Below are 144,179 nucleotides of genomic sequence, written 5' to 3'. Positions count from 1 at the left end.
CTCTTTACCACAGATAAGCACTGGTCCCGGGTCCCCTAAGTCTTTTCTATGTTTTCCCCTTGACAGACCCCGGGTGCCCTCAGCCCGAGACAGCAGGCACTGTGGCTGAGGTGTGCGGGCATCTGTGGGTGGCTTTCTGGTGCCTCCCCTCCAAGGCCAGCTCCTCAGGCACCCTAGCCAGGGCTGTTCACCTCCAAAATGCTCGGGCATTGGGCTTCCCCGGTGGCGCAGTGGTTGAGAATCCGCCTGCCAATGCAGGGGACACGGGTTCGAGCCCTGGTCTGGGAAGATCCCACATGCCGCGGAGCAACTAGGCCCGTGAGCCACAACTACTGAGCCTGTGCGTCTGGAGCCTGTGCTCCGCAACAAGAGAGGCCGCGATAGTGAGAGGCCCGCGCACCACGATGAAGAGTGGTCCCCGCTTGCCACAACTAGAGAAAGCCCTCGGACAGAAACGAAGCCCCAACACAGCAAAAATAAATTAATTAATTAATAAACTCCTACCCCCAACATCTAAAAAAATAATAATAATAATGCTCGGGCCTTCACTCCCAGAGCACAGGACTGCCGCAGGCCTTGTTTTCTAAGAAAACGTTTTCCAGGCCTCACCCCCTGTGTGGGTTATAACTGCCCGCTGGGGAGAGACAAAGGGGCACTCCTTTTTCTGCACTTTTCTGACTGGGAAGTTGCGTTTTACAGAGGAAAAGATTCACGTGGTCAAAGGTGGACTCCAAGGGGCGGGGATCGGTGAGCTCTGCCAGCTGATTAAGGATAAGGGAGAGGACTTCCCTTGTGGCGCAGTGGTTAAGAATCTGCCTGCCAATGCAGGGGACACGGGTTCGAGCCCTGGTCCGGGAAGATCCCACATGCTGTGGAGTCACTAAGCCCATGTGCCACAACTACTGAGCCTCTGTGCCACAACTACTGAAGCCCACGCATCTAGAGCCCATGCTACACAACAAGAGAAGCCACCGCAATAAGAAGCCTGCGCACCGCAATGAACAGTAGCCCCCGCTCACCGCAACTAGAGAAAGCCCGTGCACAGCAACGAAGACCCAACGCAGCCAAAAATAAATAAATAAAATAAATACATTTTTTTAAAAAAGGATAAGAGAGAGAGGAACTGTGGAGTGGAGGTAAGCCCTTGGTAAGGTTCTGGAACCTCAGGAACTTCCCCACATCGTCCCTGTTAGCAGTTGCCTGCTCCCCTAATGATTAGCAAGAAAACTCTTGAAATGGAAACGGGTCTGCATGCTTGCCTTTGATAGCAGCAAGAAAAAGGGAAGCAGGGAGGTCTGGATGGCCCTCCTCAGCCCTCTAAGGGGTAGAAGGGGGCGGCCGGGTCAAGGCCTCCTGCAGAGGGGGGAAGGCTTCCGGGTGGGGGGCTGGTGGTCCTGACCCAGAGGACTCTGGGCCTGAGCAATGGCAAGTCCAGAGTGGAGTCCCCAGCAAAACTCCCCTTCACATTATAAATCCCATGTCCTAAGTGAAGCTCAGGAAGGCTGGTTTAACACCCAGATAGTAACTTGTTGAATTTTTAGAGGTCAAAGATACTTCTTCCTAGTACGTCATCTTTTAAGTTTGTCTATGTTGCCTTCATTGTTTACTCATTTATTTAACAAACACGATATGGTATGTTTTATTTGCCTGGTTCTAGTCTAAGTGCTTCAAAGAAAAAAATCAACACGTTGAAAGAACTATATTTCATTTAAAAATAGAGGAAAAGAATTAATTTTTAAAAATCTCACTCCATATTATTTTGTAATTTTTAAGAGAAAAAACTAAATATTTTTTTCTGGTTGGCTTTTATACAAAATGCAAGACCATAGGTACTTTCAACTAGGTTGACAATGTCTCTTTGTAGTTGTTGTCTCTTTACGGCATGCGTGAAACACTGCCAACTTATCTATCACTCATCCTACAGATTTCAGGAAGTATATGAAACAATGGGGACCGCCCCCTTTACCACACTGAGTGTCCGGTTAACCTGCCGGGCCCCGCAGGGCTTGCTGATGAATTGTGCCCGCAGTTCAGTTGGGGAGCAGCGGGTGCCCCCATGGCGAGGACACACAGAGGCTTAACTTCCCGTGTACAAGAGATCAACAGGTGGTATCTGGTGCCCGAGGAGTGGGCTCCTTGTCCATTTTCCATGGTGCCTTCATGCCACAAACACTGTCCACTTCCATCCCAAGAGGGCCTGTGAAGGTGTTAGGGGAAACACTGACTGAAACCGCCCGCCCGGGCCAGGCAAAGACAGCAACAAGTTGCATGAGTTATTTTACCACAGGAGATCCTGGTTAGGAGCACAGAACTAACAAGCCACCACCAACCAGAAGAATCGCGAAAGGTCAAAACGAGAGAGGAGACACCTGTCCACATGTCTTACCAGCCTCCCAGAATCCTCCTCGCTGGAACCCATCTTGGCTGAGCGGTTGTGTGCACCACCAGAAAGGACCCTGAGTCAGAGTGATTGGCCAGAGACAACCCAAAACGAATCCCATCACCATGAAACCCAAGGCTGCGAGCTGCGTGGCAGAGCACTTCTCCTGCCGTCCCTCACCCTGCTGCTCTCTGCCTGGGGGGCCCCTTCCCAATACAGTCTCTCGCTTTGTCAGCACGAGTGTCTCCTCGGACAATTCATTTCCAAGCGTTAGACAAGAGCCCACTCTCGGGCCCTGGAAGGGGTCCTCTTCCTGCAACAAAGGGAGGCCCCCTCCCACAGACCTGGTTTTGCCAGCACCTCCCATTAAAACTCAGATCTCTGAGGAAACCGCAGTGCCTGAGCCTGACTGTTCTGGTCGCAACCCCTGCTTGTTCCAAAGGTGACCAAAGGGGCAGCAAGAAGCAAAATCGGCAGCATTTCCAGGCCAGGAAAAACACCTGGACCCTGTTGTTAAAACCCCTTTGCTCCACTGATATTTTGCCCCAAGGGGCTCAGCTGAGGTATTTCAAGGGCAGGCAACCAAGTATATTAGAGTTTTCCCTGCCTTTGATCTACCAAAGCCCTGGGTTGAAAATGCCGTTTTATATCCAGAAGCCTGTAAGCCTCTCTGTTCTGAAAACAGAAAATTGTTACCAAGAAATGATTTTGCAGAAAATCTTTTAAAAATCTAGGAAAAAAAAAATATTCTGTTCTTTCTTATTCGAAGGAATCTTTCTTATTCTCTTGGAACCACTCTCTTGGAAGTTGTTTGTATTTAATGGAAAGCAAATAAATTAATGGACTGGAATTAAGGTGTCAGGAAATCCATGAATGGACCTGAGTTTATCACTTAACCCACTGTCCTTCATTTTCTCTGATAGACAATAAGAGCTACCTTTACTTGAAACGTTAATAGTCCTACTTGTTTTATGTCTCATGGGAGGAAGGTCTTGAAATCCCAGCCAAGCTTTCTGTTGAAATGGAGTCTCACCTCTCCTATCTGTAAATGTCAGTGGCCCAGCACCTCTGCTCTGCTTTAGAACGAAATCGAGTGACAGTATATTTAGAATGAAATGGAATGTAACACAGTAAATTGTAAGGACCTTGGACTGAAAACCCAGAAGGAGGTAAGAAAAGGCATAATGTGAAAACAGGAGCTTGAACTATGGCTGGGTAATACTGAGGGTTATTTGGTTTTGTTTAGTTTCGTTTAGTTTTGTTGTTTTGCCAGTATCACCTGTCCTTGCAGATTTCCTCATCGTGGGTTGTTAGATTATATCTGTTGGAGTTGGAAGGAATCTGAGGGGTTAACTTAGGGATTCTGTGGAGGGGCTGCGGAATCTGTGAAACCTCAACTTTGACATGTAAAATTTTGTTGTATGTGGGTGTGTTGATTTTAAGATATGCCCACAAATTCTTTGATAACTCTCCCCTCAAACAGTGAAAGTTAACTACTCTCCCCTTCCTTGTGGGCTATATTCAGAGACTTCCAGAAAGACAGTCATAAAGGGGCTTCATACCGGCCCTCCTTGACGCCTCTCTGTTCGCCTGGGGGAAGCCAGCCGCCATGTTGTGAGGACACCGCAGCCCTCACCAGCCACAAGCGTGAGCAACCTCAGAAGGGGCTCCTCCAAACCCACTCAGGCCTGTGGACCAGGGCTTCTCAGCTTCAACACTATTGCCATTTGGGGATCATTTTTGTGTGGAGAGCTCTCTTGTGTGCTATGGGAGGTTTAGCAACATCTCTGACCTCCACTCACTAGATGCCAATAGCACACACAACATACTCTTGGTGATCATCAAAGATGTCTCCAGGGCTTCCCTGGTGGCACAGTGGTTGAGAATCCGCCTGCCGATGCAGGGGACGCGGGTTCGTGCCCCGGTCCGGGAAGATCCCACATGCCGCGGAGCGGCTGGGCCCGTGAGCCATGGCCGCTGAGCCTGCGCGTCCGGAGCCTGTGCTCCGCAACGGGAGAGGCCACAACAGTGAGAGGCCCGCGTACCACAAAAAAAAAAAAAAAAAAAAAGATGTCTCCAGACATTGCCAAATGTCCCCGGGGGGCAAAGTCACCCCCAGTTGAGAGCCACTGTGTTAGATGATTGCAGCTCTGGTCAACCTCTCGACTTGAACCTCATGAGCCAGAATCACCCAGCTAAGCTGCTTCTGAATCCCTGACCCACAGAAACTGTGAGATAATAAGCCACTAAGTCCTTGGGAGTGACTTATAATGCAGCTGTACATAATCAGTTCAATGAACATGTGAATTTTCAGAGGAAAACAAAGGTCTTTACCTTTCTTCAGGTTCTCAGAGGCACCTGACCATAAAAGGTTTAAGAACCCCGGATCTAGCCCAGCCTCCTAACCTATGTAGAGATCCTTTCCACAACATCCTTGAGTGTTGGTCAAACCAACACTACTTGAATACTTCCAGTATTCCTACCTCATAAGCTCACTCAGTTCATTTTTTTAAACATTGACTTGTACTGAGCCAAAATCTGCTACCTGAGCTTCCACCTATGTGACTGGTGGCCTGCGTTTTTTCAGATTTCTTTCCCAGCTCCTCAGTCCCTATCAAAACTTAGCTTGTCTATGCCCCGCCTCTTTTCCCTTTTTTTTTTTAAGACCCCTGTTAACTAGTGAACTATTTCTTGCTGCGCTGAAAGTATCATCTCCAGTGTATATTATGTGTACCACTTCTGGAAATAAGAATGCCAGGCATGGAAGCAACCTAAGTGTCCATCAACAGATGAATGGATAGAGAAGATGTGTCACATATATACAATGGAATATTACTCAGCCATAAAAAGAAACAAAATTGAGTTATTTGTAGTGAGGTGGATGGACCTGGAGTCTGTCATACAGAGTGAAGTAAGTCAAAAGGAGAAAAACAAATACCATATGCTAACACATATATATGGAATCTAAGGGAAAAAAAAATCATGAAGAGCCTAGGGGTAGGGCGGGAATAAAACACAGACCTACTAGAGCATGGCCTTGAGGATATGGGGAGGGGAAAGGGTAAGCTGTGACAAAGTGAGAGAGTGGCATGGACATATATACACTACCAAACATAGGGTGGATAGCTAGTGGGAAGCAGCCACATGGCACAGGGAGATCAGCTGGGTGTTTTGTGACCAACTAGAGGGGTGGGTTAGGGAGGGTGGGAGGGAGACGCAAGAGGGAGGAGATATGGGGATATGTGTATATGTATAGCTGATTCACTTTGTTGTAAAACAGAAACTAACACACCATTGTAAAGTAATTATACTCCAATACAGTTGTTAAAAAAAAAAAAAAAAAAGAATGCCAGGCAAATCAGTTCTATGAGTTCCACCCTGCTGGTGGAAGTCCCCGCTTGTGTTTAGGGCATTAGCAACTGTGAATTGCTGGTCCTTTCTCTCCAAATTCCCTGACATCATGGACTTTCTTCAACCATAATTTCCTCCTGTCGGCCAATCGCCTTGGTCTGCAGTGATGTTCATGGTTTCCTTCATCAAGTCAGAGGACTCCCACCAATCCTTACTCACCTATTGATCCTCCTTTCCTGGACTGCTGCCTTGAAGGCCCCTTTAGTCCTTATTGAAATCCAATATGACACTTTTCCTTTGCTACTTTGAAACGGGTCCGGCCCCGTTACTTCTAAAGCCAGCCATTGTGGGTCAGGATTACTTGCCAGAAACAAAATTGATGCAAAAAGAAAGGCCACAGAGGAATGACATCACCCTTTACAGAACTCACCCAACCAAAGAGAATGCAGAGATCCTCACTGCTGAGAGCTTGTGCTATAGGAGGCTCGTGCTCATAGGCTCAGGATGCACAGCACAGCCTGCTCTCATTGGCGAAAAATGCATGCACGGTACTCTCAGAACAGAGGGAAGTTATGTGAAGAATTTTGTGCTGGCTTTTTTCTTTTTTAAGAAAAATGTTTCTAAAGACAAATAACCTCATAATGAATTACTGCCATGCAAGATGGCCTTATATTAGGGGTGCACCTATAGTCACTCTCCTACTTAGAAAACAACCAAATTAAAAGCATGTGTCTCCTGAAAAGCCATTAAAATGTAATCTAATGAGAGAACTTTTAGTTGCCTTCTACCTTCTTTGGCCACCCCTTATAAACTTGATAAACTATCAAAAGCAGTTGGTATATTTACTTGTGTGTTTTGCTCTTCTAGTCTGAGGTCCTGGCAGGTAGGACCTGAGTCTGGTTTATCTTTGTCTTCTTCAGTCCTCCTTGTGCAGTTAATGAGTTTGTACACTGCACAAGGATGCCCAGCCAAGCAGGTAGTGGAGGGCTGAAATCCAGCCTGCTCTTCCTGAATCAAGCTCCATGCCTTGTGGGGTTGTATCTACCCAGAGGAGGTATACTTTTCCTATCTTATTTGATATATAACTTTTTCTCATTCCTCATCAGTGCCCTTTGATGTCTCATCTCCGGATCATTGTGGGAGCCCAATAAATGTTTGTTGAAAGAAGAAATAAATCAATGAAAGAGTGAGTGGGGGCTTCCCTGGTGGCACAGTGGTTGGGAATCTGCCTGCCAACGCAGGGGACACGGGTTCGAGCCCTGGTCTGGGAAGATCCCACATGCCGCGGAGCAACTGGGCCCGTGAGCCACAACTACTGAGCCTGCGCGTCTGGAGCCTGTGCTCCGCAATGGGAGAGGCCGCGGCAGTGAGGGGCCCGTGCACCGCGATGAAGAGTGGCCCCCGCTCGCCACGACTGGAGAAAGCCCTCGCACAGAAACGAAGGCCCAACACAAAACAAAAATAAATAAATAAATAAATAAATGAATTAATTAAAAAAGAATGAATGGACATACTTTGCTTTCAAAGCAGGTGAATGGGCAAGGCAGACATTCTTTCTTTGCCAGCCCAACAATCATTCCCCTCCTTCCTGGCCCATTTTGTTTTTTCTGATATCTACTTCTCCCCAACTCTCCCCACTTAGCTCAGGGTAAATCCTTAGGAGTCTAAGACAGTGGTCCTCAATCCTGGCTACACATTAGTACCACCTCGGAAGATGTTTAAAAATCCCTATGCCAAGGATACAGCCCAGACCAATTAAAGTGGACGGGGAGGGGCTGGGCATCAGGGATCAGTGATTTTTAAAGCTCCCCATGGTATTCCACATACACATGGCACCTGGCTGATAACTGACACCACTGGCCTAAGCCAACTATGGGGGTCCCATTCCCCTTGCTGGCACATCAAGGAAGGAGCATGTGACCCAATTCGGACCAAAGAAGAAGTCTGCCAAGAGCTTTTGGAAAAGAGGTCCTCTCTGTTAAGAAGTAGAAGAGGGGGCTCCTCCCCCCGGGCACTCTGATGTCTGGATGCCTAGACGTGATGTAATCATCAGTCCCCACGGGAAGAGCCCTCTCAAGTACAAGGTGATATGCTGAGGAAGGCAGAGCAAGGAGAGAGAAGGGCCCCGGGCCCTGCTAACCTCCCCAAACTGGACACCCACCAGCCTGAGGCTGTCCCTCCTCCAGGAGTCTTACCGCCTCAGACAATACCATTTCTTTATTGTTTAAAGCCATTCCAGCGAGGCTGTTACAAAGATCATAACTGATACAGTTAAGAATTCTCAATATATAAAGGACTCAGTACATAAAGGACTTTAAAAAGATTTTCCTCATTGGAGGGAAAGTTCAGTGTGTGTGTGTGTGTGTGTGTGTGTGTGTGTGTGTGTGTGTGTGTGTGTGTGTGTGTGTGTTTCCCCTAAAGGAACAGCAACATCTAAGGAACCAACGAAACAGAACAGGAAGGCAGAGGAAAAAAGGGAAATAAAAGCCAAGAGCCAAATGTAGACAAAACCCATATACATCTTTCGGGAGGAGATTATGCTTTGGAAGAGGAATTAGAATGATACAGGAGGACATTAAGAGGAGGTGCTGAATAACTTTGAGAACTTAAAAATGCTGATGATTAACGGAGAGGTAATATGGTTTGCTGAACACAGAGGCCCAGGGGAAGGACTAGAATTAAAGAGCTAAGGTAGTAGGAGAAAGAACCAGTTCTAGGATGGGGGCTGGAGGCAGTGAATGCAAAAAGAGTTATTAAATACCCACTCCATGTTTGCTCATGGAGGTGCCAAGAACACTTGCAGCCAAAGTACAAGATTTGCTCTCAAAAAAGACAATGGAGAGCACTCTATTGTGTGTGCGTAAGGTGCACACAGTGAATACTGGCTGAATAAATTAGGGACTATATATGATCAAGAAGCAAATTGTTGGGTAAGGGCTATGGTGTCTTTGAAGCACAGAGAAAGGAAAATTAGAGTGGCTGGAATGATTCTGGAAGGGACCGTGGAAATATAGGAGCTGGATCTTGAAATTTACGGAGAATTTATTTGGGCATAGAAAGTGCAGAGGGACTTAATTACATTGTGGTGGGTCCTTAAATTCTCAGTCATAGATGCCTGGCAGTTGCTGCAGGCTAAATAATTCCTATTATTATGATCCAGAGACAAGCACGTTTTCGACGCAGTAGCATGTGATGTGTGACTAATTGTTTTTCATTTGAAAAATAAGAAGTATTTCATTCAAACAGAAACAAAATGTATGAAAAAGCTTGAGAGTGACTAATATAATCTTTGTGCTACTCTTTTCAAAGTTAGCAGTTTTTATATTTTTTAATTAGTAACAGGCACCATGCAGAAGCTTAACTGAAAGAGAGCCTTTTTTTTTTTTCCCCTGTTGCGGAGCACAGGCTCCGGACGCGCAGGCTCAGCGGCCATGGCTCACGGGCCCAGCCGCTCCGCGGCACGTGGGATCTTCCCGGACCGGGACACGAACCCGTATCCCCCGCATCGGCAGGCGGACTCCCAACCACTGCGCCACCAGGGAAGCCCGGAAAAGACCCTTTTTGAAGCTAGGTGCTCATGTCGCTGAGAAATTGAAGCTGTCACAGTCACTCAGTGGTGAGGAACATAAGCTGCCTAACTGCCACTTGCTAGCAATGTGATCCTGGAAAATTTTTTAAACTTTCTTGGTACATCAGTAAAATGATGATAATAATGGTGCTTCTCTCAATAGGTTGTGAGAATTAACTGAGAAAAATTCAGGTAGTGTTAACCAGTAACTGGTATGTAGTGGGTATTCTTAAATGGTAACTACTAGTTATTATATAAATGCAAATTAACAATTATCACAAGCATGCAAAATAGTCTAAGGCCTAAAATCAGGTAGGCCAGAAAAAAGAAAAAAGTAATAACCAATAATTATCAAATAATAACCAAATAACCAAAGTTACCTACTACTGACATTTTCGTATATCTCTTTCCTGTCTTTTTTCTATATAAAAATTTTTAATAATATTATTTAATACATTTGGGACATCATCCATACAAAGGTAGCTTTACTTTATTGATTGATTGCTTTTTGGCCGTGCCAAGCAGCATGTGGGATCTTATTTCCCCAACCAGGGATCGAACCCGTGCCCCCTGCAGAGGAAGCACAGAGTCTTAATCATTGGACCACCAGGGAAGTCGCCATATACAATGTTTGAGTTGTAACCCTACTGTATATACAATTTTGCATCCTACTTTTCTGGGAGGAATTTCTTAAAATCCACCACCTTCAAATCAACCTACAATATATTTTGAAGTCTGTTCACGTACAGCCTTCTGAGCTCTTTTTTTTTTTTTTTTATAATGCTTTTGGATTGGCAGAAATGTCCACATTTTTGGGGACCCTGAAGTGTCAATCTGCCTCGGGCAATGGTGCTCTTCACCGTGTTCTATGATTCTTGAGAGCAGTGGGCACCGTCTGATTCAACTTGGCACTCTCAGCTCTAAGCAAATAAGTGCCCGACATCAAGGCAGGACTGAGGACACTCTGGCTGAATGAATGAATGAGTAAATGAGTTAACAAGGATATAGGTTGCTTGAAGCTTATTTAAGACTAAGGAGACCATTTTAAGTTCAGCCAGCTTTATTCTGAATTGGATATTTTCTCTCCCTCTTTCTCTCGTGCTCCCTCCCTCTCTCTCTCTCTCTCTCTCTCTCTCTCACTTTCTCACTCTCCAGATGCTTATGCACATGTGGCAAAACGGAATCATTTCTAGATTATGACACTCATTTTTACACGACCTTGGCTCTTTTCCCAAAAATTGACATTTGGTGCGGCACACAGATACACGCTAGAGATCAGAAAGCCTGACCTGACATCCTAGACCAGTACTAATGAGCCATGCACCTCTTTCCTTAGCCTGGAGTGAACTTCCCACCTGCACTGACTAGATAAATTATCCTTTAAAACACAGCCCAAGCATCATCCTCTTTGGGAGCCTTTCCTGACCCCAAATACACCCCCAACCCTACCCTGCACCCATTGTCTCCTACGTTTATCACGTTCTGCCTGACTCCCTCACTAGATTGAAAACCTCTAGCAGGCAGGGACCGAGCTATTCTCAGTGCCTTGTAATTAGCAGATGCTCAGTAAATGCTCTGTGAATGAAAATGGATGTGATTTGGGGCAAGTTACTAAACCTTTCACTTTTATCTATAAAGTGGTGATAATAATAAGATGATGGATGTAAGTGTATTTAATGTAAAATGTAAATTCGCTTAATGTAAAATAGAAAAATCAAGAGCTTCTGTGACATTGTACCAGCATCATCCAGATCCAAAATTACTATCTTTCCCTCAGTAGTATTTATTCAGGGAGCAAGAGTGTCAGGTGATTATCTAAAACATATGAGACCATAGAGGAGTCCCGTACACTGAATAACACGATCAGCCACCATTTATAGCAGGTTTAAGCCCAGTGCTGTGTGAGATGCCTTAAGTTTCTTACTTTTCCACTTTCATTAAAATCCAGTAAGGTGCGTTAAAATGTAACCATCATTTAGCATGAGGAAATGAGGTGCATGGAGGTAAAGTCACTTGTCCAAGGTGGTAGTAGTAGGTTGTTATATTGATGGCTCCCAGTGAAACACGCCTCCCAGTATGTACGCCCTTTATCTTGCATCTGACATGAGCCATGGCTTGCTTTAACAAATAGAATACTGCAAAAGTGATGCTGGACCAGTTCTGGACCTGAGCCTGAAGAGACCAATAGCTTCTGCTTCTGTGTTCTTGGAAGCCCTGAGGCACCATGTAAGAAACCTGGCTAGTCTGCTGGAGAGGCTGGCTGAGAAGGCTCTCTGAAGGAGGAGAGGCCTTAAGCCTGCATGGAGAATGAGAGAAGGGTTCTCATAATTTGATAATCAAATGTATTACAAAGTAATACATAATGTACTTAATTCTACTACGAATGTCCACTTAAAAGCTTCAGTTCTGAATTACAAGGGAACCCAGATGGAAGATCGTCATTTTACTCCCTTAATAAACTGAGACTGTCCAGCTTACCTGCTGATTTGAAAGCAGGTGTATCTACCTTGGGCACAGTGAATAATGGATATGGTCAGTATTTATTCAAGGATGACTATGATTAGCCAAAAACAAAATAGAGATCTAACACATTTTGTAAAAGGTGATCTCAAAGAAAACAAAGTATGTTTCATAGAGTTGTCCACTTTGTCTGATTCACTAATTGAGTGTTTAGAAAACGTAAGTACTAAAGAGCCAAAGGAAGAAAGGTTAACATCTGCAAGGCATGTTAAGTAGATGAAATTTTTTTTTTTTTTTTTTTTTTTTTTTGCCGTACGCGGGGCCCTCACTGCTGTGGCCTCTCCCGTCGCGGAACACAGGCTCCGGACGCGCAGGCTCAGCGGCCATGGCTCACGGGCCCAGCTGCTCCGCGGCATGTGGGATCTTCCCGGACCGGGGCACGAACCCACGTCCCCTGCATCGGCAGGCGGACTCTCAATCGCTGCGCCACCAGGGAAGCCCAAAATGTTTAAAATTGTAATTATTGAGGAAGATTTCTGTTTCCAGCCATGACAGAGTAACAGATACCATACATGCTCTCCTGCTGTAAGGAAGCTAGGAAAAAGAAACTAAACAAATGTTCTTAGACATTGCGCAGCACAAGAGTTCTACTCTCAGGGACTGAGGAAATGATCCCTGGTCCGGGAAGATCCCACATGCTGTGAAGCAACTAAGCCCGTGCGCCACAACTACTAAGCTTGCGCTCTAGAGCCTGCGAGCCACAACTACTGAGCCTGTGTGCCACAACTACTGAAGCCCATGCGCCTAGAGCCCGTGCTCCGCAACAAGAGAAGCCACCACAGTGAGAAGCCCATGCATCACAAGGAATAGTAGCTCCCCGCTCAATGCAACCAGAGAAAAGCCTGCGTGTCAACGAAGACCCAACGCAGCCAAAAATAAAATAAATTTTTTTAAAAAGAGTGGCTGAAATGGTAAATACATGGATAAATACAAAATACTTTTAAAAATCTTTAAAAGACAATTGATTATTTAAAGAAAAATAAACATATTTTGGGCTTTAAAAGATATACAGAAATAAAATGTATTACAACAGTAGGATAAAGGTTGTAGAGGAGGGCTTCCCTGGTGGCGCAGTGGTTGAGAATCCGCCTGCCGATGCAGGGGACACAGGTTCGTGCCCCGGTCTGGGAAGATCCCACATACCGCAGAGCGGCTGGGCCCGTGATCCATGGCCGCTGAGCCTGTGCATCCGGAGCCTGCGCTCCACAAAGGGAGAGGCCACAACAGTGAGAGGCCCGTGTACCACAAAAAAAAAAAAAAAAAAAAAAAAAAAAGGTTGTAGGGGAAAGTGGAGATATACTATTAAAAGTTACTATATGTAAAGTAGGCTAACAATATTTAAAGATATGAGGTAAATTAAAATTTCATATTATAAATCCTAGCATGAAGTTTTTTAAAAAAGAAGAAAAAGAAATAAAAAAGAGGTATAGCTAATAAGTCAATAGAGAAGAAAAAAATGGAACCCTAAAAATAATCAAAAGAAGGAAACAGAAAAAGAAAACAAAAACAAAGAATAAATGATACAAGTGAAAAACAACTAGCAAGTGGCAGGCTAAAATTCAACCATACTGATAATTATGTTAATACAAATAATCTAAACATTTCAACTAAAGGCAGACTGATTAAAAGAGCAAGACCAAGGACTTCCCTGGTGGCACAGTGGTAAAGAATCCACCTGCCAATGCAGGGGACATGGGTTCAATCCCTGGTCTGGGAATATCCCACATGCCACGGAGCAACTAAGCCCATGCACCACAACTACTGAGCCTGCACTCTGGAGCCCGCTAGCCACAACTACTGAAGCCCGCATGCCTAGAGCCCGTGCTCCACAACAAGAGAAGCCACCACAGTGAGAAGCCCGCCCACTGCAACAAGGAGTAGCCCCTGCTTAACGCAACTAGAGAAAGCCCGCATGCAGCAGCAAAGACCCAAAGCAGCCAAAAATAAATTTTAAGATAAATAAATAAATTTTAAAAATAATAAAATGAAAGAGCAAGACCAAACTGTACACTGTCTAAAGAAATGTACTTTGACACAGATTAAGAATAAATTAATAAAAAAATACAAACACTAATCATAAACAATCTAAATTAATATCAGATAAAGTAAACTCCAGAATAAGGAGTACTACCAGAGATTTTTTAAAATTTTTCATAATGACAAAAAGTATGATTCATCAAGAAGATAAGAATCCTAAGTATGTGTATACTTAGTAAATGAGGTTCAAAATGCAGGAAACCAAAAATTACACAACTGAAATGAGAAATAAACAAATCCACAATTACAGTTGCATATTTCAACAATTCTCTCTCAGCAACTGATAGATTAAGTAGAGAGAAAATCAACAGGCGCAGATTTGAACATTATCAGTCAACTTGACCTAGCTGTTATTTATAGAAGACTCCACCTAACAATTGCAAAATATACATTCTGCTCAAGTGCAAATGTAACATTCACCAAGATAGTCCATATCCTGGGCATAAAACAAGTCTCACATGAAACAATATAGAGTATGTTCTTTGACCCCAAAAGAAGCAGAACGGCAACAACAACAAATCAAAAAAATGACAATACCCTCACCTTCCAGGATAAATCTCATCCAGATGCTCATGTGGCCTTTTCTATCTCAACTCAGTTCAGGCAACCTCACTAGTTTGAAGCATTTCCGTAGTTTAGATCACCAGGTAGAACTAACCATTCTATCTCTTTTGCCTGCACTGTATTTGGTGTGAATGTTTGTACATAAGTATGAATATGTACCATGCAATAAATATAATGTTGATATTTTATGTACAGAAACACATATGGAATTCTTATTCCGTAGTCAACTTCATCTAATCCTTTTATTTTTTCTGTTTTGTTGTTGTTTTTTTTTTTGCGGTACGTGGGCCTCACACTGTTGTGGCCTCTCCCGTTGCAGAGCACAGGCTCAGGACACGCAGGCTCAGCGGCCATGGCTCATGGGCGCAGCTGCTCTGTGGCACGCGGGATCTTCCCTGACCGGGGCACAAACCCACGTCCCCTGCATTGGCAGGCGGACTCTCAACCACTGAGCCACCAGGGAAGCCCTAATCCTTTTCTTTTTGATAAAGCACTGACTCTAAAATGAAATTAAGAAAATACCGTAGAGCTTCCCTGGTGGTGCAATGGTTAAGAATTCGCCTACCAATGCAGGGGACACTGGTTCGAGCCCTGGTCCGGGAAGTTGCTCCAGTCACAGAGCAACTAAGCCCATGCACTGCAACTACTGAGGCTGCGCTCTAGAGACCATGAGCCACAACTACCTAGCCCACAAGCCACAACTACCGAAGCCCACATGCCTAGAGCCCAAGCTCCGCAACAGGAGAAGCCACTGCAATGAGAAACCCGTGCACTGCAATGAAGAGTATCCCCTGCTCGCCACAACTAGAGAAAGCCTGCACACAGCCAAAAATAAAATAAATAAATTTTAAAAATAAAATAAAATATGGTAAACTATAATGGAATATAATCTGCAAAAATACTGAGCCACTGTGCTGTACTCCTAAAACTAACACAATACTGTAAATCAACTATACCTCTGTAAAAAAAAAAAAAAAAAATTAGCTAGAAAAACATGACAATACCAAGTGCTGACAAGGATACAGAGCAATTGGAACCTTCATACATTGCTGGTAGGAACATCAAATGGCATAATCACTTTGGAAAATTATTTGGCAGGTTCTTATAAAGTTAAATGCACACCTATCAGACACTCTACCCCTAGGTATTTACCCAAGAGAAATGAAAACACATGTCCACAAAAAAGACTTGAACACACATATTTATGACAGCTTTATTCATAATACTCCCAAACTGGAAGCAATCCAAATGTGCATCTATATGCAAATAGATAAGCAAACTGTGGTATATCCATACAATGGAATACCACTCAGCAATAAAAAGGAGCAAATTACCAGTACATGCAAAAACATGGATGAATTTCAGAAACATTATTGCTGAACTAAATAATCTGGGCTCCCCAAAGTATTCATATATTTATATTTATATATCTATTATATATCTACATATCTTTTTATATAAAATTCTAGAACAGGTAAAACAACTATATAGTGACAGAAGGCAGATCAGTGGTTGCCTACCATTGGAAGGGGGTGGGATTGACTGCAAAGGAGTATGAGGGAAATTTTAATGATGAAAATGTGTATCTTGGGAATTCCCTGGCGGTCCAGTGGTTAGGGCTCCACGCTTCTACTGCAGGGGGCAGGGGTTCAATCCCTGGTCGGGGAACTAAGATCCTGCATGTGAGAAGCACAGCTGAAAAAAAAAAAGAAAATGTTGTGTATCTTTGATGATGTATACACAGGTGTCAAAATTCAAACTATACACTTAAAATGGGTACATTTTATTATATATAAACTTCACTTCAATAAAGTTGATTTAAAAAGAAAAAAATTGTCAAGATGTTATATATTTAAGATGTGCATTTTAGTGAATGTATGTTATGCTTCAGTTTTTTTAAAAAAATCTAAAAATTGGTTGTGGTGCAAATTATTCACAGACATAAAGGCCAACATTCACCCATCAAATAAATTAAGCTGTTCTCATTTTCCTTCTTTGCCTCTCATCCTTCGCTCATATGCAGTTTAGTTTAACTACAGCATAGAAATACAGGATAGTGAGGCATTGGGTTGCGAAAAACCCCAGGGTGGGAGTGCAGCCAGGCCTCAGAAGCAAAGAAATGGAAAGAGGCCTGGGAACACTGCTGGTGTTCAATCCCTCTCTTCTCTCTGAGCTTCCTGTGAGTCCACCACTTTCTTTTCTCTGTGGATGGGCTTTTTCTAGCCACAAGACAGAAAACATAGACAGAGAAAAGGACAAATTTGTGCTCTACTGTGTAACCATTTGGAAAGTGACTAAGTCCACTCTTATGGATCCCATTCAGCAATCCCTACAGGAGAGAATCACTGATTCAGTTTCCCATCCTTGAACCAATCACCCGTGGCAAAGTGTGAGAAAGAAAATCTTGGGTAGGAGTTACCTCTGAGCCAATCAATGGTGACCTGCACGTCCTGGAGGAGCAAGGATATTCAGGACAGAACAGACATGTGCTAACAATGCCTGAAATAAATATTGACAGTTTTGATGAGCAACAGTTTTCAGTTCTGGCAGCAATGTATATTCTTATCCATGAAAATTACAACAAAATTGGACCTAGAACCAAAATGAATTGTGACTTGAATGAAAACGCTGAGAAAAGACTACTGCATTGAGCCTTAAGTGTCATCGTACTCAACACAGAAAATAAGCTATTGCTACAGCAGAGGTCAGACGCTAAAATTTCCTTTCCAGGTTGTTTTACCAACACTTGTAGTTATCCATTAAGTCATAAAGGAGAACTTGGAGAAAATGATGCAATTGGACTAAGAAGGTCTTTAAAAGCTGAATTAGCAATTCCCATGGCACAGGTTTCCCCAGAGATGTTAATTTTTTAACTCAAATTCACTATAAGGCTCAATCTGCTGATATTTGGGGTGAAATTGGGTACATTTTGTTTGTGAGGAAGAATGTAGCTTTGGATTCCTATCCCTGTGGGATTAAGAGCTATTGTTATGTGTCCAAGGAAGAACTAGAGGACTCTTGAGAAAAGGAGCCAATGGTGTAATCAAGATAACTTCGTGGTTTAAAATGATCGCACAGTCTTTTCTCCTTACATGTTGAGGTAATTTGTGTGTGTGTGTGGTACACGGGCCTCTCACTGTCGTGGCCCCTCCCGTTGCGGAGCACAGGCTCCGGACGCGCAGGCTCAGCGGCCATAGCTCACGGGCCCAGCCGCTCCGCGGCATGTGGGATCTTCCTGGACTGGGTCACGAACCTGCGTCCCCTGCATCAGCAGGCGGACTCTCAACCACTGCGCCACCAGGGAAGCCCGAGGTAATTTTTTTGAATCAGTTTGTTGAACTGACATGGACATGAAAGTGTGGCTGAATGATTTTACAAGTACTGAAAAACGGGTCTCTATTAAACTTAGATTAAAAAGAATCAAATCTGAGACTTGACATCCTTTAGATCTTTCAGATCTTTGATGGTGGCATAATCTTCACCATCCTCTCCCCCAGGATTTGATTTTGGTTTTGATTTCATATCCTGTGGGGGGAAACAGAGGGTAGTTTCAGAGGCTCTACTTGCCCTTTTAACCTTCCCCACTACAGTAGCTCTTCTTATCCCACAGTCCAAGGACCCAATGAGGGGGATCCTCTAACTGCCAAGTTCTACTCTCAGACACTGAGGAAATGATCATCAAGTGAGTCCACAGACCCACTGGACTTACTGGAAGCCAAGACTCCATTTATGACTTCCTGCCTCTACCCCATATACCCCAACTTTAAAGGAGGTTGATGATGACTTCAGGCCTATGACTATCAAACTCAGATATGTGTTCGATAGTCCTTGAAACATCTGGGGATCGCCCTTTCCTCAGTGTACAGTCACCTGAATATATAGGCCCCTTGAAGGAACAACTAGGAATCATTACAGTGTACACTTGCCACACTGCTCCAGGGCGCTCCCTCCTGGGGACCTGGCCAGCTCTTCAATCAATGAGGTCCAGATCTGAAATTTGGCTCAGGTCTGGGAAATGAACAAGGCATCGAGGCTTTTCATTAGGGTGACTGCCCTCCAGCTCCCACTCCTCCAATCTTGTCTTGATTATAGATATTAAGTACCTGCTTTGCTGGCTACCCATCTATTTTGCCCCTAGAGACACCATGTCCTATTAACTGTTTCCATCTCCACATGTCCCTGTGGGTCAACTCCCCTTGGCTGTCCCTTCAACCTTGCCAACTTTTATGGTAAATGCAGCCCCCTGCTTTCCCATGATTAAGCACTGCCATCTGGCCTCCGTTATTTCCCATAGGCCATGCATCATTCCCATCACTCCTGAGTGGGACACTTATTGTTTTGTCAGAGAGAAGATTCTGCAGTGTCTTCCTGCATGGGAGGAGTGCTAGCTCTTAAAGGAGGGCTGGGCACCTCTGCAACTCTGAGGGTTCCAGAGAGTCTGCAGAGCCAGATCCTCAGGGGTATCCCCCTAAAAGTCTCCTTTCCATGTGTCACTGTCAAAGGACCTCAGGTTTTCTCAACTAGGACTCTAACCTTAGCATAACAAACCTGCCTTGGCTTAGAGATTAAATGTCTCTGGAGCTCAAGCTATTAAGTCCTGCTCTTACCCCTTGGCAGTGTTCACGCTTCACGCAAGTGATAAAGGCCTCCTTATAAGCTACCAAAGAGGCCCTCTGGCTCTCCACTTAGTGTTTAGGTGTTTGATAACTCTTTTTTTCCCGTTATTCCTATACAGGACATCAGTGCAATTTAGTAATAACCGGCCAACCCCACTGTCCTCATAAGCACTATTTTCCCCTTTTCTTTCAATGCCTGAATCATGGCACCAGCAAAGGTGTGTTCCCCTGCCCTGGGATGTTTCCCAGGACACCCCAGGTGGAATCTTCAGTCATCATGTGGCAGGCTTTATGCTCCACATTCCACTTGGGTTGGGATGGTCCCTGCCAGCCGGGTGATGAGTTCAGCCAGTTCAAAATCCATTGTACCATCTGCTTTTCCAGACCATTTCCTAATACCTACTGTTCCAGTTCAGGTTCTCTGAGAAGCAGATGCCAGGATAGAATCAGATATGCAGAAGATTTAGTTGGGGAAACACTTTTTTTTTTTTTTTTTTTTTTTGCGGTACGCGGGCCTCTCACTGTTGTGGCCTCTCCCGTTGCGGAGCACAGGCTCCGGATGCGCAGGCTCAGCGGGCATAGCTCACGGGCCCAGCCGCTCCGCGGCATGTGGGATCTTCCCGGACCGGGGCACGAACCCGTGTCCCCTGCATCGGCAAGCGGACTCTCAACCACTGCGCCACCAGGGGAGGGGGGAAAGATATAGCAGAGAGGGATCATGAGGATGTGGGGAGAGCCTCAGACCAGAGTGCAGGTCTGACACTTATAAAAGAGAAGGGAAAGGAAGGGAAAAGAAGGGAAGGGAAGGGAGGGAGCATCTCATAGGAGGAGCTTCCAATTGCAGTGCAGCTCTGAGGATATCTTGGCCAGGCCAGTGGGGAGGCTGTGCTACTTATGCTTTAAACACCTTACATGTTTGATTGCTGAAAGGACTCACAGGACTCCAATGGTTTATACTCATAGTTTTATGTTTGTGTGCTTTTAGAATTTGTTTTTAGAACAATTTTAGTAGCAAAATTGAATGGAAGGGAAGGAGGTTTCTTATATACCAGCGTCCCACAGCACAGCTTCCCCTTTTCAACGTCCCCCACCAGAGTGGTACATTTGTTACAGCTGATGAACCCACATGGACACGTCCTTATCACCTGAAGTCCACAGGTTACATTAGGCTCCGCTCTTAGCACAGAACAGTGTTTCTGTTTGTTTGTTTTACAGTCAAAGGATACAGTACAGTAACAGCAAGAGAAGTTATGCAAGGAAGGGGACTAGAGATCACAGGCACAGGCTTCTTTGTCCTCCCACTGCTGGATCGCACAGGATACGCTTTGTCTCCAGGTCTCAAACCACCATTGGCTTGTGTACCAAGGAGTCCATAATTGACTCATTGTGGGAATCTATTGGAGAGAGCTGATAGTGTAGACATATTCTAGCTCCACTACCAGCCCTAATCATTGAAATCCCTGAGGCTCCACCAAAGAAACAACTATTAATTAATGCTGACAAGCTGGTATATCCTGCACCCCAAACACAGACCAATGGTCACAGAACATCCTTTATTGTGTTCAACAGTGTTGTCGAGGGTCACATGCTGCAGGCAGCTCTGTACATAAGCATGCAGCCAATCCAGACCATGCCATGCAGGAGCCCCAGAGCCAAGATTGCCCATTATGGGAGGCCCATGTTCAGGACAAATGGCCTGGCTCTAGCAGCTCTGCCATGCTCAGTTATTGGCTAGGATCAGCAGCCTGAGGAGAGCATGGCATCAGCACAAATGCTGAGCACATCTTAGGGTGCAGCGGCTGGGGCCGTCAACCAACGGCCTGGACATCTGTGAGGCATCTACCTCCATAGCTAGAAAAACCCACTTCAGGAGAAGTTTCTCAAAGCTCCCCCTGACTCTTGTGTGACCCCCATTTATTTCTTAGGTTTTTCCTCTTGCCATATCTTACTCTCCAGCCATCCTGAACTACTTAAAGTTCCTGGAATAAAAGTCATTTACATTCTCACCTCTGGGACTTTGTACATGACCCTCTGTGAATAATACTACTTTCTTCTTCCACTTCCTTTCCCTAACTTCTACTCATTCTTCAGGTCTCAGTTCAGAGACCATTTCCTGGAGAAAAGTTTCCTGCTCCCCACCCCTCCCTATTCTATGCTCTTACAGCATCCTGTCCTCAACCTCAAGGTAGCACTCATCATACTACTGTAATCTCCTAAAGAATCTGTGTCTTCCATTAGACCATACAATCTGTAAGGGTAGGCAACATGTTACATTGAATGTTGCCTAATATATGCCACACAGTAGGTGCTTAATAAATATTTGCTGATCAACTGCTGGATAATTTCACCCTGTTGAATTGCTTAGAATCTGGGGGTTAAGAAGAGAAAGCAAAATCAGTGATTATCCAATTCAATGTTTTCTTACATCCCATGGACACATACATGTCCTGAAGGGGCAGTCTTTTCGGGTTGGAATCCATAAATCCACTGCATGAAGCCATCTTTCTGGCTGGGGAGCTCTGATGACAAGGCACTCCTTGGATAGTCTGGTCTCATGTGCTCCTTAGCTGATGTCCCCCAATTCATTTAGAAAATTCTGGACAATGACTGAGTGTGTTCATTTGTGTGGGGAATGTCTTTCTACTTTCCCTCCCATGGGATGATCTATTACAACTTTTTCATAGTTTGTTACTAAAGATACCTGGTGAAAGAGATTTCTCTTATTCCTTCAAGAAAGTGATGGTTTTCCTTAGGCTTGGTTCCATTTTGCAGACTGAAAAACAGAGGCCTCCTTAAATAACCTGGGATACACCACTAAAATTTGCTGAGCATAATGTCTTTAGAAGTAGTTTCTCAGAAATACAACTAACAACACTTAGTTCCTTCTTGGTACAATTTAGGGAAACAAAATGTAGGAAAGAGTGGCAGGGAGCTGGTGTTTATGTGCTGGGATGTGGGCCAGGTGTTTTACATAAGTGATCTCATTTAATTCGCACTACAGCCCTGGAAACAGGCTTAATAATCCCCTCCTCTGTTGTTGCTGTTGTTGTTTTTTAACCAAATGATGCTTTCATCTGGGTCTGAGGAGGAACTGGTGTTTGATGACCCTCCTAAGTTTCATTCTAAAAAACAGGATCTGTCACGAATTCAATCTGCACCTTCCTGTAGCCACTTGGGTCCAACAGGAAAAGCAGTTTCTTTCCAGCATAGTTTGCAGAATAGTAAGTAGAATGTTTGGCAGAAAAGACAAAGTGGAAAGGAAAGCAGTTTGATGTCGGTCTTTTGTTTGCAGCTATCATTTACAATTGCCCAGCACAAGATGGGAATAAAGACACAGACATAGTAGAGAATGGACTTGAGGACACGGGCAGGGGGAAGGGTAAGCTGGGACAAAGTGAGAGAGTGGCATGGACATGTAGGGTGGATTGCTAGTGGGAAGCAGCCACATAGCACAGGGAGATCAGCTCGGTGCTTTGTGACCACCTAGAGGGGTGGGATAGGGAGGGAGGGAGGGAGATGCAAGAGGGAGGGGATATGGGGATATATGTATATGTATAGCGGATTCACTTTGTTATAAAACAGGAACACACACACCATTGTAAAGCAATTATACTCCAATAAAGATGTTTTTAAAAAAAGATAAATTCATTTAAAAAAGAAAAAAAGATAAATTCTTTTAAATAAATAAATAAATAAAAATAAAATTGCCCAGCAGAGTGCGGTTGATTTTGCATCTTCATTAAGTGACTACGAAAAGGATTCTACAAAAAGTGACTACCAAAGATTTTAGATTGAGACAAAACCCAAAAAGTCTAAAAGTAAGATTTTTCAAGTAACAGTTTTATTATTTTATAATTCACATACCATAAAATTCATCCGTTTAAGGGGGCTTCTCTGGTGGCGCAGTGGTTGAGAGTCCGCCTGCCGATGCAGGGGACCCGGGTTCGTGCCCTGGTCCGGGAGGATCGCACATGCCGCAGAGCGGCTGGGCCCGTGAGCCATGGCCTCTGAGCCTGTGCGGCCGGAGCCTGTGCCCCGCGAAGGGAGAGGCCACAGCAGTGAGAGGCCCGCGTACCACAAAAAAAAAAAAAAAAAAAAAAAAAATTCATCCGTTTAAAACGTAAAATTCAGTGGGTTGTAGTACATGCACAGAGGTGTGCAGCCATCACTGCAATCAATCAATTTTAGAACACTTTCCTCACTCCAAAAAGAAAAACTGTATCCTCTAACAGTTACTCCCAATTCTCCCCCCACCTCCCAACTCCAGCCCTAGGCAGCCATTCACCTATTGTACTTTCTATCTCTATGGATTTGCCTGTTCTGGACATTTTATATAAATGGAATCATACAATATGTTGTCTTTTGTGTCTGGCTTCTTTCACTTAGCATAATGTTGTCAAGGTTCATCTAGTCGTAGCATGTATTAGTACTTCATTTCTTGTTATGGCTGAATAATATTCCATTATTATTATTATATTATATACCAATTTTTTCAACCACTTTTATTTTGAAAGTAACAAAAATCTTACTGTAGAAAAATAATAACTATAGATATAAAGAAAAAAAAATCACCCATAATCCTACCACCCAGAGACAGCCACCACTGTATATATTTCATTCTGGATTTTAGTCTATGCATATATATTTGTAAATGAGATCACATTGTGCATCCTGTTTGTGCAACATGTACTTTTTATTTTGGCTGCACTGTGGGCGAGGCTTGTGTGACATTAGTTCCAGCACCAGGGATTGATCTCCGGCCCTCAGCAGTGAAAGCGCAGAGTCCTAACCACTGGACTGACAGGACTGTATTTTTTATAGTGGTAAAGTATACATAATGTAAAATTAGCCATTTTAACTACTTTTAGGTGTACAGTTCAGTAGCATTATGTACATTCACACTGCTATGCAAACATTACCACATCTATCTCAGAACTTTATCTTTCCAAAAGAAACTCCATACCCACTAAACAGTAACTCCCAATTTCCCCCTCTCCCAATCCCTGGCAACGACGGTTCTCCTTTCTGCCTCTATGAATGTGACTATTCTAGGTACCTTATGTAAGTGGAATCATACAATATTTGTCTTTTTGTGACTGGCTTATTTTACTTAGCATGATGTCTTCAAAGTTAATCCATATTGTGCATATGTTAGAATTTCCTTCCTTTTTAAGGCTGAGGAATAATATCCCATTGTATGTGTATACCACATTTTGTTTATCCATTCACCATGATGGATACCTGGGTTGCTTCCACCTCTTGACTATTGTGAATAATGCGTCTATGAATATGGTGGTACAAGTATTTCTTCAAGACCCTGCTTTCAATTCTTTTGGCTATATACTCACTCAGAAGTGGAATTGCTAGATCATATGGTTATGCTGTTTGATTTTTTTGAAGAACTGCCATACTATTTCCATAGCAGCTGCACCATTTTACATTCCTACCAGCTATACAGAGATTCCAACTTCTCCACTACCTTGTCAACACTTGTTATTATCTGCCTTGTTGATTATAGCCACCCCAGTGGGTGTGAAATGATATCTCATTGTGGTTTTGATTTGTATTTCCCTAATGACTAAAGATGTTGAGCATCTTTTCATGTGCTTGTTGGCTTTTATATCTTCTTTGAATCATTTGCCCATTTTTGAATTGGGTTGTCTTTTTATTATCAAGTTGTAAGATTTCTTTATATATTGTGGCTACAAGTCCCTTATTAGGTATATGATGTGCAAATATTTTCTCCCATTCTGAAGGTTGTCTTTTTGCTTTCTTGATAGTGTCCTTTGAAGCACAAGTTAACACAGAAATAACTCAATATTTGATAAATGGGCCATGGGACTGGAAATGACCAAACAAATCCCTAAAATGTGGCTATGTTTATTTCTCTTATGATTTATTTTCATGACTTTAGTGACTTTGTCAAAATTTTAGGTTTTTTTTCTTTAAGCAAACAATGACACATAAATCATGTCATTTTAAATTGGAATACACAATTCGAGGAAATTTAACAACCTTGTGATGGATGTATTATCCTAACATCAAAGAGGGAGAAACTGAGGCTCTGAGAGTGAGCCAGATTCCTGATTCTATCACCAGGTCAATGTTGTCGTTGAACAAGTTACCAGATTGTTGGGAGGATCAAGTAAGCCAAAGATTATAAAAAATCTCCCTCATAAATCTCCAATAAAGACCCTCACTGAAAATAATAAAGTGCATTGTTTGCAGTCACACAGCTAATAAGTGGTAGATCTGAGGCTGGGATACAGCTTCAGGCTTCAGAGTGTGAGAAGACTCATTTAGAGTTCTTTAAAATGCAGATTATCAGAGAAATAGCCCGAAAATATTTGTTTAAATAGCAGACCTGCTGTCGTGTGTGTGTGAAAACTGCCTTAAGATAAAACCTGGTTTGCCATCAGTTGTTTTTCATCTTCACATAAGATAGATCAGAATGTGATTTAGAAGGCACAGGAGGGGTTAAGTTACCTATGAAGGATTACTTTGCAAAATTTAATTTTTCACCCCCTCCCCTTCACACCCTGCTTCACCTCCAGCCTCAGCAATTGGCAGTACCCACTTACCCAAGGCATGAAGTTAGCATCCAGTGATACTTCCCATTCTAAAGTGGTGGTGGCAATAGCTAACATTTGAGCCAAATGTGCTCTAGGAACTATTACAAGGTCTGTATGTTTACCAAGGCATTTATGCTCAAAACAACCCTGTTATTATCTGCATTTTACACATGAGAAACTGAGGCACAGAGAATTAATAAACAAACTTGCCTGAGATTATACAACTAGCAGCTAGAATCCCAGCCAAGACTTGGGGCTCCAGAGTCCATTCTCTGAAAATCTAGGGTGGCTGGTACAGATATCTCCTCTCCTTTGCCTGCCTGCCCCAACAAGCTTCCTCCTGACTGGTTTCCAGAACTCTCATTTTGTCACACTCCAATTCGTTTCCCACATTTGTGTTCTACAACGCAAATAGAAACATGCCAGCCCTATACTTTAAAACCCCACCATCCATTGCTCCAGTGCTCTTAGCAAGTTCAGCTCCTTAGCCTGGGCCGGCCTGTGTGTTCTGCTGTCATCTGTCTACCACCTTTTAACTTTTTAGTTCCTGGAATTCACCCGTGTTGTACTCTCATTGCTTAACTATCCCCCCGGCCGCCCCCCACTTACATCCCTGGAAAAAAAGGACTGGAGCTCAATAACATTTGTTAGATGAATTGCTGAAAAGCAAGAGTGGTTTATAACTGGACGCTGTTATAGACAGGAATTGTGAAATCTTTCCCTGGGCTTCTTTCAAAACTGGATGAATTCTCATTGTGTTCTCATAACATTTCGATCAGGGTACTTCATCATCTTTAAGTGTCATTGTCGGTTTTTGTTTCTGCAATTCTCTCCCAGCTCACTACATGGTCTAGTGTGAATGGGTGAAAGAGCTGAGCAAAACAGTTCTTCAGCTGCCGACCTAAATGACTAACTTCATGACCTCTCAAGGTCTCTCCTCCGAGCTCCACGCAACTCCGGTTCCGGCATTCGGGAGGGGTGGCCCAGGCTCCCGAGGGGCTGCGGGCACCGCGAGTCCTGGGCGGGCAAGCTGCGTGGTTGCCGCGGCCTGAGCCCTCCTCCCCGGCCCTCCCCCAGCTCTCCGGAGAAAGGAGGGGATGGAGACGCCGGAGAAACGTGGGCTTGGAGAGCCGCGAAAATTTTACTTCGGGTAGAACCCCCCAGGGGAACGCGGCCGAGAACCTGGGGCTTCTCCCCGCGCCGGGCCTACAGGTGCCGCCTCCCTGCCCCCCTGCCCCCTCCTCAGCCGGCCGGGGCCTCCTTTCCACCTTCCCTCCTTTTCGCCACTCGGAATAAACAGCCTGCAGTTCCCGCAGCTGCAGCGCGAGACTCGAAACGCGCGCCGGGAGCGAGCCCCAGAGGGGGCGGGCGGCGCGGACCGGGAGCCGGGCCGGGCGGGACACGGCAGCTCGCGCCGCTCCCCCCGCTCTCCCCGCGCTCCGGCGCCGGGCCCAGGTAGGGGCGGCGCGAGACGGGCCTGGCGGCGCGGCCTCCCTCCCCCTCCCTCCGGCCCGGCCGGGGGCGGGAGCGGAGGGGCGAGGCGCGGCCCCACTCGGCGGCACCCCCTCCCCGGGCAGGCGCGGGCGGAGCCGGGCCCGCCTCAGCCGGCAGCGGCGGGAGTAGCGCCGCGGTGCTCCGCACCGCGGGCAGCGAGCTCCGCATTCGAACCTCCCTCGCAAAGACAGTCTCCGCCCCACAATGCACCGCGGCGGGCAGCCTTTGAAAAAGCGGCGCGGCTCGTTCAAGATGGCGGAGCTCGACCAGTTGCCTGACGAGAGTGAGTAGCACCTCAAAGCACCCCCACTCTTCCCGCCGTCCGCCTGCCCCCGGGTTGCATCCGCCCGGGACGGGCGGCCGTGCCCTCTGCCGGGCAAGTGGGCTGACTGCCAGCCCCGCTGTGGTCCCCTAGTCCTTCCACCCCGGTGTTGCCGCCGCGTCGCCGCCTTTGTTATGGTGTCTGTGTATTGGTTTGTGGGGTTGTGTGAGAGCCAGGGCCGGAAACCGAAAGCCCGGGGGCCCAGCCCGGGCGGGGCGGAGGCGGTGGCTGCTCTCCTGGCCCGGCTCGGGCCCCCGGCCGCGGTGGGGGAAGAGCGACCGCCGGCCGCGGGGGCTGTCCTCCCCTCCTGAACCGCTCGCCCGGCGCGGAGAGACGCCTGGCGGGGTTATGTAACTCGCTTTCGGGGGCCGGGAAGGGCTCGGGCTGGGGAGGGGGTGGTCACAGCTCTCCTTCTTGTCCCGGCCTCTGATCCTGTCCTGTCACAGTTCCTGCCGCTGCAGGCACTTGTGATCATCACTGCCCTCCCCTCCCTCCTCCGGTGTGTCCACCCCTGGAAGCATTTCCGTGTCAAAGGGCTAACCCCTTCCCCTGGGACCACAGGTGGCTGTGGACCTTTCCAGAGATAATCCAGACTGGGTACACAAGTATTCAGGCAACCCCCATCCCGCAGACTTTCTTCTCTGCGTATGTGTCTTAGGAATCACGGGAGTACCTTTACGCATGGATGTGACCATCACCACAGGCATATTCAGTACTCTTCCTGACACCCACCCTGTGCATTGCCTCCTTTAACCACGTTTACTCATCCTGCCATTTCAGACGTGGATGCTCACTTGGGTTTAGTAAGTAAAAGCACTAATTCTGTAGTTTAAGCACAATAGAACTTAATTTTGTAATTTACAATATTGTATTGATATAAAGTATACAACATAAAGGCACATCTTTCAGTTAATTACAGATGGGTCCTGATGCACACTCACTATTCAGTTTATGTATATGTATCATTGTGAGAGTTTTTAGTGTAATGGAAACAACTGTTAAATTTATCTGTGCAAGACACTTTTAAAGTGAGAACTGAATACAGCCAATTCTGTCTTCCTTGTGGGGTCGTATATTCTTTTTTTTTTTTTTTTTTTTTTTTTGTGGTACGCGGGCTTCTCATTGCTGTGGCCTCTCCCGTCGTGGAGCGCAGGCTCCGGACGCACAGGCTCAGCGGCCATGGCTCACGGGCCCAGCCGCTCCGCGGCATGTGGGATATTCCCGGACTGGGGCACGAACCCGGGTCCCCTGCATCGGCAGGCGGACTCTCAACCACTGCGCCACCAGGGAAGCCCGGGTCGTATATTCTTTTTTTTTTTTTTTTTCCGGTACGTGGGCCTCTCACTGTTGTGGCCTCTCCCGTTGCGGCTCCGGACGCGCAGGCTCAGTGGCCATGGTTCACGGGCCTATCCGCTCCGCGGCATGTGGGATCTTCCCGGGCCGGGGCACGAACCCGCATCCCCTGCATCGGCAGGCGGACTCTCAACCACTGCGCCACCAGGGAAGCCCCGTGTATTCTTAATGTGCTATAAAGTTGAAAGTTCAAGTTGCCAAACTGGTGAAAAGTTGTATTAAGAGAGTTTGTGTTTTAAATTTGCTCTAGACCAGTGCGGAATTCCAGTAGAACTTTCTCAGTGATGGAAATGTTCTGTTTTGCGATGTCCAGTAGGGTAGCCATTTAGCCATATGTGGCTATGGAACTCTTCAGATGTGGCTAGAGTGACTTTTAAGTTTCGTTTGATTTTTGTTAATTTAAGTTTAGTCATGTGTGTCTAGCGGCTACTGTATTGGATAAGGCACAACCGTAGACCACCCATGAATTTTATTGTTTCTTATTTGGAGAATACAGTCGATTGTGATTTAGGATGCTCCTAAATAAAGGTGGGCCTGCTAAACACAATGTGCTCGTCATCTGGAAGTCCTTGCTCTCTTTGTCGTAACGATGTTTTATATCACCTCTTGGAAGTCCCACCCACTAGATAACTGTCATTTAGAATATTTGCTCATTATCATTAAACATTTATTGAGGATTTACTCTGGTTCTTTGCAGACACTTGGGACTCATACTAGGGTTCAAATTACAGCTACTGTTTCCAGCTATATAAGATAATCATTTATATTGCTTTGTGACATCTCTGGTACACTAGAGTGTGTGTGGGCGTGCACCTTAGCTTGTGCGATACATGTCTTGTTTAGCTTGACCACAGCTGGTTGAAAGCAGGGATTGCTTTACCTGGTTTGTCACACAGTGCCATAAATCAGGTATATATGAATGCTTAATTTATATGGAATTGAATGTAGGGTAAGAGGCATGGTTAACGAAACTGCAGCAGAAGTGATTTCAGTTTGATACGAGAAGTAGCGATATGTTTATTTGCCAGTTTTAGTCAAGGGGGCTAGTTTGTAAGTTATCCAATAGTTAGTATAACATTATCAATAATAAAAGCTACTATCTATTTAGTACTAACTATGAACCAGGTGCTGTGCAAAGCATATTGTATACATTTGCTCATGTAATCCTCATTCCAGTAGAGGTAAGTACTCTTACTGATGAGGTAGCTGAGGCTATCTTCAGCCCAGATCTTTCCTCTGGGCTTCTGTGCTTAATATCTCTTGCCCGTTTCACATCTTCTCTCAGATGCCTCAGAGGCCCCTCAGACTTTATGGGTTCAAGATCTACCTCATTATCCTACTGCAGAACAGAGATACTTCCAGTGGTTCTGGTCGTAATGAATGGCTCCGCTGTGCAGTCAGCTAAAACCTAGATAGAGGTTGTCTTCCACACTTCCCATAATTAAGCCTTTACCGAATCTTGTAACTTTTACCTTCTAAATGTCTCTCGGTTTTGCCTACTTCTCACCTTCATCCTGGTCCAAGCTGTCACCATCTCTTCTGCATTAATTGCTTTAGCCTCCCATCAATCCACCACCCAAACCCTCCCCCGCAACCTACACACAGCCAGAGTGATCCTTTCAGAATGTATGTATGTCATCCTATTACTGAAAACACTTTACTAACTACAAGACCCTTTGTGTTCTGGCCATTCCCCACCTCTCCAGCTACATTTTGTACCACTCTTCCTCGCATTCTATCCTTTTGAACTAAATTGGACCTTTTTCATTCCCTATACTCACTAGACTTTCTTTTTTGCACATGCTGTTCTCTCTTCCTGGAATGCTCTTCCTTCCTCTCACTTCCAGTTAAGTGCTACTTATCCTTTAGATCCCATTTTAAGCTTCTGTCCTCCCTGACAAATAATACATCTTCTTATTAAATCTTTCATACCACTGTGTAATTTCTTAGTGGCAGCTGTCACAGTTGCAGCTTTACGTTTGTTACTGTGATTGTTTGGTTAGCTTTGGTTAGAAGCCCCACCAGAGAAGGTGCCATTTCTGTTTTTCTTCATGCTTGCGTTCCAGTTCCATGTATGACAGCTGGCTTACTTCTCTGTTCTTTTTTCATAACCACCCTTCTCTTGTCAGTGACTTCCCAAACATAATGCCCCCACACTTCCTTGAATATTCTAGATGTTCTACCTTGGGGCTTTTTTACCTGCTGTTTCTACCAGCCTGACTCATTGCCTTGCCCCCCTGTGCTCTCATGGCTAGCCCTTTTCACATGTTACCTCCTCAGAGAAGCCTTCCCTACCTGCCCTGTGTAAAGTTAGTTACTCCGCACGCTGTGATCCCTTGGTTATTTCCTTTACAGCAGCTGCCACCAGTGTAGCTGTCATTTTATATACTTGTTTATTGTATGTCTCCTCCCACTACAGTGTAAACTTCCCTGAGAACAGAGGCTTTGTCTAGCTTTTCTTTCGGTTAACCCCAGTCTCTAGAATAGTGCTGTGGCAGGTATTCAGTGAATATATGTTGAATGAATGAACATACCCAGTTAAAGCAGGAGTCTAACTTAATTGAATTCAGCTGCCTGTAAAATACATGTTCTTAACCTAACCTTTTTTTTGATTGATCAAAATAATACAAACAATAAGCATGGTCTGAAAATTAATCATGTACTGTGTGCATTTTTCTCTAAGCACTTTTACATATACCAACTCATTTAATCCCCATTTTACAAAAGAAGAATAAGTAGCACACAGAGAGGTTAAGTAACTTGCTTAAGATAACACAGTAAGACAGTGGCAGAGCCAAGATTCAAACACAGCTATTTTCCATCTGTGTTCTTAACCACTATACTATACTATCTCTCAAGAAGGGAAGAAGGTTAAAGATGGTAGGTCAGAGACTGCAAGATACAGTCCCTGCCTTCTTGGAGCAGGAATGAATATCCTTACAATTCACACCTCTTCCTTCAGATCTCTGCTCAAATATCACGTTCAGAGAAGCTAATCATGAGCACCTTATAGAGAAATAGTCTTCCCTCCACCAACTCCCACCCCATATGTGTGTGTGTGTGTTTGTTTCCCCGTCGCTAGAATGTAAATTCCAGAAGAGCATCAGGAGCATCGACTGTGTCTGTTTTGCATGCTGTCAGTATCCCCAGTGACTAGAGCAGGGGCCAGAATGCAGTCAGCACTCTACACATATTCACTGAATGAATGAATGGTTACCACTTTTTCTCAAATGAACCATGTTTTTCTTGGTAGCTACATTGACACATCGTGCCCTGTCTACTACTGCTGCTTTCCCAGTTGTGTTGTGAGGCTTCTTAGCAAGGCTTTATGGCCTCTCTCCCCCACTTTTCCCCTTACAACTTTACTGCCTTTGGTCATTAAACTTCACTTTGCCATACAGAAGCTGTTAATGTGTCCTGTTAACCATTCTCCACATCTAGGCAGGAGAGTAGGGGGAAAGCGAGAGTGGCTTTGATGTTGGTGGGTTGTCCGACAAGCCTCTCATACTGCCTTGCAGAGAAGTCAGTTGAGGTTTAGAGATCTGAGATACATAAAAATGTTTCATAACCAGAACCATAATACTTTATCTGTTACTTCTCATTTAACGCCTGTTGTCCATTTATGTGAGTTGTAAATCATTGCTGCTTTTGTTAAAAACCAAGGAGAATTAATCTGTCTTCTCTGATTTTTGTACTTAGTTCATGTTCTTCTATCTTACTTTATTCCCTGAGATCATCTTTTATTTATTTATTTTTGTGTTTTGTGTAATGTCATACTGGACTGGCTCCTTATAGATGTTGACAGACATTTTTAACAAGCCACTTACAAATCTGCCTTTTCTCAATGTAAGTAAAAGGCTAACCTTTCAAATAACATCACTACTGCCTGGTCTTAGGTTTTTTTTTTTTTTAAACATAAATGGATGTCATAGTAACTGAGATGAGAAATAGCTGGTTCTATAATAAAACAAATTTTAAAATGAGGAATGATAAGAAATAATAATTTGACTATAGTGAAAGAAAAAAAGGTGTTCTAAACAGTTTTTTAAATTTAAAGAGGGAGGTTTTGCTCATTAATAATTATGTGAATAATTTCTATTTTGGAGCGTAGAAAGGTTTTTTTCCCCTGTTAGTTTATTTTCTTTTATTGAGATATAATTAACATATAACAATGTATTAGTTTTAGGTGTACAGCATAATGATTTGATATTTGTATATGTTGCAAAACAATTGCCACAGTAAGTTTAGTTACTTACTAACGACTAATCACCACACAGTTACAATTTTTTTTCTTGTGATGAAAACTTTTAAGATCTGTTCTTTCAGCAACTTTCAAATATATAATACAGTATTGTTAACTATAGTTATCATGCTTTACATTACATCCCCAGAACTTACTTCTTATCTTATAACTGGAAGTTTGTACCTTTTGACCCCCTTCACCTATTTTGCCTATCCCCCACCCCCTGCCTCTGACAACCACCAATTTGTTCTCTGTATCTGTGAGTTTGGTGAGGTTTTTTTAATTAAAAAAATTTATTATTATTATTATTTTTTGGCCATGCCACACAGCTTGTGGGATCTTAGTTCCCGACCAGGGATTGAACCCAGGCCCTCGGCAGTGAAAGTGTGGAGTTCTAACCACTGGACTGCCAGGGAATTCCCTTTTGTTTTTTTTTTAAGATGTCACATGTAAGTGAGAGAGATCATACTTTATCATTTTTCAAATGACTTGAACTTCTTTGCGGTATACCTATCCAATTCTGAGGTTTTCAATTTAGTGCTCCCCCTCTCTCATAAAAACTTCTTCCCCCAAAAAAACCTTCTTTCCCTATCAATTCTCCTACTTCCCCTCACCTATCGATCCTGTCCTTTATTTACACCATAACCTGTAGCCCAGTATTTCTCGAAATGGGCCTGAGGGGTACCTGCAACAGAATCCCCTGAGGGCCTTTATTAATCATACAGTTTCTGTATGTATGAGGAGCTTCTTGGTTATTCTAATATGCACTAATGTTTTAGTCAGTGAACCCCTCCAGCTCCCTAATCCAGCTTGGATCTTTAAGTGTTGCACATACCTGCATTCTAGGCTTCCAAATGACTTATTGTCTGCTATGACAGTCCCTGGATCATTTCCATTTTCTGTTTTCTCCACTCTGTTACCACTTCTGATCTTTGCCTCAATAAATGTCAATTGCCTTTCTCTTTTCCTTCTCCAGCACACTTCTGAATGAGGATACAAAATCACTTCTGTCCCTACTCTTCCTCTTACCTCTCTTTCTACATTTTTCTCTCTTGGGAAGGTCTCCAGTTCTCACAACTTCAAACAAGACTCCATCTCCAGTTCTTCGTTACATTGTCTGAGTTTTGGTCAATAGCTTGAATTGTCTACTAGTTATTTCTTTTTTCTTTTTTTAAAAAATAAATTTATTTATTTTAATTTATTTATTTTTGGTTGTGTTGGGTCTTCGTTGCTGTGCACGGGCTTTCTTTAATTGTGGCGAGCAGGGGCTACTCTTCGTTGCAGTGTGCAGGCTTCTCATTGTGGTGGCTTCTCTTGTGTGGAGCACGGGCTCTAGGCACATGGCCTCTAGTAGTTGCAGCACGTGGGCTCAGTAGTTGTGGCTCACGGGCTCTAGAGCACAAGTTCAGTAGTTGTGATGCACGGGCTTAGTTGCTCCGTGGCATGTGGGATCTTCCCGGACCAGGGCTTGAACCCATGTCCCCTGCGTTGACAGGCAGATTCTCAACCATTGTGCTACCAGGGAAGCCCTACTAGTTATTTCTAATTGCACATTCCACTGTCACTTCAACATTGCTAAAACTAAATGGATCACTTTTAACCCTAAACCAAGTTCTTTTTCTCTCACTTTGATGATGAAGTAATACTGGTTTGTTTTCATTGCAGGCTCTTCAGCAAAAGCCCTTGTCAGTTTAAAAGGTAAGAATCATAGCATGATTCTTTTAGGTATGACACAAACTAGGAATTTATTTCATTAAATTTTTTTTAAGTTATGATTTTTCTTTTTTCTTTCTTTCTAAGTTATGATTCATTACAGCATTTAAATATTGGTTTTCACTGGTGATAATAAGTTCATATGGGGAATCGTCCCTTGGTTTTCTCACCCTAGAATTATTGATTAAAGAACTTTCTAACTAAACAGACATTTCTTACTAGAGTTAAATCATTTATTAAACAACTGGGCTAAGCTGTATTTTTATATAATTGTTTGTTTTTTAAGAATCTTGTCTTCTAAGTAGTAACCCAAGTCTCTTGAAATAAATGAATGATAATATTTTTTTCTGAGAAAAAGTTAGACATGTTCCTTGGTCTCGCTGTTTCTTTGTGTAAGTACGTTAGACCTATCCTCTTAATATAATTTATTTTGAGATTTTACCTCTTGAGCAAGATTCTACTGGATAAGTAAATTTGGAACCAATGTAGATCTTCTCAAAGGTTCATTAGTACTTTCAGTTTTTAAAGCTACTGTATTATACTTTGGATTGGTGATCTACCAAATTAAGTCCTTCTGGCTTGAGAACACTTATCTTCCAGGATTACCCTAATTTATTTGCCTAGCAGGATCAACCCCATCCCATCTCTTTTGTTTTGTACTTATTAAAATATATGTCTGAAAAAGTATTCCACTGATTTTTTTCTCCCAATATTAAAGCCATTTCTCTTTTTAAGAAAGTACATAGAAGTGATATAAATTTTTTATACAAAAATTAGAAAATGCTTTCAGGTAATTAGAAGGAAATAAAACTAACTATCTTGTGTATATTCATCCCAGTTTTCTATATCTCTCTCTCTAAATAAACATATCCCTTTTGTAAACATTAAACTCGCCTTCTTTATTTTCATAACACGCTTAATCAGTAACTTGATCAGATTTGTTCTGGTTGCATATTACTCTGAAGACGTTTCTTTGAATTAAGGAAAAAAAACGCACATATTTCATTTTTGGATATCAAGTGTTTTACACATTGAAGCAGAAATATGCGCTAAATTCAAGGTTAAAGGAGCTTTTCCCATTTTTCCTTGCCTGCTTTCAATCAGATTGTACTGAGGTAGTTCTTGGCAAATAAGAATAGAGGAATTATTGAAAAACAAAATGAAATAAGCCACACATGTTTTAATATGAAAATGTAATACTTTCAAGTAGCATTGCCTTGTCAAATTATTTAGTGAGTTTGACAAAAAAATACAGAAAAGATTTTTTTATTTGTAATAAACTAAAATTATTATGGTCAGTATATTTTTTCCGTATTCGTAAATATTTCAGATATATTGCTGTTATTAAAAAGGCCATGTTTATAGTATGAAATCCTTTGAACTAAACTTAAATATCATTAATAATGATTTATTACAGAGGGAAGCTTATCTAACACATGGAATGAAAAGTACAGCTCTTTACAAAAAACACCTGTTTGGAAAGGCAGGAATACAGGCTCTGCTGTGGAAATGGTAAGGAATTAGTTTTTCTTACTCTTTAGCATATGATAGCTAAATTGTCTGTATTATTGTCATGTGCACATTCTTACAGCACTATAAAAATTTTCCAAGGGTTTTCCCCAACTCCAAGCATTTGTGTCATTGAACAGTATTTGATCATATCTAGATAAATAATCTATAGCCTGTGATAATCTGTTCATCATTAAGCATTTGTTAAGTAATTGTAGTTTCTTTAAATAGGCAAACCCAAAAAACTCCAACAACCCGAAATCTTACTTTTAATAGATTTTTAATAATTTAATAGATTTTTTTAAAAATAAAAAGATTGTACCTGGCTCTGGTCCCTACAAAAAGATATATAAATAAGTGGTAAGATACTGAAATCTTGTGTAAGTCAAGAATAAATGCATTTAGGGGTGGGAAGTAGAGATGAGTATATAATTGGCGTGACTAACAATTTTCGAGGCCTCTCTTCCTCCCCTGCCCAGCCAGGTAGCCAGGAAATTTTAGGGGTCAATCATGAAACAAGCCTGGAGCTAGGTTAGACAGTAGCTGTCAGTAGCCTGGGCAGCTGGCCACTGAGTGTACAGGACTCTCCATGCTGTTATCATTTCTGTCACCATCATTCTCTTCCTCCTCTCTGCCCATGGTCAGAGGAGGGGATCAGGGTAGAAGGGACTTCCTGTCAGGGCTCTGCAGTGTTGAGACTCTCAGTGGGTTTAATTTCACCGGTCCATACCACTAGCCTTGACCCAGTTGGATGCTTCCCATATGTTGCTAGCCCGCTGCACCTGCTTCAGTTCTAAGTAGGCATGGAACTGTCTTGAATGGTGGGAGAAGGATTTGAAAAATGATGTGGGTGCTATTGGGATATTATTTCTGTTGTTCTTCCCTATTAAGCCTCTGAACCTAGGATGGACTGTAAAATGTTTCATATTATAAATCCTTAAGTGTGTGATGTACTTTGGATGCTTAAAATTTTTTAGTTCTGCATGCACTTATCAAGTATGTTATAGGTATCTTATATTTTTATTTGTAAATGGAAATTTGTCAACAGTTTTTGACAGCGGATCTAGTATAATATTACATACATTTAGATTTACTCTCTAAAGTGATCTAGTAACTTTGTCCCAACCCAGCCCTATCCAATAGACCTATCAGGTGAAACACCCAACTGGTTGGTATTAATCCAAGCGCCAAAATAATGAGAACTAGAATTTCCAGAGCTTAATTTTCCTATCTTCAACATTCAAGACTGCCAGTTCACTATACGAAGAAGACTTGGGTTCTAGTTTTAATAAACAGCTAGGTGTTTCATTTCTAAACAAATTACATACATATGTATCTTTCCACTTTCTAAAATCTGAAATTATTTGTGTGCTTTTTATTACCCATTCTTCATCCTTCAATACTGCTGATAATTCGAAGTTAGCTGTATTTTCCAAGTATAGAATTGTGTTTTGGAACAAAAGTGACAGATGTTTGGCCTTTTCATTAAATAAAAAAATTTCTATCATAGCCTTTCAGAAATTCAAAACGAAGTCGGCTCTTTTCTGATGAAGATGACAGACAAATAAATACAAGGTCACCTAAAAGAAATCAGAGGGTGGCAATGGTTCCACAGGTATGTGTGTGCTAAAATTTTGTTTCATTGAAAGGAAGTGAGCAATCGCTCAGTATAATAAAGTTTACATTTATTGTTCTATGACATTTTGAGTAACAAGTTCTTTAAATCAGTACTTCAGCTCAGCTCCTATTTGAGTTACCTAAAAGAGGGCATTATTTTATTGATGGCCTTTAAGCCAGTGTAGAAAGCCAGTCCTCGGTCTTACAAATGCACACTCTTCTTTTTTGTTTTTGGCCACACCACAAGGCATGTGGGATTTTAGTTCCCCAACCAGGGATTGAACCAGGATTTTGTGCCCCCTGCAGTGGAAGCACGGAGTCCTAACCACTGGATCGCTAGGGAATTCCCATGCACACTCTTTTTTTAAGCATGGAGATAGTGGACATTCAGCAAATGGATCTGGCAAATTGGAATCAGCTTGGCGTTTGCATGGAAATCAGAGGGGGAAACTCATTTTACTTTGTCATTGAGTGAAGTATGTTGAAGACTTCCTTTATCCAAAAGAAGAAAATATAGAGCATGAAATCATATCTCCTTTTTCATTTTTGACATCTTTTAAAGAAAAATTGTAGTGGACACGTAAGAATCAAAGCAATGAATGAAAATTAGATAAGGAAATACTAACTTTAAGAATACAATAATTAGGGCTTCCCTGGTGGCGCAGTGGTTGAGAGTCCGCCTGCCGATGCAGGGGACACAGGTTCGTGTCCTGGTCCGGGAAGATCCCACATGCCGCAGAGCGGCTAGGCCTGTGAGCCACGGCTGCTGACCCTGCACGTCCGGAGCCTGTGCTCCGCAATGGGAGAGGCCACAACAGTGAGAGGCCCGCGTACTGCAAAAAAAATAGAAAAAAAAAAAGAATACAATAATTTTCTCCTATGAAATGTATAATTTTTGATATATTATTCCCTATTTCCCATTCATTTTTTTTTCAAAAGTGTTATAACATTTTCCAGTAGGATGTATCACAGTAGAGGTAATTTTCTCAACCAAGGATTTGACATCAAATTAATTAAAGGTATTACCAGCAATATGCCCTTACCAAAAAAAAAAACCAAAGAACTTTTACATACCTTTATAATCATTTCAAATAGTAAAATATGTTCATTCTCTGTAAAATGAACAAAAATATATGAACTTTTTAACATCAAGGACAAGTGTGCATAAGCATCTAAAATTCAATTTAAAAATTTGACCCAGTTGAAACTAATACACAGTGTGCATTGCTTGGCGCAGTAGATGTTGGATAGAAGGTTGAATGAATACAAGAATAATCAATGACTATTTCTTGTATTGATTTTAGAAGAGCTGTGTTATTAAGATAATTTGGATGCTTTAACTCTGTTTAGATATTTTAAATTTCCAGAGGTGTGGATTTTTTTTTAAGTTCTTTTTTTTCCCTCCAACTATTTACTAGGAAATTTTCAAACATACAGAAAACTCTGGTCTTTGTGACTGTGAAACCATCCTACCCTAAGTCTATCCAAAGCCCTCCTCCCCAGGTGCATATCATTCCTTCTGGGACTGTTTCACAAAGACCTTTCTACTTGTGAGCAATACAGAACAAATATAACATAGGACAGACATGATATGAGACTTCTTTAACTATGTGAAAAAAATTTATATCTCTTTTCTAGTCTTAACATGCCTAGTTCTTTCATTCTTTATTTACATGATATGTGTTGTTCCCTTACTCTCCTAGTCACAGCCTCAAATCTGGTGTATTCTATCTGTGTGTTTGTTTAAAGAGCACTATATTCAGAGCTGGAAAATTATTAAAAACCAATGTTTATTCAGTACTTAGTATGTGCCAGATCCTGTTCTAAGCACTTCATATGTATTACTTTGATTTAATCTTCAAACCCCCCATGAGTTAAGTTACTATTTTCTAATTTCCCATTTTTCAGGTGAGAAAACAGACACAGAGAAGTTGTTTTTTTTTTAAATTTATTTATTTTTGGCTGCACTGGGTCTTCGCTGCTGCATGCAGGCTTTCTTTCTCTAGTTGCAGCGAGCGGGGGCTACTCTATGTTGAGGTGCACAGGCTTCTCACTGCGGTGACTTCTGTTGTGGCAGAGCATGGGCTCTAGGCCCGTGGGCTTCAGTAGTTGTAGCACGTGGGCTCAGTAGTTGTGGCTCTCGGGCTCTAGAGCGTAGGCTCAGTAGTTGTGGTATACGGGCTTAGTTGCTCCACGGCATGTGGGATATTCCCAGGCCAGGGCTCGAACCCATGTCACCTGCATTGGTAGGTGGATTCTTAACCACTGCGCCACCAGAGAAGTCCACAGAGAAGTTTCTTGTTCAAGATCACAAAGCTAATAAGTGAAAGCCGATACTAAATGGCAGGCAGCCTGTCTTCAGAGGTCTACTTTTTTTGTTGTAGCTTTATTGAGATACAATTAACATAGCATACAATTTACCTATTTAAAGCATACAATTCAGTCGTTTTAATATATGCACAGAGGTGTGCAACTGTCACCACAACCAATTTTAGGACACTTTCATCATCCATTTTCCATTTGTTGAATAAACCCTTAGAAGTGTAATTGCTACAAGGGTATTTACATTTAAACTTTGGAAGATACTACCTAATAATCTATTTATAAAAGTTGTAATAATTTATATTTTCACTAACAGATTGAATATATTTCCTCATACTCAACAGGAATCTTTAATACAGTTTTATATGCAATGAGCCACCAATACCCTATTTTAGAATTTGGGTCGATAACTCAGTAGAAATAAAAATAGCACTCTTTCTGATAATAATACTTTATAATAATTTGGTTATTATTTATGTTAAATGACTCATGACATATAATTTTTTTTTTACATTAAAAAGTTAATTTTCGCTTCCCTGGTGGCACAGTGGTTGAGAGTCCGCCTGCCGATGCAGGGGACACGGGTTCGTGCCCCGGTCCGGGAAGATCCCACATGCCGCGGCTGGGCTTGTGAGCCATGGCCGCTGAGCCTGCGCATCTGGAGCCTGTGCTCCGCAACGGGAGAGGCCACAGCAGTGAGAAGCCTGCGTACCGCAAAAAAAAAAAAAATGTGAAGCCGAAGGAAGGTTTCATTATATGCAGAAAAAGTTAATTTTCTAAGTACAATGTGATATCCTTAATTGGATTCTGGAACAGAAAAAGGACATTAATGGAAAAACTGGAGAAATCCAAATAAAGTCTGTGGTTTAGTTAATAGTATTATATGAATGTTAATTTCTTAGTTTTGACAAACCATGGTTATATACGATGTTAACATTAGGGAAAGCTGGATAAAGGGCATATGGAACCTCTGTATTATCTTTGCAACTTTTCTATAAATCTACAATTTTTCCTAAGTAAAGTTTTATACTAAAAAATAAAAAGTTAATTCTGACCTTCACCTACCCTCGAGATCTGCTTCCCTCTTCCACTGGTAACCAACCACTGTAGTTTGATTATCCTTTTAGATCTTTTTAATACTTCTAAACCTTTATATATGTATTCATAGAAAATATATGGTATTGTTTTGTGTATGTAGTTTTAAAATTACATTTATAGTATTATTTTCATGATATTGTATCAGGCATCATTCTGTAATTTATTTTTTCACTCAAAAGTGTTTTTTTTTGTTTTGGTTTGGTTTGGTTCGTTTGTTCTTTGGGGTTTTTTTGCCTCGCAGGCAGGGGTCTTAGTTTCCTGACCAGGGATCAAACCCGGGCCCCCTGCAGTGAAATCAAAAGTCTGTTTTTGAGATCTGGCCATGCTCACTGATTTAGTTAGACATCTTCAATATTTCATTTCTTTTTACTGTTTTGTAGTAGTCAATCTTATACCATAATTTATTTATAAATTCTCCTATTTTATGGGCATTCAAGTGGTTTCTAAGTTTTCATTATTACAAACAATGCTGTAGTGAACATCCCAAACATATTTGTATAAATTTGCAAGTGTTTTTCTAGGGCAGATGGCTAAAATGTGGAATTGCTGGATCACAGGATATGCACATTTAAAGTTTTTTTTTTTTTTTTTTTGTGGGATCTTCCCGGACCAGGGCACGAACCCGTGTCCCCTGCATCGGCAGGCGGATTCTCAACCGCTGCGCCACCAGGGAAGCCCTAAAGTTTTTAAAGTAGTGCCAAATTATTCTCCAAAGAAATTGTACTGGCTTATACTTTCAACCAGTAATATATCACAGTGCCTATTTTACCTAATGTTTGTTAACTCAGTATATAACTAAACATCTAGATTTTTGCTAATCTCATAGTAGCATCTCACTTGTTTTAGTTGGTGTGTCATCTATGAGTGACGGTGAGATACTTTTCATATATGTTTACAAACTTTCTTTCCTTAGCTCTAAACTGTTTGTCTTTCTCCTGTTTTTTATTAGATTGTTGGTCATTTTCTTATTAGTTTGTAAGAATTTTATATATATTAAGAATATTAGCCCTTTGGCTCTTCATAGTGGTTATAATTTGTTTCACAGTTTGTAGTTTGTCTTGTGCTTTGTCTATATTTTTCACCATAGAGGATTGAAAAAAATCTAAGGGTCAAATATAGCTGTGTTTCCTTTTAATGACTTTTTGATTTTATGATTAGAAAGACCTTCCCTAGTCTAACATTTATAGTTTTAGAATTCTCTCTATATTTCTTATTTCATTTTTAAAAAAAAATGTTTAAATCTTCAATTCATCTGGAATTTATTTTGGAGTAAAGAATGAGGTAAAACTGCAACCGAATTTTTTTCCTAGAGGACTACTTAGTTGTCCTGGGTAACATTTACTGAACAATCCATCTTTTATACATTGGTTTATAGTTCTGCTGCATGGCAAGCTATATTCTTGTATATATTTGGGATTATCTCTAGACTTGTTTTTTTTAAAGAATTCAAATGGGGAAGACCAAGTTACTTTTTTTTTTTCTTTAAGTTTTTGTTTGTTTTTTTTAATGGTTGCATTGGGTCTTCGTTGCTGCATGCAGGCTTTTTTAGTTGCTGCAAGTGGGGGCTTCTCCTTGCGGTGGCTTATTGCAGAGCACAGGCTTCGGTAGTTGTGGTACATGGGCCCTAGAGCACGAGGGCTTCAGTAGTTGCGGTGCGTGGGCTCAGTAGTTGTGGCACGGGCTTAGTTGCTCTGTGGCATGTGGGATCTTCCTGGACCAGGGATCAAACCCATGTTCCCTGCATTTGCAGGCGGATTCTTAACCACTGCGCCAGCAGAGAAACCCCTGTTTCTAGACTTTCTATCTCTTTATATCTAGCATGTCTCTGTATGTGCTTGTGTCAACTTTTTTTTTTTTAATTTATTTTTTGGCCGCATTGGGTCTTCGTTGCCGTGCATGGGCTTTCTCTAGTTGTGGTGAGTGGGGGCTACTCTTCGTTGTGGCATATGGGCTCAGTAATTTTGACTCATGGGCTCTAGAGCACAGGCTGAGTAGTTGTGGCGCAAGGGCTTTGTTGCTCCGCAGCATGTGGGATCTTCCTGAACCAGGAATTGAACCCATGTCCCCTGCATTGGCAGGAGGACTCTTAACCACTGCGCCACCAGGGAAGTCCCTCAGATTGTTTTAATGTGACTTTATATTGTGTTTTAATCTCTGCTATAACATTATTACTTATCCTTTTTTAAGATTTTCCTAAGTATACTTGCACGTTTATTTTTCCATATGAACTTCAGAATCAACTTGACTAGGAAAAAAATTCTGTTGAGATTTTCATTGATGTTGAACTAATATTATAAATTAATTTGGGGGTTATGACTTGTAACATTGGTACTACCCATCCAAGAACTGGTTGTAGTTCTACTTATTCAAGCCTTAGTACCCCTTAGTAGACTTAAAAATTTTTTTTCATGTCAATCTTGCACATTTCTTAAGTATATTCATAGGTGTTTAATACTTTTTGTTCTTGTTGTTTTTGCTGTCATAAACAGGATATTTCTTCTGTTTGATTTGTTCTCATTGATATATAGAAAAGATAATGATTTATTTATCTATCTATCTATCTATCTATCTATTTATTTATTTATTTATGGCTGCGTTGGGTCTTTGTTGCTGCACATGGGCTTTCTCTAGTGGCAGTGAGCAGGGGCTGCTCTTCGTTGTGGTGTGTGGGCTTCTTGTTGCGGTATGCAGGCTTCTCATTGTAGTGGCTTCTCTTGTTGTGGAGCATGGGCTTTAGGTGCGTGGGTTTCAGTAGTTGTGGCACTCAGGCTGAGTAGTTGTGGCTCACAGGCTCTAGAGCACAGGCTCAGTAGTTGTGGTGCACTGGCATAGTTGCTCTGCGGCATGTGGGATCTTCCTGGAGCAGGGTTCGAACCCGTGTCGCCTACATTGGCAGGTGGATTCTTAACCACTGCACTACCAGGGAAGTCCTGATAATGTTGGGTTGTTTTTTTTTTTTTTTTTTGGTTTATTTTCCATTATACTGAAAACTTAAAGTACTGTTGTAGCATTTCTTGTCATCATCAGTGGAAACAAACCCTTTGATGTACTCTTGCAGGGAGTATACCTGACTAATATCCCTTTTGAGGCAGTTTATCTCCTCTTTTGCTTCTTCAGGATCTGGGCTTTAGGGGTTCTGTGGGGCTGATGTTTGTGTAATGACCTTGATATTTCCTGTGTCCTTGCGCCTCTGGTCAGTCTCCTTCGGGCATTGATAATTTGATTTCGTGGCTGTAGGTAGGAGGCCTCAGTTCCTTGCCACATGGATCTCTCCTTAGGGCTGCTTGAGTGTCCTCATGACATGGCAGCTGGCTTACCCCAGGATGAATGATCTGGCACAAGGTGGCCATCCTGGTTTCACATCAACATGATCTCAGGCACAAACCTCCTTGTTTTTCCATTTTGTCTTTAAGTTACTTGTGGAAACAACTGGCCTGGGGTCCCAAGGACTGTCGCGGCTTCGGTTGGTGGGGCCCCTCCAGAGCCGGCAGCCTCAGTGAGTCTGCCCTCCCCTCGGGCTCTGGGGTGGTTCAGTCGATAATGATGTTTTTTTAAATAGAGATTTTTGTATAACAACTTTGTTTTCTCCCACTTTATTAATTTATTCCTTTTAATGGTTATAATTGATTTTCTTGAGTTTTCTGGGGGAGTCATATCACCTGCAAATAATGTTAATTTTGTCTTCGCCTTTACAATTTTATTCCTTTTGTTTAATTGGCTAATTCCATCAAAACAGTATCAAAAATAGGGGTATAATCAACATCTTTGTCATATTCCTCACTTTAATGAGAATGTTTTTAGAATTTTAACATTGAATATGATACTGACCTTTCTTTTTTAAAATATTTATTTATTTATGTATTTATTTTATTTTTGGCTGCGTTGGGTCTTCATTGCTGCATGCGGGCTTTCTCTAGTTTTGGCAAGCGGGGGCTACTCTTCTTTGCAGTGTGCGGGCTTCTCATTGCGGTGGCTTCTCTTGTTGCGGAGCACAGGCTCTAGGCGCATGGGTTTCAGAAGTTGTAGCACGAGGGCTAAGTAGTTGTGACTTGCGAGCTCTAGAGTGCAGGCTCAGTAGTTTTGGTGCATGGGCTTAGTTGCTCCATGGCATGTGGGATCTTTCTGGACCAGGGCTCGAGTCCTTGTCCCCTGCATTGGCAGGTAGATTCTTAACCACTGTGCCACCAGGGAAGTCCGATACTGACCTTTCGATTGGAATGGGGAGAAATGTGTTTTGAAGATTAAGAAAGTGTTCATCTATTTTTATTTTCTTGGTCAGTATTGCTAAAGGTTTGTCAATTTTGTTGATTTTTTTCAAAGAACTTGTGGTTTTATTGATTTTTCTCTCTTGGTTTTCTATTTTTTATTTCTATTATTTATGTTCTAATTTTTATTATTTTCTTCCTCTGCTTGCTTTGAGTTTTCTTCTTTCTCTAGTTTCTTAAGGTGGAAGGATAAGTTATTTATTTGAATTTTTTCCTTTTTTCTAATATAAGCATTTACCCAATGAATTAAATTTACCTTCAAGTACTACTTTAGCTGTATCATTTAACTTTTGGTATATCATGGTTTTTTAGTCATTTTGTCTACTTTTATATTCCATTAAGAGTTTTTTTTAATGGATATTGAATTTTATCAAGTGTCTTTAGCATCAGTGGAGGTGATCATATGACTTTTATTGTTTGATTTATTAATAATGACAGATTACATTAATAGTTTTCTAATACTGGCCCATGATCATCACAGTAAGTCTACTATAGTTATCATCCATTACCATAGTTACAAAAATATTTTTCTTGTAATGAGAACTTTAAACATTTATTCTCTTAGCAACTTTCAGGTATACAGTATGGTATAGTCACCATTCTGTACATTACATCCTCATGACTTATTTATTTTATAACTGGCGGTTTGTATCTTTTGACCTTTTTTTATCCATTTCATTTGCCCCCCTACCCCTGTCTTTGGCAACCACCAGTCTGTTCTCTGTATCTATTGAGTTGGGTTTTTTGTGGGGAGGGAGGTAATTTTTTTTTTAGGTCATACATATAAGTAAAATTATATGGTGTTTGTCTTTCTCTGTCTGACTTATTTCACGTAGCATAATGTCCTCAAGGCCTATCGATGTTGTCACAAATGCAAGATTTCCTTCTTTTTTATGGCTGAATAATATTCTCTCTCTCTCTCTCTCTCTCTCTCTCTCTCTCTCCATATATATATATATATATATATATAGACACACACACACACACACACACACACACACCACATTTTCTTCATTCATTTGTCAGTGGATGCATAGGTTGTTTCCATGTCTTGGCTATTGTAAATAATACCGCAACAAACATGGGGCTGCATGTATTTTTTTTTTTTTTTTTTTTTTTTGTGGTACGTGGGCCTCTCGCTGTTGTGGCCTCTCCTATTGTAGAGCACAGGCTCCGGACGCACATGCTCAGTGGCCATGGCTCACGGGCCCAGCCGCTCCACGGCACGTGGGATCTTCCTGGACTGGGGCATGAAACAGTGTCTCCTGCATCGGCAGGCGGATTCTCAACCACTGCGCCACCAGGGAAGCCCTGCATGTATCTTTTGGAGATAGTTCATTTCCTTTGGATAAACACCCAGAGTTAGAATTGCTGGATTATGTGGTACTTCTGTTTTTAATTTTTTGAGGAACCTCCATACTGTTTTGCATACTGGCTGCACCGATTTACATTTCCAGCAACAGTTCACAGGGTTCTCTTTTCTCCACATGCTCTCCAACACTTGTTATTTCTTGCCTTTTTGATAACAGCCATTCTAACAGGTGTGAGGTTATATCTCACTGTGGCATTTGTCTGATGATTAGTGATGTTGAGCACCTTTTCATGTACCTGTTAGCCATTTGTGTCTTCTTTGGAAAAAATGTCTATGCAGCATCTCTGCCTATTTTTTAATCAGGTTGTCTTCTTATTGTTGAGTTCTATGAGTTTCTTACTTACTTTGGGTATTAATTTCTTATCAGATATATGATTTGCAAACATTTTCTCTCATTCTGTAGGCTGCCTTTTCATTTTGTTGATTGTTTCTTTTGCGATGTGAAACTTTTTAGTTTGATGTAGTCCCACTTGTTGGTTGTTGCTTCTGTTACCTTTGCTTTTGGTGTCACCTTCAAAAAATCATTGCCAAGACCAGTGTCAAGGAGATTTTTCCCTATGTTTTCTTCTAGGAATTTTATGGTTTCAGGTCTTACATTTACAGCTTTAATCCATTTTGAGTTAAGTTTTATGAGTGGTGTAAGACAGGAAGCCAGTTTCATTCTTTTGCACATGAAAACCATTTCCCAACACCATTTATCAAAGAGACTGTCTTTTCCTCATTGAGTATTCTTGGTTACCTTGTCAAATATCAGTCAACCATATATGCATGCATTTATTTTTGGGCTCAATTCTGTTCCATTGCTCTAATGTGTCTGTTTTTATGCTAGTCCCATTGTGTTTTGATAACTGTGGCTTTGTAATATAGTTTATAATCAGCATGATGCCTCCAGCTTTGTTCTTTTTTCTCAAGATTATTTTGGCTATTCATGTTTTTTTGTAGTTTCATAACAGTTTTAGTATTGCTTGTTCTATTTCTGTGAAAAATGCCATTGAAATTTTAATAGGGATTGCCTTGAATCTGTAGATTGCTTTGGGTATTATGGACATTTTATTTTATTTTTATTTATTTATTTTTTTTGCGGTATGTGGGCCTCTCACTGTTGTGGCCTCTCCCATTGCGGAGCACAGGCTCCAGACGCGCAGGTGCGGTGGCCATGGCTCACGGGCCCAGCCGCTCTGCGGCATGTGGGATCTTCCTGCACCGGGGCACGAACCGGTGTCCCCTGCATCGACAGGCAGACTCCCAACCACTGCGCCACCAGGGAAGCCCATTATGGACATTTTAACAATATTTTTCCAATCCATGAGTACAAGACATCTTTCCAAACATTTTTAAAGTTCATACAAATGAGTGATATTTTCTGCAGGTTCTTTCTCTCGCTCTCACTCTGTCTCTCACAATAGTGTCAGAGTCCTTACTGGTCTTTTCTGGCCCTAGAACTCTAGAAATATATTTCACAAGTATCTTCTTCCTGCATACCTAAATTGAAATTACACTGTAGTGCAAATGTGGTGGAGGCAAATATTTCACTCTCCTTGTCAAAATATGTTATGAAATTGGAGGCTTTAACTTTGTAAGAAATAATCAGAATGTATATTTATTAAATAATAACAAAAATTTTCATTTTGTATATTGTTGAATCTTTTTGAGTACCTACCATAATCTGCTTTTTACAAATGTATTCAGTGTTATAGATGTTCATTTTTACTTAATGGAACTGTAGTTAATCTCTTTTTTTTATTGTACAGAAATTTACAGCAACAATGTCAACACCAGATAAGAAGGCCTCACAGAAGATTGGTTTTCGATTACGTAACTTACTCAAACTTCCCAAAGCACATAAGTGGTGCATATATGAGTGGTTCTACTCAAATATAGATAAGTATGTATCATGGCTCATATCACAAGTATCATTTGAACCAGAAGTTTAAGATTTTCAAATGTTAAAAGCCTCAACCTTTTCTAGAGGTCTATTTTGATTCTGTTTTTTTCCTTGAATTTCTTTTTCTATTCCTCATTCTAGTTTGATCCATTTCTGTTTTTCATAGTTTTCTTCCCTCCTCCCCCTCTTTTGGGGAAGAAGTTGATATATGTTTTTCTGAAAAATCAAATGAAGGTATAATCTCCATATTATAATTTACAAGGCTTATGGAATGGAGATACCCTAAAAACAAAGCACCGTTATTTGTAGTGATTGGGACTTGTTTTATAAATCTTGAGATTTTAAATGCTAGTATAATAGTAGAGAAACAGTTATTAATGGTAAAAGTGATTCAGGAAGATTTTTATGAGTCTTTCTATTTGGGGGATGATATTCATGCATTTTAGTTATACGTAAATGTTTAAGTAGAACATAGTAAGAGGTTTGGGTGAAATGCAATTATTCAACAACAGAATTTATTGAGGAAAAATTCTGATTTCTCATCCACCACAATCTAATCTTATCTAATCCATGCCAGTCAGTGGTGCTTGCTTTGCTGACTGCTTATCTTTATTTCCTTTCTCTGCTTTCACCAATTGCCTACTCTGAACCTTGTGAATCTCATGAACATTCATATTTAAGCCCAAGACATTCATGTGTCATTGCTGAGACTGGTTCCTGGTTTCCCAAACTCATGAATAAAATTGTTTTATTTTTGTCCACAAATTTTTTCATAGGCTTAAGAGAGCTCTCAGGGTGTCCTAGTATGATCCGAATTCTTGATTTCCCAAGAACTAATCTAACCCTCTGGAGTCCCCCAGTTTTCTAAAACTGATTTACTCTTGAAGAGAACTCCCTGGTGATGGTATTACTTTGAGGACAAAGATATTTTGTAGCTAACATTGTTTATCCTCACCAGATATAATGATAATGCCAAGATAACCTCTGGAAGGATAGACTCCTATAGGAGATTTTTAACAAAAATCAGTGTCTCTTGGAGTCTCAAGCACAGACAGTATTTCTTGAGTAACTTTTACACATTATTTGTTTCGTAAATGCAAAGGATTTAGTTTAATTTTAACACTTGGAATTTGTGCCTGTTTTGGGTAGAAGTGAAAGTTTGGCATCTTGTGATTCATATGTTGAAAATTGGAATGCATGTTTTGAATTTTATGGCTCTTAAGTAACACATTGTATATTAACTATTAAAATACCATTTCTGTTTTACAGACCACTTTTTGAAGGCGACAATGACTTCTGTGTGTGTCTAAAGGAATCTTTTCCTAATTTGAAAACAAGAAAGTTAACAAGAGTAGAATGGGGAAAAATCAGGAGGCTTATGGGGAAACCACGGAGGTAAAAATAATGTTTTTATTTAAAATAAAATTAATAAATTAACATAATAAACTAACATAATTTTGTCATATTATCTATGCTCCTCTATGTTCCAAAAAATATTTAAGAATGCACTAAAAATCATTTAATGAAGCTATAAGGTTATGCATACATTGTTATTACCTTTTGTAAAACTCTTTATCACCTTAAGAACCTTTCCACAAATGCATGTTTTACTTTATATAAAAACAAACCAAGGGCTTCCCTGGTGGTGCAGTGGTTGAGAATCCGCCTGCCGATGCAGGGGACACGGGTTCGTACCCCGGTCCGGGAAGATCCCACATGCCGTGGAACGGCTGGGCCTGTGAGCCATGGCTGCTGAGCCTGTGCGTCCAGAGCCTGTGCTCCGCAACGGGAGAGGCCACAACAGTGAGAGGCCTGTGTACCACAAAAACCAAAAATACAAAAAAAAAAAGCACCAAGTGATATATCCAATGTATATTCTTACTTCCTGAGAATTACTTTTCGTGTTAAACTGCTTTTCCTTTTCTAGTGTTATCTTGCTTTCTTAACACATCAGAAAACCTTATATTACTTTTGAGTGAAATTTTGCAGTATACTACATCATTAGTCTCATATTATGTCTGTCTGCCTAGTAAAAGCATGTGTAAGACTTTTTCAGTTTAAATGGTGGGGAAATTCAGAGACTTGGAATTATAAAGTGACTTAGACAAGTAGGTATGGAATTTAGTTTTCATGATTTCTGTAGATAGTACTGAAATTCAAGGAGAACTTTTCATTGAACTGGTAATATTTTATTTTATCCCTTGTATTGAAAGATGACATTGCTGCTGATGTTTTAAATATCTCCCTCATTTATAAGAACAAATCAAAATGTGATATGTTAGTGTATTTCATACAGGTAATTTATGGTCTTTGGTAATTACTTTAGGCCATTTGGGGGCTTTTTGCTGTGACTTTACATGTTTGAGTAAATTAAGCCACACTGTTTCTAATTATTGTCAGAATGAGATATTAGTCACTCCTTATTTTATTGTTAAGTTATAATTCTGCAGTTTGTTTGTCATCATAATATTTCTCTTATTAATTTATCCTCTCTTATGTTACCATAACATTGTTGAATTTTATAGTCCTTTACTTCAAGGTAAATTAATAGTTGAAATGAAGTCTTTATTTTCAACAAAAGTTTATAGTTTTTCTTTTCTCTGAGGAAGTTGAGGTACACTACAAATTATTGATACAATATACTTTTCCAAATATCCTTAAAAAAAAGTAAAATAAAATACCAAGAAGGAGCTTAACAGGAAATGTGCAGGATACAAATGAGGAAATGGGAAGACATAGATGATCTTGGATTAGGATACTCAGCATTCTAAAATCAGTCCCAATAAAAATATCAGTGCCCCCCCCCCTTTTTTACTTTAAACTAGATCCACTAATTCTAAAATTCACATATAAGAGGAGAAGTCAAGCAGGAAGATCCAGGAAAATTCTGAAGAAGCAAAGTAATAAAGGGAGACTGTAGTATCATACATACATATGTAGTATGTATTATCACCTATTAAAATAGATATAATGTGATCATAATCAAAATGGTGTTGTAGTGGTACATGCATAGAAAGATGAATTAAAAAGGAGAGAAAGCCCATGAAACTAACACAACATTGTAAATCAACTATACTCTAATAAAATTAAAACTAAAAAAAAAGAGAGAGAGAGAGAAAGTCCAGATAGAATCATAGATGTCTACAGGAATTTAATACATGATAACAGTGGTTGCATCTCAAGCACATAGGGGAGAGAGGGGTTAAATTACTTATTTAATGGATACTGAGACCACTCTGAAGCAATCTAAGAAAACACAAGTTGGTTTCATATCTCATACCTTATACCAGGAAAGATTTGAAAAGGATCAGAGATTCACATCTTTAAAATGAAGCAGTAAAACCACTAGGGGAACCTGTAGGAAAGTTTTGCTTAATCTTGAATTGGAGAAGTTCTTCTAACAGGCCCCAAAGCTAGGAACCATAAAAGAAAATATCGATAAATTTGACTTCATAAAAATAAAAACATTTTGCATTGCCCCCGTACAAAAAATCCATAAACAAAGTCAAAAGACAATAACAAATATTTATAGTTCTTATCACAGACAAAGGACTAATTTCCAAATATATGAAGAACTATGTATGAATCAATTTAAAAAAGTCAAATAACCTATAATAAAAGTGTTTATATGACAGTACATAAGAAAGGAAAAAGAAATGGCTCTTCTGAACAGATGAAAACAGTTCAGTCTTACTCATAGTGAGAAATATAAAATCAAATGTAAAATCAGAATACTGTTTTTAACTATCAGATCAGTGGAGTTCATAAGTTTTAATGTGTTGGGTTGGCAATGGTGTGGTGAAAAAGTCACCATTGGTGGTGAGAGATTAAATTTATATAAACTCTGGAGAGCAATTTGGTAATATCTGTCAAATTTACAAATTTCCATACCCTGTAACCTAGTACTTCTGCGAATTTAGATCACAGAAATACTTGTACATGGGTAAAATGACATGTACAGTAGTATTTGTAGAAGCAAAAGATTGGCAAAAACCTAAGTGTCCATAAATAGAGGAATGATTAATTAAAGTATGGTACCTCAAAATAGTAGAAAACTCTGAAATCATTTAACTTAAAATCAGAGGAAGTTGGACTTCCCTGGAGGTCCAGGGGTTAAGACCCTGCGCTTCCACTGCAGCGGTCACGGTTCAATCCCTAGTCGGGGAACCAGCATCCCACATGCTGTGTGGTATGGCCAAAAAAAAAACCACCAAAAAACAGAGGAAGTTTCTAATGTACTGATATAGAAGTGATTGCTAAGATACTTTAAGAAAGCAAAATACACAACAGAGCATATTGTAGCTATTTGGGGAAAATAAGAAGGGAACATAAGCAGTTTTTGCTTGTGTATTCCTAAAGTATCAATGAAGGACATCTAGAAAACTTACAGTCATGATCCTCTGGAAGACAGGAAACCGAGGGACAGAGGTATTAGAGTTTTCAGTGCCTTTTGAACCTTTTAAATTAGAAGCCTATGAATGTATTAACTATGCAAAAATACTATTTAAATAAAATTTGATTGCTGAAAGTGTATATTATATCCAGAGTGTATGAAGAACTCTGAAAATTCAGTATTAAGAATCAAATGGGGGGCTTCCCTGGTGGCGCAGTGGTTGAGAATCCGCCTGCCGATGCAGGGGACATGAGTTCGTGCCCCGGTCCGGGAAGATCCCACATGCCGCGGAGAAGCTGGGCCCATGAGCCACGGCCGCTGGGCCTGCGCGTCCGGAGCCTGCGCTCCGCAACGGGAGAGGCCACAACAATGAGAGGCCCGCGTACCACACACACACACACACACACACACACACACACACACACACAAAAAAAAAAAAAGAATCAAATGGGAATTCCCTGATGGTCCAGTGATTAGGGCTCCATGCTTCCACTGCAGGGGGCACGGGTTTGATCCCTGGTTGGGGAACTAGAATCCTCATGCTGCACGGCACAGCTGAAAAAAAAAAGAATCAAACAGCCCATTTAACAAATTGGCAAAAGATTTGAACAGATGATTCATCAATGATATAAGAATATCAAATAAACCAATGAGAGGATATTCAACATAATTAGTCATTAGAAAAATGCAAATTAAAACCACAGTGTTGAAAATTTACTAGACTAAGCCTACCACGTGTTGGTGAGGCTGTGGGGAAACTTGAACTCTTATACACCGCTGATGGGAATATAAAATTGTATAACCACTTTGAAGAAACTATTTGGCAGTTCCTTTCTTCCTTTTTTAAAAGACTTAATTTTTTAAGAGTCGTTTTAGGTTTACAACAAAATTAAGAAGATACAGAGATTTCCGGTTTACTGCCCCCTCACATACATAGCCTCCTCCACTATCAGTGTCCTCCATCAGAGTGGTACATTTGTGACAGCTGATGAGCCTGCACCAACACGTCATAACCACCCAAAGTCCATAGTTTCCATTAGAGTTCGCTCTTGGTATTATACCTTCTATGGGTTTTGACAAATGTTTAGTGACATATATTTACCATTATTATATTTACAGAGTATTTTCACTGCCCTAAAAATCCTCTGCGTTCTACAAATTGACCCCTCTCCCCATCCCCACAACTGCTGGCAACCACTGATATTTTTATTGTCTTCATAGCTTTGCATTTTCCAGAATGTCATGTATTGGGATCACACAGAATGTAACCTTTTCAGATTGGCTTCTTTCACTTGGTAATATGCATTCAGTTTCCTCCATGTGTTTTCATGGATTGATAGCTCATTCTTTATGGTGCTGAATAATACTCCATTCTCTGGATGTACCAGTTTGTTTATTCATTTACCTACTGAAGAACGTCTTAGTTGATTCCAAGTTTTAGCAATTATGAATAAAGATTCTGTAAACATCTATGCAGATTTTTGTGTGGACATAAGTTTTCAACTCATTTGAGTAAAAACCAAGGAGCATGATTGTTGGATTTTATGGTAAGAGTATGTTTCGTTTTGTAAGAAACTACCAAACTGTCTTCCATTTTGCATTCCCACTAGAAATGAATGAATTCCTGTTGTTCCACATCCTTACCAGCATTTGAAGTTGTCCGTGTTCCAGATTTTAGCAGTTTAATAAGTGTGTAGTGATATCTCATTTAATTTGCATTTCCCTGGTGGCATATAGTGTGGAACATCTTTTCATATGCTTATTTGCTAATTGTATATCTTCTTTGGTGATATTTGGATTCTTTGATTTCTTAGAGCATTAAACACACATTGACCATATGACCCAGCCCTTCCACTACTTTAATCAAGAGAAATGAAAGCATATGTTTGTACAGAAGCCCAAACACAGATGATTATATCAACTTTGTCATAATAGCCAAAACCTGGAAATAACTCATAAGTCCACTAACAGGTGAATGGATAAACAAATGGTGATATATCCATAGAATAGGATGTGTCACAATAAAAAGAAATGAACCAATGATATGTACACCAATATGGACAAATCTTAGAATAATTATGCTGAATGCAAGAAGCCTGAAGAAAGAGTATATAGTAGATGATTCCATTTATATAAAACTTTAGAAGATAGAAACTTAATACAGAAAGCAACTTAGTGATTGCTTGAGAAGTAGGAGTATAGAAATGAGAGGAAGCAAAGGAAGGATAGTAAAGTGGCACAAGGAAACTTTGGGGGGCTGATTAATGTCTTTGTATGTTCATTATCTTGACTGTAGTGATATGGATGTATATTTCGTGGCCTGAAAGCTTTGTTTAAATACCTTTGGTTCATCCTAGAATTTGAAAATAGAAATAAGACAGGCCCTAAAGATAAGAGTATATTCAGTATTCATACTTCAAGACAGGAAATATGATTAAAAGTTTACATGGTGGGAAATCTCATCTTTAATTCCTGTACAGATAGGCTCACTGGGTCACAGGGAAAATATCGTGTTCTTTTGAATAGAGTATTGAAACTGAACGTTGTTCTTAAGAGGAGACCTGGGACCCAGGTGCAGTTTTGTCAAAGGATGGTGACCAAATCCTCTTGCTTTGTAGGAAGGAATAATCTAGACTTGCTTATGTATCTTTCAGTCTTGCAAGGTCCTGTTCTTTTTTTATTTTTTGCGGTACGCGGGCCTCTCACCGCTGTGGCCTCTCCCGTTGCGGAGCACAGGCTCCGGACGCGCAGGCTCAGCGGCCACGGCTCACGGGCCCAGCCGCTCCGCGGCACGTGGGATCCTCCCGGACCGGGGCACGAACCCGCGTCCCCTGCATCGGCAGGCGGACTCTCAACCACTGCGCCAGGGAAGCCCGCAAGGTCCTGTTCTTAAAAAGACATAAAGGTAATTTACTTTGAAGAGAAAATTATTATTGCTAAGAACCCATTTTTAAAAATAGTACTTAAAAAGAATGAGAAGAGGGCTTCCCTGGTGGCACAGTGGTTGAGAGTCCGCCTGCCGATGCAGGGGACGCGGGTTCGTGCCCCGGTCCGGGAGGATCCCACGTGCCGCGGAGCGGCTGGGCCCGTGAGCCGTGGCCGCTGAGCCTGCGCGTCCGGAGCCTGTGCTCCGCAACGGGAGAGGCCACAGCGGTGAGAGGCCCGCGTACCGCAAAAAAAAATGAGAAGAATAAAGAGAGTAGTGAGATGAATGGTCTGACTTGAAGTCTTTATATAGGACAGTTATCAGTTTATATGATTTTTATAATTTATTCTAGATGTTCTTCTGCATTTTTTGAGGAAGAGAGATCAGCATTAAAACAGAAACGGCAGAAAATAAGGCTCTTACAACAAAGGAAAGTTGCGGATGTTTCACAGTTCAAGGATCTCCCAGACGAAATTCCTTTGCCCCTGGTTATTGGAACCAAAGTTACAGGTAGGTGAAGATAAGCTTATTACTATTTTGACTTGCAGCTTTTCACCAAGATAACGTTTATTAGACAAATGGCTTTTATATTTAGAAAGCTTAAACTATAATTCTATAGCAATATTCTGTAGAGGTTACTGTTTCTTAATCTGTGAAGTCTGTTTTTTAAAGAAATTGGATAAAAGTGTACCTTTTCAAAGCAGTGTCTGCCACAACATAAACTAAAGCAAACTGCCACAAAGATGAAATTTAAAATAAGTATAATGTTTAAATTTTAAGCATTTTGAATTCTATTTTTGCTTCTACATCATTGATTTTCTTTTCTAACCATTTTTACCTGGTTAGTTCACAAACACCATTGTTCTTGTGATCTTTGGGTTTAGAAGTACTCCATTTCTAATGACTGAGTAAAACTAAATTGTTCAGTAGGTAGTTTGCTCAAAATTTTGTAATGATGTAAATTCTGTCAGTTTGTAGGTGGTGACTCTTCTGTGTTCACTTCAGTTACAACACTGAGGGAAATTACCACCAAAACCTCAAGTTTAAATTAATCCTTAATAATTTGGTGATCTAAAATTACAATTTATGTAATACAAGAAATAACAAGGTGTTAAGTGGGTAGGTAGGGTAGTAATAGTACTGGAAGAGTTTGATAAATGGTTGGATTAATCAGAGAATATTTTCTGGAGGAAAGGGAACCTTGAATTACATATTTATATTATTATTTTCTGGATATAAAAGTGGTACATGTTTCCATTATATTGTAAAAATGGGTAATGAAAGGAAAGGTAGATAATAAGGAAGAGACTGTATCATGCATATAAAATGCAGTTGGAAAAGAGAAGAATGCATTTAGTCATAACCTACCATGTATAGAAGTTATAGATGATATATATGGTCTCTCTTTTTGCAAAATTAGTCTGGGAGTGGGGGTGGAGATAGAGTGAGGGAGAGATAGCATTCCTGAAAATATATATTAGTTCTAAAAACCCCATATAAATAAGTACAACGTCTACAGTACAACTACTAATCAGAGAAATGCTGGCGTGAATAGAGTGACACGTAGACCCAATTAGGAAATCCTTAAAAGTTAAGTGCTCCAGCATTTAAAGATTGGCAGTATTATTTGATAAGACTGAAAATTTTATAGTCAGTAAGTAGGTACTCATGTCAGAATAGGTGGGACTGGATGTGTCAAGATATGAGAAAAGTTTGTAGGAATCAACTACTAGAGTTTTTGAAAGTTTCTATTTGGTTTAGAGGAGGTTTCAGCATACAATAAAAAATTATTAAACCTATGAAGAAACATAAAAACATGTTCAAGAACTTAAATGTAAATATGATCATAATTAATGGGGATATCACAGTAGATAGATGGAAATTACTTAGATAAAACACATTTAAAATTGAAAAGTATAGTGTCTAAAAAGAAAAATTCTGAATGGGCTTAAAAGCATATTGGAAACAGCAAAACCAAGGGTACGTGAACTTCAGAATAAATCAGTATAAATGATCCATTGTGAAAACATGGAGGAAAAAATGGAAAAAACATTAATCGAGCCTCAGAGACCTGTGGGACAATATTATGCAAATAACATACATGTAATTAGTGTTCTTAAAAGGAGAAGAAAGCACAATGGCATGTGGGAAAAAAAAAAGACAAAGGATTTGATTTTTTCTTTCAGTTTTTTTGAGATATAGTTGACATACACACTGTAAAGTGTAGGTCATAATGATTTGACTTGCATCCATTACATTTGCCGACCTTGGAGAAGTGGCCTTTTGTGGGAGACCTCCTGTGCTTCCCAGCAGCACACTCCCCTCTGGTCACCAGAGCTATGTGCTCTAGGGGTGCCCCCCGTGTGGGCTGCCTGGGTCCTTCTGTTGTGGTGGCCTGACTACTTGTGGGCAGTCTGGTAGGTGTGGCTGGCCCTCCTTCAGGTTGGTGGCTAGGCCCTGCCTTGTGGAAGGCTTCTGTCTATGGGCTGGGGCACAAGGTGGCTGGCTGCAGGAGTGAGTGGGGGTTCCTGGGACTAGTACTGGCCCACTGGTGGGCGGAGCTCGGCTCGGGGTGGGTGGTTGCAGGCTGGGGTCCCAGATCTAGTGCTGGTGGATGGGCTAGTTCCTGGCATGGCTGTCTGTAGGGGCCCGGGATATCCCAAAGCTGGTTATCAGCCCACTGGTTAGTGGACCTGGGTCCTGAGGCTGCTGGCTGAGGGGCCCAATATGTCTGGTGGCCTGCTGTCAGCCTGCTGGTCGGCAGGCCAGAGCCCCCGGTATTCCCTGGGCTAGTGTCCCATCACTGGTGGACAGGGGCAGTTCCTGGGGCGGCTAGCTGAGGGGCCCAAGGTGTCCCAGAGCTCGCATTAGCCTTCTGGTGGGCGGGACTAGGGCTCAGTGGGTGTTGGAGCTAGTGCTGGCCTGCTGGTCTGTGGACTGCATCCAGACACAGCAGGCTGTAGGGCTTTGGTGGTCCTGGGGCTGCTGTCCACCCAGTGGTGGGTGGGACAGGGTGCAGGGGATCAGATCCCTGCACTGGTGCTGGCCCCCTTGTAGGCAGAGCTGGGTCCTGGGTTCTCTAGCTGCAGGGCCTGGTGTCTGCCCACTGGTGGGCAGGGCTAAGGCCCAGGGGGTCCCCAGGCTCGTACCCATCCAGTGGTGGGTACGAGCCTGGGTCCTGGGGCTAGTGCCAACTCACTGGTGGGTGGAGCCAGTCCCAAAGTCTCTGGCTGCAGGGCCCCGGAACTCCCTGAGTTAGTGCGTTGGTCTCTGGTGTGTGGGGCCCGGACCCAGTGGCGGGTGAGGCTGATCCTGGGGCTAATGCTGGCTCACTTGTGAGCAAAGCCAGGTCCCAGGGTCTCTGGTGCAGGGCCCTGGGGACCTGGGACTAGTGAGGCTTGTTGGTGTCAGTGGCTGGTCTTGGGCCCTCTGGTGGATAAGTCCTGGTCCTGAAGTGGCTATGGGCTCAGGGGCTCCCAGCCGGCCAGCTGGTGGGTGGGGCTGTGTCCCCGCCCAGCCAGCTGCTTGGCCTGAGGTGTCCCATTACTGGTGCAGACAGGCTGGTGGGTGGGGCCGGGTCCCAGCCCTAATAAGCTAGAGGGAGGATTAAAAAATGGCACTTGCCAGCACCAGTGTCCTCGTGGTTGAACAATCTCCCAGAAATGGCTGCCACAAGTGTCTCTTTCCCCCCAGTAAGTTCCACTTGGCTCCTGCCTCTCAGGGAGGCTCTCCAAGATCAGCAGGTGGGTCCAACCGAGGCTCCTTTTGAATTACTGCTTCTGCTCTGCATTCCAGAATTTGTAAGATTTTGTGTGCACCCTTTAAGAATGGAGTCTATTTCCCATAGCCCTCTGGCTCTCCTGAATGAATGTAAGCCCTGCTGGCCTTCAAAGGCAGGTGTTCTGGTGTTTGTCATCCTAGTGCAGGACTTACAGTTTGGAGAGCCCCACATGGGGTTCAGATCCCTTGTTCCTTGGGGAGAACCTCTACAATTGTTATTATCCTCCCCTTTGTGGAGGTATTGTTCTTGACTATACTGTGTCTCTGCTCCTCCTACCTGTCCGGTCGTGGTTCCTTTGCATCTTTAGTTGTAGAAGATCATTTTTGCTTGTCTTCCGGTCTTTCTCATCAATAGTTGCTCTGTAAATAGTTGTAATTTTGGTGTGCCGATGGGAAGAGGTGAGCTCAAGGACTTCCTACTCCGCCATTTTGGCCATCTTCCCCAAACTCGATTTAAAAAAAAAAGTACAGATCCACAGTACTCTAAACCCCAAGCCATATAACCCACGTGAATACAACACCCATAATTAGACACAATATAGAAAAAATACAGAGCAAATCTTGAAAGCATTCATTAGAAAAACAACATTATATGAGGAACAGTGATATAAACAGCAGCTGACTTGTTACGGGAAAAGAACACTAGATGTTATGTCAAATGAACTTTTCAGATTGAAGAGATACCAGATGGAACCTTGACTACAGTGTAACAGCACCAGAAATAGTAAATATATGTGTAAAATGGAACTGTTGTGTTTGTTTCTTAAATTTGTAGTGAGAGTATACAGTATTAACTGAAGTAGAGTGTAATAAGTAAAGAGTGAATATTATAATCTCTAGAGTATTGAGGTTCAAAAACCTTAGTGTGCATCAGATCAACTAGAGGGCTTTAAAAAGACAGATTACTGGCCTCCACTCCAGAGTTTCTGATTCAGAAGGTCAGGGGTAGGGCCTGAGAATTTGCATTTCAGGACGTTTCCAAGTGGTGTTGATGCTGCTGGAGTGGGGCCGTACTTTGAGAACTAGTAAAGGAATTACTTTTTAAAAATCTTTCATTGAGGTAACATTGGTTTATAACCTAAGTTTCATGTGTACATTATATTTCATCTTCTCTTTACATTACAGCATGCTTACCACCAAAAGTTTAGTTTCTGTCTCTCACCATACAGTTGATCCCCTTTACCCATTTCACCCTCCCCTGTCCCACCCCTTCCCCTCTGATAATCACTACTCTGTTTTATGGCTGAGTAGTATTCCATTTACAGTAATCACTACTCTTTTTTTTACCATGGAGTAGTATTCCAGTGCATGTATGTGTCTCTGTGTGTAGCATATCTTTGTCCATTCATTCATTGATAGGCACTTAGGTTGTTTTCATATCTTGGCTATTCTAAATAATGCTTCTATGAACATAGGGGTGCATATATCTTTTTGAATTAGTGTTTTTGTATTCTTTGGATGAATACACAGAAGTGGGATAGGTAGATCATGTGGTAGTTCTAGTCTTAATTTGGGGGGAATCTCCACACTGTTTCTCATAGTAGCTGCACCAATTTACATTCCCACCAACAGTGTATGAGGGTTTCCTTTTCTCCCGTCCTTGCCAACCCTTGTTATTTCTTGCTTTTTTGATAATAGCCATTCTAACAGATGTGAGGTGATATCTCACTGTGGTTTTTTTTAATTGAAGTATAGTTGATTTACAATATTGTGTTAGTTTCAGGTGTATAGGAAAGTAATTTAATTATATATATACTTTTTTCAGATTATTTTCCATTATAGGTTATTATAAGATATTGAATATAATTCCCTGTGCTGTACAGTAAATCCTTGTTGCTTATCTATTTTATGTGTAGTTTTGTTAATCCCATACTTCTAATTTATACCCCCCACACCTCCCTTTCCCTTTTGGTAACTATAAGTTTGTTTTCTATGTCTATGAGGCTGTTTCTGTATGGTACATAGATTCATTTGTATTACTTTTTAGATTCCACATGTAAGTAATATCATATAATATTTATCTTTCTCTGTCTGACTTACTTCATTTACTATGATATTCTCTAGGTCCATCCAACAACATGTTGTTGTTTGTTTACAACATATATGTTGTTTGTTTACAACAAAATATTGTTGTAAATATTTTACTCTTTTTTATGGTTGAGTAATATTCCTGTGTGTGTGTGTGTGTGTTTTATACATATATATAAAATCTCACATCTTCTTAAAGTAATCATCTGTTGCTGGGCACTTGGGTTGTTTCCATGTCCTGGCTATTGTAAATAATGCTGTTATGAACATTGGGGTGCATGTATCTTTTTGAATTAGAGTTTTCATCTTTCCTGGATATATACCCAGGAGTGGGGTTGCTGGAACATATGATAACTCTATTTTTTGTTTTTAAAGGAACCTCCAGACTGTTTTCCATAGTGGCTACACCAATTTACATTCCCACCAGTAGTGTATGAGGGTTCCCTTTTCTCCACACCCTCTCCAGCATTTTTTATTGTAGACTTTTGATGATGGCCATTCTGACCCGTGTGAGATGATACCTCATTATAGTTTTGATTTGCATTTCTCTAATAATTAACAGTGTTGAGCATCTTTTCATGTGCCTGTTGGCCATCTGTATGTCTTCCTTGGAGAAATGTCTATTTAGATCACCTGCCTATTTTTTTTAAATTAATTAATTAATTTATTTATTTTTGGCTGAGTTGGGTCTTTGCTGCTGCACACGGACTTTCTCTAGTTGCGGCGATTGGGGGTTACTCTTCATTGTGGTGCGTGGGCTTCTCATTGTGGTGCCTTCTCTTGTTGCGGAGCATGGGTTCTAGGTGTGTGGCCTTTAGTAGTTGTGGCATGCGGGCTCAGTAGTTGTAGCTCAAGGGCTCTAGAGCGCAGGCTTAGTAGTTGTGGCCCACGGGCCCAGCTGCTCCATGGCATGTGGGATCCTCCTGGACAAGGGTTCAAACCCATGTCCCCTGCATTGGCAGGTGGACTCTTAACCACTGCGCCAGGGAAGTCCCCTGCCTATTTTTTTTGAAAGGAAATCATATACTTCATTATACCTTTTTGTATGTCTGACGGTAACTCCTTATAACTTTTTAAAAATATTTTATTTATTTTTGGTTGCGTTGGGTCTTTGTTGCTGCACACAGGCCTACTCTAGCTGCCGTGAGAGGGGGCTACTCTTCTTTGTGGTGCATGGGCTTCTCACTGTGGTGGCCTCTCTTGTTTCGGAGAACGGGCTCTAGGTGCGCAGGCATCAGTAGTTGGGGCTCACAGGCCCAGTTGCCCCATGGCATGTGGGATCTTCCTGGACCAGGGCCTGAACCCGTGTCCCCTGCATTGGCAGGCAGATTCCCAGCCACTGCACCACCAGGGAAGCCCCCCCTGCCTATTTTTTGATTGGGTTGTTTTGGGGTTTGTTTTGTATTGTATTTGGTTTTGATTTGCATTTCCCTAACAATTAGCGATGAATATCTTTTCATGTGCCTGTTGGCCATCTATATGTCTTCTTTAGAAAATCACCTATTCAGCTCTGCTGCCCATTTTTTAATTGGGTTGTGTGTCTTTTTGTTGTTGAGTTGTATGAGTTCTTTATATATTTGGGCTCTTAGCCAGTTAATGGATATATGATTTGCAAATATCTTCTCCCATTTGGTATGTTGTTTTTTCATTTTGCTGATGGTTTCCTTTGCTGTGCAGAAACTTTTTAGTTTTATATAATCCCATTTGTTCAGTTTTGCTTTTGTTTCCCTTGCCTGCGGAGACATACCCAGAAAGATATTGCTGAGATCAATGTTACAGAGCATACTGCATATGTTTATTTCTAGGAGTTTTATTGTTTGAGGTCTTGCTTTCAAGTCTTTAGTCCATTTTGAGTTGATTTTTGTATACGATGTGAGGTAGTGGTCTAGTTTCTTCTTTTGCACTTGGCTATCCAGTTGAAGGAATTACTTTTAAAACAGTGTTAAGAGGTATACCTAAAAAGCCAATAGAGGAATTAAATTTGACAAACTAACAAATGCTCAGTTATGTGAAAAGATGACAGGAAAGAAAGAACAGAGGAGTAGAAAATAAATAGCAAGATGGTAGACTTGTATCTAGCCCTTTTAAAATTACATTAAATGTCAATGAACTAAACACTACACTGTAGAGCTTATCAGACTGGATTTATTTATTTATTTTTTTAAAAAAAGGCAGTCAAACTCAACTACAGTTGGCCATTGAACAACATGGGTTTGACAGGTTTGAATTGTGTGAGTCCATTTATATGTGGATTTTTTTTTTCAATAAACACACTGGAATTTTTTTTTGAAATTTGTGACAACTTGAAAGAACTTGCAGATGAATTGCTTAGCCTTGAAATATTGAAAAAATTTAAAATGTTAGATATGTCATGAATGCATAAGATATATATAGACATAGTCTATTTTATCTTTTACTACCATATTTTATGGTAGTAAAATTTATGAAAACTTACTTCAGCAAACACAGTCCATACATTTGCCATTGAGAGAAATGTAAGCAAACATAAAGATGCCATATTAAATCATAGCTTCATAAAATTAACTGTAGTATACACTATACTACTGTAAAAATTTTGTAGCAACCTCCCGTTGCTGTTGCAGTGAGCTCAAGTGTTGTGAGTATCTGCTAAAAATGCTGTGTGACAGTAATCATTTCCATGTGATCAGTTCATCTCCAGTAAATTGCATATCATTGTAAAAAGTGATCTCTTGCAGTTCTCAAGTATTTTTCATTGTGTTTAGTGGAAGACCATAAACCATGGAGCCCATATGAAGTGCCATAGTGATGCTGGAATTGCTCCTAAGAAGCAGAGAAAAGTCATGACATTACAAGAAAAAGTTGAATTGCTTGATATGTACTGTAGATTGAGGTCTTCAGCTATGATTGCCCACTATTTCAAGATAAATAAATGAATACAGTGTAAGGACCATTGTAAAAAAAAGAAAAGGAAATTGGTGAAGCTATAGCTGCAGCTATGCCAGCAAGCATGAATACCTAGCATTTTTTTGAAATATCTTTTTATCTCATAATGAAAATACAGCTTTTATGTGGGTGCAGGATTGATATAAGAAAGGCATACCTGGGCTTCCCTGGTGGCGTGGCACAGTGGTTGAGAGTCCGCCTGCCGTTGCAGGAGACACGGGTTTGTGCCCCGGTCTGGGAAGATCCCACATGCCGCGGAGCGGCTGGGCCCGTGACCCATGGCCGCTGAGCCTGCATGTCCGGAGCCTATGCTCCACAACGGGAGAGGCCCCAACAGTGAGAGGCCCACGTACCGCAAAAAAGAAAAAAAAAAGAAAAGCATACCTAGGGACTCCAATATGATTTGAGAAAAAGCAAAGTCATTTATATGTCGACAAAGCAAAAGGGAGTGAAAGATCTAAAGCTGGAGAATTTAATGCCAGGAAAGGATGGTTTGATAATTTTAAAAAGAGATTTGGCTTAAAAAATGTCAGGATGACAGGAGAAGCAGCTTCTGCCAACCAAGAGACAGCAGACAGCTTCCCAGATGCCATTAAGAAAGTCATGGAGGAGAAAGGATATCTACCTGAACAGGTTTTTAATGCAGACATAAGTGCCCTATTCTGGTAAAACAAAACAAAACAAAAAAGCCTTGTTAGTAAAGAAGAAAAGCAAGCACTAGGATTTAAAGCAGAAAGGGTGGACTTCCCTGGTAGAGCAATGGTTAAGAACCTGCCTGCCAATTCAGGGCACACAGGTTTGATCCCTGGTCAGGGAAGATCCCACATGCCACGGAGCAGCTAAGCCCGTGTGCCACAACTACTGAGCCTGCGCTCTAGAGCCCACAAGCCACAACCATGGAGCCCGCGTGCTGCAATTTGTGAAGCCCGCGCGCCTAGAGCCCGTGCTCCACAACAAGAGAAGCCACCGCACTGAGAAGCCCATGCACTGCAGTGAAGAATAGCCCCCACTTGCTGCAACTAGAGAAAGCCCTTGTGCAGCAACAAAGACCCAACGCAGCCAAAAATTTAAAAAATAAAAAACATAAAGCAGAACGAGATAGGCTAACTACTGTTTTGCAGATGCAGTCGGGTTTATGATCAGGACTGCCCTTACGTATAAAGCTGCCAGCCATAAGCAACAAGGTCCTACTGTATAGCACAGGGAACTATATTCAATATCCTGTGATAAACCATAATGGAAAAGAATATATATTTTTTTAAAAAAAGAATGTCTATGTGTGTATAACTGAGTCATTTTGCTGTACAGCAGAGATTGGCACAACATTGTAAATCAACTATACTTCAATTAAAAATTTAACTAAATTAAAAAAAAAAAAACTGCTAACCTTGGACCCTTGAAGGGAAAAAATAAACACCAGCTGCCTGTCTTTTGGTTGTACAGCAAGAAGGCCTGGGCAACAAAAATTCTTTTTCTGGATCGGTTCCATTGATGGTTTGTCCCTGAAGTCTGGAAGTACCTTGGCAGTAAGGAACTGCCTTTTAAAGTTCTTTTGATATTGGACAATGCCCCTGGCTACCCAGAACCCCATGAGTTTGACTTCAAAGGCATTGAAGTGGTCTGCTTACCCCCAGACACAACATCTATAATTCAGCCTGTAGCCTTAAGTAATTTTAAGGCTCATTACACATGGTACTCTATGGAAAGGATTGTCAATGCTATGGAAGAGAACTCTAATAGAGAAAACATCATGAAAATCTGGAAGAATTATATCACTGAAGATGTCACTGTTGTTATAGAAAAAGCCTGAAAGAGCCAGTCAAGGAAATAGATTGTAGAGATGGAGGAAAAAAAAAAAAAAAAGGTTGGGGGTGAAGGGCTTCAAGACATGGATATTTTCAAGAGCTAACAGACACCACACCCGAGGAATTAACAGCACAACTTGATGGAGATGAGTGCTTCTGAATCAGTGCCAGCCAATAAAGAAGAAGACATAGAAGATGCAGTGTCAGAAAACAAATTGACATTAGACAGTCGGGGAGAAGACTTTCAATTTTCAAGACTGCTTTTGCTTTGGTTTTTTATAGCACAGACCCTTCTATGATAGGGTCACTGAAACTAAAGCAAATAGTGGAAGAAGGATTGGTACCATATAGAAACATTTTTACAGAAATGAAAAAGCAAAAAGTCAAGTAGAAATTATGATGTATTTCCATAAATTCACAGTAAGTGTGCCTGACTGTCTTCCCTCCCCTTCCACCTCCTCCACCTCTTCCACCTCTGACACCCCTGAGACAGCAAGAGCAACTTCTCTTCCTTCTTCTCCTCAGCCTACTCAACATGAAGATGGTGAGGCTGAAGACCTTTATGATGATTCATTTCCACTTAGTGAATAGTAAATAATCATCATTCTATACAGTTAATAAACTTATCTATTGTGTAGGTGTGTGAGTGTCTTCCTGTGAAAATCTAATCACTTCACGGCAAGAACTGTATGAGATGTATTTGTGTCATCATCATCATGACCTAAGTATTCATCATGTGGAATATTGTGTGCAGGACTTGTATTGAACCAGTCTCCCAAGGCAATAGAAACAAAAGCAAAAATAAACAAATGGGACCTCATCAAACTTACAAGCTTTTATACAGCAAAGGAAACCATAAACAAAACAAAAAGACAACCTACAGAATGGGAGAAAATATTTGCAAATGATGCGACCTACAAGGGCTTAATTTCCAAAATATTCAAACAGCTCATACAACTCAACAACAAAAAAACAGACAACCCAACAGAAAAATGGGCAGAAGACCTAAATAGACATTTCTCCAAAGAAGACATCCAGATGGCCAACAGGCACATCAAAAGATGCTCAACATTGCTAATTATTAGAGAAATGCAGATCAAAAGTACAATGAGGTTCCACCTCATCCCAGTCAGAATGTCCATCATTTAAAAAATCTACAAATAACAAATGCTGTAGAGGGTGTGGAGAAAAGGGAACCTTCCTACACTGTTGGTGGGAGTGTAAGTTGGTGCAGCCTCTATGGAAAACAATATGGAGTTTCCTCAGAAAACTAAAAGTAGAGTTGCCATATGATCCAACAGTCCCACTCCAGGGCACATATCTGGACAAAACTATAATTTAAAAAGATACATGCACCGCTATGTTCATAGCAGCACTATTCACAATAGCCAAGGAAACAACCTAAATGTCCATCAACAGATGAATGGATAAAGAAGATGTGGTACATATATTCAATGGACTACTACACAGCAATAAAAGAGAATGAAATAATGCCATTTGCAGCAACATGGATAGACTTAGAGATTACCATACTAAGTGAGGGAAGTCAGAAAGAGAAAGACAAATACCATATGATATCACTTATATGTGGAATCTAAAGTATGACACAAATGAACCTATCTACAAAACAGTAACAGACTCATAGACATAGAGGTCAGACTTGTGGTTGCCAAGGGGATGGGGTTGGGAGAAGGATGGATTGGGAGTTTGGGACTAGCAGATGCAAACTATTACATATAGAGTGCATAAACAACAAGGTCCTACTGTATAGCACTAGGAACTATATTCAATATCTGTTATAAACCATAATGGAAAAGAATATTAAAAAGAATGTATATATGTATGTATAACTGAATCACTTTCCTGTACAGTAGAAACTAACACAACATTGTAAATCAACTATACGTCAATTTAAAAAAAAAAAAGACTTGTATTGAAGGAAGACTCTGAGCTCACCTCCTCTCATGGGCACACCAGAATTACAACTATTTACAGAACAACTGTTGATGAGAAAGATTGGAAACTACCAGAAAGAATCACAGTGAGATGGGTAAGAGGGGTGGAGTTGCTTTATAATCATTATACATACTCCCAGGGTGGGCAGCCCACAAATGAGAATAATTACGATTGTGGGGCTTCTCCCCATGGAGCAAGGACAACCAATGGATCACTGAAGGAACCAAAGAAGAAATCAAAAGATACCTGGAGACAAGTGAAAACAAAAATATAACAATCCAATATCTGTGGGTCATAGCAGAAGCAGTTCTAAGAGAGAAGTTTATAGCGATGCTAACCAACCTCAGGAAACAAGAAAAATCTCAAATAAACAACCTAACCTTACACCTAAAGGTACTCAAAAAGAACAAACAAAATCCAAAGTTATTAGAAGGAAAGAAATCATAAAGACCAGAGCAGAAATAAATGTAATAGAGACTTAAAAAGAAAATATTAATGAAACTAAGAGCTGGTTCTTCGAAAAGATAAACAAAATTGATAAACCTTTAGTCAGACTTCTCCAGAAAAAAAGAGGGCCAGAAAGAAGAAGTCAGAACTGACACTGGAGGATCATAAAAGAATACTACAAACAACTATATGCCAAAAAAAATGGACAACCTAGAAAAAAAATGGACAAATTCCTAGAACTGTACCATCTCCCAAGACCAAACCAGGAAGAAATAGGAAATATGAACAGACCAGTTACCAGTGATGAAATTGAGTCAGTAATTTAAAGCAAAACAAAACAAAACAAAACAAAAAAACCCCAAAACTCCCAACAACAAAAGTTCAGGACTAGATGACTTTATATGTGAATTCTGCCAAACATTTAGAGAAGAGTTAACACCTATCCTTCTCAAACTTCAAAAAAATTGCAGAGAAAAGAAGACTTCCAGACTCATTCTACAAGGCCACCATCACCCAGATACCAAAACCAGACAAAGATACCACAAAAATAGAAAATTACAGGCCAATATCACTAATGAACATAGATGTAAAAATCCTCAACAAGGGCTTCCCTGGTGGCGCAGTGGTTGAGAGTCCGCCTGCCGATGCAGGGGACATGGGTTCGTGCCCCGGTCTGGGAAGATCCCACATGCCGCGGAGTGGCTGGGCCCGTGAGCCACAGCCACTGAGCCTGTGTGTCCGGAGCCTGTGCTCCGCAACGGGAGAGGCCACAACAGTGAGAGGCCCACATACCACAGAAAAAAAAGAAAGAAAGAAAAATCCTCAACAAAATATTAACAATCAAGTCGAACAATACATTAAAAGGATAATACATCATAATCAAGTGGGATTTATCCCAGTTGATGCAAGGATGGTTCAATAACCACAAATTAATCAATGTGATATACCACATTAATAAATTAAAGAATAAAAAATTATACAATCATCTACATAGATGCAGAAAAAGCTTTTGTCAAAATTCAACATTCATTTATGATAAAAACTCTTCACAAAGTGGGTATAGAGGGAACATACTTCAACATAATAAATGCTGTATATGATAAGCCCACAACTAACATCATATTCAACAATAGAAAGCTGAAAGCATTTTCTCTAAGATCAAGGGCAAGACAAAGATGCCCACTCTTGGGCTTCCCTGGTGGCGCAGTGGTTGAGAGTCTGCCTGCCGATGCAGGGGACACACATTCGTGCCCCAGTCCAGGAAGATCACACATGCCGCAGAGCGGCTAGGCCTGTGAGCCATGGCCGCTGAGCCTGCGCGTCTGGAGGCTGTGCTCCGCAACAGGAGAGGCCACAACAGTGAGAGGCCTGCATACCGCAAAAAAAAAAAAAAAAAAAAGATGCCCACTCTTGCCACTTTTATTCAATAATATTGAGAGTCCTGGCCACAGCAATCAGACAAGAAAAAGAAATAATAATAACCCAAATTGGAAAGGAAGAAGTAAAACTGTTGCTGCGTCACTGTCTACAGATGACATGATACAATACATAGAAAATCCTGAAGACACCACCAAAAAACTGCTAGAGCTCATCAATGAATTCAGTAAAGTTACAGGATACAAAATTAACATACAGAAATCTCTTGCATTTCTATACATTGACACTGAACTATCAGAAAGAGAAATTAATGAAACAATCCCATTTACAATTGTATCAAAAAGAATAAAATACCTAGGAATAAATCTAACCTAGGAGGTAAAAGATGTGTACTCCAAAAACTATAAGACACTGATGAAAGAAATCAAAGATGAGACAAACAGATGGAAAGATATACCATGTTCTTGGATTGGAAGAATTAATATTGTTAAAATGACCATACTACCCAAGATAATCTACAGATTCAATCCATCCCTGTCAAAATACCAATGGCATTTTTCACAGAGCTAGAACAAATCATTTAAAAATTTGTATGGAAACACAAAAGACCCTGAATAGTCAAAACAATCTTGAGAAAGAAGAACAGAACAGAGGTATCACACTCCCTGATTTCAGAGTATACTACAAAGCTACAGTAATCACAGCAGTATGGTACTGGCAAAAAAACAGACACATAGATTAATGGAACAGATTAGAGAGCCCAGAAATAAACTGACACACTTATGGTCGATTAATCTACAACAAAGGAGGCAAGAATATATAGTGGAGAAAAGACAGTTTCTTCAATAAGTGATGCTGGGAAAACTGGACAGCTACATGTAAAAGAATGAAATTAGAACATTTTCTCACACCACATACAGAAATAAACTCAAAATGATTTAAAGACTTAAATGTAAGACCAGAAACCAAAAAACTCCTAGAAGAAAACATAGGCGGGGACTTCCCTGGTGGTCTAGTGGTTAGGACTCCATGCTTCCAGTGCAGGCAGTGCGGGTTTGATCCCGGGTCAGAGAACTAGGATCCCGCATGCCGCGCAGCCAAAAAAAAGTCGAGATCCCTTGACTTCTGTAACTATCCAAAAATAAATAAATAATTTTTTAAATGAAGTTTTAAATAAATTAAATTAAACTACTTTAAAAAAAAAGAAAACAGAGGCAGGACACAGTTTGTTATAAATCGTAGCCATATTTCTTTGGATCTGTCTCCTAAGGCAAAGGAAACAAGGAAAAATAAACAAATGGGACCTAATTAAACTTAAAAGCTTTTGCACAACAAAGGAAACCATTGGCAAAATGAAAAGACAACCTACTGAATGGGAGAAAATATTTCAAATGATATGACTGATAAGGGGTTAATATCCAAAATATATAAATATTTCATACAACTCAATATTGAAAAAACTACCTGATTAAAAAAAATGGGCAGAAGACCTGAATAGATATTTTTCCAAAGAAGACATACAGATGGCCAACAGGCACATGAAAAGATACCCAACATCATTAATCATCAGAGAAATTCAAATCAAAACCACAATGAGATATCACCTCACACCTGTCAGAATGACTGTCATCAGAAAGACCACCATTAACAAGTGTTGGTAAGGACATGGAGAAAAGGGAGTACTTGTACACTGCTGGCAGGAATGTAAGTTGGTGTATCCACTGTGGAAAGCAGTATAGAGGTGCCTCAAAAAAATAAAAACAGAACTACCATATGATCCATCAATTCCATTCCTAGGTGTATATCCAGAAAAGATGAAAACTTTAATTTGAAAAGATACATGCAACCCAATGTTCGCAGCTGCATTATTTACAATAGCCAAGATATGGAAGTAACCTATGTTGCTAATAAAACAGAAACAGACTCACAGATATAGAGAACAAACTAGTGGTTACCAGTGAGGAGCGGTGTAGGGGAGGGGAAAGATAGGGGTAAGTGATTAAGAGGTACAAACTACTAAGTATAAAAGAAATAAACTACATGGATGTATTGTACAGCACAGTGAATATAGCCAATATTTTGTGATAAATTTAAATGAAGTATAAGCTATAAAATTTTGAATCACTATGTTGTATACCTGAAACTAATATAATATTGTAATTCAACTATACCTCAATTTTTTAAAAATGAAAGTGTTTTAATACTGTATTATGAATATGACAGTAAAACTGTATGCCATAAAACTTTTATAATGATTCATTCATTAATGTATATGCCAGGCTACCATGAAGCCATCATATTGATTACACTAGACTACTCTAAAGCAATTTGTGTTGCTTTTTCTTCATTATCAATGCATGAATCATTGTACCTGTAAATAAAAATGAATTTCTTTTTCACATTATCTTTTCTCTTCTTGATGTCTAGTTTTAGTAATATGCGCAACATGTAAAGCATTTTGTAATATCATATAAGACAATATTGATGTAGGTACTGAGACATGATTCATCTTGTAAACAGACAATGTAAACTTATGGTATTGATAAAAATATACAGTACTATAAATGTATTTTCTCTTCTTTATGATTTTCTTAATAACTTTTTTTATCCCTAGCTTACTTTATTGTAAGAATACAGTGTTTAGTACTTATAACATACAAAATATGTGTTAATTGCCGTTTATGTTATCTGTAAGGCTTGCAGTCAACAGTAGGCTATTAGTAGTTAAGTTTTGGGTTATACTCTTGAGTTAAAAGTTATACACAGATTTTCAGCTGCTCAGGGGATATCACCACTCCTAATCCCCATGTTGTTAAAGGGTCAACTGTATGTGCTGTCTTCAAGAGTTGTCCTTGAAATATAAAAATCACAGACAGGTTAAAAGCAAAAGAATGAAAAATATATGCCAATCAGATATTAACAATAGGAAGTTGAAGTGGCTATGTTAACATCAGACAAAATAGATTTCAAGACAAAGAGTATTACCAGAGAGAGGAGATACTTGATAATGATTGAAAGAGCACTTCATTAGAAGAACACAACAAATTCTAATATATATTTATTAGTAGGCCCCTAATAACAGAAGTTCAAAATACTTAAAGCAAAAAGTAAGACAACTAAAGGAAGAAATATACAGGTCGACAATTATAGTTGTAGATTTTAACAACTCTCTACCAGTAATTGAGAACAGGAAAAAAAAAAATCAGTACAACTATAGAGAATTAAAATAGCACTACTGGGCTTCCCTGGTAGGACAACGGTTAAGAATCTGCCTCCCAATGCAGGGGACACAGGTTCGAGCCCTGGTCTGCAAAGATCCTACGTGCCGCAGAGCAACTAAGCCCGTGTGCCACAACTACTGAGCTTGCGCTCTAGAACCTGCGAGCCACAACTACTGAAGCCCGCATGCCTAGACCCTGTGCTCTGCCACAAGAGAAGCCACCGCAGTGAGAAGCCCGTGCACCGCAATGAAGAGTAGCCCCTGCTCACTGCAACTAGAGAAAGCCCACACGCAGCAATGAAGACCCAATGCAGCCAAAAATAAAATTAATTAATTTTTTAAAAAAAGAATAGCACTACCAATCATGATATTTAATTGATATTTTTAGAGCAGTGTACCCCAGCACTGCAGAATATATAATCTTTGCACATGCTTAGGCTTTGTTTGTCAAGATAAATCATATGCTGGCCTATTAACACATGTCAATAAGTTTTGAAAGATTGAAATCATATACAGTGTACAGAATTTCTCTGAGCACAACAGAATTTAATCAGAAATTGAAACAGTAAGATCTCTGAAAATATCCAAGTATTTGGGAATGAAACATCATACTTTAAATAATTCATAAGTAAATGGAGAAAATCTCAAGGGAAAACCACAAATATTTTAAATTGAAAGCTAATAAATATACCAAATATAAACATTTGTGGGGTGCAACTAAAGAAGTATATAGAGGAAACTTTTACATTTTTAAATACATCAGAAGGAAATGCTTATATACATTTTTAAAAGGTATAAATTTCTATTTTTACCTTAAGAAGCTAAAGAACAAGCCCACAGCTAATGTCATACTCAACAGGGAAAGAGTGAAAGCTTTTTCTCTAAACATCAAGAACAAGACAAGTGTGACAATATAGTGCTGGAAGTCCAAACCAGAGCAGTCAGGCAAGGAAAAAGAAGGTGTCAAACCCAAAAGGAAGAAGTAAAATTATCTCTGTTTGCAGATGACATGATCTTATATAGAGAAGACCCTAAAGACTCTACAAAAAACTATAAGAACTGGTAAATGAATTCAGTAAAGCCAGGATATGAAACCAACATACAATAATCGGTTGTGTTTCTATACACTGAAGACAAAATATCTGAAAAAGAAAATAAGGAAACAGTCTCATTCATGATGTCTCCAAAAGCAATGGAATACTTAGGAATAATTTTAACCAAGGACATAAAACATCTGTACACTGAAAATTAAAAGACATCGATGAAAGAAATTGAAGAAGGCAAAAATAAAAGGAAAGATATCCCATGTTCATGGATTGGAAAACTTAATATTGTTTTAAACAATTCATACTTCCTAAAGCCATCTATAGATTCAGTGCAATCCCTATGAAAACTCCAGTGGCATTTTTTACAGATATAGAACAATCAGTCCTAAAATTTATGTGGTACCACATAAAAAAGACCTGACCAACCAAGGCAATCTTGAGAAAGAGGAACAAAGTTGGGACACTCAAATGTCTTGATTTCAAGCTATATTACAAAGCTATAGTAATCAAAATAGTATGGGACTGGCATAAAATAGACACATAAACCAATGGAACAGAACTGAACCCCCCTAGAAAACCCCATGAATATATGGTCAACTGATATTTGACAAGGCAACCAAGAATACTCAGTGGGGAAAAGACAGTCTCTTCGATAAATGGTCTTGGGAAAACTAGATATTCACATGCAGAAGAATAAAACTGGCCTCCTGTCTTACACCTCTCATAAAAATAAACTCAAAGTAGATTAAAGTCTTAAATGTAAGCCCTGAAACTATTAAATTACTAGAAGAAAACACAGAGGAAAAGCCCCTTGACATTGGTCTTAGCAATGGTTTTTTTTTTTTTTTGATATGACACCAAAAACAAAGGAATAGAAGCAACAATCAGCAAGTAGGACTACATCAAACTATAAAAAGCTTCTACACAGCCAAAGAAACAATCAACAAAATAAAAAGGCAACCTACAGAATGGGAGAAAAGATTTGCAAATCATATATCTGATAAGAAGTTAATATTCAAAATATGTAAGGGACTCATACAACTCAACAATAAAAAGACGACCTGATTAGAAAATGGGCAGAGGAGCTGAATAGACATTTTTCCAAACATGACACATAGATGGCGAACAGGTACATGAAAAGATGCTCAACGTCGCTAATCATCTGGGAAATGCCACAGTGAGATGGCACCTCACACCTGTTAGAATGGCTATTATCAAAAAAGCAAGAAATAACAAGTGTTGGAAAGCATGTGGAGAAAAGAGAACCCTTGTGGATTGGTAGTGGAAATGTAAATCAGTGTAGCCACTATGTAAAACAGTAAGGAAGTTCCTCAAAAAATTAAAAATAGAAGTACCACATGATCCAGCAATACTGCTTCTGGGTGTTTATCCAAAGGAAACAAACTCACTGTCTCATAAGATACATGCACCCCCCCCCATGTTCGTTGCAGCATTATTTACGATAACTAAGGCATGGAAACAGCCTAAGTGTCCACTGACAGATGAATGGAGAAAGAAAATAAGGTGTATACAGTTGACCCTCCCTTGAACAATGCAGGGAGTAGGGGTGCTCATCTCCCATGCAGTCTAAAATTCACAAACACTCAGCCCTCCATATCTGCAGTTACATATCTGCAGGTTCAACCAACCATGGATCATGAAGTACAGTAGTATTTACAACTGAAAAAAATCTATGTGTAAGTGGACCCCTGAAGTTCAAACTTGTGCTGTTTAAGGGTCAGCTGTATATACAATGGAATATTATTTGGCCATGAAAAAGGAGAAAATCCTACCATTTGCAACAACATGGATGAATCTTGAGGGCATTGATAAGTGAAATGTCAGAAAAAAACAAGTACCCTGTGATTCCACTTATATGAGCTTCTTAAAATAGTCACAGTCACAGAGACAGAAAATAGAATGGTGGTTGCCAGCGGCTGGTGGGGAGGGATGAATGGGGAGTTACTGTAATGGGTGTAGAGTTTCAGTTTTACAAGATGAAAAGTGTTATAGATATGAGTGATGATTGAACAACATTATTAATATTTAATACCACTGAACTCTACACTTAAGAATGGTTAAGATGATAACTTTTTAGTGTATTTTACTACAACAAAATAATTGAAAAAATAATATCAAGAGAATGAGAAGAGAAGCCACAGACTGGGGCAAAATATATGCAAAGGACATATCTGATAAAGGACTGTTATCCAGAATATGCAAAGGACTCTTAAAACTTAATAATAGGAAAGCTAACAACCTGATTAAAAAATGGAGAAAAGATCTGACCAGGTACCACACCAAAGCAGATATACTCTCATACTGTTGGTGGGAATATAAATTGGTGCAGCCACTATGGCAAAAAGTATGGAGATTCCTGAAAAAATTAAGAATAGAACTATAACACACACCAAAAAAAGAACTATCATATGATCCAGCTAATTAACTTTTGAGTATTTATTTAAAGAATACAAAAACACTAAATCAAAAAATTACATACACCCCTCTGTTCATCACAGCATTATTTATAATAGCCAAGATATGGAAACAACCTAAGTGCCCATTGTTGAATAAATGGATAAAGATGTGTGTGGGGTGTGTGTGTGTGTGTGTGTGTGTGTGTGTGTGTGTGTGTGTGTGTGTGTGTGTGTGTGTAAAATATACAGTGGAATGCTACTTAGCCATGAAAAATGAAATCTTGCCATTTGTGAGAATATGGATGGATCTTGAGGGTGTTATGCAAAGTGAAATAAGTCAGAGAAAGACAAATATCATATGATTTCACTTGTATGTAGAATATTAATAAACAAAATGGAAACAAACATAAATACAGAGAGCAGAATAGTATGATTACCAGAGCAGAAGGAGTTGGGAGAAGGGCAAAATGAGGAAAGGGCGGCTGTTGTATGGTGACGGATGGAAACAAAACTTTTGGTGGTGAGCACGTTGTAATATATATAGAAGTCAAAATATAATGTTGTACACCTGAGATTTATATGATCTTATAAATTAATCTCATCTCAATTTTTTAAAAAAGAAAAGATATACAAATGGCAAATAGGCACATGAAAAGATGTGCCACATCATATGTCATCAGGGAAATGGAAATTAAAACAATGAAATACCATTATACACCTATTAGAAAAGCCAAAATCAAGAACTTGACAATACCAAACGAGAATGTGGAGCACAGGAACTTATTTATTACTGGTGGGAATGCAAGATGGTATGGCCACTTTGGAAAACAGTTTGGCAATTTTTTTACAAAATTAAACATATTCTTACCACACAGTCCAGCAGTCACACTCCTTCGTGTTTACCCAAATGAGTTCAAAACTTATTTCTCCACAAAAACCTGCATATGGATGTTTATAGCAGCTTTATTCATAATTGCCAACAGTTGGAAGGAACCACTATGTCCTTCATTAGGTGAATAAACTGATACATCCAGACGTGGAATATTATTTGAAGCTGAAATGAAATGAGAGGGAATTCCCTGATGGTCCAGTAGTTAGTAGTCTGCGCTTCCACTGCCGGGGGCCTGGGTTCGATCCCTGGTTGGGTAACTAAGATCCCACAGACTGTGTGGCATGGCCTAAAAAGTAATAATAATAATGACAAAATTCCATGAAGAGATGGAGGAACCTGAAGTGCATATTACTAGGCGAATAAAGCCAATCTGAAAAGGTTACATACTGAATGATTCCAACTGTATGATATTTTAGAAAAGGTAAAACTATGGAGATAGTTGAAAGATGAGGTATTACCAGGGTCTATTGGGAAGAGGGATTAATAAGTGGAGCACAGAGGTTTTTTTAGCGCAGTGAGACTGCTCTGAATGATACTGTAATGATGGGCAGTTACTCAAAACGTATAGAATGTACAACTCCAAGAGTGAACCCTAATGTAAACTATAAACTTTGGGTGATAATAATGTTTCAGCATAGGTTCATAAGCTAACAAAATGTACCACTCTGGTGTGGGATGTTGATAGTGGGAGAGCCTGCTGGGTGTGTCAGGAAGCAGCTATATGGGTTGATAGTAGGGGAAGCTCTTAGGGAGAGTAAAGGTAGGGCATGTATGGGAACTCGGTACTTTCCTCTAAATTTTGATGTGTGTTTAAAACTGCTCCTAAAAAAGTCTTTTTAAAAATCAACTAATGTAATTCCCCATATTTAGTAGCATAAAGTGGAAAAACCACATGGTCCTATCAATAAATAACAAAAAAATCATTTGACAGTATTAATGCCCACTCATGATAAAACTCTCAACAAACTAGAAATAAAAGGGAACTTCCTCAACCTGACAAAGTTAATATATGAAAAAATCAATGTGCAACTACATACTTAATGGTGAAATTTTGAATGCTTTGCCACTAAGATGGGGAACAGTACAAGGATACACTTACGATCTGTATACAGCATTCTGCTAGATACAGTGAAATAATACAAGAAAAAAATAGAAATCATAAAGTTTGGAAGAAGTAAAACTGTCTCTTTTCACAGATGACATGATTACCCATATGAAAATCCTAAGGAATCCACAAATCAAGGACTAAAATTAATAAGATGAATTTTTTGCAAGGTCTTTGGATATAAAATCAATATGAAAATTAGTTGTATTTCTGTTATAATAAGGCAACAACTAGAAAATGACATTTTAAAAAATGACACTATTGACAATAGCATAAAAAACCTCAATAATTAGAGAGATAAAGCATGTCATGGATTGGAAAACTCAGTATTGTTAAAAATGTCAGTTCTGCCAAGACTGATCTTAGAGGTAAACAGTCTAAATCACAGCAGGCCTTTTTCTTTTTCTTTTCTTTTCTTTTCCTTTTTTTTTTTTTGAAAATGTCTTGCTTATTCTAATGTCTGTGAAAATGGGAAGGATAGTTTAATCCAGAAATAGATCCACACATATGTCCAGTTGACTTTCTGAAGGTACCAAAGCATTTCAATGGAAAGGAAGGGCATTTCAATAAATAATGATTGATCAACTAGGTATATATACGGAAATAAAATGAACCTTGACCTTTCCTCATGCTATACAAAAAACTTAATCTAAGATGGACCAAAGGGCTAAACCTAAAAGCCCAAACTGTAAAGCTTCTATAAGTAAACACAGGAAAATATCTTGTGATCTCTAAGTAGGCAGAGATTTCTTGGATGTGACAAAAAAGTAATTATCAAAAAAGAAAAATAAAGGTGATTTTTAGGTTTAACTCAAATTTAAAACTTCTGCCCACTAAAAGCCAACATTAAGAAAATAAATAGGCAAGCCATATACTGGGAAAAAAATATTTCCAAATCATATATCTGAAAAGGGACTATATCTAGAAAACATAAAGAACTCTATTATTTAGTAATAAAAACATAAGTAATCCAATTCAAAAAATAGACAAAACACTTGAGTAGAGACTTCCCAGAGGAAGATGAATGGCCAGTAAGCATGTGAAAAAGTACTCAATATCAGTAGTCATCAAGGAAGTGCAAATTAAAATCATAGTAAAATACCACTGCACACACCAGAATGGCTAAAATTGAAACTACTGATAACATCAAATGTTGACAAGGATGTGGAGCTACCATAATTCATATACATTGTTGATAGGATGGTATACCACTTTGGAGTAAAGCATGACAATTTTTTTTTTTTTTTTTTGTGGTACGCGGGCCTCTCACTGTTGTGGCCTCTCCCGTTGCAGAGCACAGGCTCCGGACGCGCAGGCCTAGCAGCCATGGCTCACGGGCTTAGTTGCTCCGCGGCATGTGGGATCTTCCCGGACCAGGGCACGAACCCGTGTCCCCTGCATCGGCAGGCAGATTCTCAACCACTGCGCCACCAGGGAAGCCCAAGTTTAAGTATTTTTAAAAGTCTTTGAGCCGGTTAAGTAAAACTGGATAGAACTTGAACAGATAGATACTCCTGTAATAATAGGGGAGCCTGACTTCAAATATAGATCTGTGGTAGAGGGACATAAATGACATCCATATAAAAATATGGAAATATCTTCTTGATTTATAAAGGCAATGCATTCTCAAAAAAAAAAAGAAGAAAAAAACACAGAAGTGTAGAAAGTGAGTTTCCCCTGAAGTTTTATAAATCTTCCTCTAAAGTTTGATGTATGTAAGTATACATTATATGCCAGAACATAAGATGGTCCTCCCTCCAAATTATATTTGAGTTCTTATACTTTTCGTATTATAAGTATTCTCTCAGTTTATTTTGCATAACCAAGCCTGCTTGGTGAAGACTCACTGATTTCTGATTTCATTTTGTTGCAGTTGGAGAAAGTACTTTGTATGATTTTACTTCTTTTAAAGTTGTTGAGACTTGTTTTATGACCTAGCATTTGGTCTGTCTTAGAGAATGCCCCATGTATGTTTCAAAAAACTGTATTTTGCTGTTGGGTTGAGCATTGTGTATATGTTAGGTCAAATCGATTGATAGTGTTGTACATGTCTTCCATATTCTTACTGATTTTTCTGTTCTATTGTTGTATCAGTTACTGAAAGATGAATATTAAAATAACTATAATTGTTGAACTCTTTACCATTTCATCAGATTTTGCTTCAGGTATTTTGGTGCTCTGTTATGGTGCATATATATTTATATTTGTCATATTTTCTTGCTATATTGACCCTGTTATCATTATGAAATGGCCCTCTTTGTTTCCAGTAGTATCCCTTATTTTAAATTTTCATTAATATAGTCATTCCAGTACTCTGTTGTTACTGTGGTAAATCTTTTTCCATCCTTTTACTTTAAATCTATTTGAATGTATGAATCTAAAGTGTGTCTCGGCTTCCCTGGTGGCGCAGTGGTTGAGAATCTGCCTGCTAATGCAGGGGACATGGGTTTGAGCCCTGGTCTGGGAGGATCCCACATGCCACGGAGCAACTAGGCCCGTGAGCCACAACTGCTGAGTCTGCACGTCTGGAGCCTGTGCTCCGCAACAAGAGAGGCCGCGATAGTGAGAGGCCCATGCACCGCGATGAAGGGTGGCCCCCGCTTGCCACAACTAGAGAAAGCCCTCAGACAGAAACGAAGACCCAACACAGCAAAAATAAATCTACCCCCAACATCTTCTTTAAAAAAATAAAAAATAAAAAAATAAAGTGTGTCTCAGACACATGTAGAAATATATAAACAGCTTATAGATGAGTCTTGTTCTATTGCAGTCAGTCTGCAAACCTCTGCCTTTTTAAAAATTTAAGAAATTTTTATCTAATTGTATTTTTTTATTGAGGTATAATTGACATCTAACATCATATTAGTTTCAGGTGTACAACATAATGATTCAATATTTGTATATGTTGCAAAATGATCACCACAGTAAGTCTAGTTAATATCCATTACCACACATAGTTACCAAAAAAGTTACAACTTTTAATATCTACTTTTTTAGCAACTTTCAGATATATGATTCAATATTATTAACTATGGTCACCATGTTGTACATTACCTCCCCATGACATTTTTTGTTTTATGTACATTTACAATTAAAAAAAAAATTTTTATTGAAATATAGTTGATTTACAATGTGTTAGTTTCAGGTGTACAGCAGAGTGATTCAGTTATATGTGTATACGTGTGCGTGCGTGCGTGTGTGTGTGTGTGTGTGTGTGTATTCTTCGCCATTATAGGTTATTACAAGATATTGAGTGTAGTTCTCTGTGCTGTACAGTAGGTCCTTATTGGTTGTGTATTTTATATAGACTTACTTATTTTATAACTGGAAGTTTGTACCTTTTGACCTCTTTCACCCTCTGCTTTTTGATCAGTGGTTAGTCTATTCACATTTTATGTAATAATTGATATGCTTGCATTTATGCCTGTCGTGCTATTTGTTTACAATATGTCTCATATCCTTTATTTTCCTTTACCTCCTTTCCTGCATTCTTTTGTGTTAAACAAATACTGTTTAGGATACAATTAGTATACAAATTTTACTTAGTATAGTTATATAGTTAGTGTCTGTATATTAGTATACAAATGTAGTATACAATTTTAATTTCTCTGTTGTTATTTTTAGGTATTTTTTTAGGGTTTTGTGTGTATGTGTGTGTTAGTTGTTCTGGGAAATAAATATGCAGTTTTAACATCACAATCTACTTAAGATTAATACTGAATTAATTCTGATAAAATGTAGCAGATTTACTCCAATATAGCTCCATTTTCTCCTACTTCCTTTTCACTGTCATCAAACGTGTTACATTAATATCTGTGATAAACCTGAGAATATAGTATTATAATTATTGCTTTAAATAATCTTACTTTTTAAAAATGAAATGAATAGAAAAAAAAAAAATGTGTGTGTGGCTTCCCTGGTGGCGCAGTGGTTGAGATTCCACCTGCTGATGCAGGGGACACGGGTTCGTGCCCCGGTCCGGGAAGATCCCACATGCTGCGGAGCAGCTGGGCCTGTGAGCCATGGCCCCTGAGCCTCTGCTCCACAACAGGAGAGGCCACAACAGTGAGAGGCCCGTGTACCACAAAAAAAAAAATGTGTGTGTGTATTTTGTACACACCGTTTTTTGTATGCACCCACATATTTACCATTTCTGGTGTTTTTCTTTTCTTGCTGTGGATTTTAGTTACTGTCTGGTATTATTTTCTTTTATCACAAAGAATGTATTTTAGTATTTCTTCCTAACTTGTCTAGTAGCAACAGATTCTCTCTTTTTATCTGAGAATGTTTCCATTTCTCCTGCATTTGTGAAAAATAGTTTCACAGGATATAGAATTCTTGCCTGATGGTTTTTTCTTGTTAGCACACTGAATATGTCACTCTGTTGCCTTCTGATCTTCATTGTTTCTGATGAGATGTACCTGTTAATTGTGTTGCTCTTCTCCTACATGTGATGAGTCATTTTTCTCTTGAAGCTTTTCTATTGACTATTCTCTCTTTATCCTTGGATTTTGGAAATTTCACTATGATGTGTCTAAGCTTGATACTCTTTATATTTATCCTATCTGGGGTTTATTGAGTTTCATGGGTTAATAGCTTAATTTTTAAAATCAAATATGGGAGATTTTTGGCCATAATTTCTTGCAATTTCCTTTTCTCCTTCTTTCTCTCCTTCCTTTGGGTCTCTCATTACAAATATGTTGGTGCACTTGACATCTTCTTACAGCTCTCCGAGGCTCCCTTCATTTTTCTTCAATCTTTTGTTCTCTGTGTTCTTTGGATTGGATAATTTCTGTTGATCTCTCTTTAATAGATCAGAATCCAGACTTGCTATGATATATTATCTAAAATATTCCCTGATTCTTTTCTTCAAATCTTCTCTTTAACTCTAAAGTTTCTATTTGGTTCTTTTGTATAGTTTCTGTGAAATTCCCTGTTGAGTCATTGTCTTTAATTCTCTGAACATATTTATAAAATCTACTTTTGTAGACTTTGCTAATGTATCATCTGTATCAGTTTCTACTTACTGTACTTTCATCCTGAGTAAGAATCATGCTTTTTTATTTCATTACATATCTAGTAATTTTTGGTTGAAAATAGATATTTTAGATAATATATTGTAGCAACTCTGTAATTTTTGGAGAATCGTTTTTACTTAGTAACTTGCCTATGCAACCACTGATGTCTCTGCTCAGTTTTTTGGGTTTTTTTTTACTCTTTTATTTATTTTTAAGCTTGCTTCCTAGGGAATGTTCCTGTGTCTGCATAACTTAGTGGCCAACCAATGACTTAGGCAGAGATTGTACTCAAACATCTTAATCCAGAAAGGCCTCAGACTGATCTCTGTGTGGACTTGGGAAACACATACAAAGTTGCTGTCCGTTTTCAGGTCATCCTTAGCTTTTACTTTTTACCAGACTTTCTTAGGTCTTTCCCACCCAATCACATAGTTTTCCACTTAGGCAAGAATTTATGGAGAGTTTATTTCAGTCTTTTTATGGCTCTCTAGTTTCCAGGATCTCCCTGTTAAATTCCTAGCTATTCTGCCAGTCATCTCAGACAGGACTCCCTCTTAGGCTTGCAAAGTTGTGGGGTTTTCTTATTCTTTCCTGATCGAGTTTGCCAGTCTTAACTAGCACAGTCACAGGTTTTTACCCACTGGTCCACATCCTGTCTGCCCCTCTGGCAACAAACAACACTGTTTCCATGACCAACCATACACTAGAGAAACTCTTTTTACCAACCAAACTGTTGGTAATGGTAGAGTGAATAGCCTCTTGCAAAAAGGCCACTGAGTTCACCTGTCCCTAACAAGCTCTAGCAATTTTTCAACAGTAATCATTTCTTAATTGTTTTCTGCATTTGGCCCATTTCTAGTACCCTGAAATGGTTGTCGTTGACAATCTTGTACAGGTTTATACAAGTCTTTTGCAGAGAGGAATCACCAACCTCTTCACGCTGCCATAGCTGGAGGTCCTTTTCTATATTTGTGTTTGTTTACTCAATTTTATTACTCATATCTTCTGTATACCTGTTTACTTTTCCTTTAATTGGTCTGTCAAAGACTGAGAATGATATTTTTTTAACTTTTTATTTTTCATTGGAGTGTAGCTGATTAATGATGTTGTGACAGTTTCAGGTGCACAGCAAAGCAACTCAGCCATACATATACCTGTTTCCATTCTCCCTCAGACTCCCCTCCCATCCAGACTGCCACATAACATTGAGCAGAGTTCCCTGTGCTATACAGTGGGTCCTTGTTGGTTATCCATTTTAAATATAGCCGTGTGTACATCTCAATCCCAAACTCCCCAACTATCCCTTCCTGCCACCCTTCCCCACTGGTAACCATAAGAGAATGATATTTTAGTCTTCTACAATTGAGTTTTTATCAGTTGATCCTTTTAAATAGTTTTGCATTGAATATTTGTATTTTATTTGAATGATATCATTGGGACTTTCCTGGTGGTCCAGTGGCTAAGACTCCGCATTTCCAATGCAGGGAGGCACAGGTTTGATCCCTGGTTGGGGAACTAATATCCCACATGGCACACACCGTGGCCAAAAAAAATTAAAACATAAAAAATAAATACTATCTTTATACGTTTTTATGTTTATAAGATGTGTCACTTTGCCCAGTTTAATGCCTTAAATGCTACTGTTCTTATATTTTTCACTCATGCTGGATGTTTGCTTGGATTTTCCTATGTTACTTCAGACTGGATTTAAATAATAGTGACACAAGAATTCATCTGTGTGAGGGATCCCCAAGACCACCCCCAGATTTGGTTTGGTGATTCACTAGAAAGACTCAGAGTACTTGGCAAATAGTTGTACTCATGGCCATGGCTTATCACAGAAAAGGATATAAAGCAAAATAAGCAAAGGGAAAAGTACATGGAGCCAAAGTTCAGAGGAAGACAGGTACAAGCTTCCAAGAGTCCCCTCCCTGTAGTGTCACACAAGACTTGCATAATTCCTTCAGCAGCAAGTTGTAGCAGCACTTGTGAAATGTTGTCTACCAGGGAAACTCATTAGAAAGTCAATGCCCAAGGTTTTTACAGGGGGCCGGTTAGTAGGCACCTTCTGCCCGACACATACAAGAATTGGAAAGCAGGTAACCACATTGTTTGCACAGTCTAGGCACAGTAAACCACCTTTCTTAGTATGGGAACAATGGGAACACTCCCAAAATTCAAGTACCCAGAAGTCAATGTTATAGGCAACCCTTTCTAAGGTTAGCAGTCTGAAACCTAGTAAATCTCTTCTGCATAGCACCATTGTCTTATTTTTTCTTTTTTTCAGTTGAACTACTACTAGTGTTTCATTCATGAGTATAATGACCAAATTTGTTGACTTTTTTTTTTTGCAATTCAAGGTTTAAAGCAATGGTATGATGTTAAAATATTTTCCCCTTAGTTTGGTAGCTATATGATTTCATTCATATATCAAATTAGGGATCACCATTTATAGTTTTGTTTTCTGTTTCAAAAAATTTTGTTGTTCCTTTAAGCCTAAAATAAAGTACATGCTTTTTTTGAAACTTTAATAGACAACAGTACTTACTATACTTTCTCCACTTTGAATTACATGCTTGGAGCAGTTTTGTATGTGACAGTTTTCTGTATCTCCTAAATATCATAATGCCTTTTTGTTTCTTTTTTCAGCACGATTACGTGGTGTTCATGATGGTCTGTTCACTGGACAGATAGATGCTGTGGATACTCTTAATGCTACTTATAGAGTAACTTTTGATAGGGCAGGGCTTGGAACTCATACTATCCCTGACTATGAAGTTCTTGTAAGTATTGTTTCATAATACACATGTTTTATGCCTATTAAATATGTTTTGTAGAGTTTTCTTAGGGATTTATGTATTTATGTATTTGTGTATTTACATAAATATACATAAATACATAAACATAAATACATAATAATTTGTGTATTTATGTATTTATGATAGAATCAAGATTTCAAGTCAAAGAGGAAGAGATCTTTAATGGTTTCCAGCCCTGCTTACTAGACTCCTGGAGCAGAACTATACTTAAGTCTTCCACATTTTCCAGAAGCTAGCATCCGTCTACCAAATTCAGTGTGACACAACTGATCACTCTTGACTAACTAATCTTGGGGAATAAGCTACATAACACTTTCATTTCAGCTGTTGGTATAGTCCTCTTGCAAAACGACTTTAAAAGTATGTTAACATCTTGCACTTCAAAATATGTATTTTTATATGTTCCTATTTTATCCTCAGAGTATGCAGGGTGGTTGTTAATTACCCCCACTTTTTGCATGATGAAATTGAAACATAAGTACGTTAAGTAATTTATTCAAGGCTTTCAAGCTGGATTCTTGCCCTGTTGAGACTGGAATCCACACCTTTGGAACTTCTGATATAGTCCATTAAACTACTGGACCATTATTTCATGATCATGCTTGATTTAGCAATGTCATGGAAATTATATACCTTTCTAATAAGTTAAAATATAAAGGATAAATATAACTCTAATAGTTTTTTTAATGAGTAATGAACTTTTTATAACAAAACTGTTTACCTCTAAGCATTATGGAAATTAAATTGTTCACATTTAGCCTCCCCTTTTTTCATTTATTTATTATAAACTTGATTTTTAAGTGTTGTGAACTTACAATTAAAAATCAAAATTACTTTATAATAGAAGAATAGAAGAATCTTTTTTTTCTGATCTATACTTTTAAAAAAACTGTGACTCTGCTTATTGTAAGGGTTTCTTTATCAAATGTACTTTTAGAGAGGAGTAGGAGAGAAAGAAAATTTGGTCTAAATATAGAGCAAGGTATACCAATCTTAGTTTTTTTCATTAAAGGAGGAAATCTTTAAACCTCCCATTTCAAAAAAGAAAAATTACTTTTCTGTTTCATTAATGTAATTTCCTTTATGAGATCACCCAAACATTTCTCCCTGGCCAGATAAGAATTGCCTTTAATTACAGTGCGTAATATTCAGATAGTCTTTAACACAGAGACAACCAAGGGTGGCCATAGATCACTTTCCTTTCTTTCAGTAGATCACTTTCTTCTGTTTTATGAATTCAGCCTCTTAGTAACAGAGTAGTATCTATACTCTGACTTAAGTTCTAGCCCTTTGATCTTGTAGGTTAATATATTTTATGATAAAATAGAACTGTTATAAAGCTAAACTGATTGGTAAATTTCTTCAAGTTTGGGGGACTATTTTCTTTTCCCATAGAGTAATGAGCCTCATGAGACGATGCCTATTGCTGCCTTTGGACAAAAACAGCGACCTTCTCGATTTTTTATGACTCCACCACGGTTACATTATACTCCTCCTCTCCAGTCACCCATTACAGTAAGTAATATTTTTTAGATGTCACCAGTAGTTTAAATGATTATTATGAATGTAAACTATGTTCTTATGAAATACACATCTATTACAGTAACTTCAGGAGGTGCCCACATTATTTTGAGTTGTCAGATATTAAATAAAAAGTTAATAAAGTAAATAAAATAGTTGCTTCAACTCTGGAAATATTTTCCTTTTCGTAGGATTTTTAATAGAGTAGTAATTATAATAGAATTTGATCTTTATTTAAGAATAAGATACTTCCTTCCTACTGTATAGCACAGAGAACTATATTCAATATCCTGTGATAAACCATAATGGAAAAGAATATGAAAAAAAGAGTATATATGTGCATAACTGAATCACTTTGCTGTACATATATACTCTTTAGCACAACATTGTAAATAAACTATATGTCAATAAAATAAATTTTTTTAAAAATAAGATACTTCTGGGACTTCCCTGGTGGCACAGTGGTTAAGAATCCGCCTGCCAATGCAGGGGACGCAGGTTCATTCCCTGGTGGGAAGATCCCACATGCCACAGAGCAGCTAAGCCCGTGCACCACAACTACTGAGCCTGTGCTGTAGAGCCGGCGAGCCACAACTACTGAGCACCCGTGCCACAACTACTGAAGCCCATGCACCTAGGGCCTGTACTCCGCAGCAAGAGAAGCCACCACAATTAGAAGCCTGCGCACCACAACAAAGAGCAGCCCCCGCTTGCCGCAACTAGAGAAAGCTTGCACACAGCAACGAAGACCCAACACAGCCAAAAATTAATTAATTAATTAATTAATTAAAAACATAGATACTTCCTCTTGAAAAGTCAATGGTTAAATGATTCCCTTTTATTCCCACAGGATAATGACCCCTTACTAGGACAGTCACCTTGGAGAAGTAAAATTTCTGGCTCTGACACAGAAACGCTAGGTGGTTTTCCAGTAGAGTTCCTTATCCAAGTGGTAAGAATTGCTCTGAATATTTTGGTTATTTGTTAAAAAATCTCAATGACTTTTGTGTTATTAAAGTTGAAAATTTTTCTAGGACCAAATATTTTTATACTTTTAAAAATCATTGTGTTGGTTTTAAGAACTCTGTTATTTTCCAGCCAGCTTGAAAATAAGTTATAACAGCAAAAAAAGACTTAGAGATCTATTTTTGTTGGGCTTTTCTTGGGTTTGGTTCTTATTATTTTTCTGTGTTAAGGACTCTAACCTTCTAGTATATGCTCTGTGAAACTGATTGGTTAACTGTTCATAAATTGTATAAGTATAAAGGTTTTTATTTAGTAATCTCAGTGCATCCTACCATTATCAGTCACCTCAACAATTGTGATGTGTTGGCCAGCTCTCTGGTTAGGAGGAACTTTTTTTCTTTTCTGAGACTAGGAATAGCTATTCGTTTGCTAAGTACTTATTGATTAGGCACAAAGAAATCTAAGGCTAAATTGAAACAAGTATAGAATTATTATATAGAACAATTTTCTTGAATAGCCTGACTCTTAAGAATGTAATGTGCTGTTTGTTTTGAAAATTAGATTAAATAAATTATTTAGTTTGTTTTTTTATCAGTAATTTAATGTTTTATTTTCTTTTTATTTTATTTAGTTTGAATCATAGTCTAATAATGTTTGTTTCTTTTTGTTTGAAAAGAAAAACTACTTGGCTTGGGATAGATAGAGTCTTTATAAATAAAAATGTTTATAGCATAATCCATTAAAATATTCATAGTGTTACCTTTTACAACTAATGTTATTTTGAAGAAAAGTCTTGTCATTTGTGTGTATATGTATAACATTTTTTATTCCTTAGTTGTATGTTGTTAATTATCCTTGGAATACAGAATTACACCTTTTAACTTCCAAAGATAGGTAAGATATTTTTATATGAAAAGTTAAAAATATGAAAAGAGCCAAGGCTTATCATTTTCACAAGTAGGACACTTGTGTTTTAAAGAAATTCTTTCTTTTAAATAGTAGAAGTAAAAACAGAGCTAATATGTCATATTTGAGCAAGTGTGTGTAGGGTGAGATGGGGGAAAGAACAGGGGGTCAGGGAGAGGGAGAGGGGCTGGGGGGAGAGAGAGATCCATCGATACACCAGCAGAGGGAGTCAGAGGCTAAATACTAGTACGCTACTTCTAAAGTATTGATGTTTTTATTGATGCTTAGATGGTTGATTGCAGTGCTTAATTTTAACTTCAAAATCTACGTGTAAAAGCCTAGTTAAAACACTGCTTTCATTTTTTAAGCTATCTAGCAGATAAAAATAAAAGTCCTTTTAGGTACTTGTCTTTTGTAATATGTAAAGTTTTATGAAACTCAGATTAGCTCTTGTTAAGCTATGAGATATGTTTTTGTCTTTTTCTGATACTGTTTTCTTATAACAAAATAAACATCATTTTTTTGCAAGTTTTATAATTCATAGTTTACAATGAATTTTCTTAGTGAGGAAACTTTTTCTTTCCTGGGGTTAGGGATTTTGAGGAATGTGAAAGACTGACCCACTTCTTAGAGAGGACTCAGTTTTGAAAAGAATGAAAAGGAAACAGCATGATTTTCTGTCAAAAGCAAGCAAGAAGGGACTTCACTGGTGGCACCGTGGTTAAGAGTCCGCCTGCCAATGCAGGGGACACGGGTTCGAGCTGTGATCCAGGAAGATCCCACATGCCGCTGAGCAACTAAGCCCGTGCGCCACAACTACTGAGCCTGTGCTCTAGAGCCCATGAGCCACAACTGCTGAGCCCGTGAGCCACAACTACTGAAGCCTGAACACCTAGAGCCTGTGCTCCACAACAAAGAGAAGCCACCGCAATGAGAAGCCCGCACACCGCAATGAGTAGCCCCGCTCACCACAACTAGAGAAAGCCCGCGCACAGCAACAAAGACCTAAGGCAGCCAAAAATTAATTAATTAATTAATTAATTAGTTTTAAAAAAACAAGAAACACAAATGAAAATGGGAGAGAGACTGTTGCCTTCATCCCATCTTTTACTGCTTCTAACTCTGAAGAATCACACAAATTTCCATAAAACCCCAACAACTAGAGACAGGGCACCAATCCAGAGCTCTGGAGATACTAATGAGGGTCTGAGTGAATAAGTATGTAACATATCTCACCAGGCCCTCCCTCTACCTGTATCAACTTAGGTCAAGCTTTTAGATTTTTTTTAATTATCAAAAATTTAATGCATATAAAAGCAGACAGGGCACTTCTCTGGTGGCACAGTGGTTAAGAATCCACCTGCCAATGCAGGGTTCACAGCCTCGAGCCATGGTCCAGGAAGATCCCACATGCCACCGAGCAACTAAGCCCGTGCGCCACAACTACTGAGCCTGTGCTCTAGAGCCCATGAGCCACAACTACTGAGCCTGCGTGCTATACGACTGAAGCCCGTGCACCTAGAGCCCATGCTCCACAACTAGAGAAGCCACCAAAATGAGAAGCCTGTGCACTGCAACGAAGAGCAGCCCCCACTCGCCACAGCTAGAGAAAGCCCAAACGTAGCAACGAAGACCCAACACAGACAATAAATAAAATAAATTAATTAATTAAAAAAGAAAAAAGCAGACAGAGTTGTATAATGCACCTCTAGGTACCCATTATCTAGCTATAACAGTTACCAACAACTCCTGGCCAGTTCAGTTTCAGCTATACTCCCACCCACTTTCTCTGTTTTGAGAAATCAGACATCATATCATTTATCTGTAAATATTTCATTATATATCTTTAAGTGGTAAGGGCCCTTTTTTTTTAAGAGACATAACTATATTATCATTATTACATTTAAAAAGTTAACAAAAAAGTCTTAATATCGTCACATATCCAGTCAGCATTCCAGTTCTCCAGTTGTCTCTTAAATGTTGACTGTACTTTTTCCCCATTAACTTATTTGCTGAAGAAACTAGATTATTTGTCCATAGAGTCTCCCGCAGTCTGGATTTTGCTGACTGAATCCTTGTGATCCAACATATTCTTTTGTCTTTTATATTTCATATAAATTGCTCATTGAATATAAAGCTTTGATTTGATTTGGGTTTTTTTATTTGATTGGTGTACTTTTTTTTTTTTTTTTTTTTTTGCGGTACACGGGCCTCTCACTGTTGTGGCCTCTCCCGTTGCGGAGCACAGGCTCCAGATGTGCAGGCTCAGCAGCTATGGCTCACGGGCCCAGCCGCTCCGCAGCATGTGGGATCCTCCCAGACCGGGACACGAACCCGTATCCCCCGCATCGGCAGGCGGACTCCCAACCACCGCGCCACCAGGGAAGCCTGGTGTACTTGTTTTTATGTGACTACTTTTATGTGTGGTTTTGTGTTCTAATAGGATACCCATATTATTTTATCTCTTTTTTTATGTAATGTTGGCTGGTACTAATTATTGATGCCTAGGTCAATTCATTCATTAGGATTGCAAAATGGTGCTATTCTTGTTCTTTGTTTAGTAGCTGAAATAGTTCTATAAGGAAAAAACTTGCCCTAATCTATTATTTGGTTACCTAATGGCATAGTTTGTATAGTATAGGCAGGATAAATGCTTGACTCTTTGTCTTTGTTTTCCAGTTTATGAGTATGGTCACTAGTATTCTCCAACAATGGTTAATTTTGTTTAAGTATCAGTCTGAACTCATGGATTTTAATGTATTTGTGCTTCAGTTAACTGTAGTTATTATTATGATTGGTCCATACATTGTTCCATTTTGGACCAGTGAAAGCTTATTCAGGTTGACTCCTTAATTGTTTTGACATATCCTGGTTACAGTGGATTTTAAAATATCTTCTTCTCAGCCAGTCTGACTTATAAAATAGTGTCTGTGCTATATTTATATTGAAACACTAAAATCTAAAATATCTTGGTGAAAACTTAGAAATTTGACATCTACATGATATACTTTAGTGCCTGTGTTTATTCCAAAACATCTCTTCTTCATTGTCTATAGACCAGATTATCAAAAATTCTCATGATTAAAAAGGAACATATCAAGAAATTAAGGGAAATGAACACAGAAGCAGAAAAACTGGTAAGGATATTTTTTTTCTTTGTTTGCTTGTCTCATTTTAAAATGGTGGGCAGCTTCTATATCTAAAGATTTTAAAATATTTTATGGAAGAAAACCTTGAGATAAATGTTATTTTAAAATCCTGACTTGCTCTCGCTGTCTCTTGTTATACTGAACATATGCTAAGTAAATTAGCAATGCAATACAGTTCATTACCCCAGACCTCCTTATGCCATTGAATAGGATTAATGGATATATATTAGGTTCTTTGACAGTTTGCATGAGTGTAGAATTCCTAGCATTGGTGCGTCTGACTAAGGAAGTCATATTAGCAGAGATTATTAAAAGTGATTCAGAATAAATAAATCAGGAAATATATAGGCTGGTATCTTCAGGTTATCTTGACAGAGCTTATATCCTATTTTATTCATCTAATGAGTACAAAAATGTGAGTCAGTTTTATTCATACGAGAGAATTATCCGAGTTTCTTAAAATGTAGAAAATATTAAGGAAGTTTTTAAATTGTATTGAAAGTCATAACTTGCTTATGGATTTATAGGATGGTGAATAGATTTTATCTCAAGTACCATCTCCAGTTGATTGAAAATGGTTGCAAGGATGTATGAAAGTAAGAGAGAGCTCAGTGACTGGGCTTGGGGGCAATGGGCTGTAGCTAATTACCAATGTCTGTCATGAATGCAGGAATAGGGAGTTGTACCATTAGTCATCTCTTGTATGGAATGGTGTGAGGGGTAGGTGTGGGTAAATAGCTGGACAAGTAGTTACCTAACTGAATGAGGAACAGTCCTTTTAGGATTATGGAATTTTTTTATCTGAACATGACTTTGAATTATCTAATTTGAACCCATCATTTTTATGGAATTGAAAACTGAAGACCAAAGTTGTCAAGGGATTTTGGACTAAGATTATGCTGTTATTTAGTAGTACAGGTACCAGAACAGGCTTCTTAGTCCCAGTTTAACTCATTTAGGCATGATAGAAAATTAGTATTGTCAGATACACAAGCTATCAAAGATTGAAAAAAATAACCGTAACATATTGCCATTATATATCCTAAATGTAAAAATATTATGTGTTTGCTTCTTTCCTACTGGACTCTAATTCCTATCTTGGTTTCCATCAATTCTACCCTTTATTCTATGCCTTTTCTATGCTCCCCCACTACATTTCCTTTGATCATTTTATCATCTCTTCCACCTTGATGCATAATCAAATTATTTAACTTTTATATCACTAGCTAGGACTTTTCCCTGTATCTAGGTTTCACAACTTAAAGTACTGGACTTGCCTTAGCCTAGTTAGTGTTACCTACTTTTTAAAAAAGGCCTGTTTTGATGTTGGTTTGGCTTCTTGGCATGTGGGATCTCTGTAGAAATCTAACTGGCTTGATAGGCTGTATAATTTATTTATGATTAGAAATAATTACCATTATAAAAATTGAAATACTGTAAAACTATTTACTTTAATGTATGGTATAAATATGTTTTATGCTTAGCATATGGATTTCTTCTTCTATGCATATACTTTCATATGTTGTTTTATTTTTTGAAGTATAGTTGATTTACAGTTTTGTCTTAGTTTCAGATATACAGCATATTGCTTTAGTATTTTTGTCAGATTGTATTCCATTACAGGTTATTACAAGATACTGGGCATAATTCCCAGTGCTATACGGTGTATTCTTGTTGCTTATCTACTTTTTATATGACAATTTGTATCTGTTAATCCCATACCCCTAATTTATTCCTTCCTGCTTTCCTCTCCCCTTTGGTAACCACTAGTTTGTTTTCTATATCTGTGAGTCTATTTCTGTTTTGCATACACATTCATTTGTATTGCATTTTAGATTCCACATATAAGTGATATTATACAGTATTTGTCTTCATCTGTCTGACTTATTTCACTAAGCATAACTCTCTAGGTCCATCCATGTTTCTGCAAATGGCTTTTTTTCATTTTTTTTTATGACCAACTAATACTCCATTTGTGTGTGTGTGTGTGTGTGTGTGTGTGTGTGTGTGTGTGTATGACACATCTTTGTAAACCAGTCAGCTGTTGCTGGGCACTTGGGTTGTTTCCATGTCTCTTTTTTTTTTTTTTTTTTTTTTTTTTTTTTGTGGTACGCGGGCCTCTCACTGTTGTGGCCTCTCCCGTTGCGCGGAGCACAGGCTCCGGACGCACAGGCTCAGCGGCCATGGCTCACGGGCCCAGCATGGCTCATGGGCCCAGCCACTCCACGGCATGTGGGATCTTCCCGGACCGGGGCACGAACCCGTGTCCCCTGCATAGGCAGGCGGACTCTCAACCACTGCGCCACCAGGGAAGCCCTGTTTCCATGTCTTGGCTATTGTAAATAGTGCTGCTATGAACATTGCAGTGCATGTATCTCTTTGAATCAGTGTTTTCATTTTTCCTGCATATATACCCAGGAGTGGAATTACTGGATCATATGGTAGTCTATTTTTAGCTTTTTGAGGTCCCTACATACTGTTCTCCATAGTGACTACACCAATTTACATGTCCACCAACAGTTTATGAGGATTCCCTTTTCTCCACATCGTTTCTAACATTTGCCTTTTGTAGACTTTTTGATGATAACCATTCTGACCGGTGTGATTTGATACCTCATTGTGGTTTTGATTTGCATTTCTCTAATAATTAGTGATTTTGAGCATCTTTTCATGTGCCTGTTAGCCATCTGCATGTCTTCTTTAGGAAAATGTCTATTCAGATCCTATGCCCACTTTTGGATTGAATTGTTTGCTTGTTTTTTTTGATACTGAGTTGTATGAGCTGTTCATATATTTTGGATATGAACCCCTTGTCAGCCACATCATTTGCCAATATTTTCTTCCATTCCATAGTTTGTCTTTTTCTTTTGTCAGATTTAATTACACTTAAATCTTTAAGTTTAATTAGACCCCATTTGTTTATTTTTGCTTTTATTTATTTTGCCTTAGGAAGCTGATCCAAGAAAATATTGCTACAATTTCTGTCAAAGAGTGCTCTGCCTCTGTTCTCTTCTAGGAGTGTTATGGTTTTGGGGCTTACATTTAAACCATTTTGAGGGTTTGTTTTGTTTTTTGTATATGGTGTGAAAGAGAATATTCTATTCTTACTGTTTTACATGTGGCTGTCCATTTTCCTAGCACCACTTGTTGAACACACTGTCTTTTCTCCATTGTATAGGCTTATCTCTTTGGTCGTAGATTAATTTATCGCAGGTGCACGAGTTTGTTTTCTGGGCTGTATTCTGTTCCATTGATCTATGTGTCTATTTTTGTGCCAATACCATGCTGTTCTGCTTACTATAGTATAGTGTGACGTCTGGGAGGGTTATACATCCAGCTTTGTTCCTTTTTCTCAGGATTGCTTTGGCAATTAAGGGTCTTTTGTGACTTCATTTAAATTTTAGGATAATTTGTTCTAGTTCTGTGAAAAATGTCCTGGGTATTTTGATAGGGATTGCATTAAATCTGTAGATTGATTTGGCTAGTATGCCCATTTTAATAATGTTAATTCTTCCAACCCAATAGCATGGGATATTTTTCCATTTCTTCGAATCATCTTCCTCAATGTTTTATAGTTTTCAGAGTATAGGTCTTTCACCCCCTTGGTGAAGTTTATTCCTAGAGTTTGTTTGTTTGTTTTTGGTGCAACTTTAAACAGGAATGTTTTTTACTTTCTCTTTCTGATATTTCATTCTTAGTATATAGAACCGCAGCATATTTCTGTATATTAGTCTTGTATCCTGCAGCCTTTCCGAATGCATCTATTAGTTCTAAGTTTTTGGGCCTAGACTTTAGGGTTCTCTATAGAGTATCATGTCATCTGCAGATAATGACATTTTTAGCTCTTCACTTCCAATTTGTGTACCTTTTATTTCTTTTGGTTTTTGATTGCTGTGTCTAGGACTTCCAGTACTATTTCCTGAATATAGCAGGAAGGCTTTCAGCATTTCACTCTTGAGTATTATGTTGGCTGTGGGTTTGTCATAAATGGCCTTTATTATGTTGAGATTTGTTCCCTCTATACCCACTTTGATGAACATTTTATCATGAATGGATGTTGAATTTGTCAAATGCATTTTCTGCGTCTGTTGAGATAATCATGTGATTTTCATCTTTTTTTGTTAAAGTGGTATGTCACATTGGCTAATTTGCATATGTTGAACCATCCTTGTGAATCTGGGATAAATCCAACTTGATCGTGGTGTATGATCCATTTTATGCATCATTGGATTAGGTTTGCTTATATTTTGTTGAGGATTTTTGCATCTCTATTAAACAAAGATATTGGCCTGTAATTTTCCTTTTTTGTAGAGTCTTTGTGTGATTTTGGTATCAGGGTAATGGTAGGGCCTCATAAAATGAATTGGGGAGCGTTCCCTCCTCTTCAGATTTTTGGAATAGTTTGAGAAGGATAGGTATAAGTTCTTCTTTACATGTTTGGTTGTCTGGTCCTGGACTTTTGTTTGCTGGGAGTATTTTTTTTTGCGGTATGCCGGCCTCTCACTGTTGTGGCCTCTCCCATTGCAGAGCACAGGCTCTGGACGCGCAGGCTCAGCGGCCATCGCTCACAGGCCCAGCCGCTCCGCGGCATGTGGGATCTTCCCAGACCGGGGCACGAACCCACGTCCCCTGCATCAGCAGGCGGACTCCCAACCACTGTGCCACCAGGGAAACCCTGCTGGGAGTATTTTAATTGTAGATCCAATTTCACTCCTGGTGATTGGTCTTCAAATTATCTGTTTCTTCTTGACTCAGTCTTGGCAAGCTGTATCTTTCTAGAAATTTGTCCATGTCTTCTAGGTTATCCAGTTTGTTGGCATATAACTATTCATAGTATTCTCTGTCATTTTGTTTGTTTGTTTCTCTGTAGTATTGTGTTTATTTGGGTCCTCTCTCTTTTCTTCTTGATGAGAGCCTGGCTAAAGTTTATCAATTTTATTTGTCTTTTTAAATAACCAGGTCTTGGTTTCATTGATCTTGTCTGTTATTTTTTGGTCTCTATTTTATTTGTTCTCTCTGATCTTTATTATTTCCTTCCTTCTGCTGACTTTGGACTTTGTTTTTCTTTTTCTAATTCTTTTAGGTGGTACGTTAGGTTGTTTATTTGAGATTTTTCTTATTCTTGAGGAAGACCTATATCACAATGAACTTCTCTCTTGGAACTATTTTTGCTGCATCCCATAGATTTTGGAAAACTGTTTTCATCTTCGTTTGTCCTGAGGTATTTTCTAATTTCCTTTTTGATTTCATCATTGACCCTTTTTTTTTTTTTTCTAGTAGCATATTGTTTAGTCTCAGTGTGTTTGTTCTTTCCTGGTTTTCTTTCTGTAGTTCATTTATAGTTTCATACTGTTGTGCTTGGGAGAAATGCTTGATATAATTTCTATCCTCTTACATTTCTTGAGACTTGTTTTGTGACCTAGTATGTGATCTATCCTGGAGAACGTTCCATGTGCCCTTGAAAAGAATGGGTATGTATTCTGCTATTTTTGGATGTAATTTCCTGTAGCTATCAATTAAGTTCAACTGGTCTAATGTGTCAGTTAAGACTACTGTTTCCCTGTTGATTTTCTGTCTAGATTATCTGTCCATCGATGTAAATGAGGTGTTAAAGTCCTCTATTGTTATTATATTTTTGTCAATTTCTCCCTTTATGTCTGTTAATATTTGCTTTATATATCTAGGTGCACCTATATTAGGTGCATGTATGTTAACATATGTTATATCCTGTCTTGTTTTGATTCCTTTTTCATTATATAATGCCCTTTGCTACCTTTTGTTATAACCTTTCAAAGTCTATTTTGTCTAATATGAGTATTGCTACCCCTGCTTTCTTGTCATTTTTGTTTGCATGAAATGTTTTTTTATCCACTCACTTTCAGTCTGTATGTGTCTTTTACCCTGAAGTGAGTCTATTAGGCAGTTTATTGAAGGGTTTTGTTTTTTTAATCCAGTCAACCACGCTGTCTTTCAGAGCATTTAGTCCATTGGCATTTAAAGTAATTATTGACAGGTATGTACTCATTGCCATTTTAATCCTTGTTTTCCAGTTGTTTTTGTAGTTCTTCTTCATTCATTTCTTCTTCTTGTTTCTCCCGTAGTGGTTTGATGATTTTCTTTTTTAGTATGCTTGAGTTCCTTTCTTTTTGGTTTTTGTGTATCTACTGTAGGTTTTTGATTTGTAGTTACAATGGGGTTCATATATGTTGACTATAATTATGTCTATTTGCTTTAAACTGATAATCATTTAAGTTCAAACACATTCTAAAAAGTTCTACAGTTTTCACTCCCCTCCTTCATATATATATAGGTATATATATAATTTATATCATATATATGAATATATATATATATATATTTTTTTTTTTTTTTCCCCCACATACACTGCACAGGTTGTGGGATCTTAGTACCCTGACCAGGGATCAAACCTGGGGCCCTGGCAGCAGTGAGAACACCGAGTCCTAACCACTGAACCACCAGGGAATTCCCCTTCTTCTTTTTTTTTTTTTTTTTTTTTTTTTGTGGTACGCGGGCCTCTCACTGTTGTGGCCTCTCCCTTCACGGAGCACAGGCTCTGGATGCGCAGGCTCAGCAGCCATGGCTCACGGGCCCAGCCGCTCTGCAGCATGTGGGATCTTCCCGGACCGGGGCACAAACCCGTGTGCCCTGCATTGGCAGGCGGATTCTCAACCACTGCTCCACCAGGGAAGCCCCATATGTTGTTTTTTTTTTTTTTTTTGCGTTATGCGGGCCTCTCACTGTTGTGGCCTCTCCCGTTGCGGAGCACAGGCTCCGGACGCACAGGCCTAGCGGCCATGGCTCACGGGCTTAGTTGCTCCTCAGCATGTGGGATCTTCCCAGACCAGGGCACGAACCTGTGTCTCCTGCATCGGCAGGCGGATTCTCAACCACTGCGCCACCAGGGAAGCCCCCATATGTTGTTTTTTGATGTCATATTTTACATTCATGCTTATCCCTTTACTGTTTATTGTAGTTATAGTTGCTTTTGTAATTTCTTTTTTTAAAGTCTAAGTACTGTCTTATTTAAGTGATCTTCAGTCCTTACTATATATTTGCCTTTTCTATTGGGATTTCCCCTTTCCTATAGATTGTTACTTCTTTTCCATTTAGAGAAGACCCTCCAACGTTTCTTTTAGGCTAGGTTTAATATTGGTGAATTCTTTTAGTTTTTGCTTGTCTGAGAAGTTCTTTATCTCTCCTTCTATTCTAAATGATAATCTTGCTGGGTAGAGTATCCTAGGTTGCAGGTTTTTCCCTGTTAGGACTTTGAATATATCATGCCACTCCCTTCTGGCCTGCAGAATTTCTGCAGAGAAATCAGCTGATGGGCTTTTAGACATTCCCTTATATATGACTCTGTTTTTCTCTTGCTGCCTTTAGAATTCTCTATTTATCTTTAACTTTTTCCATTTTAATTATGATATGTTTTGGTGTGGATCTGTTTGGGTTCACCTTGTTTGGGGCCCTGTGTGCTTCCTGTACCTGGATATCTGTTTACTTCTTTAGATTTGGGATATTTCCAGCCATAATTTCTTTAAATACAGTTTCTCTCTATCTTCTCCTTCTGAAAACCCCATAATGTGAAAGTTGGCACATTTTATATTATCCCAAAGATCTCACATGTTGCTTTTGTTATTTTTGTTGTTTGTTGGTTGGTTTTTTTGGTTTGTTTATTTTCATTTGTCTTTCTGTCTGCTGTTCTGATTGGGTGATTTCCATTATTCTGTCTTCCAGATCACTTATGTGTTCTTCTGTCATTTAGTCTGCTATTCATTGCTTCTAGAGTGCTTTTATCTCAGTAATCGAATTACCGATTTTTGATTGGGTCTTATATATAATTTCTAGTTCCTTGTTAAAATGATCTGTGCTTATAGATCATTTCTCTTTCTTAATTCAGTTAGCATTTTTATTACCAACTTTTTTTTCTTTTTTGGCCACACCACACAAACTAAGATCCCATGCTTGTGGGATCTTAGTTCCCTGACCAGGGATCGAACCCGGGCCCCTGGCAGTGAGAACGCCAAGTCCTAACCACTGAACCACCAGGGAATTTCCATATTACCAAATTTTTTAGTTCATTGTCTGATAGACTGATTATCTGTCTTTCAGTATTTTTTTTGTCAGGGGTTTTCTCTTGCTTTTTCAATTGAGAGTAGTTCCTTTGCCTTTTCATTTCTCTGTCTCTGTGAATTTGGGTGAAACAGTTATCTATTGTGGTCTTGAAGGGGTGTTTTTATGTGGGAGTGTCGCTTTGTAGACTGCATGTGCCCAGTGTCTTTGGTGTGAAGGCTGAATTTTATGTGGATGACAGCCACATCTTTCCTGAGGGTGTGCTGGCCACTGTCACCTTGATAGGAGGTGTGACTGCTGTTGGAGGAGCTAGAGCCTGTGCAGAGTGCGAGGCAGAACTTCCTCCCTGCTCAGTGGCCATTGCCACCCTGACAGGTCAGAGTCTGTTTCCGAGTTGCTTTGAAAGTTATTTTCTAACAAAAATGAAATTATATCATTATATATTAACTTATCTCAGTCTCTTAAAATTTCTGTATTATACCATAATTTAAATAATCTATTAATTGATAGTTGAGTTATTCCCATGATTATACTAAAATACTGCCACAGTAAATGTCCTTGTCTGTACAGTTTTTTGCATTTGTTTGTGTCTATTTGTAAGATAAATTCATAGAGTCAGCTCTACCCACCACCAGTCCCTCCCATCAGGAAACTTGCACAAGCTTCTTAGATAGCGTCATCCACCAGAGGGCAGAGAGCAGAAGCAAGAAGAACTACAGTCCTGCAGCCTGTGGAACAAAAACCACATTCACAGAAAGATAGACAAGATGAAAAGGCAGACGGCTATGTACCACATGAAGAAACAATATAAAACCCCAGAAAAACAACTAAATGAAGTGGAGATAGGCAACCTTCCAGAAAAAGAATTCAGAAAAATGATAGTGAAGAGGATCCAGGACCTCAGAAAAAGAATGGAGGCAAAGAAAGAGAAGATGCAAGAAATGTTTAACAAAGACCTGGAAGAATTAAAGAACAAACAAACAGAGATGAACAATACAATAACTGAAATGAAAACTACACTAGAAGAAATCAATAGCAGAATAACTGAGGCAGAAGAACAGATAAGTGACCTGGAAGACAGAATGGTGCAATTCACTGATGCAGGACAGAATAAAGAAAAAAGAATGAAAAGAAATGAAGACAGCCTAAGAGACCTCTGGGACAACATTAAATGCACCAACATTTGCATTATAAGGGTCCCAGAAGGAGATGAGAGAGAGAAAGGACCAGAGAAAAAATTTGAAGAGATTATAGTCAAAAACTTCCCTAACATGGGAAAGGAAATAGCCACCTAAGTCCAGGAAGTGCAGAGAGTCCCATACATGATAAACCCAAGGAGAAACACACCAAGACACATAGTAATCAAATTGGCAAAAATTAAAGACAAAGAAAAATTATGGAAAGCAGCAAGGGAAAAATGACAAATAACATGCAAGAGAACGCCCATAAGGTTAACAGCTGATTTCTCAGCAGAAACTCTACAAGCCAGAAGGGACTGGCATGATATACTTAAAGTGATGAAAAGGAAGAACCTACAACCAAGATTACTCTACCACGCAAGGATCTCATTCAGATTCGATGGAGAAATCTAAAGCTTTACAGACAAGCAAAAGCTAAGAGGATTCAGCACCACCAAACCAGCTCTAAAACAAATGCTAAAGGAACTTCTCTAAGTGGGAAGGAAACACAAGAGAAGAAAAAGACCTACAAAAACAAACCCAAAACAATTAAGAAAATGGTCATAAGAACATACATATGGATAATTACGTTAAACGTGAATGGATTAAATGCTCCAACCAAAAGACACAGGCTTGCTGAATGGATACAAAAACAAGACCCATATATATGCTGTGTACAAGAGACCCACTTCAGACCTAGGCACACATACAGACTGAAAGTGAGGGGATGGAAAAAGATATTCCACGCAAATGGAAATCAAAAGAAAGCTGGAGTAGCTATACTCATATCAGATAAAATAGACTTTAAAATAAAGAACGTTACAAGAGACAAGGAAGGACACTACATAATGATCAAGGGATCAATCCAAGAAGAAGATACAACAATTATAAATATATATGCACCCAACATAGGAGCACCTCAATACATAAGGCAACTGCTAACACCTATAAAAGAGGAAATTGACAGTAACACAATAGTGTGGGACTTTAACACCTCACTTACACCAATAGACAGATCATCCAAAATGAAAATAAATAAGGAAACAGAAGCTTTAAATGACACAACAGACCAGATAGATTTAATTGATATTTATAGGACATTCCATCCAAAAACAGCAGATTACACTTTCTTCTCAAGTGAGCACAGAGCATTCTCCAGGATAGATCACATCTTGGGTCACAAATCAAGCCTCAGTAAATTTAAGAAAATTGAAATCATATCAAGCATCTTTTCTGACTACAATGCTATGAGATTAGAAATCAGTTACAGGGAAAAAAACATAAAAAACACAAACACATGGAGGATAAACAAAATGTTACTAAATAACCAAGAGGTCACTGAAGAAATCAAAGAGGAAATCAAAGAATACCTAGAGACAAATGACAATGAAAACATGACGATCCAAAACCTATGGGATGCAGCAAAAGCAGTTCTAAGAGGGAAGTTTATAGCTATACAAGCCTACCTCAAGAAACAAGAAAAATCTCAAATAAATAATCTAACCTTACACCTAAAGGAACTAGAGAAAGAAGACCAAACAAAACCCAAAGTTAGCAGAAGGAAAGAAATCATAAAGATCAGAGCAGAAATAAATGAAACAGAAACAAAGAAAACAATAGCAAAGATCAATAAAACTAAAAGCTGGTTCTTTGAGAAGATAGACAAAATTGATAAACCATTAGCCAGACTCATTAAGAAAAAGAGGGAGAGGACTCAAATCAATAAAATTATAAATGAAAAAGAAGTTACAACAGACACCGCAGAAATACAAAGCATCCAAAGAGACTACTACAAGCAACTCTATGCCAATAAAATGGACAACCTGGAAGAAATGGACAAATTCTTAGAAAGGTATAACCTTCCAAGACTGAACCAGGAAGAAATAGAAAATATGAACAGACCAATCACAAGTAATGAAATTGAAACTGTGATTAAAAATCTTCCAACAACAACAACAACAAAAATCTTCCAACAAACAAAAATCCAGGACCAGATGGCTTCACAGGTGAATTCTATCAAACATTTAGAGAAGAGCTAACACCCATCCTTTTCAAACTCATCTAAAAAATTGCAGGGGAAGGAACACTCCCAAACTCATTCTATGAGGCCACCATCACCCTGATACCAAAACCAGACAAAGATACTACAAAAAAAGAAAATTACAGACCAATATCACTGATGAATATAGATGCAAAAATCCTCAACAAAATACTAGCAAACAGAATCAAACAACACATTAAAAGTCTGATACACCATGATCAAGTGGGATTTATCCCAGGGATGCAAGGATTCTTCAATACATGCAAATCAATCAATGTGCACCATATTAACAAATTGAAGAAGAAAAACCATATGATCATCTCAATAGATGCAGAAAAAGCTTTTGACAAAATTCAAAAACTCTCCAGAAAGTGGGCATAGAGGGAACCTACCTCAACATAATAAAGGCCATATATGGCAAACCCACAGCAAACATCATTCTCAGTATTGAAAAACTGAAAGCATTTTCTCTACGATCAGGAACAAGGCAAGGATGTCCACTTTCACCACTATTATTTGACATAGTTTTGGAAGTCCCAGCCATGGCAATCAGAGAAGAAAAAGAAATGAAAGGAATACAAATTGGAAAAGAAGAAGTAAAACTGTCACTGTTCACAGATGACATGATACTATACATAGAGCATCCATAAAATGCCACCAGAAAGCTACTAGAGCTAATCAATGAATTTGGTAAAGTTGCAGGATACGAAATTAATGCACAGAAATCTCTTGCATTCCTATACACTAATGATGAAAAATCTGAAAGAGAAATTAAGGCAACACTCCCATTTATCATTGCAACAAAAAGAATAAAACACCTAGGAAAAAACCTACCTAGGGAGACTAAAGACCTGTATGCAGAAAGCTATAAGACATTGATTAAAGAAATTAAAAATGATACCAACAGATGGAGAGATATACCATGTTCTTGGATTGGAAGAATCAGTATTGTGAAAATGACTCTACTACCCAAAACAATCTACAGATGCGATGCAATCCCTATCAAATTACCAATGGCATTTTTTACAGAACTACAACAAAAAAATCTTAAAATTTGTATGGAGACACAGAAGACCCCTAATAGCCAAAGCAGTCTTCAGGGGAAAAAATGGAGCTGGAGGAATCAGACTCCCTGACTTCAGACTATACTACAAAGCTACAGTAATCAAGACAATATGGTACCTGGCACAAAAACAGAAACATAGATCAATGGAACTAGAAAGCCCAGAGATAAACCCACACACCTATGGTCAACTAATCTATGACAAAGGAGTCAAGGATATACGATGGAGAAAAGACAGTCTCTTCAATAAGTGGTGCTGGCAAAAGCGGACAGCTACATGTAAAAGAATGAAATTAGAACACTTCCTAACACCATAGGCAAAAATAAACTCAAAATGGATTAGAGACCTAAATGTAAGACCGGTCACCATAAAACTCTTAGAGGGAAACATAGGAAGAACACTCTTTGACATAAATCACAGCAAGATCTTTTTTGATCCACCTCCTAGAGTAATGGAAATAAAAACAAAAATAAACAAATGGGACCTAATGAAACTTAAAAGCTTTTGTCGCAGCAAAGGAAACCATAAATAAGACAAAAAGACAACCCTCAGAATGGGAGAAAATATTTGCAAACGAATCAACAGACAAAGGATTAATCTCCAAGATATATAAACAGCTCACGCAGCTCAATATTTAAAAAAACAAACAACCCAATCCAAAAATGGGCAGAAGACCTAAATAGACATTTCTCCAAAGAAGACATACAGATGGCCAAGAAGCACATGAAAAGCTGCTCAACATCACTAATTATTAGAGAAGTGCAAATCAAAACTACAATGAGGTATCACCTCATACCAGTTAGAATGGGCATCATCAGAAAATCTACAAATAACAAATGCTGGAGAGGGTGTGGAGAAAAGGGAACCCTCTTGCACTGTTGGTGGGAATGTAAATTGATACAGCCACTATGGAGAACAGTATGGAGGTTCCTTAAAAAACTAAAAATAGAATTACCATATGATCCAGCAATCCCACTAGTGGACATATACCCAGAGAAAACCATAATTCAAAAAGACACATGCACCTCAATGTTCATTATAGCACTATTTACTATAGCCAGGTCATGGAAGCAACCTAAATGCCCATCGACAGACGAATGGGTAAAGAAGATGTGGTACATATTTACAATGGAATATTACTCAGCCATAGAAAGGAACGAAATTGGGTCATTTGTTGAGACGTGGATGGATGTAGAGACTGTCATACAGAGTGAAGTAAGTCAGAAAGAGAAAAACAAATATGGTATATTAATGCATATATGTGGAACCTAGAAAAATGGTACAGATGAAACAGTTTGCAGGGCAGAAATTTAGACACAGATGTAGAGAAAAACGTATGGACACCAAGGGGGGAAAGCAACGGGGGGGGTTGGGGTGTGATGAATTGGGTGATTGGGATTGACATGTATACACTGATGTGTATAAAATTGATGACTAATAAGAACCTTCTGTATTAAAAAATAAAATAAAATTTAAAAATTTTTTAAAAAGATAAATTCTTAGTACAATGGCAGGGTCAAAATGTATGAGCATTTTAAAGATTTAATTATACTTTAAGATGGATTTAAGATGGTAGGCTGAACATGTGTTTTCTTCCTATTCCTTACAATTCCATGCAAAATAAGAAGTACAAAAGAAAAAGTAAATAGAATACATGGAAACAGACTGCTTAACAATGTCTGAAAGATTTAAAAAATTTTTCTTATGTGTTGTTGGATGATATAAAAACCTTGGCTAAAAGAGTCTGCATGTTGGAACCCTGAAGAGACTCCAGGCCAAGAGTTGCAAATATGATAGAGGAATTCAAAAGTGAGATGCAGTACTTTAAAAGGAATTCATTCCATTTCTGTTTCCACATTCGCCTCTTCATCCCAATGATAGAATGTAAATGTGGTATTTACCCAAGTTAAAGGGAGAGAAAGTAACAGACACTTCTCTAAAGAATTTGAACATACTGCTTGGGAAAAGTTAATGCTGCTTCTGCTTCTGATAATGGTAGACTAGATAATTTGGATTAGTCTTCCTAATCCAGATAGTTGAGAATAGCTCTTTCCTTTTTTTATATAAAATATAAAAATAAGCTGTTTGAAGAAACTGGACCATTAATAAGGTATTAAAGAATTATAGGGGGCTTCCCTGGTGGCGCAGTGGTTGAGAATCCGCCTGCCGATGCAGGAGACACGGGTTCGTGCCCTGGTCCGAGAAGATCCCACATGCCGCGGAGCAACTAAGCCCGTGAGCCATGGCCGCTAGGCCTGCGCGTCCGGAGCCTGTGCTCCGCAATGGGAGAGGCCACAACAGTGAGAGGCCCGCATACCGAAAAAAAAAAAAAAAAAAAAAAAAAAAGAATTATAGGGATAGGATCTAGGAAAAGAAGTAAACTCAGATCAGAAGGGGGGACCTGGCATTTAGGATTCCTTTTTCCTTAGGGGCTTCTTCAAGTTGCAGAAAAGGTGGCTGAGAAACTGAGTGGTGTTCTCAAAAGTCTTACAAGGGTGGGGAGGACAAAAATTAGAGTCCAGAGAACTAGCAAGGGTTGAGGGAAGCTGGTGAACCTTCCATGTTCTGCGTTGGAACCCCAAAAGGCTACACTGGCCCAGCTTCAAATAATCTTACCTCTGAAATTGAATTAAGATGATTATGGAGTACTAGGACCCCAAGCAGCCCACTAGAAGTAAATATAAATCCTCTTAGAGGAATATAATATACTAGACCTGAAATTATTTCTACAGTTTTTAACATAACAGTGTCTAATACTCAATTTTAAATCCCAGACACAATAGGAGACAAGATAACCCTAACAAAAATCAAAAGAAAATATGAACAGTGGGCAAATTACAGAGAATGGTATTCTTAGACATAGATTTTAAATGCTTGTTTGTTTAAAGAGATGAGACAAAATGGAGAATTTTAGAAGAGAACTAGAAACAACAACAAAAAGGACCAAATGAAACTCTAGATATAAACTACAATAATCAAAATTAAGAACTCAGTTAGTAGATATAACCACAGCAGATTAGGAACAGCTGAAGAGAGAACTAGTAATTGAAAACAGATCAGAAGAAAATATCCAGACTTAAGCAAGGAGAGAAAGATGGATAGAAAATTCAGAAGAGAGGATAAGATAAATAAGGGATATAGTGGGGAATCTAATATGTCTAACAGAGTAACAGAAGGAGAAGAGAAAGAGAATGGGACAAAAGGAATATTTTAAGAGCTGAGAACATTCCAAAACTGTTGAAAGACAACAGGCCACAAATTCAAGAACCCCCATGAATCCTAATGGGATAAATAAAAAGGTAATGCCTCCTAGACACATCATATTAAAACTGCTGAAAACTAAACACAAAGTGAAAAGTATTTAAAGTACCCAGAGTAGAATGGAAGAGAGGAAGTACCTTCAAAAGAGTAACAATTTGTTTGACAGGTGACTTCTCCGTAGAAACCACAGAGGATGGAAGAGAATGGCATGACATCTTTATAGGGTGGAAACAAAATTACTGCCAGCCTAGTTCTATATCCAGTGAAAATTCCTTTAAGGGTAAAGTTAATAAGGACATTTGCAGACAAATTATAGAATTTGTTACCAGAATACCTATACTTAAGAAAATAATAAAGGTTTTCTTCAAGCAAGAAAGAAAAACTTGTTTTTTTAAGATACTTGAAGTTTCAAAAAGGAATGGAAAACAACAAAAGGATAAATATGTACATTAGTCTAAGTGACACCATATAAAATGATAGAATAGTATCTTGTGGCATTTAAAATATAAAGGGTTTAAAAGTACAACAGTTGTCTTTTGGTCAGAGTAAGGGGTGTGTATACACATAGACTTTGGTAAATCAAGGATGTACATTTTACTCTCTAAGGTACCTATTAAAATAATAGTAAAATATGAATAACTACCAAACTAATCAGGGGGAGGTGGGTGAGGGAATGGAACAATAAAATGTTCATTCAGTCTAAGAGAAGGCAACGAAAGAAAGAAAAAAAATGACACCTAACAGGTGGGACATATAGAAGGAAAATAGTAAGATGGTAGATTTAAGTCTAAATATATTGATAAATAGTATTGAGTATAAGTAGACTAAATTTCCTGAATAAAAGGCAAAGATTGCCAGACTGGAGGAAAAATAAAACCCAACTCCTACCATATGATCCAATAGTTCCACTCCTGGTTATATATTCGAAGAAAACAAAAACAATAATTCAAAAAATACATGCAATCCAGTGTTCATAGCAGCATTATTTGCAATAGCCAAGATACAGAAGCAACCTAAGTGTCCATCAACAGATGAATGGATAAAGAAGATGTATTTTGTATGTATGTGTGTATGCATATATGTGTGCGCACGCACGCGCGCGCACACACACACACACACACACACACACACAATGGAATATTACTTGGCCTTAAAAAAGGATGACATGCTGCCATTTGCAACAATGTGGATCAACCTAGAGGGTATTATGCTTAGTGAAATAAGTCAGACAGAGAAAGACAAATATTCTATGTTATTACTTATATGTGGAAGCTAGAAAATAAAACAAATGTATATAACAAAACAGAAACAGATGTACAGATATAGAGAACAAACTAGTGGTTACCAGTGGGGAAAGGGAAAGGGGGATGGGCAAGATAGAGGTAGGGGATTAAGAGGTACAAACTACTATGTATAAAATAAATAGGCAACATGGTTATATTGTACAACACAGAGAAATTTAGCTATTATTTTATAACTTTAAATGGCATATAATCTATAAAAATATTGAATCACTATGTTGTGCACCTGAAACTAATATAATAATATTGTAAATCAACTATACTTCAATTTTAAAAAAACCCAACTCTATGATTCTTGCAAGAGACACATTTAATATAAAAGGATCCAGAAAGAATAAAATTGTAAATGGATGAAAGTATATATAATACAAATTTTAAAATAATAACAGAAGGGCTTATAACTATATTAATATCTGACAGTAAAATTCAGGGCAGTACATACTACTGAATATAAAGAGTTGTGCTTCCTAATGATGAAAGGTTTAACTCACCATATCTTACTTGCTATAAGGAGATGTGGTTTTTAATGATGAAAGGTATAATTTCAGAATAATAACTTGAAATTGACATGTACCTAATAGCTTAGCCTCCAGATGTATAAAGCAAAAATTGGCAAAACTCAAAGGAAAAAGACAAATTCACTGTACAGCAACACAATTTCCAGAGCCCTCTTAGTAACTAATAAAATATAAAGGTTTAAAACAAAAATCAGTAAGACCATAGACTTGAGGGACTTCCCTGGTGGTGCAGTGGTTAAAAATCCTCCTGCCAGTGCAGGGGACATGGGTTCGAGTTCAGGTCTGGGAAGATGCCACATGCTGCAGAGCAACTAAGCCCATGTGCCGCAACTACTGATCCTGTGTGCCACAACTACTGAAGCCCGCACACCTAGAGCCTGTGCTCTGCAACAACAGAAACCACCATAGTGAGAAGCCCACGCACCACAACGAAGAGTAGCCCCCGTTCACCACAACTAGAGAAAGCCTGCACACAACAACAAAGACCCAACATAGCCAGAAATAAAATAAATAAATTAATTAATCAATTTTTTAAAAAAAGAACAGACTTGAAAAACACAGTTAACAAACTTGATCTCATTAGCATATGTAGACAATTATACCTGCCAACTTCAGGATACCTATTATTTTCAAGCCCACATGGAATATTTACAAAAATTAATTGTATGCTGGTCCTAAATCAAATTTCAACAAATGCAAAATGATTAGAATTCTCCAGAATAAGTTCTCTGATCACAGTGAATAAGCTTAGAAGTTAATAACAAAAGGATACCAAGAAAAAAACTCATGCTTGAAAATTACAGAATGCAGTGCTAAATAAATCATAGATCAAAGAATGAATTATCAGGAAATAGAAAATGTTTTTAATTTAGTGGTATTGAAAATTATATATCAAAATCTTGGTATGCAGCCATGCTTATTTTAGAATAAAAAACATGTTTAAATTGAAGAAAGACTGGAAAATCAGTAAGTTAAGCATCTATCTCAAGATGTTAGAATAAGAACAAATTAAATCCATAGAGAAAAATAATGAAATAGAAAACAAATCTAGAGACTTCCCTGGTGGTACAGTGGTTAATTCTCCTGCCAGTGCAGGGGACATGGGTTCAATCCCTGGTCCGGGAATCCATGATTCGATCCATGATCCCACATGCTGTAGAGCAGCTAAGCCTGTGTGCCACAACTACTGAGCCTGTGCAATAGAGCCTGCGAGTCACAAGTACTGAGCCCGCATGCCACAACTGCTGAAGCCCACGTGCCTAGAGCCCGTGCTCCACAACAAGAGAAGCCACTGCAATGAAAAACCTGCGCACCGCAACGAAGAGTAGCCGCTGCTCACTGCAACTAGAGAAAGCCCGCTCGCTGCAACTAGAGAAAGCCCACATGCAGCAACAAAGACCCAACACAGCCAAAACTAAATAAATATTTTTTTTTTAAAAAAAAAAGGAAAACAAATCTAAAATAGAGAGGACTGGACTTCCCTGGTGGTGCAGTGGTTAAGAATCCACCTGCCAATGCAGGGGACATGGGTTCAAGCCCTGGTCCAGGAAGATCCCACATGCAGCAGAGCAACTAAGCCCATGCGCCACAACTACTGAGCTTGTGCTCTAGAGCCCACGAGCCACAACTACTGAAGCCCACGCGCCTAGAGCTCGTGCTCCACAGCAAGAGAAGCCACCGCAATGAGAAGCCGGCGCACCACAACGAAGAGTAGCCCCCGCTCGCCACAACTAGAGAAAAGCCCGCACACAGCAACGAAGACCCAACGCAGCCAAAAAATAATTAATTAATTAATTTTTTAATAAACGGAAGAAAGGGGACATCACAATACCACCTACAGACATGAAAAATATCTTGAGAGGATACTGTGTTACTGAATTTTGTGTGATTGAATTTTGTCCCCTCCAAATTCAGAAGTTGGTGCCTTAAGCCCAATATGACTATATTTAGAGATAGGGCCTTTAAGGAGGTAATTTGGGTTAAATGAGGCCATAGGTTGGGGCTCAAATTAATAGGACTGGTGTCCTTATAAGAAGAGGGGAAGAGACACCAGAGATTTCTCATGTGTGCACAGAAGGAAGGCCATCTGAGGACACAATGAGAAAACAGCCATCTACAAGCCAGGAAGAAAGTTCTCATCAGAAACCATTCCTGCCAGCACCATGATCTTGAACTTACAGCCTTCAGAACTACAAAAAAAATTATTTCTGTTATTTAAGCCACCCAGTCCATGGTGTTCTGTTATAGCAGCCTGAGCAGACTAATACTTATTATAAACAGCTACCTGTAAATATGTTTGAAAATTGAGATGGAGACAAATTCCTAGAAAAATACAACTTGCTAACATTGATATACTAAGAATTAGAAAGTCTGAATAAGCCTATCACTACCTTATAAATGAATCTGTAATTTAAAACTTGACCACAAAGAACTTACAACCCCAGATGAATTCTTCCATACCAGCGAATTCAACCAAGTGTTTACCATTACCATCAACTTTCAAAAACTTTTTCTAGAGAATAGGAAAAAAACAAGGAGCATTTTCCAATTCATTTTGTAATGCTTGAATAATTTGATATCAGAACCTAACAAAGATATGACAAAAGAGAAAAACTGCTAGCCAATCTCATTCATGAACGTAGGTGACAGAATCCTAAACAAAATATTCACAAATGGGAATTTGTTAGTATGTTTAAAAAGGTACATTATCACAGCCAATAGATTTATTCCAGGAATGCAAGGAGAGTTTAACATTCAGAAATAAATAACTGAAGTCTAGAGCCACCGAAGATGATGATGGTCTCCACAGACAAATTATGAAAACAATATAAAGCCTGCAAGCTAGAATGACCTAGATATCCAGAAACTCCTCCATTAGTAGATTTACAAGAAAATTTAATATGGATAGAATATTTCCAGTGGGATGGTGGATTCACAGAACATACCAGTGTTAAGCAGAACGTCATAATTCATATAGCATTAAAACATTGCTTCAAGAACTAGGAATATTAATTATAGTAACTTAATTATAGTAACTTATTTAAAAGGGCAGGTTTTTTTAAACAACAGCCTATTGAGATATTATTCACATACCATACAATTCACCCATTTACAGTAAGTGGACAGTTCCGTGGTTAGTTCACAGTTCAGTTCACAGGTTGTACAGGCATCATCATAATCAATTTAAAAACATTTTCATTATCCCAAAAAAGAAACCCTGTATTTTTTCCTCATTTCACCTCTAACCACCCCTCACCCCAAACCTAGGCAATCACTAATCTAATTTCTGTCCCCCTATTCTGGACATTTAATGTAAATGTGATCATTTGTGACTGTATTCTTTCACATAGCATAATGTTTTGAAGGCTCATCCATGTTGTAACATGTATTAGTACTTTTTAAAAATTATTATTGGCTGTGCAGCTTGTGGGTGGGATCTTAGTTCTCTGACCAGGGATCGAACCTGGCTCCTGACAGTGGAAGCGTGAAGTCCTAACCACTGGATGACCAGGGAATTCCCAGTACTTCTTTTTAATACCAAATAATATTACATTGTATGGATATACCACATTTTATTTATTTATTCATCATTGAGGGACATTTGGATTGCTTCCACACTGGCTATTATGAATAAGGTGACTATGAACATTCAGGTACAGGGTCTTTGTTTGTTTGTTGGCTGTGTTGGGTCTCTGTTGCTGCTCGCGGGCTTTCTCTAGTTGCAGCGAGCAGGGGCTACTCTTCGTTGTGGTGTGCAGGCTTCTCGTTGCGGTGGCTTCTCTTCTCTTGTTGCGAAGCACGGGCTCTAGGCACACGAGCTTCAGTAGTTATGGCTCGCGGGCTCTAGAGCACAGAGTCAGAAGTTGTGGTGCAGGGGCTTAGTTGCTCTGCGGCGTGTGGGATCTTCCCGGACCAGGGCTTGAACCTATGTCCCCTGCATTGGCAGGCAGATTCTTAACCACTGCACCACCAGGGAAGTCCCAATATCATACTTATTAGTGAGTGTTAAAAACTTTCTCTTTAAGATTGGGAATGAGATAAGGAGGCCTACTATCGCAGTTTTTATTCAGTAGTACACAGGAGGGCCTAGCCAGTGTAACAAAGCAAGAAAATGAAGTAAGAGCTATAAAGATTGGAAAGAAAGAAATAAAACCGTTTTATCCACAGATGATGTGGTTGTGTACCTAGAAAATGTAAAAGAATCTGCAGATAAATTATTAGAATTAATAAGTGAGTTTAGCAAAGTTGCTAGATTCAAGGTCAATTTTTTTATTTAAGCAGTTTCTATATATCAGCAATAAGCAGTTATAAAATGAAATTTCAAAAATACCATTTAAAACTACATACCTTGATATAAATATAATATATATTAAACTTCTATATAGAAAACTATTAAATGTTGAGAGAAATTAAAGGAGACCTAAATAAAAAGAGATATTCATATTCATGATATCAGACACTATCTTTTGTAAAGGGGTCAATTTCCACCAAATTAATCCATAGATTGAATGTAATCTCAATCAAAATCCCACCTGGGTGTGTGTGTGTGTGTGTGTGTGTGTGTGTGTGTGTGTGTGTGTGTAAGTGCGTTCAAATTGACAAGCTGATTTGAAAATTTATGTGGAACTGCAATAAGGTAGGATGACTTACTCTTGGATATCAAGACTTATTACAAAACTAGAGTTATTGAAGACTGTGCTATTGGCACAACATGGACAAAAAGACCATGGAACAGAATAGAGAGCCCAGTAATAGACTTGCACGTGTACGGACACTTGATCTATGACAAAGGTGGTTCTGCAGAACGGTGAGGAAAGAAAGGCCTTTGAAATAATGGTGCTGGGGCTTCCCTGGTGGCGCGGTGGTTGAGAGTCCGCCTGCGGATGCAGGAGACACGGGTTCGTGCCCTGGTCCGGGAGGATCCCACATGCCGCAGAGCGGCTAAGCCCGTGAGCCATGGCCGCGGAGCCTGTGCGTCCGGAGCCTGTGCGTCCGGAGCCTGTGCTCCGCAACGGGAGGGGCCACAACAGTGAGAGGCCCGCATACCGCAAAAAAATAAAATAAAATAAAATAAAATGAAATAATGGTGCTGGATCAGTTGGATATCAGTATGGGGAGGGGGGTAAATCTCATAACATAGCCAGACGACTGGCATTTTAAATCTAAATGTGAAAGGCAAAACTATAAAGCTTCTAGAGATAATATAGGAGAATATTTTTAAGACCTTGGGATAAGAATTTTTTAATGAAATAAATAGAATATAGAAAGCAATAACCATAAAAGAAAAGATTGATCAATTGTACTACATTAAAATTAAAAGCCTTTGTTCATCTAAAGATACAACTACAAGAAAAGGCAAGCCACAAAATGGAAGAAAATATTTACAGCACATATAATTGATAAAAAGCTTGTATCCAGAATATATAAAGAACTCTAAGTCAATAAGAAAAATATATGCAGCCCAATAGAAGACAGGAAAGAAAATTGAACAGATATTTTTAAAAAGAGGATATTCAAATTAGCAAAAAACTTTTGAAAAGTAGTAACCTCAGCAGTAATCAGAGAAATGCAGATTAATACCACAGTGAGATACCAGTCACACCCTCTAAAGTGGCTAATATTCAAAGACTACAGTATTAAAGATTGGTGAATATATGAAGCAGCCAGAACTTTCTTATTCCATCACTTTGGGAAACTATTTAGATCTATCTACTAAAATTGAACAAAGTACAAAATGTCATAGCTGCACTATTCACATTGGCCAAAACCTAGAAGCAGGCCAAATGCCCAACAACAAATAGAACAGTAGAATGGGTGAATATATCTTATTTCTACAAAGGTATAATATACAGCAATGAATGAACTAACTACAGATATACACAGCAGTGTGGATAAATCTCACAAACTTAATGTTAACCGAAAGAAGCCAATAACAAAATACTGCATATATTGTGAGATTGTATTTTATATAAAGTTCAAAAACTCAACTATAATGTTTGATGTCAGGATAATGGTTACTTTGGAGAGAGATGAAAGAGAATTGATTGTAAGGTGACACATAGAGGGCTTCTGGGGTGCTAGCAATGTTCTGTTGTTTGATCTGGGTGGCCTTTTCCTATTATCATTTTGTTGAGGTATCATTGATGTACAATAAACTATACCTGTTTAAAATGTACAGTTTGATGGGAAGTATTTGTGTATGTATACACAGATATATGCGTCCATGAAACCATCACCACAAGCTAGATAACAAATATTTCTATCTTCTCCCTTCCCCCCAAAATTTCTCCAAGCCCTTTGTAATCCATCCCTCCCTCTACTTCAGGCTCCAGCAACTACTGATCTAATTTCTGTCATTATAAATTCATTTGTGTTTTCTAGAATTTTATATAAATGGAATCATACAGTATGTACTCTTTTTTTGCCTGGCTCTTTTCAATCAGTATAATGAGTTTTGATTCACCCTCTTGGTTGCACGATTCAAAGTTCACACAATATTGTTCCTTTTTATTGCTAAGTAGTAGTCTCATTGTATGGCTGTAGCACAGTTTGTTTATCCATTCACCTGTCAATGGACATTTGGATTGTTTACTGTTTTTAGCTATTACAAATGAACATTCATGTGCATATGCACAAAGGTGTACATACAAGAATGTTTATTGCAGCATTGTTTGTAATAGCAAAAAAAAAAAGGTGGAAGCAATACGTCCATCTAAACAGGAGTGGTCAAATAAATCATGGGACAGCCATTCTTCTGGAGCACTATGTAGTTCTTTTTTTTTTTTTTTAATAAATTTATTTATTTATTTTTTGGCTGCGTTGGGTCTTCATTGCTGTGCACGGGCTTTCTCTAGTTGCAGCAAACAGAGGCTACTCTTTGTTGCGGTGTGCAGGCTTCTCATTGCGGTGGCTTCTCTTTGTTGTGGAGCACAGGCTCTAGGCACGCAGGCTGCAGTAGTTGTGTCATGCAGGTTCAGTAGTTGTGGCACACGGGCTTAGTTACTCCATAGCATGTGGGATTTTCCCGGACCAGGGCTCGAACCCGTGTCCCATGCGTTGGCAGACGGATTCTTAACCACTGCACCACCAGGGAAGTCCCACACTATGTAGTTCTTAAAAGCAACAAGCTAGATCTGTCTATATCAACATGGAAAGCTCTCTAAGACACATTAAGTAATTGGACAAATTGTGGAATAATATTTATAGTAGGATCTCATTTTTATTGAAAGCTATACATATATGTGTATAAAATGCCTTGAGAAAGTGACTGGAAAGCTGCAGATCAAACTATTAATAATACTGTACTGCACATTTGAAAGTTGCTAAGAGAGTAAATCTTAAAAGTTCTCATCACAAGAAAAAAATTCTGTAACTGTATATGGACGGATGCTGACTTATTGTAGTGATCATTTTGCAATATATACAAATATAGAATTATGTTGTACACATGAAACTAATAGAATGTTGTATGTCAGTTATACCTCAGTTTAAAAAATAATTACAAAATAAAAAATAATTAATTTTTTTAATGACTTATCCCTTCCCTAATCTCCTGACATTCTTTCCCTTCCTTCTCTTTCACTGCATCAGACCCAGTGGCGGAGGAATTCTGACTGATGCAGTCTAGCTTCAGATCCAATGTGCTTACCACTTATTGGCTGTGGTACATGGACCTCAGATTCCTCCATATGTAAAGTGGGAATAATTATAGTACCCTTCTCATGGGATGGTTGTGAGGATTCAGTAAGATTCTATTAAACACTTAGAACAGTGCCTGGTACATTATTAATAGTGTGTGCTGTTAAGCAAAGCATTTAACTTTCCTGGGCTTCAGTTTTTCTCATCTGTAAAATGACAAGGCTGAACAAGATGATCTATCTAAGGTTTCTGTTAGCTTAAACAATTATAATACTGTGATTTAGCGCTAGTGTAAGTAGTTTATCCCTATCAGTCAAGGTATACTTTTCCCTTCTTAACTGTACTTGTTTCCCTGGTACATGATGATCTGTTTCTCAGAAATCCTCTGAAAAAAGAAGTGTGGTTAAATTTGGCTTGACTGAAGACGTCTCATTGCAGCATTTGTAGCTGGAGCAGAATGGATAGTGTAGTTTATTGGAGGTGTTATGAAGAGAGGAAAGGAAATGGAATCAAAGTCCATTTACACTTACTGGTAGGAAGCAAATATGAAATGATAGCTGTGATGATAATAGTTAATATTTACTGAACATTTTCTGTGTGGAAGGCAATATACTGGCATATATTATTTCATTTAATCTTTACCATAATCTCATTAGGTAGATGTTCTTTTATCCCCATTTTGCAAATGAGGAAACAGAGGCACAGAGAAATTAAGGAACTTGCTTAAGGTCACATAGCTAGTACATAAGGGAGTTGGGATTTGAACATATCATCTGATTTTAGCACCCATGCTCTTATCCATTGTGCTGTATTGAATTGATTCCAGGTGGAGAATCAATTGAGTTTTAGTAACTAGAACACTTCAAATGAATATATATAACTTTTACCAACTTTTTATTTTTAAAAATGATAAAGTTATTAAAAAGTTGAAAGATTTATATAAGAAACATATATATAGATTCAACAGTTTTGCTTCATTTGATCTCTCTTGCGCACACACACACACTCCCCCCCCCCATATATAAATACACACACACACACACGATCTCTGTTTTTTAAAAAGTAAATGACAGAGACTTCCCTGGTGGTGCAGTGGTTAAGAACCCTCCTGCCAATGCAGGGGACACAGGTTTGATCCCTGGTCTGAGAAGATCCCACATGCTGCGGAGCAACTAAGCCCATGGGCCACAACCACTGAGCTCTGCGGTCTGGAGCCTGTGAGCCACAACTGCTGAGCCCACGTGGCACAACTACTGAAGCCTAGAGCTTCAGTAGTTGTGCACCTAGAGCCCATGCTCCGCAACAAGAGAAGCCACCGCAATGAGAAGCCCGCGCACCACAACGAAGATGAGCCCCCGCTCGCTGCAACTAGAGAAAGCCCGTGCACGGCAACGAAGACCCAATGCGGCCAAAACTAAATAAATAAATATATTTTTTTAAAAAAAGTAAATGACAGACATCATGACACTCCTAAGAACAATCTCCTAAATAGCAATAATACCATTATCACACTTAAGAAGTGTAACATTGAGTACAGACTGTTTTAATAACCTTTAGTCTATTTTGAGTAAGTCCAATGTCCTGTTAGAAATTGAAATCACATTTGTTAAAAAAAAAATTTATCAAAATCTGACTTTTCTTTTTTCTTCTCAGAAATCATATTCCATGCCCATTGGCATTGAATTTCAACGGAGATACGCAACGATTGTTCTAGAGCTTGAACAACTGAACAAGGACCTAAACAAAGTTTTGCATAAAGTTCAACAGTACTGCTATGAGGTAGGTAATTTGTATGAATTTCCCTTGAGGGGATTGTGACCTCCACTCTTACCTGAAGCTTAATACTGTAACCATCACATTTCAGAAAATCCAAATTAAGCTAAGATCCTTTAGCAGAACCATATTTTATATATATTTCTATTCCTTACAGCATCAGTATTGAAGAGTGCTTTATACACAGTGAGCTATCAATTCTGTTGGTTTTCTGTTTGTTTGAATTACAAATGATTATATTATAGCTCTCCTGAAATTTAGAAACATCCAGAAAAATAATTTCTTTTAATTCCACTACCCCAAAGACTATAAAAGTTTACTTACTCCTAATTTTTTTTTTTTTACCATACATGCTTTTTCTCACAAAGTTATGATCATGCTGTGCATATAATTTTGTTTGTTCCTTTTTAAACTTTATATTTGGGAATTCCCTGGTTCAGAGTCCATGCTTTCACTGCCAAGGGCCCAGGTTCAATCCCTGGTCAGGGAACTAAGATCCCACAAGCCATGCAGCGTGGCCAAAACAATTTTAAAAATAAATAAAAATTTAAAAACTAAACTTTACATTAGAACTATAGATTCTTGAACTTCAGTCACATAGATTATAGGGTTATTTGTGAATTATTGTTTTCATTATCATGCACATATAATTATATATATGAAGGTGGTTCAACAGGTTCACCTAAAATTTGAGTTTCTTACTAAAAGGTAAGAATTAGATGATTGTGATGAGTTTAGTGTGCGCCTGCATTTGCTTTCTTAGAGGCTGTATATTTCCAGTAAAGCCACTCTTATTTTTTTTTTCAAGTATAGTTGATTTACAATGTTTCAGGTATACAGCAAAGTAATTCAGATACATATATATATGTATCTGAATTTTATATATATATAATATATATAATTATATATATTCTTTTTCAGATTCTTTTCCATTATAGGTTATTACAAGATATTGAATATAGTTCCCTGTGCTATACAGTAGGTCCTTACTGTTTATCTGTTTTATATATGGTAGTGTATATCTATTAATCCCAAATTACTAATTTATCCTTCCCCCACCCCTTGGGAAACCCTTTGGTAACCCTTTATATGTCCCCTTTTCTGTGTCTGTGAGTCTATTTCTGTCTTGTAAATAAGTTTATTTATATCATTTTTTAACCTTTTTTTGGTATCATTTTTTTAGATTCCATGTTTAAGTGACATATGATCTTTGTCTATCTGTCTGACTTACTTCACTTATGATTATCTCTAGGTCCATCCATGTTGCTGCAAATGGCATTATTGCATTCTTTTTTATGGCTGAGTTATATTCCATTGTATGTATGTACCACATCTTCTTGTTTTGTTCTGTTTTGTTTTTTTCTTATATTATACCACATCTTCTTTATCCATTCATCTGCTGATGGACATTTAGGTTGTTTCCATGTCTTGGCTGTTGTAAATAGTGCTGCTGTGAACATTGGGGTGCATGTACCTTTTGAATTAGAGTTTTCATCTTTTCTGGATATATGCCCAGGAGTGGGATTGCTGGATCATAATGGTAACTCTATTTTTAGTTTTTTAAGGAACCTCCATACCATTCTCCATACTGTCTGTACCAATTTATATTCCCACCAACAGTGTCTGAGGGTACCCCTTTCTCCACACCCTCTCCAGCATTTATTATTTATAGAATTTTTGATGATGGCCATTCTGACCAGTGTGAGGTGATACCTCATTGTAGTTTTGATTTGCATTTCTCTAATAATTAGAGATGTGGAGCATCTTTTCATGTTCCTGTTGGCCATCTGAATGTCTCGTCTTTGGGGAAATGTCTCTTTAGATCTTCTGCCCATGTGTTTATTGGGTTGTTTGCTTTTTGATATTGAGCTGTATAAGCTGTTTGTGTATTTTGGAAATTAATCCCTTGTTGGTTGCATCGTTTGCAAATATTTTCTCCCATTCAGTAGGTTGTCTTTTTGTTTTATTTAGTTTCTTTTGCTGTGCAAAAGCTCTTAAGTTTAATTAGGTCCCATTTGTTTATTTTGCTTTTGTTTCCATTACTCTAGGAGAATCCAAAAAAATATTGCTGCAATTTATGTCAAAGAGTGTTCTGCCTATGTTTTCCTCTAGGAGTTTTATAGTATCTGGTCTTACATTTCGGTCTTTAATCCATTTTGAGTTTGTTTTTGTATATGGTGTTAGAGAATGTTCTAATTTCGTTATTTTACATGTAGCTGTCCTTTTTTCCTAGCACCATTTATTGAAGAGACTGCCTTTTCTCAATTGTATATTTTTGCCTCTTTGTTGTAAATTAATTGACCATAAGTGCATGGGTTTATTTAAAGCCATCTCTATTTGTGATATGAGATTCTTAAACAGTTTTTTATGATGCTAGCCTCATAGTTAAGTCCCAAAGATCTGCCATTGGTGATGTTATCAATCCACTTGAATAGAACTGAGGGAAATGAACTGTGATTACCTGTAACTAAACTCTGAGTATATTTTGTTCATTCCTTTAGCCATCCATTATCATTTATTTTTATTTTCCGGGTAATTATCATTTACCTACATAGCAATATATATGTGTGTCCTAGCAAATAGAGTTCTCCCCATGGACTAGCAACCATCCATAAGAGGTGCAAACCAAGCAGTCCAAAATAACATGTAACAAAACATGCAGAAGTGGATTGCTTACCAGTCTTTTTGTATCTCATTATGTACTGCAAGGCCATATGTGATAGGCTCATTTCCTAATGGAGTAAAATGATTTAATTTTCACAAAGTTCTTATGGAAGTACAATAGTGATTTTAAAATAAGAACAAGGGCTTCCCTGGTGGCGCAATGGTTGAGAATCCACCTGCCGATGCAGGGGACACAGGTTTGTGTCCCGGTCCGGGAAGATCCCACATGCCGCGGAGCGGTTGGGCCCGTGAGCCATGGCCGCTGAGCCTGTGTGTCCGGAGCCTGTGCTCCGCAACGGGAGAGGCCACAGCAGTGAGAGGCCCGCGTACCACAAATAAATAAATAAAATAAAATAAAATAAAATAAAATAAGAACAAGCAAGTCTACTTCTAAATATATACCAAATATATGTGAACATGTATTTACCAAAAGATATACACTAGTACATAGCATCACTGTTCATTATAGCCAGAAATTAGAAATTACCCAAATACCCATCAATACTAGAATGAATCAGTAAACTGACATATAATATACAATGGAATTCTCAGCAATAAGAATGAATGAACTTTGGGACTTCCCTGGCAGTCCAGTGGTTAAGACTTTGCCTTCAGTGCAGGAGGTGCAGGTTCGATCCCTGGTCAGGGAGCTAAGATCCCACATGCCTTGCAGCCAAAAAACCAAAACATAAAACAAGCAATACTGTAACAGATTCAATAAAGACTTCTTTATTGTTGGGGTTTTCTTGTTTGTTTGTGTTTTTTGCGATACGCGGGCCTCTCACCGCTGTGGCCTCTCCCGTTGCGGAGCACTGGCTCCGGACGCACAGGTCCAGCGGCCATGGGTCACGGGCCCAGCCGCTCCGCGGCATGTGGGATCCTCCCAGACCGGGGCACGAACCCGTGTCCCCTTCATCGGCAGGCGGACTCTCAACCACTGCGCCACCAGGGAAGCCCAAGACTTCTTTAAAAAAATAGTCCACATCAAAAAAAAAAAAATAGTCCACATCAAAAACAAATCTTAGAAAAAAAAAAATGAATGAATGAACTCAACTACTCACAACACCATGGATGAACTCACAAATATGTGAACATTTGTTCATACGTAAATATTGAACAGATAAAGTCAGACACAAAAGAATATATAATGCATGATTGCATTTATGTAAAGGTCAAAAAGCCAGCAAAAGCCAACATGCGATACTAGAAGTCAGGATGGTGGTTACCCTTGGAGTATTATACTGGAAGATGACAATTGGTCTCTGAGGGGCTGGGAATGTTCCATTTTAGTCTCGATGCTGTTTTCTCATGTTTGATCTGTGAAAATTCATTAACCCATACACTTTAGGATTTGTATCCTTTTATATGTTCATGTATACTTCAATTTAAAAAAACTTTTAAGTATTAGAAGACAAGGTTCTTCACTGCAGTGTTACTGATAATCGCAAAATATTAGAAAAAACCTAAATGCCCATACATAGGGAGTTGGCTAAATAACTTATGGCACATCCCATGGTGGAGCAGTGTGCTGCTCTAAGAACGATCAAGGAAGCTCTCTGGGATGATTAGGAGGCACATAGCTACCTTAACCGAGGTGATCGAAGATAACATCAGCAGTAGTGGGACAGATAAACATCATGCGCCTCCTGCTCATGATGCACTGAGAAGAACTCGACATCAGTTTTGTGGTGTTCCTGCCAAAGGTGTATAACCTTAGTCTAATCAAAAGGAAACAGACAAACCCACATTGAGGGATATTATGCAAAATAATTGGCTGGTTTTGTTCAAAAATATCAGGGTCATGAAAGACCGAGGAACTGTTCCAGAGTAAAGGAGTCTAGAGAGACAGGACAACCAAATGTTTTCAGGGGGAAAACTAGCTATGTGTTGGGACAGTTGATGAAATCTGAATATAGACTGTTAGAAAATGGCGTTATAAATAGTGCTAAATTCCTGATTGTGATCACTGCACTGTGGTTATGTAAGAGAATATGCTTGGACTTAGGAAATACAAACTGGAGTATTTAGGGGTAAAGAGGCACAGTGTTTGCAACTTATTCTCAAATAGTTAAGAGAAAAAAAATTAAATACAGACAGGGAAAGAGCAAATGTTAAGTCAAACGGTAAACCATAAGCAGTTAGTGAATCTGGGTAAAAGGTTATCAAGAGTTTTTTATTCTATTCTTTTTTAGAAGTTTTAAAGTATCTCAAAATTAGGGCTTCCCTGGTGGCGCAGTGGTTGAGAGTCCGCCTGCCGATGCGGGGGACACGGGTTCGTGCCCCGGTCCAGGAGGATCCCACATGCCGCTGAGCGGCTGGGCCCGTGAGCCATGGCCGCTGAGCCTGCGCGTCCGGAGCCTGTGCTCTGCAACGGGAGAGGCCACAACAGTGAGAGGCCCGCGTACTACAGAAAAATATAAGAAATTTTAAAAAATAATAATAATAAAGTATCTCAAAATTAAAAGTTACCAAAAATATAAAACAAATCAGAAAAAAAATAAAATTAGAGGAGAAAAAACTTCTAAGGTAAGAGTGAGCATCATTTTTGTTATAAATGCTAGATTTATAAAAATCCTAACCTGAAAACAGGGCACAAACACAGAAATTATCATGGCCTTATGAATGTCCATCTTATGTTTTAATCATCTGTATTCAGCTTGCTCCAGACCAAGGGCTCCAGCCTGCAGATCAGCCGACAGATATGAGACGAAGGTGTGAGGAAGAAGCACAGGAGATTGTTCGGCATGCAAATTCCTCAACAGGACAGCCCTGTGTTGAAAATGAAAATCTGACAGACTTAATCTCCAGGCTTACAGCTATTTTATTACAAATTAAGGTAAATTTCGGAGAACTTTTCGGAGAAAATATTAAGAATATTTTCTTAATTTTGACACCTAAACAAACTATGCTAATTAATTTGTTGCTAAAAAATTAAACTGTATATTAGAGCAGAGTGTTTGTATCTGAACTATAATTGAATTAAATTTTGAAATATTTTTTCCTTTAGTGTCTGGCAGAAGGAGGAGACCTGAATTCCTTTGAATTTAAATCACTTACAGATTCATTAAATGATATCAAGAGTACAATAGATGCTTCTAATATCAGGTAATTCATTAGATGTATTCAAATTATTTTTATATTAAATTCATAGTGATTTCCAGTGTAAGCTTGAAGACTTTTACATATTTATGAAGTATTCATATGATTTTTATCCTTTAAATAAATTGTAAACGAGCTTTTCGGTTATATCCAGTCCATTGACAGAGTAGAATTTTCAGATGGATTTTTTTATATAAAGGAATCAGAAGACATATAATACTTAGGTTTGGATTTAGCATGGATTTCAACTTAGAAGTCTTCCCCAAAGAGAGATTCGTCCTCTCTTTCCAGTACTCCTGTGGCTTCTTTGCTTCTTTCAAATATACTTTTTCAATTACTACTGAAGTAGAATTATGGCTAATGTAAAGGGAAGATTTCTTATTACGTGGGGTCATTATCTTAGCTACTTCCTAACTGCAATTCAGCTCTGCCTTTTTTAAAAATTGTTTTTCTTTATTTTGTGAGATAATGTAGCTAACCGTGTTTCTTCTTTCTTTAGTTGCTTTCAGAATAATGTAGAAATTCATGTTGCACATATTCAGAGTGGCCTGAGCCAGATGGGAAACTTACATGCCTTTGCAGCAAATAACACCAACAGAGACTGAATAGAAGATTTAATTATTCCAACTGCATAGGACATTGTTTTTGAGAAGTTCTCTTCCTTTATATAGGCTTCCAACACCAAATAACCTAACTGCTGGAAAACAAGGGAAATTTAAATCTCCAAATAAGGCATTTTAATATACTGTACTGCTTCTTAAACCAGCATTGCTGACCAGCATTATATTTATTTTTCTTTTATTATTCAGCTGCAGTAGCACTGCTTATGTTACATATGTTTATTAGCAAGTACTTTTAAACTGAAAATGTCTGAACATATATAATTTCATGGAAGAACATGTTGACCATCTTTTTAACGTGCATGAATTCAACCCAACCCATGCAGACAACTACTGACTACAGTGGAGAACGTGAAGAAACATGGTCTTTTTGTGCATTATGCATGGCAATGTGGAAATTCCATCTAGAAAATTACAACTCCAGTTCATTTAGTTGATCACCACCTCAGTCTTCAAAAGATAACATCATGAGATACGGGGAGTCCTCATTTTTAGGAAGCCACTGGAATATAGGTGGGAAATATGGACTTTACAAGTATATATGATATATACTTGCAATGTGACATGGTTCTATAGATCATTTTATAATAATAAATATTTTAATTTATCATAATTTATAAAAGAAACCTTTGTTGTTTGTCTGTTGAAAGAAAATGAAGGAGTAGGAAAGAAACATTACTGCAAGATGCTTAATTTCAGCAAATGGATTTGGCATGTCTCTTCCCATCAATTCAGGGGAAGATGTGCTATTGCTATGGGATTTATTTTTTAAAAAAAAGACTGATAACACACTATTTTCATATTTTTTGTTTATTTGCACAACGTTTGAACCAGATTACTGGTTAAAATCCAACAGTTACCCAATTTTTAAAGTAAAAAGATTTTATAAGGAAAACAAATATAATAGCCAGTGCTAGGAAATGGAGAAAAAGGTTTGTATTTGGTTGTGGGCTTTTTTGGTTTTTGGTTTTTTAAGGAAAACCCTGCCTAAGATGTTAATCTTGTAAAAAGTGTGTATTTGGAATTTTCTCTGTTTTAATATAGAATATTATAAAGTCAAAATAAAATAAATTGTTTTCAGATTTGGAGTTTAAGATATAGCTGTAGAAGTGGCTTTGATTCTTTTAGATGTCTCATAAAATGAGACTTTTTATATGTTAATGTATAATAAAACTGAAACAAGATTATTTTCCATTTGAAATTTTTGTATAGTTTAAAAATGCTTCCATATTCTTTGTTGGTATTGTGCCACTGCAGAACTTTAGTGCAGAGTTTATATTTAGCTAAACTGTTATGTTAATTAAGAAATGCATAAATCTTTTATTCTTAATATTTGTAATTCTAAATAAATTGATCTATGAAAATTAATATTATCTACATTTTCATTTAATTAATATAAGTTGATAAGTATTCCTTCTATTTAAAAAGTTTTTTAAAATTATCATTTCCACTAAATGATTTTTTTAGGAAAAACGGTACAGATTAATTACCAAGTCATTTTGAATTAAAATATCATTAGGGGTTTTTTTTTCCCATCACTGAGTAATCACTGTGGAAAACAAGTAAGTAAGTTACTTGGCTTACTATAGACCTAGAGAAGGGTTTATTTTTTAATATATTCTGCCTAGACTTAGGTAAGCATTTTTTACATTTTTTCTTTTACATTTCTTAGGGCTAACTTGTCACACTGAAATTATACCTCATCATTGTAAAGCAATTATACTCCAATAAAGATGTTAAAAAAATAATAAAATAAAATAAATTATACCTGGTTTTGCACATATTTAACTAAGCATTGTCCGCATCTTTCAGTGCCATCATATGTTGATGGCAAGAACTGTGCCTAAGAATATATTTGAATTTTATTTTTGTGTAAGGAAGAAGAAATCTGTATAATTCAAAGTAGTCATTTGGGGTCAGCTGTACATTCATTTAAATGATGCTGCCACTGCTTAACACATTTTTGGAGCTCTTAAGAAAACTATCAAAGCCAGATTGAGCAAGCAAGCAAGCATATCAGGTGTTAACGTAGATTTGGTTCTGAATTACTGTTAGTTCCAAAAATCAGATTCACTTGCTACCGTTGAGAATCTACAAAACAACTTGCCAATTAAAATTTTTTTTCCTGTGAATTCATGCACTTTTCTCCATCTGCACTATCACCAGTACTCTGAACCCAGCTGCCATCATCACTAGCCTGGAACACAGCAGTCATTTCCTAACTTATCTCCCAGTATCCACTCAGCTCTCCTCAGATGCAGCCAGAGCGATACTCTTAGAACACAGGACTGGTCACGTTATCCCCATCTGAAGTTTAACGGCTCTCGGGACAATTTCAAAACTCTCTTACAAGACCTACACAGCCAGGTATGATCTAGCCTCCCCTACAATTTCTCCATCCTGCTTCTTACTCCACAGGGCCTTTGCACAGTCAGTGACCTCTGCATTCCCTCTTCTTTTACCTTGATAACTCCTGATCATCCTACAGATCTTACCTTCAGCATCACTTTCTCAGGGAAGCTTTCTTTGATCACAACACATCATCTCCAGGTCTTCGTGTACCCCTCCTTCCAGCACTTTGTCACATTTGCAATTTTATATTTCTTCTTTTGTTCCATACTGGCCTCTTTGGTCCATGAGGGGAGGGAACGTTGCTGGTTTTGCTTACCATTTTATTTCCAGGCCCTGATAAAGTACCTTTTATAGGCACCAAATATTTGTGGAACAAATGAACAAATAAGAGTCTCAAAAGAGCTCTAAGCAACATTAGTGTCACTGGAGTAAAAGTATGGTCCTCCATGATGATTGCTTTGAAAGATGAGACAGTACTCACTTGGGTGTACAAATTCTGCTTAAGGAGTTGCCTTTAAACCTGTCACATTATCATTAGTCCTAACTAAAAAGGCCAGGCCAGTATAGCAGGCATTATATGGTGGTGAATAAATGGTGGACTGATTTAGTCCTAGATTTGAGTCCTGGTTGTCATTTATTAGCTATGTGATTTGTCAACCACTACTTAAAATTTGTAATCTTTAAAACAATAAGTCTCTACCTTATATGGCAGTTGTGAGGAATAAACATATAGTGCCTATAATAGATACATTTAGCAGTTAGGGTCTCCTAAGAGCTTGAGAGGGGTACAGATCACTGTTCTTAGAGGATCCCACATAAAAAATTGTGGCAATATTTAAATATTTGTAGATTTTCTAAACTCTTCACTGGGGAAAACAGGACATAACACAATGTAAATGCAATGATAAACTTAATAAGCTAATTACCAAGTTTCCTTTAAATGTGATCCTTAGTGGACTGCAAGGTTTTTTTTTTAAGTCATTTGCTTATTTTTATTTGAGAACATCCAGGAAAAGTAAGAACGGAAAGAAAATAAAGACCGAATGTTTTAAGTTTTCCATGTAAAATGTGTTGAAATTGTCTTTCTAGCTTTTTAAAATTTATATTTAGTATTTACAATTAAAGTGATTCAAAATTCAGGAATGTTCATGGCAGTGATTTAAGTAATCATTTATGATAAAATTAAAATATCCTGACGCACGAATGTTCAAGTGAAATAAAGTAGTGTAAATGGTTTTTTATAATGGTTTCTTTCCCTAACAACAACAACAAAAAAAACCAACAAAAATCTTCAAATTGCCTATAGATAAGAAAGAAGTGGTTTGTACTTCACTAACTTTAATAGGAGTGTTTCTATTACTTTTTAAAATAAAGCAATTAGTTGCTGATGTAACTGAAAAGTTAATCTGGTGCTGGGACAGTTTGACAGACAGACAAATGAGACTTGCCCCCCACCTCACACCATAAGTCCAGGTGGACTGAAAGCCTAAAGGGGAAAGGCCACTGTAGGACGACAACCCAGGAAAATACCTTTATAATCCAGGAGCAGGAAAGATGTCTTCAAGTGGACGCACAACGTGCTAACAATAAAGGAAAAGACTGATACACAGTTGACCCTTGAATATGGTGTGGGGAGGGCGTTTAGAGGCCAACCCTCCCTGCCGTGGGAAATCCCCGTGTAACTTCACAGTCATCTCTCCTATATGTAGTTCCTCCTTGTCTGTGGTTCCACATCTTCAGGTTCAACCGTCCAGAGATGGTGCAGTGCTGTAGTATTTTCTGGTACAAGTGGGGAAACAGACGCGAACAGGAGGCGATGCGGACAGGAGGCGACGCGGACAGGAGGCAACGCGCGCGCACCCACTTGGCTGCAGACCCAAGCTTTGGGACGGATGGGGCCCCTGCCCTGCGCTTCCCCCAGCGGGCGTCTCTCCCCAGCAGGGGACTGGACTGTAAGTTAATTATTGTATGTCTCTCAGTTGTGAATGTATTTATATCATCTCATTTGGCCTTGTCACAAGTCTAAATGCAAAGGAAGCGCTCTGATTGTGAGACTTCCTGGCCACCCCCGGGGCAAGCCCCAAGCACGATGTTTGGCACATACCAAGCACTGAAAATGGTAAGCACTAATGTTTATCATTTCATTTTTGGTTTCAGACAGCTTCTAAGAAGGGTTCAGAAGGCAAGTCTGCTACTAAAGCCTGAACTATGTCCTGGTTGCTTTTAATAGTGGATTTGCTACTCTGAAAAGTGCAAGCCATTTAACGCCTCTATGAAAATCAGGATAACTGGCATGTATGATCTCTGAGACATTCAGCATAGCTCTGACTCTTCTAGGAATCATCAAGACCTGAGTCCTGGGGAATTCCCTGGCGGTCCAGTGGTTAGGACTCCGCACTTTCACTGCCAAGGGCCCGGGTTCAATCCCTGGTTGGGGAACTAAGATCCTGCAAGTCGCGTGGCATGGCCAAAAGAAAAAAAAAAAAGTCCATTAAAAAAAAAAAAAAAAAAGACAAACCTGAGTCCTGGCCCCGGCCATGGCTTCTCATGAGCCACCTCCACAGCACAGTTTACAGAGAAACCTCACCTATGATTACCTCATATACAAGCAGTTTCCTTTTGTCCTTAGGAGTTTGAAAACCCTCAAAATCTCGAAGCAATCATTTATCTTGGGCTAACTTAGTAATTTACATACATTCTTATCATATAAATTGGGAATATCATATAAATTGGGAAAGAGAAATCTGAAACCAGAAGACTCATGTTACTAAACTTTGAAAAAGCTGGATAGACTTTTAACCAAATTAAATTTCTCAGCACAGTGGCCTGCTGATACCATGATTACTGGCTTTATAAACTACATTTGCAGAAACTTTTCTTTTAGAAATATTTCTCATGACCACAAAATACGTACTGAGCAGTTATGGAGTGAAGCGCTGTACTAAGTGCTATCTAAAGGACAGAACTCATTTGAAAGTGAAACATTTGTGGAAAACATTTAATAATAATAAACTGAAGTTGCACAGAAGTACAATAACAAGTGCTAAGGGTAATGCTGCAGTGATTGAAGTAACAGGTACAAAATGAGGATTAGAAAAAGTTACAGCCTTCAGAAAGAGAGAGGTCTAGAGTTTTGAAAGAGAGGTTATTCATTTGGTTCTAAAACTGAAAGGAGTGGCTTTGAGACAGAGGCATATATATATTGTGGATGGGTGACCCTAAGAAGATGCACATAATTATCCTGTAGGCTATCAATGTCAGTTATCTGGAAGGGTAACCAAAACGTTTTTATAATTTGGTAGCAATTGGAGGCTACTACAGATTTCTAGAGAGTAGTTTTTTAAAAGCTGAAAAACTTGAGGCAGGGGGCTCTTAAATAATCTGGATGCAGAATCACTGGAGCTACGAATGAGCATAAAGATGTCAGGCCAAATTTAAAAAGTAGTAAATCTTGATAGGATGAGGATTGAAGGAGCTGGGTTAACATGAGTCTAAGGGTATAAGCCTTGGAGGAGCCATATGAAGACAGCAACTGTTAAGCACAAGGGGAAACTGAGTCGAACCAAGAAGTTCTTGTGAAGATAGTGAGTTCTGAAAAACTAGTTCAAAAAAATAACAACAGGACTGGTAGGAAGGAGCAGGTATGCAGACCAAAATGAAAGTTCGGATTTGGAGATGCACTGGTAAAAAACGCCAGAACTCCTAGGGGAGTTCTATATAGTTCTATATAGAAAGAACAGGCCATGAGCAAAAGTTCATGGGCAAAAGGGGAAGAAGCTTCACAGGTGAGAGATGACCCAAAACCATTACCAAGGTTAACATGGACAAGTCCTTAACATGGAGGCCAGAAAGGATGGTACTCTGATGTGTGTCTCCCTGGCTGTCAGTCATGGTTCCTCTGAAATTATCCTGAATTCTCCCAGACTCCTCAAGAGTTACCAAAGGCAGAAAAGATGTGTTCCTCCCATGAGTCCAGCTTTGAACCAATGTCTTCAGAGAGAGGAGAATAGGTTTCAAAATTCTGAGCTTGGGAGCTAGGGTCGGAGATGTCTCCTCCAACCTTGTTGGGATCCGGCAGGCAGTTCACATCTACCTCCAGAGGCAGGTGGGGCTTCAAATATTCTGCTTCAGTTTCACAAGCAGAGTGGTGGAGGAAAAGCTCTGGCCTGGCTGAAGGCTGAAAGGATTTCCCGCTCTGACGACGCGACTTGGCGCGCCTGTTCTGGAACCACACCTGGAAGGGGGGAGAGAAAAACCACTTTTGGTTGGAGTCCTCATGCTACTATTACACACCTTCATAGTTCATAATAAGTTCCAGTTTAACATGCCCCGGCTCCCTGCTCCCGAACCTTATGGTTTTCACAGAACACTTCACAAATCAGAGCACCTAGCTTTCTCGGCCTCACCATTCCCAGGTGCAAAATTGGAATAATACCTAGTTCTAGCTATACTTTATATAGGGATATCTGCAATGAAAAATGAGGCCACAGAAATAGCAGCACTTAAGAATTTTAGGAAAAAATGCTACTATGCTTAAAGATGATAGCCCTTAAAAGCATTTGGAAAATTAGTTTTTCAAAGTGTACTCCCCTGTCAAATTATTTACGGAGGCATTTTGCTCAGTGGACTTCATTCACTTCTATGAATAAATTTTTCAGCTCACTATTTCCCCACAAATACCGAGGAACCTGTCCTTATTACTTTAGGCAACAAACGCACCTTGCGCTAGATTTTTCAAACTCTGACGAGAAGCTCCATATGCTTCAGGCTTTACCCCAAGACGCTACATCCTTTACAACCCACATTGCAGACCCAATACCTGCCAAGAAAGTGGCCTAGGGGCCCAGGGGGCAACTTGGTGAGCCAGCAGGAGGAAACACCAACTGTGCCTCATCTGTCCCTTCTTCCTGGATAAGGAAAAAGTGTGAAAATACTTCCTATTACCTTCCTGCTGAGGATTTACTTTCTGACCATTTCAAGAGACCAGCTAGCCTCCTCGGAGGGGCCCTTATTATCCTCAGCAGTGAGAGGCAGAGTCATTGAGCATGCGGCTGAATTATTTCATTTAAGCCTCACAATCACCGTAGACAAAAGGTACTGGTTTTACAGCCGAGGACACCGAGGCTCAAGGGAAGGAACTTGCCCAACGTCAAGCAAGTGGCACCGGAGAACGTGCCGGCCCTCCGCGGCCGCTCACCTGGATCCTGGACTCCGGGAGCAAGGTGAGCGCGGCCAGGCGCTCACGCAGGTGGATGTCGGGGTACATGGTCCGGCGGAAGACGAGCTCCAGCAGCTGCAGCTGCTCGGGTCTGAACGACGTGCGCTTTCGGCGTTGCGACGCCGACGGGACGGCCGCGCCTTTAGGGGGCGCAGGCGGGCCCAGGGCGGCGGAGGGCGGCGCCGCGGGCCCGAGACCCCTCCCGAGAAAGCCGGCGAAGGCCACCGGGGCGCCGCGCTCCGGACCGGGGCCCGAGGGACGCGCTGGGAGCAGAGCAGCGGCGGGGTTCGGGGGCGGCGGGAACGCCCCGCCGGGGTGGGCGGGCCGGTAGGCGGGGGTCGCGGCGATCTCCCCGAACTGGAGCTGGCTGGGCTCAGCTGCGGCCATCGCTGCCGGACCCCAGTGCGCCGCCGGGAGGGGCACGGCCTCTAGTTATACCGGCCCCGGGGCCGAGGGAGGGGCCCCGGTGTGGCGGTGCGATCAAAGGGGTGGACGCGGGGAGGCCCGTGTCTCTTCGGGGTGCGAGCCCGCCCCCCGCCCCGCCAGACGCCGGTGGGGAATAATCGCTTCCGCTGCCCGTGGGATGGAGGGAGGGAGGCGTGAACTTGGGCCGGGGCCCCCTCCGACCCCTCCCCCGTTCATCCGCCCCGCCAGTCCCGCCACAGCCACCGCAATCCACATCCCCCAGAGCGGGTCTGCCCCGCGAGCGCGGCGGCTAGGGGGCCCCTCGAGTGCGTGGGCGGAGTGCGGGCGGAACCGCCCTCCTCTGGGGTCAGGTCACCCGCTCAGGGCGGCGAGGGCCGGGGGCCGCTTCTCTCTCGCACGGCCAGGTCAGTGAGCCTTGCCCGCTGCCCCGTCTGTCTTCATCAAAGGTATTTATTTACCCACCCCTGCTATGTGCTAGACCCTATACCAGGTTGGTCAAACAGCCCAGCCCCTGTCCTCTGCAAGCCTCCCTAACAAATCCTGAATCAGAAGAAGGGGGTGCAGATAAAGAGACCTCAAAGAGAGGCAGTAAACTCACCTTGGAGGGGAGGAGACCTTTTGTCTGGAATGTCCCTGTAGGCCTAGGAATAAGGGTACCCTAGGCACAGCAGGGTTGAGAATGTGCCTTTCTAGACTCATTTATTGACTCCTGATCTGGCCTTTCTGGAGATAGCCACCAATGCTCAAGACGCATCTGAGCTGGAAGGGAGGAGATGAAAGGGGCACCACCAAGTTTCCACTCTCTCTTGCCTCTGCCCTTTGGTCCTCATTTAAGGTTCCCATTTTACCCTGATTTGTACTGTGGTTATGGTTTATGTATCTGCTTCCCCTCCTAGATTGTAACGTCTTAACAGGAACCACTTCTCTCGTTCAAGTCTGAGTGTTTGCTTTGTACATCTACTATGCATAAGGTGCTATGCATAAGGCACCAATTAACATCCGTTGAATTGGATGCCACTGAATTCACTCTATAGAAACTCATGGTCCAGTATGGGAACTGCTCCACCAGAGTGCACGTCCTCAGGAGAGGAGCCCAAAGGCCTGGGTCTTCTTGCTCCCAGAACCTGAGCCCTGATTTCACCAGGACCATTTACTGTCACTGACTCAGAGAGGGCTCTGAGTTGGGAGGGTCTCTTAGGCTACAGTCCCCACCTGTCTCTATCCATTCTAGAATGCTACAAGACAGCCTCAGGAAGAGCTTGGATATTTTCGTCCTGGATGGACTTTCCAGGTGTCAAAGCAAAAAGTATTCTTGGGGCAGCTGCAAAGAGGAGCCCTGTGCTTGATTCTCTCCCCGTGGGGACAGGGGATAGGGTCAGGGACCGTGTCCCAGAGCCCTTACGCAGCCCCTGAGGCTCTTGTAGGCAGTCTGACCATTCTCACAGCCTGCTTCTCCATCTGCACCCACCCCTTACCCTGCCTTTCTCTTTCTCCCTTCTCCTCGCTTCCTCCCTTATTCCTTAGCCAGGTCATTGGGGTTTTTAGGCAGAGGATGTATGGGATGGGAGGTCAGACCCTCTTATTTTACTATGCTCCTTCATTCTTTCATTAATTCAAAAACCATTTTTGTAGTGTCACTGTGCTAGGCTGTGCTGTACTTCTGTACCTATGAAGTAGCTATTCCTATCCCAGTTTTACAGATCAAGAAACACTCCACAATCTAGACGAGGCCCAAATGACTCCAAAGGCACTGTGCCGAGCTGGTCTCCAGATATGACCCCTGGGACCCCTGCTGAGCTCCCCTGCCAGCCTCAGAGGAGGATGAAGCCCCCTGGCCCTCTCCAGTCTCGGTGTTGTTCTCTTCCAGGCACATTGGGCCCGTTGGGTTCCCAGTCATAGGCAGAGGTGATGGAGCCAGATCCACGCAGACCCCGAGTTCCACTGCTGTCACTCTGAGATCAGGAGGCCAACCACGCAAGGAAAGCAGAGGTTTGCCAGCTGCTGGCTGCCAGCTGAGGTTTAAGAGCCACATGGCCCAGCAACCCAGAAACTCTGCCCAGGGGTCAAGAGCCATCAGCATTCTCCGGCCTGTGTGGAAATCCCCCCACCCTCTGCTGCTGTCTGCTCACTTGTGAGGGGCCCCCGAACCAGCCTGTTTTGCACTTTTACCAGGAAAATGGACCTGCAGACACGAATGGAGTGCCTGGTGACGATTTGATGAAGAAATCTAAACATGTAAGACAGTCTTTTCTCTGTCTTTTAAACTGGTAGTAAGAAATTGCAGTGTTCAATTTGCAGCTTGATAATCCTCCAAACTGACTAAATGAGCATTCTCTTCTTATGACTTTTCCTGAGAGTCTGTGTGGAATTATAATCCTCTATGTTGAAATAAGATTTCAGCCTTTCCCCTTCTCTCCTCCTTTTGCTCTAAAATGAAGTTTGAATGGTCTGTGCTTGCATATACCTAAAAAAATAACCTCGCTGAGGAGACAGTAGAAACCCAGGGTTGGAATTTGGAGTGAAGTGTTATAGTTGGAGACTTTATTTTATACCCTTCGGTGTGCTTTATTATTTTTTAAATTATGTGCCTGTATTATTGTTATAAGTTCATTTTTAAAACCTAGTTTTTTGATGACTAAATGCAATGTGGTATTCTGGGTTGGATCCTTGGAAAAGGAAAAAGAACATTAGTGGAAAAACTGGTAAAATCTGAATTTAAAAAAAAAACTAACTTCTAAAAACTGAAGCAAAGAATGCAATGTAATATATCTGAAAAGAGGTGTTACTGCACAGTAGGAACAGTTTTCCCAGTTCTCTTGGGCTTTTCATTGACTAAGGTGAGCATTCTGTAAGCCTCTACAGGGTCTCTAGGGAATACGTTCACTCTAACGTTATTTTCTGCTTCTCTTTTGCTTGACAAACACCTAAAAAATCATAAGTGGTTTTCACTAAATCCAAGTTCTAGATTCCTTACTCATTTACCCTGCTGCGAATGCACAATGAATATTTGTTCATTCTTCTATACCTGTTTCTCCAAACGCAAAATGGAAAGAGCCCGATCCTTGGCAATATCTTAAAAAATAATTATTGCAAGTTCTTTCTCAAAATAGATAATCTGTGAAATTTAATACCTTTTACATAAGCTCTGTAAAGTACTTTCTTCTACCAAAGCAAGTCAGTTTACCAGTTACAGAATAACAAACCAAAGTTCACGGTTAGCTGAAGACAAGGATCACTGAGGTCAGGGGTCTGATTCCCCCTCACTAACAGGTGGGCTCTGCGCCTTACCACTTGATTTGCTGAGCGCTTTTGGCCATTATTTGTATTTGGTCTGTCAGTAACACCTATTGAAATAGACACAAAGGAAGGGCAAGGTGAAATAGAAGACAGTTTTCAGAGATGCTTCCTGTATAATGGGGGGAAAGCTGGTAAATACAAGTAAAAACGCAGTAGTAAAGCAACACATAAAGAAAACATTCTCTGGAGCCAAGACTGGCTCTGTAACAGCCCAGGCTGGGGAGGATGGAGCCATCTGGGGTTACCATCCTGTTCTGCTTCCTCCACATTTCCCACCACGGTTCCTGTCACTGACTCCCCCAAACATCACAGAGGCCTGCCTTTCCTCTCCAAGTGCTAAGTACTCTCTTCCCCTCTGCGCTGCCCTAAGGCCTGGCTCTGGAGCCCTGGGTGTTTATTAAAGAGAGAGCCAGGAAAAGGCAGCCGAGGGGAGTCGATGGCTCTGCTTTCACCTTGAGATCCGAGAGCCGTTTGCCCCTTTGATCCTGGCCTCGCTTTGATTTCATCTCCTCTTCTGCCCAGGCCTCTTCAGTTTCTGAAGTTTATTTCAGAACCAGTGGTTACAAGAGATTGAGAGACAACACCCCCAAAAGGTATTAATGTGCCAGGAAAGTGATAAAATGTTCAGGAGCTTTTTTTGTTGTTTAGTCAGCGTCATATAAATTCAAATAGCAAACACGAAACAGATTTTGAACCCAGCGTGTTGAGTTTTTTAAAAGGATGATTCCTTTTCTTCTTTCAGTGATTTTTACCCAAAAGCCTCTGAGCAGGAAAGACTCTTCTGTATGTCTTTCACGACCCCGATTCACATAGCTATGCAATAAAGTTAAAAGAACATTTCAACCTCAGAGAAAGGAAACCATAAAATTTCCAAGTTTATGTCTACACACTTGAAAAGAAAAACTGAAACAACTAGCAGAATATTTGGTCCTCACACCTGGCATTCGTCTGACATTTCTTTCTGCAATGTGCCTACTGGGCACTTTAAATGGGGCTGGTGCCCCCAAGGAACTGAATTTTAAATTTTATTTCAGTTTAATTGATTTAAATTTAAGTAGCCACATATGGCTAGTAGCTATCATATTTAACAGCTAAGCTCTATATCATCATCCAGCAAATCACTGTTCTTTTATCATTTCTTTTTTCATCTGAAAATTTTTTATTTGGTAAGTGCTAGATCTTGTAGCTTAAGTTTCGAAATTTTCCGTATTTTCATTGTCCAGTCTGTTTGTCTATACTCCTCTTTGTTTTGATTTTATTTATTTTTAATTGAATATATAGTTGATTTGATATTTTTTATTGAAGTATAGTTGATTTACATTGTGTTAGTTTCAGGTGTACAGCAAAGTGATTCAGTTTTATATATATAAATATATGTATATATCAATATATATATTCTTTTTCAGATTCTTTTCCCTGATAGGTTATTACAAAATATTGAGTATAGTTACGAGGACCTTGTTGGTCAACTATGTTATATATATTAGTGCATATATGTTAATCTCAAACTCCTAATTTATCCCTCCCCCCTCTTTCCCCTTTGGTAACCATAAGTTTGTTTTCTGTGTCTGTGGGTCTATTTCTATTTTGTAAGTAAGTTCATTTATATCATTTTTTAAGATTCTACATATAAGCAACATCATATGATATTTGTCTTTCTCTGTCTGACTTAGTTCACTTAGTATGATAATCTCTAGATCCATGATAATTTTTTTTTTTTTTTTTTTGGCCATGCTGCACAGCTTGCAGGATCTCAGTTCCCCGATTGAACTAGGGCCATGGCAGTGAGAGCCCGGAATCCTAACCACTAGGCCACCAAGGAACTCCCCCATGATAATTTTTTATATGTAGATACAAAGAGATATTCAGTTGATACAAAATCATACACTAGATTTGGATTCTAGAGTCTCATTTTTATTGTTTAAACAGAACTCTGGAGCATCAAAATGATTACCTCATTTTCCTACTGGACAGTCTCCTATAGATTTGGCTGAGTAGTGTGTGTGAGGTACTCCTGTAGCATTCATGAATGGTGTTTCTCCAAAGTGATGATATGAGAACACTGCTTATGATACCATGAGTTTCTTCAACATTGGCAGTTGACTAAACTCCATTTCATTTTGATCATTCTGTTCTCTTCTAAGCGGGTAATGAAACTTAGCTTCAGAATTCCCTGACTCTCTGTGGGGTGTGGCATGGTATTGAATTAGCGCGTATCACGTGTCTTGCACAAAGTTAAACTGAACCAGGATAAGTAAAGAGAGAGGTGTCAGGAGAACACAGAATCTGCCAATACCTGTCTTTTCTGCCCCCAAATAATTTATTACGTGTTAGCAGATACCCAAAGTAACCTAAGATCAATTCTGGACTCTGTGTCCCACCCAGCATGTATTGGGTCTGTATTTCCAATATATTGTCATTTACTGGATATATTATAAGCCTATAATAGATGAGAAAATCTGTGCAAGTAAAATACCACCTAAAGTTAGTCCAATCAAGCACAGATTCTTGGTGGATATAGGATATAATAAGGCACCTTCAAATGGATTCTAATCCATTTTAGTGTGCACCAGGAAGGGTTGTTTTAAATAAACAGATCCATTCTCTCCAGCAATTGTGCATTTACCTTTTCACAGTCCCAGACTCCTTTAGACAGAACAGTAAGTAACCTTGACCTCCTCTTCTTTCAGACAGTGCTCATGTGCTCCAGGCACCGAGCTTCAGTACCATGAGGGGAATCTCATTACTGCTGGGCCTTCTGCTTTGCAGCCTGGCTTCTTGGGCTAGTGGCCATTCTGCATGAATGAAGCCCACCCCACGCAGCTGACCCACCACTCTGAGACCCCAGCCATTGACCTAGACTCAGCCCACTCCCTTTTATTGCCCCAAATATGCTTTTGCCTTGGGTTTATCACTTGTACATAGCACCAAAGGGGGCCCTGCTTTTAATTTGCGTTGCTTATTCTGGGATTATTTAAACTCATTAGCACTGAGACTTTGGTCTCTACATACCATTTCCTATTAAAAGGGAAAAAATGCTTCATTGGGAAATGGCTCATTCTAGGCCTGAGACAGCAAATGTATGAGTCTAAAATATTTAGTCATATCTGAAAATGACAAAACTGTTAAGCACTACTGAGGGAGCCCTCCCAAGAAACAATCTGAATAGGCTCCTACTGACCAAACATTGGGACAGTTTGAGCATCAATAAGACTCCTGAAAGTGGACTTCCCTGGTGGCGCAGTGGTTAAGAATCCGCCTGCCAATGCAAGGGACATGGGTTCGAGCCCTGGTCTGGGAAGATCCCACATGTTGCGGAGCAACTAAACCCATGCACCACAACTACTGAGCCCGCGTGCCATAGCTACTGAAGCCTGCTCACCTACAGCCCATGCTCCACAACAAGAGAAGCCACTGCAATGAGAAGCCTGCCCACCGCAACGAAGAGTAGCCCCTGCTCACTGCAACTAGAAAAATCGGCAATGAAGACCCAACACAGCCAAAAATAAATAAATAAATAAACAAACAAAAAAATCCTGAAAGCAAAAACAAAACAAAAAGTCCAAAAAAAAAGGACACTAAAAGCAATAGACTGAAACATATCAAGTATGTTAAAAAAAAAAAAAAAAAACTTTACTTCATAACGGTCACAAAAACCAAAAATTGGTCACCTTTGGAAAAACCCTTTATTCTGAAGACTGGTAAACAAAGAGAAAGAAATAAGTTTTTATCCTTCCTTTTCTGTATGACTGAAACTCAAGGGAAACACACTCTTGATAAAGAAAAATTTCTCCTTATAGAGGTGTTTTGCTGATACATGAAGAAGAATGACAGACTTAGAATAACCCGGTTTGCAACTTCTAATGAAATAGTGGACCTAAGTGGTGATCGTCATGGCTGCTAACTCTACCTCCTTGTAGAAATGCACATTGCCACCTATGTATCATTCTTGCCAAAATTTAGAACCAGAATTTCATTCAGCCGTTAGAGCTCCCTACCAGTTCAAAAGAAGTACAGGAGCAGGTCCCACATCACCCACAGGGATACACTCTACAAAACCCAGAGTGTGGAAACCTCTGCAGGACAAACCAACAGCTGCTTCATCAGATAAAGTGCAGAGAGAGAGAAAACCTGAAGACCAAAAGAAACCAAAGAGACATATCAACCCAATGTAACATTTGGGGAATGATGTGATGCCAACAAACCATCTGTAAAAATTCATTTCTAGGGCTTCCCTGGTGTCGCAGCGGTTGAGAGTCCGCCTGCCGATTCAGGGGACACGGGTTCGTGCCCCGGTCCGGGAAGATCCCACATTCCGCGGAGTGGCTGGGCCCGTGAGCCATGGCCGCTGAGCCTGCGCGTCCGGAGCCCGAGCTCCGCAACGGGAGAGGCCACAACAGTGAGAGGCCCGCGTACAGCAAAAAGAAAAACAAAATAAAACAAAACAAAACCAAAATTCATTTCTAAAACAAGGTGGGACATTTAAACATTAGCTAGGATACGATATTAGGGAATTGCCGTTAATATTTCTTCAGTTATGGTGATATTGTGTTATATTTTTTAAAGACTCATTGTCTTTTAGAGATACATGGAAATATTGGCAGATGAAATAATAAGATGTTTGGGCTTTGCTCTCAAAATAATCTATTTTGGGGGTCGGGGGGAGAGGGGAAATATAGAAGAAGCAAGATTGGGTATGAATTGATAACAGTTGAAGTTACGTCATGATCATTCACGATGCTATTCTCTCTACTTTTGTGAATGCTTGAGATTTTTCCGGAATAAAAAGTTTTAAAAAGCAATAGGCAGTATTTTTGAAAGAAACGGAAGATAGATACTGAGGCTGAGGACAGAAATACCACTTTGGAGAGGCAGGGTCTGCTGGCCTGAGGTGGCACGCGCTTTATGAACCCGGGGGAGAGAAGACCAGCCGCAGCCACCCCGTTTGGAGCCGGAAGCAGAGGAAGGGGGCGGTGCCGGAGCTGAGTGTGTTCCGTAGCTGGGTCTTCCCTCTGGGGAATCTGCCACAAGCCAGGCTGCACAAAGCACAGCCACAGAAGGCTTGGTCATGCTGCTTTATCAAATGAAAGGAGTACTGGGGGGAGACGGAGAGGACGTCGGGGAGAGGCAAGGGCGGGCTTGGCAGGTGCAGGATCACTTCCTGGATGAAGGGGTGGCCGGGCTGAGCCTTGCAGGCAGGCAGACAGGCTTTAGGGAGGCTGTGAGAAGGACTTTGGGAGAAGAGGGCACGAACACAGGTACAAATGCAGGAATAAGCAAGGCCTGTCAGGGAGCCTGGATCCCCAGCACCGGGTATCAGCCTGGGGACAGGGATCCCCATGGCCAGGGACTCCAGGGGAAGAGCTAATACGTCAGAAGAGGGAAAGTCGAGCCTCTCATTCCACTGCTCTCGAGGCACTTTTTCTTCTTCTGCAAACAGCTCTTCACCTTTTTTTCTCCCCCATCGTCCTGGGCAAGTTTCTGGGGACTCTGGGCTGAGTTCTGAGGCATCGCCGGGAATTTTGACCCATCTGTTGTTAAAGCCTTCCCCAGAGGACGAGTTGCTGGAAGCCGTGCCCACCCTGGTGGCAAAGAGCCAGTCAGAGGTCTGCTCAGGACAGTTCCATTGTAAGTCTGGGAGGAGACTCGCCAGTTGCAACCACAGCCCTAAAAATGTCCCTGAGTGGGGTTTAAGAAAACAGCCCCCTACAGGCCGGCCCCTCTCCGACCTCGGACACTGGGGCCGAGAGTGCCTTGCGGGTGTGCACTGCTGGGTGAGCTCCCCCTTCCCCAGCGCTTGGTCCTGGCCCAAGGTGAGAGCAGGGGCAGGGGCGACAGGGGACCTCTCCCGGAGAGGCTGAGCTCAGGACCCCACCCGGGGAACTTTCCAGAGCCAGGCTGACCCACGCCAGGGCCTGTGTGCAGTCTGCTCCCCCTCAGGCCATCCCTCCTTGTCTCTCAACCCCTGTCCTTCTCGGGAGTAACTGGGTTCCACCTTCTGATATTTGCTCCAAATCCCACCCCACCCCCGCCAGTCCGGGTTCAAGTCGTCCTCCGCCCGGGTCTGCCCCAGCTGCCACCGTTCCTTGGTTATGTATGTGGGGCTCTCCAGGCGATTCATGTGAGTCCTAGTTTCTGCAG

At 39.6% G+C, this 144,179-nt stretch overlaps 2 protein-coding genes and 1 pseudogene across 2 annotated transcripts; 2 read left to right on the top strand and 1 right to left on the bottom strand.

Moving 5' to 3' along the window:
• The first annotated feature begins 16,906 nt into the window (after positions 1–16,906).
• LOC131751144 (isopentenyl-diphosphate Delta-isomerase 1-like) lies at positions 16,907–17,519 on the top strand (annotated as a pseudogene).
• A 9,654-nt stretch (positions 17,520–27,173) lies between these two features.
• Positions 27,174–128,111, top strand: LIN9 (lin-9 DREAM MuvB core complex component). The gene is made up of 15 exons (XM_059065742.2): positions 27,174–27,385; positions 34,686–34,718; positions 36,151–36,245; positions 37,753–37,857; positions 48,668–48,801; positions 50,071–50,196; positions 56,473–56,630; positions 86,786–86,919; positions 88,351–88,470; positions 89,327–89,428; positions 93,405–93,485; positions 120,243–120,368; positions 125,683–125,862; positions 126,034–126,131; positions 126,625–128,111. Exons 1-15 carry the CDS (start codon positions 27,307–27,309, stop codon positions 126,728–126,730), a joined length of 1,677 nt encoding a protein of 558 aa, XP_058921725.1. The 5' UTR covers positions 27,174–27,306; the 3' UTR covers positions 126,731–128,111.
• A 3,973-nt stretch (positions 128,112–132,084) lies between these two features.
• On the bottom strand, positions 132,085–134,702 carry MIXL1 (Mix paired-like homeobox). Its single transcript, XM_059065884.2, has 2 exons — positions 134,295–134,702; positions 132,085–133,331 (listed from the first exon to the last, which is right to left on the bottom strand). Exons 1-2 carry the CDS (start codon positions 134,700–134,702, stop codon positions 133,026–133,028), a joined length of 714 nt encoding a protein of 237 aa, XP_058921867.1. The 3' UTR covers positions 132,085–133,025.
• Between the last annotated feature and the right edge of the window lie 9,477 nt (positions 134,703–144,179).

The sequence above is a fragment of the Kogia breviceps genome, chromosome 1 (genome assembly GCF_026419965.1).
Source record: "Kogia breviceps isolate mKogBre1 chromosome 1, mKogBre1 haplotype 1, whole genome shotgun sequence".
In the NCBI taxonomy this organism is placed as follows: domain Eukaryota; kingdom Metazoa; phylum Chordata; class Mammalia; order Artiodactyla; family Physeteridae; genus Kogia; species Kogia breviceps.
Note: the sequence above shows the minus strand (reverse complement) of the source record. Positions and strands in the feature narration are given on the sequence as shown.

Bases quoted from the DNA above. Each gene is read 5' to 3' on its own strand.
- LIN9 (XM_059065742.2), top strand. From the start codon at position 27,307: ATGCACCGCGGCGGGCAGCCTTTGAAAAAGCGGCGCGGCTCGTTCAAG. The intron at 27,386-34,685 runs GTGAGTAGCACC...TTTTCATTGCAG, and splicing joins CGACCAGTTGCCTGACGAGA to GCTCTTCAGCAAAAGCCCTT. The intron at 48,802-50,070 runs GTATGTATCATG...TCTGTTTTACAG, and splicing joins TTCTACTCAAATATAGATAA to ACCACTTTTTGAAGGCGACA.
- MIXL1 (XM_059065884.2), bottom strand. From the start codon at position 134,702: ATGGCCGCAGCTGAGCCCAGCCAGCTCCAGTTCGGGGAGATCGCCGCG. The intron at 133,332-134,294 runs GTGAGCGGCCGC...CCCCCCTTCCAG, and splicing joins TCCCGGAGTCCAGGATCCAG to GTGTGGTTCCAGAACAGGCG.